General features: G+C 43.3%; 12 protein-coding genes and 2 pseudogenes across 15 annotated transcripts; 8 read left to right on the top strand and 6 right to left on the bottom strand.

Annotated features, from left to right (window-relative positions):
- The first annotated feature begins 7,706 nt into the window (after window positions 1-7,706).
- Window positions 7,707-14,378, top strand: LOC133888864 (probable WRKY transcription factor 12). The gene is made up of 4 exons (XM_062329237.1): window positions 7,707-8,221; window positions 8,313-8,389; window positions 8,897-9,067; window positions 13,752-14,378. The coding sequence occupies exons 1-4, from the start codon at window positions 7,949-7,951 to the stop codon at window positions 13,930-13,932; spliced, it is 702 nt and encodes a 233-aa protein (XP_062185221.1). The 5' UTR covers window positions 7,707-7,948; the 3' UTR covers window positions 13,933-14,378.
- Window positions 14,379-19,760: 5,382 nt separating this feature from the next.
- Window positions 19,761-33,257, top strand: LOC133888265 (dol-P-Man:Man(7)GlcNAc(2)-PP-Dol alpha-1,6-mannosyltransferase). The gene is made up of 19 exons (XM_062328435.1): window positions 19,761-20,033; window positions 21,380-21,421; window positions 21,527-21,572; window positions 21,781-21,867; window positions 21,978-22,033; window positions 22,645-22,762; window positions 22,897-22,955; window positions 24,151-24,222; window positions 26,181-26,244; window positions 26,337-26,440; window positions 26,688-26,759; window positions 28,472-28,558; window positions 28,649-28,716; window positions 28,916-28,984; window positions 29,081-29,163; window positions 31,471-31,561; window positions 32,490-32,555; window positions 32,712-32,805; window positions 32,923-33,257. Exons 1-19 carry the CDS (start codon window positions 19,761-19,763, stop codon window positions 33,001-33,003), a joined length of 1,632 nt encoding a protein of 543 aa, XP_062184419.1. The 3' UTR covers window positions 33,004-33,257.
- Window positions 33,258-51,269: 18,012 nt separating this feature from the next.
- LOC133889546 (uncharacterized) lies at window positions 51,270-59,890 on the top strand. Its single transcript, XM_062330024.1, has 11 exons — window positions 51,270-51,782; window positions 52,786-53,142; window positions 53,810-54,236; window positions 54,378-54,450; window positions 54,589-54,692; window positions 54,792-54,972; window positions 55,121-55,238; window positions 55,391-55,739; window positions 56,022-56,185; window positions 57,626-58,083; window positions 58,407-59,890. Exons 1-11 carry the CDS (start codon window positions 51,743-51,745, stop codon window positions 59,556-59,558), a joined length of 3,423 nt encoding a protein of 1,140 aa, XP_062186008.1. The 5' UTR covers window positions 51,270-51,742; the 3' UTR covers window positions 59,559-59,890.
- Window positions 59,891-62,915: 3,025 nt separating this feature from the next.
- LOC133887829 (cyclin-P4-1-like) lies at window positions 62,916-65,832 on the top strand. Its single transcript, XM_062327813.1, has 2 exons — window positions 62,916-63,553; window positions 65,481-65,832. Exons 1-2 carry the CDS (start codon window positions 63,168-63,170, stop codon window positions 65,761-65,763), a joined length of 669 nt encoding a protein of 222 aa, XP_062183797.1. The 5' UTR covers window positions 62,916-63,167; the 3' UTR covers window positions 65,764-65,832.
- Window positions 65,833-68,675: 2,843 nt separating this feature from the next.
- Window positions 68,676-73,084, top strand: LOC133888062 (histone-lysine N-methyltransferase, H3 lysine-9 specific SUVH5-like). Of its 2 annotated transcripts, XR_009903698.1 has the most exons (3): window positions 68,676-68,894; window positions 68,998-71,808; window positions 72,358-73,084. XR_009903698.1 is itself a non-coding variant. In XM_062328169.1 (2 exons), the coding sequence occupies exon 2, from the start codon at window positions 69,006-69,008 to the stop codon at window positions 71,685-71,687; it is 2,682 nt and encodes an 893-aa protein (XP_062184153.1). In that variant the 5' UTR covers window positions 68,676-68,894; window positions 68,998-69,005; the 3' UTR covers window positions 71,688-71,872. The 2 variants fall into 2 exon arrangements, 1 of the variants encoding a protein (XP_062184153.1); XM_062328169.1 differs by lacking the exon at window positions 72,358-73,084 and having other exon boundaries at window positions 68,998-71,872.
- On the bottom strand, window positions 72,897-73,746 carry LOC133888063 (putative glycine-rich cell wall structural protein 1). Its single transcript, XM_062328170.1, has one exon. It carries the CDS (start codon window positions 73,670-73,672, stop codon window positions 73,082-73,084), a length of 591 nt encoding a protein of 196 aa, XP_062184154.1. The 5' UTR covers window positions 73,673-73,746; the 3' UTR covers window positions 72,897-73,081.
- A 1,564-nt stretch (window positions 73,747-75,310) lies between these two features.
- On the top strand, window positions 75,311-77,545 carry LOC133888619 (uncharacterized; annotated as a pseudogene).
- Window positions 77,546-77,717: 172 nt separating this feature from the next.
- On the bottom strand, window positions 77,718-81,549 carry LOC133888618 (glutamate dehydrogenase 2, mitochondrial-like). The gene is made up of 9 exons (XM_062328929.1): window positions 80,923-81,549; window positions 80,697-80,810; window positions 79,636-79,857; window positions 79,457-79,531; window positions 79,253-79,369; window positions 78,781-79,031; window positions 78,498-78,573; window positions 78,295-78,381; window positions 77,718-78,198 (listed from the first exon to the last, which is right to left on the bottom strand). Exons 1-9 carry the CDS (start codon window positions 81,028-81,030, stop codon window positions 78,013-78,015), a joined length of 1,236 nt encoding a protein of 411 aa, XP_062184913.1. The 5' UTR covers window positions 81,031-81,549; the 3' UTR covers window positions 77,718-78,012.
- A 13,779-nt stretch (window positions 81,550-95,328) lies between these two features.
- LOC133889060 (uncharacterized) lies at window positions 95,329-96,604 on the bottom strand. The gene has a single exon (XM_062329502.1). It carries the CDS (start codon window positions 96,164-96,166, stop codon window positions 95,549-95,551), a length of 618 nt encoding a protein of 205 aa, XP_062185486.1. The 5' UTR covers window positions 96,167-96,604; the 3' UTR covers window positions 95,329-95,548.
- Window positions 96,605-106,028: 9,424 nt separating this feature from the next.
- LOC133889324 (uncharacterized) lies at window positions 106,029-112,727 on the bottom strand. Of its 3 annotated transcripts, none has more exons than XM_062329843.1 (13): window positions 112,570-112,727; window positions 112,205-112,487; window positions 111,181-111,710; window positions 111,011-111,100; window positions 110,695-110,934; window positions 110,376-110,597; window positions 109,965-110,271; window positions 109,553-109,872; window positions 109,365-109,471; window positions 109,189-109,283; window positions 109,021-109,097; window positions 108,808-108,907; window positions 106,029-107,219 (listed from the first exon to the last, which is right to left on the bottom strand). In XM_062329843.1, exons 2-12 carry the CDS (start codon window positions 112,452-112,454, stop codon window positions 108,809-108,811), a joined length of 2,337 nt encoding a protein of 778 aa, XP_062185827.1. In that variant the 5' UTR covers window positions 112,455-112,487; window positions 112,570-112,727; the 3' UTR covers window positions 106,029-107,219; window position 108,808. The 3 variants fall into 3 exon arrangements, with proteins under 3 accessions (XP_062185827.1, XP_062185826.1, XP_062185825.1); XM_062329842.1 differs by lacking the exon at window positions 106,029-107,219 and adding an exon at window positions 108,236-108,658; XM_062329841.1 differs by lacking the exon at window positions 106,029-107,219 and adding an exon at window positions 108,236-108,614.
- Window positions 112,728-115,094: 2,367 nt separating this feature from the next.
- LOC133888664 (casein kinase II subunit beta-1-like) lies at window positions 115,095-119,863 on the top strand. Its single transcript, XM_062328991.1, has 5 exons — window positions 115,095-115,542; window positions 116,953-117,171; window positions 118,346-118,455; window positions 118,547-118,712; window positions 119,322-119,863. Exons 1-5 carry the CDS (start codon window positions 115,335-115,337, stop codon window positions 119,450-119,452), a joined length of 834 nt encoding a protein of 277 aa, XP_062184975.1. The 5' UTR covers window positions 115,095-115,334; the 3' UTR covers window positions 119,453-119,863.
- Window positions 119,864-120,118: 255 nt separating this feature from the next.
- Window positions 120,119-128,631, bottom strand: LOC133889717 (eukaryotic translation initiation factor 4G-like). The gene is made up of 10 exons (XM_062330174.1): window positions 128,363-128,631; window positions 127,751-127,934; window positions 127,526-127,659; window positions 127,069-127,194; window positions 126,879-126,940; window positions 126,725-126,784; window positions 126,110-126,238; window positions 121,630-126,032; window positions 120,748-120,942; window positions 120,119-120,658 (listed from the first exon to the last, which is right to left on the bottom strand). The coding sequence occupies exons 2-10, from the start codon at window positions 127,909-127,911 to the stop codon at window positions 120,346-120,348; spliced, it is 5,583 nt and encodes a 1,860-aa protein (XP_062186158.1). The 5' UTR covers window positions 127,912-127,934; window positions 128,363-128,631; the 3' UTR covers window positions 120,119-120,345.
- An 8,258-nt stretch (window positions 128,632-136,889) lies between these two features.
- On the top strand, window positions 136,890-139,321 carry LOC133887801 (probable serine/threonine-protein kinase PBL19). The gene is made up of 4 exons (XM_062327782.1): window positions 136,890-137,768; window positions 137,859-138,119; window positions 138,318-138,440; window positions 138,563-139,321. Exons 1-4 carry the CDS (start codon window positions 137,259-137,261, stop codon window positions 139,124-139,126), a joined length of 1,458 nt encoding a protein of 485 aa, XP_062183766.1. The 5' UTR covers window positions 136,890-137,258; the 3' UTR covers window positions 139,127-139,321.
- Window positions 139,322-139,502: 181 nt separating this feature from the next.
- Window positions 139,503-140,441, bottom strand: LOC133889545 (uncharacterized; annotated as a pseudogene).
- Between the last annotated feature and the right edge of the window lie 722 nt (window positions 140,442-141,163).

The raw sequence follows: 141,163 nt of genomic DNA, 5'->3' as shown, positions 1-141,163 counted from the left end.
GCAACATTCTCTGGAAAATATGCTCTGGTGATGATTTCATTGCTATCACCGGTTTATCCGGTGAGTTGAACTTCTTTTGCCCTAAAAAACTTCTCTGCAGGAAATGCTCTGGTGTACATATTATATCCATCACCGGATTATCCCGTGAGTAAAACTCCTTCACACCATCCGAAGCAACTCTCTTTTTAAATATTGCTCCGGTGATGAGAGTCTGGTGCACACATCATGATCACTAGACCATTCGGTGAACTGAAACTCATACTTCATCACTTGGAATCGCCTCTGAAATAAATAGTCGGGTGATTTCATCATTGCATCATTGAATAATCCGGTGAGTTGAACTTAATTTTTCATGGACAATTCCACTTTTGCTTAAATTAGTTCAGTGCTCTAAACAAACTAACACTGGACTATCCAGTGTAACACTTCTAATATTTTTAGACACGTGTCACCCAGAAAAGCATCCAGTGATTTCACAACTTTAATCACCGGACCATCTTGTGTATGAAATGTGTTTTCTGACTTGATAACGAAACATGATCCGGTGAGAACAAGCTTCACAAGACCATATCATCCGATGAACATGATCCGGTGAGAACAAGCTTCACAAGACCATATCATCCGATGAACTAAAAAGAATATGAGCTCGTCCAATTCAAAATTTCTTGAGCTCCAACTTCTTGACATCTCAACCATAGGCTTCTCTGAGATACCTAGTGCTAGAATTTAATAAGTGTGCATAAAATCAAGTCTAGACTCACTAGGTTAAACTACTACTCTTAGCCCCTCTTTATAGTATAGTCAAAAGACTAAGAAAATATACCTATACTACTCTAAGTGTCATTCATCTTCTTTGTGACACTTAGAACTAGAAGATCCTTAATGTTGACACACATATCATTTGATCGTCCATATAATTGCTTTAAGGACCAAGCATACCCAATTATCATTCTGAACTAAATTTTTGATTCCCTTCAAAACAAATTGTTAGTCACAATGATATGATTGTCATTAATCACCAAAACACTTAACACTTACCTAGGGGCCTAGATGCTACTAGTGCATATGTTTCACTCTTATCATGTGTATACACACATATAGGGAGGAGTTTAAACTATATTATATTTTTATTTTAAATTGTGTCCACATAACTCATTTCAATTCAATTGGTACCATATCTTTGAATTGAATCCATACAATCGATATCATTTTATCGGATCATAGTTCATGAAGATCTCTCGTATGTGCTGTAATATTTTCCCTTGAGTTCAACATGTGTTTATAGTCTTTTCGAATATTGTTGATAAAGGGGGGAATTTTAATAACCAAAGCAAGATGCAAATTGCAATATGACATATCTAAATAAGAACAAAGAAGCAAGATACCTAGGGATGCCAAGGGTGATAAAGGAAGAATTCTTGCATGTGTAGATTAAGAGAGATAATAGGTAGACAAAGGAAGAACTCTTGAAAGGGGGAGCCATAAAAAAATGGGGACTAAATGGGGACTAAGTGGTAAGAACATACATCCAAGCAAAATGATAAGGCTTTGTGTATTTTAAAATTATATCATTTACTATTTGCCACTTGCCTTGGTTGTGTTGTCATTAATCACAAAAAGGAAGATTATAGCAAATATGACCCTTTTAGGGCATGCATATGATTTTGATGATTAATGATAACATAGTCAACGAAACTAACATATTTGTCAAATATATATTTTAGTAGGTCTAATGGATGCAACAAAAGAGAAGTCACCGAAACCAGAACAAAGAGAGAAATGAATTGGACTTGTGTCTATGAATTTTGATGTGATCAAATAGAGTAGATTTCTATACAATCTTGTAGATCTCTTCACAAGCTTTCCATAGAGTCCGAGTTCATCAAAATCGGAGTTCTAAGTAGAAAGTTATGCCCAAAATACGAATTATTAATCGACTAAAAATATGCACGCTGGATATTTCGGCGTTCACAAAGAAAATACTCCAGCATTCAAAAAATGCTCTGGTGTTCACAAAGAAAATACTTCGGTGTTCAAAAAAATTGTAGTGAAGTATAATACACCCCGGATGTTCCAGCGTTCACAAAATGAACATGTCATACCATTTTTTGCAAAGATGTTGCAAATGGCTCGGTTGGCATCGTATGCACGCTGGATGTTCCGACGTTCATATGAGGACATCACGTCAGACCTTCCAGCGTTCACAATGAGTCTGAGTGGGTTTCCAATGGCTAGTTTGTGGATGATGTGCACGTCAGATGGTCGATGAGTACAATCTATTTACATCAAATCATCCGACGTTTAAAAAAAATTGAGTTGTTGGGGAAATAACTAATTCACGGGGTTGAGGCTATAAATGCCCCCACTTGGTCATTTAAAGGTGATGGAGTCCAGAGAAGCTCACATACACTTGAGAAGATATTCAAGCCACTCAAATGCTTAACATGATCATCCAAGACAATTAAGTATAAGTTTAGAGAGTGATTGATGGTAATAGGTCTAGAGAGAGTTATTGGTGTTGCTACCTAGAGAGTGGATCAAGAGTCATCCTAGAGTGCACCAAGTAGTACGTCGGTATACCTTAGAGTCTTGGTGACTCGTCGCCACCTTGGACCTTGGTGGCTTAAGCTTGTTGACCCTCTGATTTGGTGTGGAGTGACAGCTAAGACTCTTGTATGAGGATGCGAAGACCTTTGTCTTGGTGGCTCAAGTTCTGAAGTGAAGACGATGATAAGTGACCGGAAGATAGACTTATGGTGAGACATTGCCTTCGTGTCTTAATGGCTCTACCCACTTGAGGCATTGGTGGCTCAAGGGTCACGATCGAGTGTCGTTCGGGAGCATATCTTTGGTAGAGTTTTAACGTAAACTAGATATGATATTTATATTATCGATACCTCGGGATAAAAGTCATTTATAACGAGTTTGTCCTCTCTACCTTATTTATGTTTCTGCATTTATTTACTTACAATTTACTTTTATAGTAAAGTTACAATCTTTTTAAATGATACAGTAAACACACCAGATAAATATAAAACATATTTATATAGAGACTGATATAATATTATCTTATAAAATATTAAAATCTATTAGTTTTAAGTGTTCTAATTCGTTTCTATCTCCTAACAATCACTGTAGAAGCGGTCTGCGCATAGAGCCGTTAAGAGAGAGGGGGACGCCCCCCTCCCACCCCAAAAAAACAAAAAATGATGCTATTCCCACAACGGCAGCGACTAGCGGTGCGAGCTCTCAGCACCCACATCACCAGTAAAAAAAGGCCACCACCTGAATGCACAGCTCGGATTGGTTGCTCTTTCCCGTTCTCATTTCAACCCTGCACTAGAACTGGCAGTGATGCAAAGGATTAAGGAGATTAAGGATTAGAGGAAGAAGGTTGGGACGGTATCAAAACAGACAAGGGACTCTTCTGTTCTCTTTCTGCAAACGCAAATAAGTGGAACGGCACTGGCAGACATTTTAACATGCCCAGACAGACGGAGCATAAGTTCAGCAGTGTGCATCATTTCATCGGGTAGAAGGTGAAACACGAATGGAGACAGACAGACACACACAGAGAGATAACACATGGAAGATAAGCCCTGGTCTAGCATTCCATGGACTGCGATCGCATCACAGGTCTCTCCCCACAGCCAGAGCCAGAGTTGGTAAGAAAAGGCCATGGACCCAAAGAGCCAATCACCATCATAAGAGAGAGATGGGGCGTGTCATGATAGTCGTCTGATCTCTAGGCCGGCCGAGTGTGAATAAGCAAGAGGTGCAACCTAGAAAGGCCATTTGGAGGTATTCGAATGGCTTATGATTCCGGTCAGAGATCATTGTATGCATCAGGTGAGTCCATAGAGCATACAAATAGAGAAATTAAATGAAATATTGTCCTGTCGATTAAAGCCGATTGTTCATAAGACTGGATTTTTTTTTGGTTTGTGGAAATTCTCATGGTAGACTGGGTTTGGATCTAGAACTCCTTTCTCCTTCTCAAAAACCTAATTATAAACAACTTTTTCTATGGGGAAATTCATTTTTGCTTGTGTAGGACCGGTTACGATCTATGGAGGGCAAATTAAACATGCATGGTGTGGATCTAAGCAATTCCTCTTGGTGCCCTCTTCTGGAGCAAAGGGACATGGTGCCGTCTATCAGAGCAATGATGACCATTTTGCCGTGAGGAGGGCAAGATGACCATGACTCTGAACGCAACGACTAGCTAGGGATGAAAAGTGAGGCCAAGGATGAAAAAAACTAGTGTCTTTGCCTGTCCGGCTGACTCCTGGCTAGCTAGTGCCTTGCAAGAGTACTTGCTGTAGCTCATCTCTCCCTATCTTCCCTTGTCCCTGTACACTAGGCTACCACTTTAAGGTTTCTATTCTTTTCTTGCTGCTTCTGTAGTTCTGTGGTAGTAGACTTCCAGCACTGCCTGTTTCACTTCACCTCTGGCCTCTGGCGTACTCTTCCTTTCTAGCTAGGAACACCGTGCAAAAAGAGATGGCCGGCAACACCGCTGCTCTTCACATGCCCCCTGTCTGCCTCCTGACCAATCGCACATGACACATCACTGAACTTATATCTCCAGTTCACTTAATTAGGCTGGTCGCAATGCAACCCTGCTAAGAAAACTGCATTGGATTTGGGAAGAGAGAGACTGAAATGGGTAGAGACAGAGAGATGACTGCAAGGCAAAGGCTAGCCGAAGGACAGACAGGCCATGACCCCATGCACAAGCTAAGCAAGTGGCCCAAATGGGAAGACGGAGGGATGGCCCTGAAAAGAGGCTTTTGCCAGCAGCTGCAATGATAAAAAAATCCCTCTCCCCGCTGCAGCTGGCTCAGCTGCGGATTAATCTGGAAACACCAACCAGAGCGCGCGCTTGCGGCTGCATGCTGCGCCTGCGGCTGCTGCTGCAAACCTGCAGTGCATGCATTTTGGTTGGTCATGGCTGCTCTTGGTCATGGTGTGCTAGCCCCACCACTACTTGCCCATTAAAACCCTAGTTTTTCCATCGTTGTATCATGCACACGACCATTTGCATGACCACGGCGGCACAGCCACTTGCCGCTGCTGCGCTGCAGCTAGCCTGCAGACATATGATTGGCACAAACGCTACGCTTGTTTCCTGTCTTGTACATGCATGCATACATATATATGGTTTTCATGTGAGCTTCGCAAGATTCTGTTACAAATAGAGGCTGGATCGTATAGTGTCAGTTGTACTATACAAACTTGGCATGCACGAACGTCCACTGCATATAGGCATCAATGCATGCTTGTCGTTGCATTGTGCTGTTGCAATAAGCGTTTGCAATTTTCCATGCACATGTACCTATCATCTATGTATACACAAATGATAGGTAGTTGTAGGATTAAGATGTCCAAGAGGAGGTGAATTGGGTTCTAAAACTTTTCTAACACTATAAACTATTGCAAGAAAAGTAGCAACCTTATTAATCTTAATGTGCATTAGTTTCTAGGTGAAATATATGCAAGCTCGATCAAGCAATATCCCTATTCTAACAAAGCAATACTAGTAAAGTAAATTGTAAAAATGTAAATATGAAAATTAAATGCTAGAATTATTGCTCAAAGTAAAGAGAAGAGATAGGGAGATTCAATTTTTTCCCGACCTATCAAGGAGTTACCACTTTTCCCTAGTTCTCATTGGAGCACCCTCACAAGGTAATAACTCCCTCTTGATCACACGCAAGGGATTAAACACTCTTTAGTAGTAGTCCTTCTTCACTCCGGATTGGTGGACTATAAACTAACATATGATCATCTTGGGACTTCAACAATCACTTCACCATAAAACCCCTCAAGATCAAAAACTACCAAGCCATCTAGGTGATGCCAATCACCAAGCGTAACAAGTTAAGAACCTTACTTGACCTAATTTAAACCAAAAAGATGATTGAATGCACACTAGTTACTTTCCTAACACTAAAGATGTCCTTAATCTTACAACTAAGGAGCTTGAAAATCACTTAAGTGCTTCTTCTTCTTCCTCTTAACTCTCCAAATATGTAATTGAGCTCAACCACCAGCCAAGAGAGTCTTCATGGTGCAGATGGGGTGTATTTATAGCTAACCACCATAAACTAGCCGTTACCCCTCCACTCAAAAAAATTGTACTCACCGGATGATCCGGTGATGCCTCCATTTCCATCACTGAAACATCTGATAAATGTAACTCAACAATGCTTGGAATATAGTCATTATTGTACTGCTATACTCGCCAGATGATTTGGTGAGGTTTGAACATGAACACCGGAACATCCGATGTGTATGGCATCTTCAACCATCTCCAACACCCTCTCTGTATAATTACTCCAGTGATCCTTCTGATGATCACCGGAATATCCATTGTACAATCCTTCGATGCACTCAACTAAACTTCTGATGAGTATAGCTTTAAACTCTCACTCAAAAATGCTCTCTGTATAATTCCACCGGTGAATCATCTAGTGTTGATCATCGGATCATCCAATGAACATAATATTGCTCTCTGTATAAACCTTCCGGTGAATCATTGTTCATCTTCCGATGTGAACACCAGATCATCCGGTGTGCACAAAATTTTTGAACCTCTCCATTTCACTCTAAATTTTGATCTGTTTTTTTATCCTTGCTTTCTTGGGCTTCCTTTGAGCTACCTAGTGCTAGACTTGACTAGTGTACATCACAACTAACTCTTTAGCTCTAATTAGGTCAAACTACTGTCCTCAACCCCCTTAATAGTACAACCAAAAGAAAAGTAAAGACCTATACTAGTCCAAGTGTCTCTTAACTCCAAACGACACTTATAACTAATTAGTCCTTAATCTTTGTGCATAACCTTTGAACCATCAACATGAAAACCAGTAGCCCAAAAATTATCACCGTACCTTACTTTTGATAGTTCCTACAAAACACACGTTAGTCATGATGATCACGTTTTCATTAGTCATCAAAACTTGAATTAGTGGCCTAGATTATTACTGTAGTATATATCCTAGATGTATCCAGGCGGCAGCCAGATGGTGATGATTCAAGAAACAGACTTGTAGTCAGTGTATCTGTATGTCCAAGGCTCTTAGTGGAGTGCATGCCCCACAATTATTGAGCAATTGCAAGGAACACAAGGTACAATCACTGCATATTCTTGTACCCGGATCGAGCGCTTCAGTAATATATGCTCATGAAAGCTTTTGCTCCAAGTGGGGGTGAAAGTCTGCTGAAAACAGCACTAAAGCTGTGATGGTGAAAATGATTTTCGTTCATGACAGTCGTCTACATGTGTTGCTCTTACAAACATAGTTTGACTGGTGCTTAGGATGCAGCAAAACTTGTAGTTTTCTCACAATTCAGTTCAGACCTAAGAACTAAACAGAACTTGCACAATATGTGCTACTTAAAATGCATATATAATTAGCATCACGGTGCCATTAAAATCATCAGGGAACTCATTGGTTACCTTACTGCATCAGACATAAGATGATAAAGTAGACTCTTTCAGAACTGGGCATGCCTTTTCTTTTCTCACCAAGTTTTGTTGCAAAAACAACCCTAGGACAAAAGCAACACCAAGTTAGTTTGTAGGTAACGTCAAGACATAACCTAAAAGGCATATGAGAGCTGATGAATCTGCAAGCACTAGCTTAGGCGTACAACACCACTACAGCAACAGGTACTGGCGTACTGCCATCACACCACCATTTGAGCAAAAGGCTCTTTAAAGGGGCTGTCCTATCCAGGCTTCCCAGCTGGGGCTACTGGCCAGCTGCCAAGTTGCCCACCACTTTTTTTTTAAAACCTAGAGACAGAAATCTTCCTCGGCATCGCATCTCACTCATGCCCCCAAGACCAGTTTAATTTCATCGATCGATCGATCGATCAATCACCAGCACTGGCAGCACACCCACACTTGCATGCTTGATCTATCTTGTTATTTGCGTGCATGGAGGGAAGCAGCCAGCTGGAGACCTTCCTTCCTAGCCTCTACGCGCTCAGTCCATGCGCCCCTCCTCCGCCCCCTTCTCTTCTTGCTCCGTTGCCGAGCCAGCACAAGCTTCTGCAGATGCCGTTGGTCCAGGAGCAGGCAGGAAACCATGCCGTGATGCTCTCTTCGGACCACCACTGCAGTCTGTACCCGCTGCTACTTCCTGGGATCCCGTTCTGCTCCTCCGGCGCCGAGGCCTGCGAGAAACCCACACTGCTGGACGCCGGCGAGGTAAATGACGCGCCGCGTGCGCGCGCGCTCAGCTTGGTTAAATATCATGCTCCGGGTTGTTCCTTACTCCTTGTAATCTTGGTTTTCGCAGGCGGGCACCTCGGCGGCAAAATCCGGCGGCGAGATCGGTAGTACCACCAGCACCACTTGCCACGGCACAAGTTCATGGTACGTATGACCACATCGTAATTCACGTAGTACACGGTTGATTCTTTCACACATGGGAGTAGTAGTGTGGTGTGGTTGATCGATTGTTAAGCTTTCTTTGGTATAGGAGATGAGGGGCTTGTTGGACTTAATCTTGTTGTGTTAGGTAGTTTGATTAGTGTTAATGCGAGTATGACTTGCATGCTTGCGTGAGTTTTGTATATGCATGTGCTGCATGCACGAGCGAACGTCTTTGGGCCTGTCAATGCTTGTGCACGAAGTCCATGTCGGGTGTCCGTATTGGAGTCCTAGGCGTGAGTTTCTGTTTTAGAGCTACACGTATATGAGCCGAACTGTGCGGTCTACGAGTACGTATAGGAGCCGAACTGTGCTGTGAGAAAATAAAAGAGCTGCGTGTGTTTGGTATTCTTGTATTCTTCGTGATTGTGCCGATCCTGTGAAAAGCCAACAGGGATTTTGCGTTGAACTAATGGGCACACATGCATGCATGTGGTGATGGGTAAGCAGGTGGAAGGGAGGCCCAGCTGCGGCAGCGGAGAAAGGGAGGATGAAGGTCAGGAGGAAGATAAGGGAGCCGAGGTTCTGCTTCCAGACCAGGAGCGACGTGGATGTGCTGGACGACGGCTACAGGTGGAGGAAGTACGGCCAGAAGGTTGTCAAGAACAGCGTCCATCCAAGGTATAATGCGTACGTACACACAATGGCAAATAAAGAATGCTAATAACCCTAATGCCCGGTTTGGGAGGTGAATATTTTCCCACCAATCCTATAGCAATTGAGCCGTTTTCTGCGAAATTCCTGTAAAATTACTACGTAACAAGGCTCTTAGTGTATCTTACTCCTCACACACAATAATCCAAAACTATAATTCAAGTGTGTGCGTAGAATGCTCTTCCTTATGCTTGTTCATGGTCTTAATTTGGAAACCAGAATTCATAACTTCATATGCCTGTCTACCTTAAAATCATACATATACATGATATGGGTCAACTAATTAGTATATGTTGCGGTGTAGTAGCATCCGCATTGTTCAGTGAACTAGCTGTCTAGCTATAGCTAGCCAATTGAGTTATCTATTGATCGGAGTGATAGCTTTTATACTGTTGAAATAAGCTAAATAGATTGAGAAAATCGGAGTCCAACCAAGGACTTGGATTGAGATCGATTTGATGATTTACTACCTTGCAACCAACTTTTCTAAAATCTGAAATCAATATATCTATAACTTTTCCCAGATTGGCCATATGAAGCTTTTATCACTTAATTTGTTGTAAATAAATTTGTAATTTTATCAGTTTGTACCAATATAAAGTTATGGAAACTAAGGGAAGTCAATTACCTCGAATAGAGAACTTCCTAGGAAGTTATAGAATGCGGATTATTGAGTGCAAATGTGTGGATTTTCGATGTCTTGCTTGATTGACTAATCATTGTGAAGATCGGTGCCATCGAGGAGTGATGATATTGTCTACTAGCTTCTCGATCGGTGTGACAAATAGCACTTAGATGATCCTTTTCTAGAAGAGTGAATATCATGCAATCGGACGTATCGCTAGGTTAAGAAAGAGCATGCTTCGCAATACGTTTATGTGTGTTTAGATGAGGATAATTGTTTTAGGAGTTTTGAGATGACATATGATGCAACAAATTAACATGAACATTTTAGATACAGTTGCCAGCGGTCTTGATAATTAAATAAGCTAGCTTACGCCTAAATGATCTTGTCTCACAATTTTGATGCATTATTTCACAATAAATCTCCAAAAGGCAGTTATATTATGTATTGTTATTGTCAGTAAAGCATTTTACGTTCATTTCGCTCAAACATGTCATATAAAGATACATCAACGAAAATGGTGTTGTAGGAGCCATACCACGCAATCCATTTTCGAACGAATCAAAAGAGTCAAGTCATGCAATACTGCAAAAAAAGACAGACGGTGCATATTGCTGGAATCTCTAGTATACCAGTTTCAAGAATCTGTAAAGAGTCTTTTTCCTGTTTCCTGCTTGGTCTAAGTTCTGATCATGCATGCATCCTCTGGGGCATGCACTAGTAAAAGCTATCATCATTCATGATCTGCAATAATATTAGGACACACTCATGCACATGAACCAGTGCATATGGATGCGCCGTGACAAATGCCAGACAAATGCCAAACGTTGCACACATTTTCAGATTAGGATGTTTCTTCAGACACTCAATGTGCCGTAGGAAAGGCAAGCCAGCTTGTCCGTGATTGTTGGCCCGTAGAATCTTTCAAATTTCAGACTACATATGATTCATCCGTAAGCGTTTTCTTTTCCTAGAGGGCATGTAGTTGGTATATACTACATAATGCCGGAAAATATACCTATCCATATTTTGTCTGTGTTCTGAATGCTTTTGAATAATGCCACAATACTCTTCAAAATCACTGCATAGATACACTAACCAATGGAGATTCAGTGAAACTGCATATAGTTTAGTACATTAACGCGCTCTGCCATATAATTTATATCTATTTTGGTAAATTTATTATGCAGAAAGAATTAAACTTTTCTCAGAGTTTGTCATGCATATTTGAAGTTAAACAGTTATATGTAGTTGCGTGTAGTTCCAAAAACTGATCACTTGCGTCTTTATCCATCATGCGCCCGACATGGTGAAATATGTCACCAAACAGTTTTGCTGATACTACGGAGTTAGAATATTATCACAGTGAAATATATCACTAAACAACTTTATTTGAAGAATGGGAGACGTGTGAAGATAAATCTCAGCCATCTCCCAGCCTCTGGATGCGCGGTTTTGGGATGTAAGAGTCATTAAATTTGACAAAAAGAAATGCAAGAATGATGACCGCCTGATAGATTTAGTTTGACACTGATTCCTGAATACTACAATAGAAATGGTCATCAGTACCGGTATAAAAAGGTTATCAGTGATAGTTTTTAACCGGTACTAATTACTCGACACTAATAATTCATGACTATCAATACTGGTCCATAACAAAGAACCGACACTGATACTCAAAATATCAATACCGGCTTTTGTCATGAACCGACATTGATGACCCCACCCTCTTTATAGAATCTAGCTCCTTGGTTGAGCAACCACCTTGGTATCCTTTACTCCACTCCAATAGCTATATCCAATTGAGCATGGTTGAGGAAAATGAGTTCCTGAGTAACCTTAAGGCAATTTGTATAACCAATCAAATACTACAATACAATCAATCAAATAAATCGTAATATGTATGTTTCTAAACTATCACTGCAATTTAGAAAGTTGAGTGCTAAATATAGAAATAATTCTAAAATATCCTATCATAATTCTATCATGTCACTTATACTAACTTCACACGGTAACAATCCGTCTATATATGCTAGAACAATCAGCTGCTGTAGCTAGGTACTAAAAAAATCATGGGACAATGCACTTTCCAGGAAGGATCATAATCTTCTGTATTATTTTGCACGTTTCTTTTTGGGTAATGCTTTGAACCCAAGGTTCACATGTCTTGAGGTACTTCAGTAACTGAAACGACCAAATTCACATTCATACTAAGTTAGCTAAAATATCTCCATTATAGTGAATTAATAAAAATAAACAAAAGAAAGGCTTCAGAAGGTCCTGTGATAATTGTCTAGTGCTAGTTACATGAGTGTGGAATTATCATATTTTCACTAATGGGAACGTCGAACCCTGATCACCAACCAATCTCCCTAATAAAAAATGGTGGTTCATGTCGGTGAGTCGCTATTAGAATAAGAGTCTGTTTTGATGTCTAGGCAAACTCCATATTGATGCATACTGCAATCCTTAGAAAAGAGTTAACACAACATAGTGTAACATATATTAGGCACAAAAATTAAGTTAAATAACAAAGTCAGAAAAATATAAATATTATTATTATTCAACATGCAATCATTAACCATCTACAATATATAGCAAGACAAGGGTGCAACTCCATTATAATTGAAGTGTGAAAGTGGCATCATCAACTCTTGCAGTGAAGTAAAGATTTGTAATTTATTTGTAAGTTAGAGCTGCTCGAACACAAAACAAACAAACAAATTGCATCATTCATTTCAAACAATAAAGGCTCAGACGGAAGCATGGCAATAGTACTCACACAGGTTATTTACTAACTCTAAATACGTTATTAGGGAACCAAAGAACCTAACATATCACCAGCACTCCGATCAGCACAAACCACATATCAGCAGTCCATTCAATTTCACGAAACAATCGAATTCAGGCCTTCTATTTCACTTTGATGCCTAGTTGCTAATTAAGAGTAATGCTAGGAGCTAAAAGATTGAATATGAGGTAACTAAGATCTAAAGGGAATGGCAATAGTGGTGGATTACCTTTCCCATGCACTTCTCGGGGTGGGGTACGAAGCGGCCATCGACGATGGGGCGACCACAGTTCATGCACTCGAGGACATCGGCGACGATGGCTAGGTGCGTATAGCTGAACACGTTGACCACGCCCTTGCTCCCGCCGCTACCCTCCTTGGCACCAGACCCAGGGTGGAGGTTGCTAGTGGCAGAGGCGATCGCATGCGCGACCCAGACGTGGAGCTCATCCTCCTCGGTGTCGATGCTGCGGTCTAGGCCAAGGCACACGATGCGGTTGCACTAATTAGGTTGACAAATCTGACGCAGGAGCAAGCGATTACCCATGGCGATTGGTGCTTGCGAGGATGATGAGGTAGAGGGGGGGGCAGATCAGATAGGGAGCTTGGCTTGGGGAGAGAGGAGATGAGAGGAGGAGAGTTCGAGGGAGGGAGGAGACAAAGGGGATCAAAGTGAGAGAGAGAGGATGCGGAGAGAGGCGCACAAAGGAGATAGGAGAGAGCCATACATGAGGCTTGCAAGCTAAAAGCCTAATGAAGTAACGGATCCAGACCCATATCAGTGTCGGTTCAAATTATAAACCGGCACTAATAGTATCAGTGTCGGTTTGTGTCGAGAGCCGGCACTGATACTTAGTATCCGTACGGTTCAACCCGGCTCAATCAATAATCAAACGTAGGATGTTACAAACTGGTACTGATACTTTATTAGTGCCGATTCTGACCTAGCTGGCACTAGTCATCTGACGCAGATGACCTGTTTTGTTATATTAGAACTTGCTACAATGGATATGCAAAGGCCTATGATCTCTTCATCTTATTTTCTGCAGCTATATTTATAAGTATTAAATTGTTCATATAAAGATATACATGCGATATTTTTGGATCAAAATTTTAAACTCCATATTTGTTGCCACAAAAGAAAAACAATCCAAACTTGTTTAAGTACAGTACTGGCAATTAAGTTTGCCGGGTTTCTGTCCGCTGATCAGCCATTGTCGTTTGCATGCTCGCAGGAGCTACTACCGGTGCACCCACAGCAACTGCCGCGTGAAGAAGCGGGTGGAGCGGCTGTCGGAGGACTGCCGCATGGTGATCACCACCTACGAGGGCCGCCACACCCACTCCCCCTGCACCGACGAAGCCGACGACGCCGGCGGCGGCCACACCGGCAGCTGCGCCTTCACCTCGCTCTAGTTAGATCGACGCGCGCATGCAAGCTTAAACTAGCTACTGCACCATATACATACTGCATGCAATACATGGATCAATCGAGCTGTGTAGTGCCCTGAGCTGAGCTTGATGCTTCTGATGAATACATCAGACAAGTTAATTGTTCAGTAGTAGCTTGTGCCTATATATGCATCTCAAGCTAGCAACTAATGCTGTAAAATGGACGACGCCACCAATCATTCTGTGCATGCACATCTCTAGAAAGAAACCAACCAATCGGTTCGCTGCAAGGTCGATCCTATTCTATGGGGATGCATATCGTTACATGCATATGATACATGTGAACATCTGATGCTGTTAGAATGGTACGCGTGCCGGCTTAAAGTCCTATGCATGTAAGGCACAAAAAGCGAGGCCACCTTGCTGTTGTAGGCGGTACAGGAATTTGTATTTACCTAGTTATAATTGTAGCCTTAGTAGTTCCCTTTGCTCATCATGCGTGCAGCTGCTAATGATTGTGGACTGCACCTCAGCAGCTCCTGCAACCAAACGAACATGAGCTCGCAGACAAACTTCCATTCACTATTGAATTAGCTGCGAGACGTAGTGCAGTGTGTTGCCGCCGTTGGAATTTTTTATTTTTATATATTTTTAAATAAAAAATACAAATATATGTGTCTGTTTTGAAAAATTAGAAATCTAGTCACATGTTGTCATTCTAACGAGGGATAAATTTAAAAATTCAAAAAATATTACGTTCCAATCACTACCAGAGACGGCTTCTTTGCCGAGTGTCTCAGACTTTGCCGCGTGCTTTTTATCGGGCACTTGGCAAATAGCCTCTTTGCCGAGTGCCAGAGAGAATTCTCTCGCACTCGGCAAAGAGGCTATTTGCCGAGTGCCAGAGAGAAAGAACTCGGCAAACATCTGGCACTCGGCAAAGAGGCTCCTTTCCCGAGTGTCATTTTTGACACTCGGCAAACCCTATTTTTTTTCACTTTTGACCTCCAAACTTTTTCTGCAGTCCTCATACAATACCTGGTGGTCAAACTTTTTCTGCAGTCCTCATACAATACCTGGTGCTCCAAGTTCGTGGAGGCTATTTGCCGAGTGCCAGAGAGAAAGAACTCGGCAAACATCTGGCACTCGGCAAAGAGGCTCCTTTCCCGAGTGTCATTTTTTGACACTCGGCAAACCCTATTTTTTTCACTTTTGACCTCCAAACTTTTTCTGGAGTCCTCATACAATACCTGGTACTCCATGTTCCAATGTGGCACATTTCTCGGACTTTTTCTATATTTCTTTAATTTATTTCAATTAATTGAATTTTCTTGGATAATTCAAATTATAACTGCTAGTCATTCGAATAATGAAAAAAAAATGATATTCATGTTATTTAGTATAATGTGAGGCCGTATCCAGGAACAGACCACCAATTTCGAACATCTTGTTCACGAAACATGACCACGAACTTGCGGTCGAGTTATTTTTAAATTGTATAAAAAGCAAACGAAGTCCGAAAATCATGAAACTTGTCAAGATGTCATGATATCATATGTGGAGGCTGTGATAAAAATTTGAAAAGGTTTTGCGCAAGTTGTCACGTACGATGCTTGCAAACCGAAGAATCTCTGAAGAAGTTTACCGCAAGTTCGTGGTCATGTTTCGTGAACAAGATGTTCGAAATTTATGGTCTGTTCCTGGATACGGCCTCACATTATACTAAATAACATGAATATCATTTTTCCATTCATTTTTTTTCATTATTCCAATGACTAGCAGTTATAATTTGAATTATCCAAGAAAATTCAATTAATTGAAATAAATTAAAGAAATATAGAAAAAGTCCGAGAAATGTGCCATATTGGAACATGGAGTACCAGGTATTGTATGAGGACTGCAGAAAAAGTTTGGAGGTCAAAAATGAAAAAAAATAGGGTTTGCCGAGTGTCAAAACATGACACTCGACAAAGGAACCTCTTTGCCGAGTGTTGCCGAGTGTCAAAACATGACACTCGACAAAGGAACCTCTTTGCCGAGTGCCAGGACGTCTGGCACTCGGCAAAGAATTTTAAATTTTTTTAAAAAAACCCCTCTTTGCCGAGTGCCAGATCGGGGGCACTCGGCAAAGAGGGGATTTAACCCCCGGCCCAGCCGGCCCACACACACCGCACACACGCACCCGCCCCCGCCCGCGCTAGCGCCAGCACCGCCGCCGCCGCCGCCGCCCCCGCCCGCGCCGCCGCCCCCGCCCGCGCCCGCGCCACCGCCGCCCCCGCGCCAGCGCCGCCCGCGCCACCGCCGCCCGCGCCTGCGGCGCTCGTGCCGCCCCCAGCGCCGCGCCGCCGGAGGAGGAGGAGAAAGAGAGGAGGAGGAGGAGAGGAGGAAGAAGGAGGAAGAGAAGGAGGAGGAGGAAGAAGGAGGAAGGAGGAAGAAGGAGGAGGAGGAGGAGGAGGCGCCCCGGCCGCCGTTGCCACGTCCCCGACGCTTCCCCAGCCGTCGCCTTGTCCACCGGCGCCCTGGCCCCTTCACCACCGCCGCCCTACGACGCCCACTAGGTATGCCATACCGTCGTCGTCGTCGTAGTATTACTAGTAGTTGCGGTAGTAGTAGTGGTAGAGTAGCAGTGGTGGTAGTCTAAGTAGTCGTAGAAGTGGTTGTGACATTGTTATATATATGTGGTTGGATATAATCTTGTGCATGTCGGCCATCGTGCTGTTCATATATATGTGCATGTCGGCCATCGTGCCGTTGGTTTTCTTGCAGGTTTTGGAAACCTCACCGTGCAGGGGAGGTGCTGCCGAAATTTTGTATTGACAGTTTTATGTTTCTTTTTTTGCAGAGAAGAGCCAGTCGGAGCGGCGCCGGAGTACCTCGGCGACCCCGATCGCCTTCCTTGCCGCTGCGGGTCTGCCTGCACCGCGTCGCCTCGCCACTGCACCGACCCGCCACGGCCCCGCTAGCCTGACTCCACCGCCACCCTAGGTATAACCCCTCTTTCCGTATCATGGTCGTAGATCACGTAACCCAGTTAGGCGTCTCCCGTTCGAAAGAGATACGGTTGGAAATATGCAGATATTTCCATATCTAAAACCGTATCTGTTTCGAATTGTCCACGTTTTTTGGACAGCCCGCGGATGCGTAGGTGGGGTTAGTTTCCATGGTCTGCTCCGATCCGAGACAGAGTTTCAACAACAAGGCGGAGCGGGTGAAGCAAGAGCTGTGGGTAAGTCTTCCTCGCACTACATTGCTCAATACATCGTATTCATTGGACATTCTTGAAATAATGAATGGATACATCGTGTTTGTATGCAGGATTTCTTTAGATGCCAGGACGGACATGAGGCCAGGGCGGATGCGGTGGCTACCAAATGCTGCAAAAAACTCGTCGTGGACATGCATTACGAGGCGCGCATCCAGGCCGTCGTAACTTACCACGGGACCGTCCTTGGAACGAAGGTCACCAAAAGGGACGCAAGAACCATGACGCTGACCCGGGACCAGTACCTGCAGGTAAATACAGAACATTAATACTGATCCTTTTGAGATTAAGTAGGCTTAATTTCATCTTCTGATATGTCATGTACTTGATGGCCTGTAGATGATTCCTTATTGGTGCGCCGCGCATCCCCAGTGCTGGGAACAGATGGTGGACAAGTGGTGCTCACGCGAGTGGGAGGAGACGCACAACTTGTGCCGGGAGCGGCGTTTGATGATGCCAGGTGTAGCACACCATCAAGGCAGCCGCAACCTCAGCGGATACGCAGAAACATGGGTACGCGAATTCATTTATTTATTCTAACGCTCAATTCTGCATGATTTCTAATCATCTTGCTGTTTTTCTCGCAGTCGGCGTCACATGGTGGCCAGCCTTGCTCCATCTTCAAGGCATTTGCTATGGCCCACAAGGGCAAGGCGACGTCCGACGTCGACTACAACCCGGAGGACGGGCCCGAGGCGTACAGCAATGCGACCGTCCACAACCGCCTTAGTGAGTACACATCGATGGCAAGGGAGTTCCATGGGCCAGAGTACGATCCGAGCACCGAGGACCTTGATGGAGAAGTCGTCATGAGGGTGGGAGGAGGCAAGAAGCATGGGCGATACTGGATTGGCGACGGCGCAATCGACTCGGCCGCTACTCCCAGTCTCTCCCAGATTCGAGCAAGCAGCACGAGCACGAGCCCGGCCATACGACCTCGGAAGGACACTTCACACCACCGGGTGGAGGCACTCGAGGTTATTCCTGGTTTATTCGTCGTTCATTGGTTTTTTCATACATTTCCTTTGCATTATTGTAACATTGGGGTGAATATATTGTAGGCCCAGCTGGAACAAGAGAGGAGGATATGGGAGCAAATGCAGGCGACGATGGAGAGGGTGGAGGCCGAGCGGGAGGCCGAGCAGCGGAGGATGGTGGAGATTCTTCAGTACATGCAAAGTCTTGGCGCCGCTACGGGTGTAGCTCCGCCACCTTCGCTATTCGCTCCACCTCCACCTCCACCTCCTCACTATTCTACTCCTGTGAGTATAAATGTTTTAGTTTGTATGTTCATGCTTACGGTCAAACCTAGTGGAGTATGAAAGTTTTATTCATGTATGGTATATATTTATCTTGTCTCACACATGCAATCTCTTCTCCTTTGTGCAGAATCAATCGGCGGCATCGAACGATCCTCATGCTTCAGCGAATCCTTCACCAAACCAGTCTCATTGACCATCTTGGTGATGATACTTGTGGTTGTTAATGGTACTTCTATTTGCAATTATGGTTGTAGATGATGGAGCACTTGAATTACTTGTGAACTTATTTGTGATATATTGTGAGACATGTGACGTTTGTGATATATATGTGGTGTTGGTGATATATATGTGCTGTTGATGATATATATGTGATGTTGGTGATGTTTGTTATATATATATATATCTTCTGTTTGTTTGGATGGGATGTAAAAAACAAATAAAAAAGGCTGTTTTCAGTCACTTTGCCGAGTGTAATGGCCATGACACTCGGCAAAGTGACAACATGCTTTGCCGAGTGCAAAGGCCATTGCAGTCGGCAAACATCACAGATTTACCGAGAGCCACGGTCCAGGCACTCGGCAAAGATGGCATGTTTGCCGAGTGTCCTCCCGGTGGCACTCGGTACAGACGCCACCTTTGCCGAGTGTTTGATTCACTGGCGCTCGGCAAAGCGGAGACCTTTGCCGAGTGTCAGATTAGCACTCGGTAAAGCCTTTGCCAAGTGCCCGATAAAATGCACTCGGCAAAGAGGTCTTTGCCGACAAACTGTTTACCGAGCGCCCTTTGCCGAGTGTAGCACTCGGCAAAGCCTTTGCCGAGTGTATATCGTCCTTTGCCGAGTGCCTGAGGCACTCGGCAAAGAAGCTGTCTCCGGTTGTGAATACTCTAAAAAAATACAAAACACTATTAAATTTGTTATGAAAAATTCTGTGATGCCGAGGATACTATCATCTAGCTGTTCAAAAAATTCAAATAAAAAAATTACTTGTGCAATGAGAAATGAAAAGATGAATCTTAGAATCCCTGAAATTTGTCTTTTTTATTTCTTATTGTACAAGTCATACTTTTATCTTTGGTCCTTCCAATGGGTGATGGGTAGCTTGTAGATATTTGAATGGACAACACGAGTCTAGATCTACAATTTTTCAAAACTGACATATATATTTGCAATTTTTATTTTAAAAATATATAAAAAAGTTCGCTTTGCTACAGCTAGCTGGGCCGACACTGCCTGGCCTAGCTAGCTGGGCCGATTACCTGTGTTGGGCCAGGCCTAAGACTAATAGACACCTCCTTATCGGCGATCCGGTTACTGGGCCGGTCACCAAATGCATGGTCGCAATCGGCCTGCCCCCACTGACTCCACGCACCGACGACGCCGAGCGCTACGCCGCCGGGTCCCTCTCGCCGAGCCGGGCGCCGGATCCTCTGCCCACCGCTCCTCAGTCCACACTCCACTGCCGCCCATGGCCCGAGCCAAGCCCGCCCCTGCCGGCGGATGGCTCGCCGGGTGGGGGTGGGATCTCATGCTCGGATCGATCGCCGCGTTCTACACCGTCATGGTGCCCTACACCAAGGTGGAGGAGAGCTTTAACGTGCAGGTTCCAGCCTCGGCTCCTCCTGTTTGTGCTTGTTTGTCCATTGGATCGAGATTTGGTCCCGGTTTTGTTGCAGTAGTGTAGTTCTGGGTTAGCTGCCTCCTTGCCAGCGGCCGTGCCGCCGCCAGCCGCCTCCTCCACCCAAACTTGTCTGGTAGCTTGGCGGCCATCCCAAGCACCGCCCACGACCGGCCGGCCGGCCGGCAAAATTTAAGCCGACGGCGCCCACCTGCTGCCTTATTCTATGGTCATTGCCGCCGCGGCCGCCGCCGTTTGAGAAACTGGGGATTCCCTATTTTCTGTCCAATTACGGATGTTTTGAGCAACTAGTTGTGTTCACGTTTAATTCGGTATTTCATATGCTGGAGGATGAAAAGTTACTAATATCTTCCAGCTCAGATGTTTGTGTAGTTAGTTTTGCTTGTTAGTGGGAGGATACATATGGAATTTTAGATGGTATGACTCAACGCCAACCAATCGACATGGATTTATTTACTGCTTGCTCCGGACATGTGTGATACTTTTTTAAAGCGATTATCGCAAATGAACTTCATGACTTAACACAGTGGCTGATGACAAAAAATACAGACATCGTTTGCAATGAATTTGAATATAAACATTTAGTTGGTACATGGAGTTATACATTTTTTGGCCTGCAATCAGGCGTGCTCAATCATGATCATTTTGCCACTATCCACGTAAGTTGTGCAAATGTCAAGTGATTCACATGATCAAATATCAATTTGTTTTTCTTTTATATAACCATGCATCTTGTAACTTAGAAGCCTTTAGTTGCTTAATTTGTTTTGGACTCATCAATTCAACTGTGTCAAATATTGGTGCATGTATTCTTATTGATGAAAATGCATATTTCTTTACTATGGCGACAGACTTACAAGATGCATTCTTTCACTAGTTGCTTGTTCATACCAGGTAGAAAATTTCTTTTCATACCACGAGCCTTAAATAGCTGTAGTTTCACATCTTATGTCACCTGTGCAGTAAAGAAAGTGGAATTGTAGTTTAATAGATATTATGTGTTTCACTGCTATACATGTGTGAAAAAGCAACATGTTTATGTTGTTGGAAACCTCTCCCATAAGCATATAATTTATTTTGCAGGCACTATGCCCTTGAAAATCTGTTATGTTTTCTGTTGTTCATTGTATAATGATAGAATTCTGAGCTCTCCATTGCCTGGTGTTAAGTTTAGTTCTACATAATTCGTGGAATTTTTTTCCTTCGTCTGATAGAATGGTTTTATTACCTACTCCATGGCTTGAGGATCCACTTTTACTGTCATGCATTTCCGGTGCTTGAGCTAACAACATGATTCATGCATTTTGTAGGCTATGCATGATATTCTATATCACACTTATCACATTGAGAAGGTAACACTGATGCTAGTTCCTTTCCAAATTCGGTTTAATATAATATTCTTATTCTTTATGTTTATCAATTGATTTTATACAATGCATCTTTCTGGTTTTTTGCAGTATGATCATTTAGAATTTCCTGGTGTTGTTCCTCGAACATTTATAGGTAAAATCAATGTTGGCATGGCACCCGTGATTTGTGCAGAATGAAACAGTGTTTCCTCAAATGATCAGTGCTTGGCCCAACGATTCACTTAGCATACCTATATTTTAGCACTAATACATGATGTTCATTCTGTGGATTTTCAGGTTTCAGACCTTGTAGTCTTGATATGACATTATCACACTGACATGATGTACTTCTGTTTTTTCAGGAGCATTTGGTATCTCTATTCTCTCATCACCGGCAGTCTTCATAATGCGTTTATTCCATGTTCCAAAGTTTTATAGCCTCCTTACAGGTTATTATCGAAGCTCAGTACATTCTTCCTTGAATGTTTATTTTATTTGATCTATAGCTTCTCATTGATGCAGTTTCAGAATACTGATGTTCTTCTGTTTGCCTTTGTAGTTCGTTTACTGTTGGGTTGTGTTACTTTGATGAGTTTGAGACTTCTCCGAGTTCAGGTATTCTTTTTCATATCTCGATCTATCTGTGACACTTGATGCTGTCAATGCTTATTAATGTTTGCTGTTTTCTGCTATTAATATCCTGAAAAGTGAAAACACAGTGGTGTACTGAAAATGAGTAAGACATAAATAACTTGATATGTATTAGTTTTCTTTCGCCAGGCATGCGAACAGCCCACAGGAAAATGATCCAGATTACGAAATGAATCTTGGCTGTGAAATCTGAATAGTGTATGCAGCGGGCTGGCCTTTTTTTCCCCTAGAGGACATGCGGTGGACCTTTTGTACCATGAGCAAGATTTAACTAAGACTGACGTAGTGATTTAATCCATAAAGGATGACATTAGTAGATGATGTACTAAAGAGGCTAAGACACGTGGCTCACTTGTCTGGGTCATGTGATTCAATATTTTGGTCTGGATTGAAATCCTAGCATGCCTTTTTTCTTCTATTTTTCTTAGCTTGGAGCAGATATCATTTTGGCATGCGTTATTCTGACTAGGTGGTTATTTCCATCATGGTAACTATTTATTTAATAAATTATATTAGGCTTCAGGTGCTTTTATCATTGGAGATCATGTTTCTGTTGGCTTATTTCTATTAAGCAGGTAAAAAAGAAGTTTGGTAATCAAGCTGAAGCATTCTTTGTGATACTAACTGCTATGCAGTTTCACTTGCTATTCTACTCAAGTCGGCCACTTCCAAACGTCTTTGCTTTAGCTTTAGGTGAGCAACCTGTATAAATAAAGCACAAATCTATTTGCCGTTAAATTTTATGTTTTTGCTACACTACAAAGCCAATTAAGAGTTTGCAGAATAATTATGCGACTTATCTATGGTTTATACTTTATACCATGCAGTTAACTTGGCATACTCTTTCTGGTTTAAGGGAAGCTACCTATGTACATTACAGGCCCTGGTATGCCTTTTCTTGGTGTCTTTACCTTAAATTCACTCTTTGAATGCTGTTGCTTTCACCATTTTCTAAAGATTACTGATGGATTGTTTCCCAATTTTAATCATGTGGATTGTTATTTTTCAAAATTTGAGTCTGAAGTTCTGGTCACGGCATGATCTCATCAATTGCAAGTTTCAACACCAAATTAAGATATGGGCATGTTTGGATTGTAACTATATTTGCCATGCCTAAGGTTAGCCAAGTGTGGCTTGCCACAAAAAGTGTGACTAACATATTCATAGCTATAAGTGTGGCAAAGTTAGCCAAAAAATTGAGTGTATGACATGTGGGCTAGGGGGTTAACAAAGTGTGGCTTGCGACAGTTGTGGTAGTCAACCAAACAACAACAACAATTTTTGTTTTAAGCAAGTTGGGGTAGGCTAGAGATGAAATTCACAAGATCCAATTAAAAAGATTATGTGAAAACAATAATGATAATAAAAGTATTAGTAATAGTAAAAAATAAAAGTAATAACGGTACAAAGAGATTGATGTATAAGTTATGGTTCTGGCACGTAGATTGTTAACTTCCACGCGTTTCTATCTGTGGATAGTTCTTTGGGGATATTCCATTACTTCAAGTCTCTCTTTACAAATTCCTTCCATGTTAGGTTTGGTCGATTCTTGTCTCTCTTCACATTATCAACACGCCTCAGTATCCCGCTATGCACAGATGACTCTGGAAGCCTCCGTTGGATATGTCCAAATCATCTCAACCGATGTTGGACAAGCTTTTCTTCAATTGGCGCTACCCTTACCCTATCACGTATATCATTATTTCGGATCTGATCCATTCTTGTATGGCCACAAATCCATCGCAACATACGTATCTTTGCTACACTTAACTGTTGGACATGACACCTTTTAGTTGGCCAACATTCGGCGCCATACAACTTCACAAGTCGAATCACCATCCTATAGAACTTACCTTTCAGCTTTTATGACATCCTCTTATACAGTCAACCAAACAGTTACCACAAAAATCTATGGCGTGACTAAATTTAGGCGTGGCAAGGTTAGACGCATCACTCATTGTTCAATAACTCTTTCGTTTAATATAACATATGGAAACATAGTTATTAGTTCACTCTGGGGTCAACAAATTATATGCGATTAAAGTATACCGAACTATGTGTAATTCTCATTTTTCTTGCAGATATTTGCATCAGTTGTTTTTAGATGTGATATGATTATGCTTCTTGGCTCGATAGGGCTTGCACTTTTGCTGGTGAGTTTCTGGCCTACTTTTTTTTTTATTACTTGCATAGTTTGTAAGTATTTACAGTTTTACAGGCATTGTCTAATTAGCATTCCTTTTTAGTAAATTATACATGAATTGGTACAGTCGTTCGGAAGTGTTTTATTAGGGGTTCCTGTATGTTTTTAGATTCATAAAAAATCCCTTCAAAAAGACTAATTTTGTAATTGATGGTTTGAAAGTAGGAAAATTTTGTTCTGTGACACCGAAAGATCCCAGTTTTAGAAATACACCACCAAACTGTCCCGGTTCACTTTAATACCATCGAAAGATCGCGTTGTTTCGAAATATACCATTCCATTACGTTTTCCATCCATCTTGGTGTCTTCTGCTTGCAGCGGCCGTCTTCTCCCTATCTCATTCCAATCGCTAGCATTGGTCGTCTGGCTCTTCCTCCAATTGTTGGTCGGGCTCGACAAGGTTGAGGACGTGGCGCCATTGGAGGTCACCGTGGCTGCGGTCTATACCACCCTGGCCACACCCTTCCTCGAGTGTGAGCGCATGTGGCCTCCGAGTGACTGGCCAAAGGGAAGTCCTTTTGGCACACCTTGCAGCTATGCCAAGTCGAATTGCTACCAATCACAAGCACATTGTCCATGGAATTGATTGATCAAGATCAATAAATCAAGGTGCAAGTATTGTGATCACCTTAGATCAATATAGAGCAACCAAGAAATTGATAAATCGGTTGATCTACAAATAGGGTGGACGGAGAAGAAGTCAATTACTGAAACTAGAGAAGGGATCTATGCATGACTCGCCTCTCTCTTCCCATGGCGAGCTCCCTCTCTTCTCCGCCGGTGGCATGGCTTCCCAAGGAATGGCAGCGGCGGAAGCAGATGGGGGCGCCCCTTCCCGGGGAGTGACTGCAATGCCCTTCACCTTCGGGCGATGACGAGCACAGACAACAGTACCGTTTCACAGGAATTGGCGATGGTGCCCTTCACTTCTCCGGGCGGTGGGTGCCTCCTCCCGATCTGCAACGGCGTCCCCCTTGACCTCCCGAGTGGTGGAAGCGACAAGCATGGGCTCCGATTTGGCCGAAAGGTGAGTGACATTGCCCTGCTGGTTGAGATGAGAGAATCGTTGGAGGGAGAGAAGAGAGGGGGGTGGGGCAAACAGTAGAGGGCAGAGGAGGAAGAGGCACTCAAGCGCCTCTCGGTTATGAAGAAAACGGCAAGATAAACAGGGATGGGGCAAGATGGACGAAAAACATCACAGAGTGCTATATTTCTAAATGGTGTTATCTTTCAATGGTATTGAAGTGATCCGAAACAGTTCGGTGGTATTTATCTAAAACAAGGATCTTTCGGTGTCACGGAACCAATTTTTCCTTGAAAGTATTTAGTTTGTCTAGAAATGAACATATCTGGTAGGAACCGCCTTTAAATAGGATAAACATAACTATAATTTTGAACCTCGGGTCGGATTAAGATACTATGAATTTCAGTGGGTTGCCCATGAACTGTAAGGTCAAAGGAATAGAGAGTGAAGGAGGAATCATTGAAGGGTTATCCTGAAAGATCTTAGTACTTTTTAGTTTTTGACCTGAACCACCCATGTCTGATCTAGTGGTGAAGATTACCAGTTTCTCCTTATATACTGGTGAAAGCAAGAGTTCAGTTGATATCTCTCTTTTTGTTGTCGCCAGGTTATGTGCAATAGCAATATCAAAACTCCTAGTTAGTTATGACTATGTTGTTTGAATTGTTTGAGTTAAGTTCCAAGCAACTTTGCTCATAGTGCTCCAAGTTCAGTCCAGCTTTGAGGTTTCATCACATCAAATTTGTGTTCGTGTAGTGAATTAGTGAAACTTCTTATAGCCACATACCATAAGGATGCACACGCACCATGTTTTATTTCTCTATTCATTCTTATATAGTTGGTGCGGAGTTACTCTAATATATGAATTTGACTATGCATGACAGAGTAGGTCTATTTCTCTGTTGGAAGCAGTAAAATATTGCATAAGCACCGCCCTTACATGCATTGGTATGTTTCTTCGTACTACCTTGTGTATTTTGTAATGAAATTTCATGCAAAACTGTACGAAAATGTTGGCTTCACTATGATTTCCTCCCCAGGATTGACAGTGCTAGTTGACTCAATAATGTGGCGTCGAATCCTTTGGCCAGAATTTGAAGTTCTCTGGTTTAATTCAGTTCTGAATCGGAGTTCAGAATGGGGTGTATCCTTTATGCTTTTGTTAAACTACACTTATCTTTCTCCCAAATGTATAACTTTATATCATATTTTGTTACGTTACTTTTCCATATACGTTGGGCCTTCCATTTTATTTATTCAAGCATGCATTATTGAGTCCTGTTTTACGTGTCGTCAGCTTGTTGTTAGATTCGTGCATGGGGAACCTCTGTATTATCCTACTGGCACTGATGTGAAGCGCCTACCTCTGTTCTCCATGACTTAAGCTTAAGACACATCCGATTCATTGGTACTTCACCTCAGCACTTCCGCGCTCCATGCTTGTCGCGTACCCTCTTTGCATGGTAAGCCATAGATTTTTACGTGAAGGTTGTGACAATGAATTTTATCTGGCTAGAACAAACATATTACCTATTATTTGAATATGAGTGACCTTAGAACACACTGGTTTTAACATATTGCATGTCCTTTTCTATGATACTAGTCGCCTTGCTCGTGGAATCGACGTTGCCATAAAACTTTGAAACCTAAAGGGAAACAATACGAAAAACCAAATTTTCATTTCCATTTTTACTTCAAAATATTTTGAAATTGGAATGGAATAATGTTATAAAGATTGACCAAGGATTATTACCTTAAGCCGTTTTTAAAGGGATGGAGTTTTCTTAGGCTCCGTTTGGCATTGTGGTGGCTTTTCAAAAACATATTTGTTCCTAAGTTTGGATGCAATAGTTAGTTGAGAGCATCTTTCTAAATTTGGATGTAATGGTTAGTCGAGAGCATCTTTTTTGGAGCTGAAACAACAAAATCCAAGTAGAACTAGTAAAAATTCTCTTAGCTAGATTTCTCATCATAACACAGCAGAACAAACCCAATAGCCCAGCGCGCCCACCCACCCAGCTGTTTTTGCTGGCCAGTGCCCCAGCCCTGCGCCAGCAGCTCGCCTGCCAGCCCCCAGCATGTGCTCCCCCGTGTCATGTGGTCGCGCCAGCGCGCGTGGCCCTCGTAGCAGCAGGGCACCCAACACGTGATCCGACAAGCTGATTTTTGTATGCGCTGATTTTTGTAAGCAACTAACTTATACACGTCAGTTGTAGCCTCCCCCCATCCCATCATCATCAGTAGTTCTCATGGTATCACTAAGTTTAGTAGTTCTTAGTTCTGAAAAAATATATATTTTAGTAGTCCTTAATGTATTCAGTTGTTTAAAGTAGTTCTAGGTTAGTCGGTAGTCCTCAAGTATTCAGTGGTTCTAGGTTAGTCAGTAGTCTGGTGTTTAATAGTTCAGTAGTTCTCGGTTAGTAAGTTGTGAAAAAATGTTAAGTAGTTCTCGTGTGTTCAGTAGTTCTTGGTTGAGTTAGTAGTCATATATTCAATAGTTCTTAGTACTTTCTTATGGTTTCAGTAGTTTCAATAGTTCTTGGTTTAGTTAGTAGTTAGGTATTTAGTATTTAGTGGTTCTAGGTTAGTCAGTAGTAGATATCTAGTAGTTTTAGTAGTTCTAGGTTAGTCAGTAGTCAGGTATACAATAGTTTCAATAGTTCTAAGTTAGTCAGTAATCCTCGGGTATCCAGTAGTTTTAGTTATTCTAGGATGTCAGTAATCCTCAGGTATTCAGTAGTTTCGCCAACCGACCAATTGCACCTGCCAATTGCAGCACGTGGCTGACGTCCGACCTGTGGCCTAGCCCATCAACTCACATGCATGCATGCAAGAGCTCACTGGTTTGTTTGCTTCTCTCATGCAAAAAACAACCATGCATCACGCCCACATGCAGCCTGCATGCAAGAGCTCAGCGCATGCAAAAAGCAGCCATGCATGGCGTGCGTGGGCTAGGCGCAGGTGCGGCTTGGTGGCTGGCGCGGGCTCGGCGGCTGGCGTGGCTGGGCTGAGCCGGGGTGTAGAATAGTATTCTACAGAATAGTATTCTACACCTGGTCGTGATGCGATGTTTAGGATTTTAGGTACAGTTAAGGCATTACTTGTTAACTGGCTGATTTTGTTGTTGAATTTTTATCGGAGATGTATCTTATGAAGCCTTTCTGTTCAATTTCAGGTTGGTGTTTTTCTTGATAGAAGGATAGTGCCATACATGCTTCCAGTCTTCTTATTTGTTGTACTCTATTCAAAACTTCCACATAAGGTTATTCTACATTCTGGATAGTAGTCTGAGTCTTATATCTGGACACTTGGGCAATATTGCACATAATGACTGGTATTTCTTATGTTTCAGGAGCTTCGTTTCGTAATTGGTTCAATTCCCATGCTTAATGTGTCCGCTTCACTAGCAGCAAGCAGAATGTGAGCATAACCAATTTACTATCTTATCTAGTTCCTACCGTATTAATGATGACAAATTCAAGCTGGGAATGTTAGCAACTTAGCATTATTTGTACACCTCGTTTCTTTTTGACATCCTTGATGTTTAAGTGCCGTTTCCTTTCCCCTTCATTTGGTTTGATTTAACTAGTCAATATGTGTTTATCTTCATCATTTCCAGATATAATAACAGAAAGAAAGCTGGGTGGAATTTACTTTGTATTCTTATGCTTGGTTCCTTTCTTGTCAGGTAGAATAATTCGACCTTGATGATTATAAATGTGTTACTATTTTTGGACTAACATAATTTATTTTTGTATTGATAACTCACATATGATTCCTGTAGTCTAGGATACTCTGCTGTGACTTTTATGGCATCCTACAACAATTATCCTGGTGGCTATGCTCTAAAGGCTCTACATGAAGCAGGTGAACGCTATATGAATAAAGTGGAATACGTGAAACTATAACACTTGTGTCGTATAGTCAAACTACAAGTGGTAGAGTCTACCAGGTTGCGTAGGCTGTAGGAATGGTAGATGGGTGGACGGGGTTTGTAGCCTCGGCATCCATGCGCTGTGGCGGCCTGGTCAATAGAACTAAGGGATGAGCAGGGAAGATACTTCTTTATTCCTTGCTTACCTAAACAAATCTCAACTGTGCTACTTATAGCTAGCTAACTAACTAAGGAACCAATTAAGCTAGCAAACCAAACTAACTAATTCTTATCTTAACTAATGAAGTCTCTTGAACTTATCCCTTCATTCTTGATCCATGGTTATGCGCCGTTTGTATGTCTTGCCGACCATAACATCACTCATTCATTCCCCCCCTCCCCTGACAAACAACTCGTCCTCGAGCTACATGTCTGGGTACTTTAGCTTGAACTCCTGGACCGGTTCCCATGTAGCATCAGTGACGTCGAGGCCTTCCTAACGCACCAGAACGTGCCAAATACCGCGACGCGGGCTGACACGAAGTACTTGAGCCAGAACAGGTAGAGCACGACCATTTTCCAACAGGGGCAGAGCTGGTGGAGCTATCAGAGGAGCGTTGTGGAACTTTTTTAGGAGACCGACATGGAAAACGTTGTGTAGACGCGCCCCTTCCGACAAGGTCAATCGGTAGGCCACCGACCCAACACATGCAATGACTTTGAATGGTTCGACAAAGCGACGAGTTTGCTGGAGGAGTGCCCTAGTGGTGACTGCGCTTGGCGATGAAGGAGCCAGAACCACACCCAATCCCCTACGGCGAACTCCACTGGTCGGTCCTGGTCATTGTAGTACCTCTTTGCGTACTGTTGGGCCTGGAGAAGACATTCACGAATCTCGACGAGGAAGGCATCATGCTCCTTGAGCAAGTTGTCGATGGTGAGCACCCAAGCTGTGCCTGAGGACCAATGTAGCAGTGTTGGTGGTTCACGGCCATAAACCGCATGGAAGGGCAACGTGTGCAGGGTGGAGTGGAAGGATGTGTTGTAGCAGTACTCCGCCCATGGCAACCAGTCCAACCACGCCTTTGGATGATTGCCGATGATGTAGCGCATATACATGGCAATGGTCTTGTTGATGGCTTCCGACTGGCTGTTCGATTGAGGATGAATGTCCGAACTCATGTGGAGCCTAACACCCGTGAGCTTGAAGAGGTCGTGCCAGAAGTTACTCATGAAGACCGGGTCGTGATTGCTGACAATGGAGTTCGACAGGCCGTGGAGATGAACAATGCCGCCAAAGAAAGCGCACACAACCGAAGCCGCCGTGTACGGGTGGCTGAGGACGATGAAGTGCGCGTACTTTGAAAAGTGGTTGACGACAATGAGGATGACTGACTTGCCATGGACCTTGGAAAGGCCCTCGACGAAGTCCATTGAGATGTCTAACCAAATCTGCGACGTAACAGCAAGTGGTTGAAGGAGGCTGGCGGGATGTAGGTTTTTCATCTTGTTGCGTTGGTAGGTGGCGCAAGCACAGACAAAGTCGCGGACGAGCAACCTCCATTGGCCTCTTCTCCTGTTCTCCACCATTGTGAGGCGCGAAGACATGGTGGTCACCTGCTGCGCCACCTCACCGAGCTGCTTCTACAAGTTAGTCATCAGCTTGGTCATGGCCTCTATGGCTTACGCATTCTGCCGTCGGACTAGAGCCTTTCTCATCAGTGGAGCTTGGCATCTCTAATACCAAATTGGTAGTCTACCAGGTTGCATAGGCCGTAGGAATGGGAGATGGGTGGACGGGGCTTGTAGCCCCAACGTCCAGGCACCGTGGCAGCCTGTTCGACAGAGCTAAGGGTTCGACACACACACACAGAGGGAGGGAGGGACTTCTTTATTCCTTCCTTGCCTAAACAAATCTCAGTCGTGCTACTTATAGCTGCCTAACTAAATAGAGGAATCAATCTGCTAAAGAATGCTAACAAACATGATCTCGAGCTAACAAACCAAACTAACTGATTCTTATCTTAACTAATGAAGTCTCGTGAACTTATCCCTTCACGCTTGATCCATGGTTCTTCGCCGTTTGTACGTCTTGCTGACCATAACAACAAGTAAGGCATAGGTGCCTCTATTTATTGAAAAAACAACTTAAGCTTGAATAAGTTATAAGCGCAAAATGACAAATTGAATAGCTGTCTACTCTTAGTGGCCTCAACTATGATCATGGGGTATGTTGACAATAGGTGGCCTTTGTTGGCAGACACCACTTGGCATTGATCTTTGCATTCCTCTGTTACCAGATTATTCAGTGAAGGAAAAGATGGTTCATATTGATGCCTTCACTGCAATGAGTGGGGTTTCTCGTTTCTGTGAAAATGAATATCCTTGGAGGTATGCTTCTATACCACAAAGTTCATATGGATGCTATTTTATTTTCTGTTGGTGCTTACCAAGAATTTTTTTTGTCTTATCAATTAATCCCACCAGTCCATTAGTTTTTTTTTTCTTTTTGGATGGTTGATTTTGGACCATTAAGCCAGATTAATCCTCTATTAACTTTAGAAGTATTCTCTCAGTAGTGGTCACTGTAGGATGCAATTATTGGAATACTGAATCACGCATGTATCTTTGCTACTCTCTGGCTAGCATACTCTTACGGTCTTACCTTTCTTTTGCCAACTATACTTTCACTATATTTAGCAAACTATACTTTTGAGTTCCACTAGATATCCCTACACGATACATGCCTTATATGCTCCAGCATAGAACTTCCCAGCTTTCTGTTAAGTGTAGAATTTTTGCCAATAATCTTGTATGATTTACATTCTGGCGCCTGACTAGATCCTGGCTGGACAGTTGTAGTTGTGTTCTGAACTCAGGCACAGAAAGTGCTATAGACAGACAATAGGTGTTAGTATTTTAGCCCCAGCATAGACGAATGCTGCCACGGAGGAAATACGGAAAAGTGCAGAAATCCTTAATGATAAAGAGATTGAAGCTAGTACTGGAATCATATTTAAGTTGTATTTTTTGGTTTTTAGACGTACTTCTAATTGCATTGGATTATTTGGAAACATTTGTCTACTGCATCTTATATTTTGAAGCATTGGATGTCAGAACTGCTGCTTACTTTCAGATATAGGTCGTCTTCTATTCGTCAATGGTGAATTGGTGACACGTCTTTGTTGTCATATTTGTTGATTACTGTGCATTCTTTTGATTTTTCTTAATTTTGATGGCACCATTACTGAGCTTTCATCACTTCATATCAAAATTCTTACACTGTTTTTTGTTTACTCATACTTCTGTTCACTGGCAGATACTCTAAGGAGGAAGAAATTTCCATTGAAGAATTTCAGAAAAGGAATTTCACCTATCTACTGAAGTGAGTTTTAATAGCCTCTTAAAATAGTTCATGCCATCGTTTTGGACCATTGACTAGTTCTTTAATGCTCCGAGCAACTTCTGTCCTTTTGATATATTTGATATGGATTTCACATTGTGATGCTTTTATATCTCTTATCTTGGACATATGAACCAGTGAACATCGCAACATTAGTGGCTACAAGTGCTTGTTTGCTTTGGATGGATTCTCCAGAGTAAAACTTCAACCCCGAATTCCCCCACTTTCTCTGGTATGCCAATATAAAGTAGCTAAATTTGGGAACTTGCAATAACTACGATGCCATCGTCCTGTTCCTTGTTCTGTGAAGAATTTACCTTCTCCTTCTTGGCTTGCACGTTTACTACAGGTGAAAGAGCCAAAGGTGTTTGCACTTGGGAATATGCGAGACCCTGATATTCTTTCACTGAATTGGCCCGGTTGTCCTTGAGGATACTCGGATTTCTGTCACAGGACCACTAACTGCCAGCAGTGAAGATGTTCAGTCAGTCTGTGCGATATATCTGGGTCTCGGCATTCAGTGCTACCTGCAAATCTAAATGCAGTCCTCCCCAGATCCCAACTCCGAAAGCAACAACTTTTATGGGACTGCTATTTTATGAGAATTTTTTTTATACTAACATATTTGGGCAAGAAAATATATATACGTTTTAATTGAAAGAGTTGACCTTTTTTTGCTTCTCAGACCTGTCCTTGTTTATCTAATGGACAAAAAATGAATAGGGGAGATCGACGACCTTGTCTAACAAGCTGTTTCATTTCATATATGTTTTCTATCTACCGCAGCCTGCCTTCGCCACTCGTACTCGGTGGCAGCTGGCCGGCAGCATTCGTGATTTATGATCTCATCGGCAAACGAGCTAGTGACGCCACCAACCCAGCATCAGCGGACGCGGCGCTCCCCCTGGCACGGCGTGAAGCCGGTGCCCGCGGCCCGCGGCGCGCACACAGAAACTTGCCTCGGGCGGCGGCACGCCGAAACCGTCAGCTCGGCTGAAACGCCCGGCTTCCCCACCCGTGTTCATGCGTACATGGCTCCAGAAGCCCAGAACAACCTCCGCCACGCACCGCGTTCCCAAGAAGCCCTTTGCGACCTCGGGATCCTAGCAACCTGACGCTCGAAACCGACTGACCGCTTCACCTCTCCCAGCGCCTCGGCTCGCCGAGATGGAGGTCGTCGTCTAGGCTAGGAGGTCAGGACAGGGAGAGGTTATGGCTGGCCTCGTGGGGCAGCCAAAAGCAGAGCAGCATTAGTAGCAGGCTGCAGTAGTACTTGCAAGGGTCAAGGAATGGGGACCAGGCCCTACCATCTAACAACTACCATTAGCTCCTCTAACTTCTTCCAGTCTTCGTGCCTGTCCATCGTTATTCATTTGGTCGGTGGCTACTGGCTCAGACAGGCGATCCGTCTGATGCTGCTTCTTGGATCACTACTTTGGGGTGGTATCATTGTTGGTTTCATTTTTGCTCGATTTAATTCAGACTTCAGATTGCCAAGTGCTATGTACCGGGGCCGGGGAGGGAGAACCGGACTTGCGCTGTGGTGGCTTTTGACACCATCCATCCGTACTCTGGGGCCGGCGATGACAACCAGTGCACATACATAAAAGTGGTTCGCTTCTCCCGAGTTGCTGCTTTACACGGCGATTCGTGTAGGATTTCTAGCTGGTTCTGGCTCGGCTACACTCCATGCATGACGTGGAACCAACGACGCGGTGCAACTGGACGCACCCCATCAATGTGGTGGGAGAGGAGAGGAGGGGAGAAGCGCGGTTGAGCTCGCTGGGTTCTCAGATCCAGAGAGCCCGAGCCGCGAGATGACACAAAAGGAGCGCGCGTCGCGGCCAGCTCACTCGCTCGCCGCGTCACCGTGAGAGAGAGGAGGAGAGAGAGAGCGCCAAGCCAAACCAAATACAACCCAACCCCAGCAAATTGCGATGCCTGATCTGATGCTCCTGCTACATGTGGATGGATATCATATCTATCTAATCAGCAGCATGTCATAGTAGGCCCCACCTGTACGTGGGCTCCACATGTGAGCCACAGGCTTCCTGGGAGCAAAAGAAATCCTCATGTTTTTTTAAGCCTTTGTTTCCTCGGTTATTGCCAGTGGTGATCTTGTTGCAGCAGTAGTGGCATGGATGAGTCTTCTGGGACATTTTCTGGAACTATCCACCCGGTTGACAGGGTATCTATCGTCCAATTTATCTGAGGTGCAGCACGTAGTTGTGGAGTCGGCAAAGTTGAACAGGTCGATTCAGAACAGCCCCTTTGACCGTGTGCGAATCCTACCGAGAACAGCTGCTTCGGTGTCAAGGAACCAGCGTTATCTCGAAATCGGTGTCTAAATTCTTTTATTGAACTGGACATTCTAAATCTAAATCGGATTCTAATATTCGTGTAGAATTTCGAGTTATATTTTACATGTTTAATTTTTTTTTACCGAATCGAACATCTGAATTCGAATCGGATTGTTACACCATGTCCGTGTTCAGCTGACAATGTAAATGCAGGCTAATGCTAGCAGGCATTCCTTACTTAGCACCTGAGCTCTCTGACGTTAGCACGACAGATTACGCTGATCCATGGCAGCATTTCTAGATTGAAAGTTCATGAAGAAAAATATCCATTTTCTCAGTTGGTTTTGGCCTACGCAGCGTCAGAATGTGATCATAGTGTGAGCACTGCATAGCCCCAACCAACAGAAATAAATACTCACCCAGATCTGCCTTTGCAACTCACCGCATTTTTCTTTTCTGTAGAAAAAAGGACCTCGCTCGTTGCACATTTGCACGGCAGCATTTCGTGCTACTGACTCCCAAAGGAGCATGTAGGAAGCTCCTACCCACGATTGTCTGATACACGAAGGAAACCGCTGCGATTTCCCCGTCAACGCATGCGAAACCGGAGCTCCCTGCTTACACGCAAGGAGATGTGAAAAACTGACCGGAAAGAGCACATTAAAATTTCAGTCTTGGGCAATGTTTGCACGGCGAGATTGCTTTACAAAGTTTTATAATTTGGTTGAATCACGAGTACATGAGTCTTAACGTCTCTAATAAGGCAGGTACTCTACGCTCAAAAAAAGGGCAGGTACTCTACTCACCGGAGATGCTGTACGCGTGATTAAGAACCTCCATTCCTGCGGACTCATTTCACGCACATCTCAACATCACGGTAACCAGTGACGGATACAGAGTCATCCACCTCCTTTTCTCCTTCTCTCTCTTTTTTTTTTCTTCCTCTCTCTAGTTCATGGTAAAAAAAATTGTTAGAAAAAGCTCAAGGAGCTTTCACTCACTGCGAAGCAGGAGAAGGCTAGAGCGCCCAGGCCCCTTAGATCCGCCCCTGACGGTAACTACGAATTACAACGAACACACCAACCAAAAGAAATTTAATTACTCACAAAAACCAGCTCTCCGAGACGAAACAAGTCGCGGTAAAAAATGAAAAGAAACAGAGAGAGAAGGTAAAATAATTTCTGGTCAGAGCTTGATTATGGCAGGCGGATTAAAATGTCCATTGCAGGAGCCATGGCGACGAAAGCAAGATGAGGATTCGGTGGTATTTTTTACGAGTATTTGGCATGCATCCGGATGGGGTGACGTGGTGAGTTGGCACCACTGCCGCGCCCGCTTCCTATTCGATACCCCCGTTTCTTATCCCCTCCAAAAGAGAAAACAAATGCACATCGAGGCCTATCTCCAGGGAAAGGAAGGAGGGCCTCGATGCTTAAGGTCAACACACGAATATGTACACCAGATATTCTCTCTCTCTGGCCCTTTCCCTGTCTATCACCGTCGCATTCCTGCATTTGCTAGCTGAGTTAAACTCACACCCGGAAAATAATTATATATATATATATATAAGATTACATATATATTTCAAAAATAATGAAATCTACCCTACCGTCGTCCATTCAACGAGCGAGAACAAGATCTCACCCGTTGAACGGGTGACACCTTATGGACCCTCGGCTGACAGCGTATTTAATAATCAGGGAGAGTGAACGGGCGGGACCTTGTTCTCGCTCGCTGAACGAGCGAGACCTTCGTGGCTACGATGCCACGCGGACCCATCCAAAAGGTCTCGTTCGTTAAACGGGTGAGACCTTTTGAGTATTTAGTCCGACCCTACTGACGTCAGCACTTCATTTGACACTCATTCAATCGAGAAAGGAGAGGGGAGGGGAGGGAGATTTGTGTGGCGACGCCCTGCTAAAAAAAAGAGGTAATTTTTTCCTGTTTTTTTAACAAATCCGATAGGACAGCAACTAGTAGTAGGTTTTGACATAAGTTAGATGTTAGATTTAGGTTTTGTTTTACATACCTGGTAGTATAGTCACTAGAAGTAGGATAAAATGTATATCTAGGTTTAGAATTAGTGTTAGATGTAGTTCAGCAATTAAATCATGTTTATATGTATATTTTAGCAATTAGAATTAATATTTAGATATATTTTAGGTATTAAATGTAGAATTTAGATATAGTGTAGTCATAATTGATATGATAGATATAGTATTTAGATGTGTTTGATGTAGCGAATCGGGAATATATTGTTGCAGTATAGATTACATGTTGGGCTACGCTTGTAATGAAATTTGCGTTGTAGATGTAGTTTGATATGATTATTTTTGTTATGTCGCAATAATGTCATAGTTTTTGTCAATGGTTGCTAGGTATGGCGGATATGTGGTAGTTTAGGATTTTTTATTTTTTACGGGGACAGTGAAATCTTATATAGTTCGGAAGGGGTAGTACTATCCGTATTTAAGTCAATGGACAAGGATATATCCAGACCAATGCAGAAAAGTGTCGAACATTGTATACCTAGTTGATGCGGGGTTTTAAAATAGACCTCAAGTTCAAGAGATGGCCATTAGTATTGTCGGCAATGGTTACAGAGAAGGTATGTACTGGAAGGTGTTCCCGCTCTGGGAAGATGAATTGTGGAAGAGGTACATGCATGATGTTGTGCACAGTGGTTGGTCTTCTATGTTGCTTGTGCAATGGAAAAATAAGGAGGCAATTGGAGAGATGTAGGGTGGAGCGTACGCGGAGGGGGAGGGTGATGAGGAAGAGTATGATGAAGATGTCGATCCGGATGGTGCACATTCATTGGATTATCCGACTGAATCGACCGGTGAGGCAGATGAGGGGGAACGAATCCCTTCTCTAAGTGAACAGATGGAGCGGGATGGTATTCAGGTTGATGAAACTCCTGAGTATGACAGTTCGGATGATGAGGACGATATTCCGGTTCCCACGGATTGGAACAATCCAAACTTTAACAACCTTGTGCTGAATAAGGGGAATCAAGTGGCCTAGGAGTATGCGCAGAATAAGGTGATCCAAGGTACTAGATATCCTACCAGTCATGCCATGAAAGATGTTGTGACTCAATGGACGACCTTACTTCGATGACAATTTTATGTTGTCAAGTCAAGCAAGAATGAATATGATGTAAAGTGCATGTATGAGGGTTGCGTGTGGTGGGTGCACAACTTTAAGGGGAAGTGGATTGACTATTGGGATGTGTCGATTGTGGCTGAACACGCTTGCATGATGGACGAACTTGAGCGCAGCCACAGGAACATCACCTCAGGCTTTGTCGCTAATGTGATGTACACCCAGATTGTGGACAACCTGAACTACGAACCAGGGTCCATAATCAAGCAAATTGAGGATGAGTACAATTACACTATCAGCTACAACAAGGCATGGAGGGCGAAGAGGAAGGCAATTGAGATGAGATTCGGGACCTATGAAGCTTCGTATGAGAATCTGTCATATTTGTTGCAGACTATTGCTCGAAGGAACCCGGGGACGTATTACGATATTGAGAAGTACCCATTGTTGTTCAAACCTGGCAAGTACATCATAAAGCGATGTTTCTTTTGCAATAGGGGCATGTATCTAAGCTTTCAAGCATTGTCAGCCTATCTTTTTCATCGATGGCACTTTCCTTACCAGCAAGTTCACGGGACAGATCCTGACTACTATCGGGGTTGACGGGAACAATCAAGTTCTACCGTTAGTCTTTGCATTTGTGGAGAGTGAGAATAGCAATAGTTGGTATTGGTTTTTGTACCGTGTGAGGATGATAATTGTTGGTGCTTGGGCGAATATGTACATTATACATGACTGGCATGCTGGGATACTCAAGGCAATTCTGGATCTGTAAAATGGAACAGACGATGGCTTGATTGGACCTGTGTGGCCAGACTTGTAGAGTAGATGGTGCATGAGGAATTTTAGTGTAAACTTCTTCTGCCAATTCAAAAATAAGAACATCATGGACATGTTCAAGAGGTTGTACGGTCAAAACCAGCAGCAAAAGTTTGATGCTCTTTATAAGATACTGGACGAGCTAATGAAGAAGCAAACACACGAGCGTGCAGAGAGGCCCGTGACAGGAGCAGAGGATGTACCAGTACCTCTTGAGTCCCTACCAAATAACAATTAAGCTGGCATCACACGGAGGAGCGGGTCATCTACCAGGTCATTTAGCGAGTGGATTGAGAATGAGCCCAAGAAGAAGTGGGCTCTTCTGTACGACACAAACGGGGCTATATATGGTATTATGACTACAAATTTAGCAGAGGTTTACAACTAGGTGATGAAATGTGTGAGGGAGTTACGGCTGGTGGGGATTTTAGAGTTCAAACTTCAAGGGGCATGCAAGTATTTCAGGGACCGCTATGCAGTAGCGCACACGACGCTGAATAATGCTAGTATGATTTATGGGACGAAGATGACTAAGTACATGGAAGATAAGGTGGAGAAGGTAAAGATGCACCAGGTGAAGACCGTGGGAACTGCACAGCAGAGATACAAAATTCTATACAGGGGCAAAGGAAGGAGAGGGGACAAGCGTGAGAGGTTATCCATGAGTGCACAATCTTCGATGACGAGTGTGTTTGCACCTGCTACAAGCCGATGCTACTGCATAAGCCATGCTCTCATGTGATTGCTGTGTGTGTTGTGATGGGGCTAAGGACTCGGAGGTTCGTCTACGACTACTTCAAGAAGGAAGCTTTGTTCGACACCTGAAACCATGAGGTCTATGGTTTCGAGATTTATGGTTCTTTCACGAAGGAACCTGGGTCTGATGTTTGATTCGTGCCAGATCCCAACAAGATGAAGCATAAGAAGATCGGCGCAGGACTACGAGGCTCCGTAATGACATGGATGAAGTAGAAACTGGACGTCGCGTGAAATAGTGCAGTAAGTGCAACAAAATAAGACACACTTACAAGAAATGCATCGTTGGTATCCCAAATGTGAACCCCGTGGAAGCAGGTCCGTCCGGGTTTGCTGGAGATGGGAGACGTCCTCGTAGTCTTTGATCGTTGGCATCGTCGGCTCATTGAGATTGATTAATGTTGTAATTTTGTGTGTGATGGATATTCATATGTATACCATTGTAGTTTACTGTGTTAGTGCCAAAATGGTCACGATGTTCGAGGTTGTAACATGTTGTGTTATAATTTGTTCACATATTTATGTACCATTGGAACAACGTATTATATCATGTTATATGCTAGACGCTTACTCGTTCACTTCCCACAAATAAAGACCAGTCGACACTTCTTACTCTTTGTTTTTTTTTGCATATAAAAATGTAAATATTTTGTGAACATGCAGGTATGGCGCAACCGGAACTGCTCGACCCCCAGATTGACGTTAGGCACCGTTCATACCACATCGTTGTGCAGGGTGAGGAACTCCTGATACTTTGACCTCGTGTGCCAGATGAGCTAATGAGGATTGACGAGCGCTGGATCCCGATGTTTGTTAATTTTGAATTTACGGTTCCAGACGAATTTAGACACGATATTGGTCGCTAACTGTAGTATGCTTGCAGGTTGCATGCTGCTGGCCTACTTCCGCTGTGTCAGCTTGTGGAGGTGGACGCGTGGAAGGGGCCTTGCAGGCGGAGACGTGGTTCAGCTATGACAGCGCCCTCCTCGCGGCCCTTATCAACGGGTGGCGTTCCGAGACGCACACGTTCCACCTCCTGTGCGGCGAGATGGCGCCCACGCTCGAGGACGTCTCGCTCCTGATGGGCCTGCCTTGCGCGGGTGCCGCTGTTAGGGCTAGGGATGTGGGCATGGGCTAACGGGATGAGACGCTAGGCCATTTCTCTGTCGTTCAACGGATGGATGATGTAGCCCCGTTCAGGCCTTTTCCAGCGAACGAGAAGTACGACTCGACGAAGGCCTTTCTCGTTCAATTTGTGGTATGTATGTCTTTTAATGGTTTCTTATCTCCTTTACATTATTAACAGATGCAGATATTTGTACTTCTTCCTTGTTTGATAGGCAGACACCATCCACCCACTGGCAGGCGCCGAGGACGTCTCCCGACATCTGGAGGCGTATCTCCTGTGATTGTTCAGGTGGGTCATGTTCACCGAGACTCACAGCAACACAGTCTCGAGGAGCATGATCCCCTACACCAGAGAGGTTGCGGGCGCCGACCCGGTGAAGGTCCCGCAGTACAGCTAGGCATTAGCTGGGCTGGCTGCGATATGTCGCGGCCTGTGCAGCAGGTGCACGAAGATCAACGACAACATGATCCTGACAAAGTGTCCTCCGTTGCTTCATATGTGATCGTACAAGCGCATCGCATGATGTGGCAGTTTGGGAAGTTCCAGCCGTGGCCACTACCGTTGACCAGGTCGGTGCCTATCAACATACACAGGTGCGTAACATTGTAATTACATTTTCATATGACCCACGTGTACACCTTGTATTCACGGACTTATGTTTCTGCAGGTTGACTCGGAGGGGGGCTCATTCCACTAACGCGTTTGCATCGCGTGTGCAGAGGTGGGTTGAAGAATGGGACGCAATTGTCGAGCACGTCATGGACAAGGATCGGCCACACTCGGAGGAGGCGTATGTGGAGTACCTCTCGTGGTGGACGTGCGCGACACGTACCCTACGCACAGGGACTAGGCTCGTTCGCTTGAGGTACAAATAACCCTACGCGATTCATCATTTACCTCAATTGTTAGATTAAAAATTGTAAAGTGAGATGAAGTTTATCAATGCAGAAGGACATACGCAAGATTGATGCCGAGGCACATGCATTGAGACTACTGCTCGACAGTGGGGGTGAGGTCCCCAGGGCCGAGATGAGCGCGTCGTTTGGCCGAATTATCTGGAACGTGGCGAAGGCCTGAAGATCATTGAGCTGCAGTTCGTCCTCTGATGTTATGACAGGACCACGAGCGTTGACACATATGCCGGCACAACCATTTGCCTCCTTCATCGCACTGCCGCACCTACCGGTAGTTCCACCCTTCGCCGTCGAGCCATCGAGGATGTCATCGACACCGTCTTCCTCTTCGACCCCTACGATGGCAAGGCAGTCTTTCACTATTGCTGGTCACCCCCACTACAGTGGCACATTGCCTCGGCTTCCGTTCTCCGATGCCGTGACCCCTGCTACGGTTTCGTTGGCCACTTTCACTCCTTTAGCGGTGCGACGCACCTTTCCTCTGCGGGCGCGGGTCCTTCGTGCTCTCGAGTCCCCACCGCAGGTAGGACACTTGCTTCATGTATGCCATATTATTACGTATGTCACGATTTACCGGTGGTAACATGATTTCTTTGTTGTTCCATGTGCAGAGTTCGACGATCTCCAAGAAATAAAGGCACAAGGTAGCTACATGGAGCTGCTTAGCATGGACATTAGTCAGGTCCCTAGATACAACTTCATCTTCGGATAGAGCGACGAGCTCGGTACGTCACAGCTACCTGGTGCGCCACTCTCGGAGACTCATCCCTCCTAGGACGGCTACGCCACTCCCAGGGACTTAGCCCTTCTAGGACGACTACACCACTCCACCGCCCGCTGGCTGACCTGAGCGGTCAATCTTTCCATCGGACCGCCTGATGTACTCAGGTCACCATGTGCGAGCGATGAAGCGCAGGGTTCCCAGGACAGATGCGACCAGGGGCGTTGTCCCTAAGAGGGGATGTAACCTGTTGGATTCTATGTCATTGTTAGTTTCATAGTGTTATGTAGTAGTACTCCATGTTACTATTTTACGTGTACTCCGTGCTAGTATTTATATTATGTGCCTGTCATATCATATTGGATGTTAATATGGGATCTTTATTATTAGCCATGTTTTTATTAACTGTGTTCTCGATCGATACAAAGGAAGACCATCATGCAGTCTTATCCCCTTTCAAAGCGTTCACTTGCAACTTTCAAAATAAGAAGCCTTCGCATAAAAAAAACCCTACTACTATAACACTTGTAAATACAATAAAATGTTACATGACGGGTTACAATTTATTCATTTACGAACAACACGGTACAAGAAAATATAATAAAATACTGAGGTAACATGTCACCATAGAGCGTCAGTGGTGGTGGGTGGGAGCAAGCTCTTGGTTACTCCTGGGTACATATTGGTATTCACATATTTAGAGAATGGTAACATAGTACAGGTCAAATACAGAATCAAATCCTCGGTCGACTGCTAGAATACATCCTTATTACTCCCAGTTGTTCCTCTGACCTACCATGCGAGGTGGGATATAGCGCATTCTGATGTTGCTACATCTCTCTTCGCGCAATTGTTCCTGTAGTTCCTCGATAACGACGTGCAGGTGACATATGTATTCTTGAATGTGTGGTTTTATCAGCGGGTCAATCCAGTACTGGAACTCACAATCGTCTGTCTGGAAAAAGTGATATATGAGATAAGTAAATAGTTTTGAGAAAATAGGAAAGAAAGTAGATACTATTTGTTCGTACTCTGAAATGTGGACAACGGAAGAAGCGACGGCCTGCGTCACCAAAATGCTCATAAACTTGGACTACGGCATCATCTCCATGTTGACATAGTGGCCAAAATGAGCAAGGAAGAGCATTGTGGTTTCCGGAGAAATCTCTGCCATGGACATCTAAATGGGGGCGTGGAGGTGATGGATCGATGAGGCCATCGAGAGGATGAGGAAACACCATTTTCTCGATTCAATTCGAGGTCAGAAGATGTGTGAGTTGAGAATTGATTGAGTTTTGTTTATATACAATAAGTTCTGATGTTGTATAGACCAAATGTAGGTATGTAATTTGGATATAGTGCATGCATTGGATGCCTTCCTGTAGTGACTCTGAGTAGTCGGCATCGTTTGGACACATCGCTCTTAAAAGGTGGTAGCGACATGTTACGTCAATCTGAACATGTAATGACATTGTAAGTAGTAACATCTCCTATACCTATGGCAGATGCTTTTTCATGTATGTCAACTACCAGTAGAGACTGTCATGTTCCAAATCCTTAATTATGTAATTAAGTATAATCATATTTTTTTAAGCATTATGTTTAATTTTGTGTAATTATAATTCGAAATACTAATGCAATTCGTTTGAAATCGTTTGGATAAGAGAAAGAAAATTGGGAGAGAAAAGAATAGAAATTACATTGGAAATACCCCTTTTCTCTAACATGTGAGCCCCACAAGTGACCCACCATCCCAACCACCAAATGGGGCAGCCCCACCTGCTCCATCTCTCTCCTCCCTCACTCCCCACGCCCTCACTCAGCAGCTCAGGTGCAGCTGCAACAGCCCCTCTCACTCTCTCACTCAAGCTCTCTCCCTTTCTCCCAAAATCCGAGCTCAAGTGGAGGATTAAAGGTATGCATGTGGTACCCTTGCATTATTTAGCTCATGAGCTACTCATCTATCCAATCCATTTTCATTTTCGTGGAAGAATCGAGTAGTTCTTGAAGTTCTTGGCGCTCTTTAGCTTTTTGGAGCAAAAATGGAGTTTTAGTCGAAAATAGCTCTAGAGTCGTGTTTCTAGTTGATGAGTAAGTTCCAAGACCCTTAGACTACCTCTAACATGTTCCCTTTAGGCTTGAAAATGATCGCAACTCGAATCGACTAAAAATCCACTCGAGACCAGCTTTTCTGGGCTAACCCAGATATTCCGGCCTCGCCCAGATACTTCGGGTTCAGTAGAAATTATCCGTTGAATTGTGTTCAAAATTGGTTAGGGTTTTAGGGTGCGAGATTTGTTTAGAATCCTTTGGATATGGCATATACATGTTTGTGTAGCACAGATTTGTGAAGTGAGTCGAATCACCAGGGGCGAAATTGTGGAAGAACCTAAGTCTGTATCACCTGGATAATCCGGGTAAGCCCGGAGACTCCGGGTAGTTGCATTATCGAGTAACCGAGAGTTTCGTTCGGAGCCTCACTCGGAGTGTCTGGCACATCCCGGATAGTTCGGATCAAACCGGAGGTTCCGGGTTAAATTAGAGTAGTGGCTAATCGAGAGCCTTTACCGGAGGATGGCCCGGATACTCTGAAACCCGGATATTTTAGATTCGGCTGGATACTCTAGGCCAGTCAAATAAAAAGGTAGTAACCGAGCGCCTCTTTCGAAGGTTCACCCGGAGGGTCCGAACCCGGATACTCCGGATGGTTGTTATTTTTTGAATTTAATTTAGATCATTTAGTATTGCATTGATTCACATATATTATACTTCTAGCATGTTATTGGGCATTGTAGCATGCCTTGTTGCATTCATTTATGCTCATCATTGCACACTTTCTTGTTTAGCTAACAAGGAGCCGGAGCGGGAGGCGACCGTGGTCGAAGATGACTCTAATCTTCCGGATTCCTGCGAGTGTTGCGTGGTTAACTATAGGCAGCTACCTGAGCATCAAGGCAATCATCTATCATATTGCACATTTGTCGAATTGAATTAAATCTAAATATTGATACACTATGCTTATGTATAGGTTTATATGTATAGGGAGTCAATATCGGGTTTTTATGGGTAGAACCTATGTTGATTGCATAATCCTTACCTTGAACTGTTCATCTATATCCTTGTAGCCTTTGGTAACGTGGTAAATGTCTAAGAGACGATCAAAATACTTAGTAATGCATATGTCCTTGGTAGAAGACGAGCAATGGTTCGACCGTTGTTCGCGAGCTTAGGGCTTACTACTTGTTCACATATATGGTTATGTGGATGTTGGTTGGATGAGTGGTGAGTACGAGATGAGATGTGGGCAGTGTTAGGGGTGACGCCTGCCTCGAAGGAAAGTCCTAGGGGCAGTTCAGGAGAGGAACCTGGGTACCATAGACCGCTTACATCGTTTAAGCCCGATCGTCGGGGTAGTTGGCTTTAGCACTTACCTTACTCACCACATGCCGATCTAATGGTAAGGCGAGCCGAATACCTTCGCAGTTGTGGCTCTATGGGCCTGAATATCGACGGTGTAAGAGAGCGGGCTTGTAAGTGGTACTAGTTTGCTCCAGGAGTAGTTCTAGTACCATCGCGTTGAGCGATGCATGATCCACACGGTTGGGGCTGATTGGGAAAGGTTGTCACGAGTACCCCCTTGTGTGCATTTTAGCAGGTGGCACAAGCCGTATGGTCCTCATGTCGTGTGGGTACAGGAGTATCCCCCTGCAGGGTGTATAAACAGTTCGAACTGCCACGCTCTCGGTCATGAGCATGCTATTGTTTCATTTGCACCTGGTCATAGAGTTCTCGTATGTGGTTGATGGTTTGGTTATTATGGTGGTGGATGAGTGGGTTCAGTTTTATTATATGTTCAAATACTTATGTTACAATTTTATTTATGTTTAGTTGGTTATTGTAGTGTAGAATGGCATGTTTGGTTAAGTATAGTTGCTCACACATATATGTCTAGGTTGCTTACCGCATATGTTTTACTTAACCTTATAGCATGTCCTTGCTAACAGCTCAATGCATAATCCTTGGAGTCGGAATATTATATATCAATATTGTGTAAGTCTTGCGAGTAACTTCGTACTCAGGGTGCTGCTCTTAAGTTGATGCAGGTATTGCTGTTGCCGAGGAAGAGGCTGTCTTTGGCTACTTCGTGCTTGCCAACCAGGGTGACGGGTAAGAGTAGTGCATCCTACTCTAAAGGTGGCATTTCGAGACGGTGCCTAAGGGCATGCGACGCCGTTCTCTTTTGTTGTTTATAAGTTTAACTTTTCGCTGCATAGTTCTTTCGTGGTTAGAAGTTGAGGGGTTTTGTCTCCTCCTAGCTTGCTTTTGTTGTAAATTGTTGAAATCAGTTTTATACTTAATACTTGTAATATAAATATTTATTACTCGCTTTTTATTAAGCTATATTGTGATGTACATGTTGAAAGGCATGTGTTCCAATCCTTGGGCATAAAACACGTGTCGAGACTACCGGAGTGGTATTCTGTTTAATAGCTGAAGTCATGATCGTGTCAGTGATCGACTTAGTGATTAATTAGAATACTGTTTGGACGGTTCCTCATAAAGACTCGATTGGGTTGTGTTTGTAGATAAGACATCTCAGCGGAAGAGGACAGATGAAGCAACACTGAATTACCACACGCCTCAGCTTTTAGCAAGAAATGACAACACCTTGCTGCAGCACAGCATCCTTGTCGTGACTCACACTTTACACATAAAGTGACAACAGGACAAAGCTTTAAGTGTGAAATGACAACACATATGTCGTGCTTCAGGCTTTAGACACGAAGTGAACACACAACTCAACTTTTACATGAAATGACAATATTTCTGTCCTGACTAATGCTTTACACACGAACAGACCAAATAACTCAGCTTTAACCTATCACATCGCATTCCATCAAGAATGCCTCGGGTTAGATGTTAGTCACAATTCTGATAATTATGAGACATATCTGCTCTACGAATTGCTTGCGTTTGATGTTAGTGACCGCTCTGATACTTCTAGGTACTAAGTCTGTCACTCATGCGAGTGGCTATAATAGTCAAAACATTCAGAGGAATGGATGGTGGCACCATTAAAGTCCTTATCGAGGTCATACGTTTGACCTTTAATCATATATCATACGACAGAGCTTTACGCATCGTATCCTATAGCTTGGACATATCCTACACATATAGCATTTGTTTCTTTATGTGTGCCAACTATTAGTACGACAAGTCTCGACATGGATTGTATGAGTACCCACCGGTATAGCGACATAGATCACTCATGTGGCACTTTCTACACGATTTCATGCACTCTATTACTAATCACCCCTCTTGTTTCTTTTGTCCAGTTTCCTCCACCTATCCGCGACTTCATGCAATGGTTTGACATGGAGCAAAATGAGGACCAGAAACGGTGAGTGGACATGGAGATGCGGTGGAGGAGGGAAGCTTACCAACGCCGCGAGTACGAGCGACATCAAGAGGAACTACGGATGAAGCGGCAAGAGGAGGAGCGCATCAGGAATACCACGAAGGAGTGGGCCGTGAAGAGAGGGAAAGGAAGTGGAAGAGGGTCCGTCACGCTAAAGTGGGGGGGGGTGATGCCCTAAGAAAGTGTAAATATCCTAGATACACTCAATAGAGAGCATCTATTGTATCCTGACCTATTTTCATTTCTTAAGGCATATTAGGTTTAGCAGCATCACGCTATTAGATTGGTCTTTAGACGTAATGTACATGTTATAAACTTCATGTCGGGTTATATGATATTTGTGCTTTACAACTACTATTATTCGACAAATTAGATTTTGTATTATCACAAAGTCACTTCATAAAAAAAAATTTCCACACACTTTTGCACCAACTAAATAATTTTTTTAGAAAATTAATGTGCAATATTTTTTAACTTACTGAATACAAATTCTATTAAAAAAACTAATTATACATATAGTTCTGCAGTTGAATTAAATTGAATGAAGGTATCGTCTGTTGAACAGACGAAAGTAAGGTCTCACCTGTTCAACGGGCGAGAACAAGGTGAACAGGTGAGGCTTTCCTCTCCCCGATTATTAAATACACTGTCAGCCGGAGATACACAAGATATCACCTGTTCAACGGATGAGACCTGGTTCTCGCTCGTTGAACGGACGATATCCTTCATTATTTTCGAAACGGTATGTAATCTTAAAATTTTTGAAAAAATTATATAAATAAAAAAAATTCCCCGGAAAATGGGTGCAGCACCCGCTGAAATGTGTGAGCCGGCTCTGTCGAAATCCCGAACGCGTCCATATCTGTAAGGTTAGAAATTTCACGAATCCCTTTTGCAGAGATGAACCGTTTCATGTAGAATCCATATGCAAGAGTCGTCCCAAGCGAGTTTCATACGAGAGTTGATCTGTTTTCACGTGCAATTCATGCTGGAGCTGAACCTATCGCGCGAAATTTATACTGGAGTTAGACCTGTTTCATGTAAAAAATCTTATGTTTGGGGTTTCTCCTATTGTATTATTTCCCAAAAAAAAAAAACTAAATTGTCCTTGCAAGTAAATATAACAAATTTCCGACATTGTTCTAACATTATTCTAGGTGAATTTGGTTTGCGAATAGCTTTGTTTGGTATATATAACTAGTTGGGACCAACTAGTGTGGCCATCATGTTAATCGAGCACATTCTTTCTGTTGGGGCCAGAGTAAAATATGCTCGCCGGAGGTGATCACGCTTGACATTGCCTAATTTTCTTGGTACGTGAATCGCCAAATTTCCGACACAGCTTTTGTCTCGATTGTGTCATCGCTGATTTGAATATTGGCTGCCTGCTTTGGTGTGAGACATGCGTCAGCAGATGCAGGCCACTAGTACTATTTGTAGCGAAAATTCTACATACCCTTAGAGAACGAGTGGGATATTTATGTTGCTTATCTGTGGTATTTGTGTGAGAAAGATAGATAAAAAAGTACTATAAGTTATATAAAAATTAAGTGATAAATAGATACTAAGTAAGAAAGATATACAAACAAAATAACCTATGCGTCCACACCTTTATATAAAATTGTCTTTCTAGTACTCACATAATCTTTTGTTAAAGTTGTTATTCTTAGGAGTGAAGATGTGGCTATAGTTGAATGGATGTCACGGCTTAATACTTTTGCTTAGTTTGTATTCAACTTTTAGTTTCAGAAAAAGATACATGTGGAAAGCACTGAAATTCCTGTGTGAACCCGATTTTTGAAATGGGTACTAGTAGCTAGTTTGACGAGGAAATGCATGTGGTCAGGTTTGTATGGCTTTGTTTGATTTGATACAGCGCAGAGTAGCTTGTCTTGGATGTAAAATGCTGGATGGCACCAGGAATTATAAATATGTTAGAAGAAAAATTGTTAGTAACATTTAATTGCCCGTTTTCCAATTCAACAATTGATTTGCAAGATCACCCACATAATTGCGTGGGAAACACCTGGTTATATTTTTGGCAAACACATTAAAATTGCTTTTGGTACTGGCTTGTGCAGCCCTGCATAATTGGGAATTTGGAGTGCTTTCACACTTTGTATCAAAATAGCTATCTCCATTAAACCTGTGTTTATATGCTAACCCGTTGGAAAACGAATTCTGGACATGCTAGGGAAATTCCTTTATTAGTGGCACCTTGTACCTTAGCAATTTCCATATTTTGAATAACTAAAAAGAATAAGAACTGCTAAATCCACATTGTCATGTAAGAAAACAAGAAATGCAAATATATGGTTTCTACTCGTTGAGAAGATATATCGAATTTCGACCTGATTTACGTCGTCTTACTATTCCAAAAAGTATTTTAAGATTTCCCTCCATACCACAACCTCCGACGAACATGTCTATCACACTAAGAGTCTAACCTCTCCCAAGCCTACTCCTTTCCCCCACCGACCCTAGTGTCATTGCTCTGTGCTGTCCCTTCACGCTTGTGTCTGCTCCTCTTCTAGCCTATGGTCTAAGTGGTGCTAGATTTTTTTACATTGCTAATGTCCACCACTAATTCCTTTATTAGTGGGGCAACCCCACTGCCACGTTTAGTTGCCCCATGTATCTTATTATCGTTGCATCCTACGCTCTGCATCCTCCTCCATCCACCATATCCATGTTTAGCTCAGCCATCGAACAACACTGCTCCAACGACGACTCCTTATTTCTTTATCTATAATCATTATGTCCACATAGGTTTCCAACCCTTGTCTAGAAATTAAGGACAAGAGGTTCATGAACGAACATTGATAACTGGCTACTATAGCGCAATAAATCACTTTAGATCTTAATTTTAAAAAGAAAAAGTCACATTATCTCTTGTAGTACCATATTTATAATGCATGTCTAAATTGTTTGTGAGATAGATATGATTGAACTACTGCGATGCATGAATCATTTAGTTACGAAGATCCTACTTTATTTATTTGGAAGTCATATTTTTCCGTGTTTTTCATACGACCGAGGGTTATCACTTTTTACTAACATATTATTTCAATATACCTGAAGTGCATACACCAAATTGCATTGTGCCAAGTAAATCATTTTAACCTATCGAAATGGGCTTTTCAATGCCTACTTCAGTATGCAATGATGCCTGGTTTTGCTTGAGTGGCGTAACCAGATGTTGTACTAACTGAGCATGTGCTTTTTCTTAAGGGGGTAAGATGCAAATGGCCTAAGGGAAAAAAATTCTTTTAATGACACCCAGAGTGGAGGGCTAAAAAGGTATAAGCAAATTGACTCATTAGTGCAAGGAAATATCCTCTACTTCTACTTGGTCACATCCACATGAATAATAATGAAACCGAATGAAATGAGATCACTACAAAAACAATCCAAAGGCCGAAAGAAACAAAGAGGAAAGAAGCTTTCCCTCCTCTCTCTCTCTCTCTACCTCCTCTCCTTTTCCTACTTTGCCCAATTACTAATTGCTTCTCTCTCCAGTTAATAAAAGCATACAACTTTTAAACGATAATTCTTTTGGATTCCTCCCCAAATGCCTTTCACCCAAAGACTCACCCGGCCTTTGTAAATCTCCCCTACCGGCTGCATTCCTTCCTCCATTATATCTCCATCCCTTTCCCCTCTCTCTTTTCTCTCTCCTCTACCCTCTCTCTAAAAGACTGGATACAGAACAAAGGGTAAACAAAATAGAAAGGAAAGCAAGAAAGAAAGAACACCTACCAGGCAAGACTTGGTATTTGAGCACTCCATGGGCTGGGGAATTGTTCCCAGGAATCCCCTCTGGGTTTGACAAGATTCATACAGAGAAATAGTTCTTGAATTTTTCCCCTTTCTTTTGCTCAAGAATTACTTGTACAGGAGAACCGCTTCTTTCTTGTTTCTGCCTTGTTTTTCCTTGTTTGTTTTCTTGGGATTTTTCTCTGATCCATTCTTCTTCACCTGGGGGTGAGGGAAAGAGAAAATCATGGGGAAGCAAGGACCCTGCCGTCATTGCGGAGTCACAAGTGAGCTCTTGTTCTTGAATAAAGCTAAAAAAAAAAATCTTCCTGTTGTTCCTCAGCAAGTAGTACTTTTTGTTCCTCAGCCAAGTAGTACTTTTTGGGTGATAATTTCTCGCAATTATGCATCTGGGAATCGGGTCAGCGATGAAATCTTTGTAGTCCGTCGGACCCGGATTCCTCATCTCTCCGTGTTCGTTGTGCGTTCTTTGATGGTTATTACCCGGAATTCATTGTACTGTCAGAAGTGTCCAAAAGAAATCTGTGGATATGATTAAGGTTTCGGAGGCCTTTGCCTGTAAAATTCTGAATACGTAGAACGTATTATACCATGCTCACAGGATACATTTAGTGTCTTCGATTACGGTGGATATATGCTTCTTAGATAACTTCTGCAGATAATGAGAGATTATATGCACCTCAGGCTCCTATTCTACAAGAAGAAACTAACCACCTGCTCTTGCCAATCAGATATTTAGAGTTCCATAGCTGCTGCAACTACAGAAATGCTTAGTTGCAGGGTGCCATTGAAGTGAAATCTTTGGTTTGCCGTGTAATTTACACAGGCTTATTCCATCTTTTGCTTGAACTTCAGCAGCATTATATGGTCTGGAGTTCCTTACCTCTTACTGCAGCAAAATACTCATTTGAAGTGGCTATCTGCATTCAGTATGGCCATTTTGTAGAACAGCAGATGAAGAATTACATGCTTGTACAGTTGAACTAACCATTGAGGCATTGAAATCAATATCTAAAATATGTAGTTTGAAATGTATGTGATTAATTACATATTGCCTTGTGCGTATCTTCTTGAGAATGTATAGTCTCTTACCATTTATCTATGCTCCCTACCATAATGGCACCATCTCTTGTAATATTACAGGCATGATACTTGTAATTTGTGATACGCATTCCTGTGGGCACACTTTCACTAAAGTCTGGACTTGTACACCACACATATTTTTGTATATCAATTTTGGTGGATTTCTCATGGTAAATACTGGAACAGGTACTCCCCTTTGGCGAAATGGGCCACCAGATAAGCCGGTGCTCTGCAATGCATGTGGCTCGAGATGGAGAACAAAGGGTTCATTGACAAACTACACACCAATGCATCGTCGGGATGATATCGATGATGAGGAACCTAGAGTTAACAAGCTGAAGCCACCGGCATCAAAGCCAAAGGCACATAAGCCACCGAAGAAAAAGCCAAATCACAACATTATGGAGAATGAGCCATTTTCTGGTCAAAATTTCAGAAAGATGGGGGATGCTGACCCAAGCAACCGTTCTAGTTCTGGATCTGCAGTATCATACTCTGAGAGTTGTGCCCCATATGGTGCTGTTGATGCAAGTGAAATGACTGGTCAGTGATCTCTGATGCCTACTTTATTGCTGTTTTATACCCTCTCATTCTTGGTGAGTTTGTGCATATGATTAGTTTCTTTTTAAACGAGTAACTGAAGGACTTGTATCTTGAGCTGAACAGGTCAGAAATATATTGCTTGTCTACAAGTTTATTCTTAATGCACTGAATTTTTTTGTAGACATCTTTAGATTGTTATTCTACTGCTACCCTTTTAGATATCACATTAGTATTTATTTGTAATGCAGATCTGTTTTTTCTTCTCAGTTGTCCCTGAACTATTGATGCTACCCAAACAATTTTCATTAACCTTCACTGCTCTTCTATCCTTAATCCATCATTCTCAGTTCATAACTTTTGGTGATTGATAAATCATTGGCTAGTTGTGGCTAAATTACTTATTACCATAGAGGTAACCAAGAAGGCTTGCAATCTACATATTGTGTTCAGATGGCATGAGGCCTAAAGTTTAGTGAAAATAATGTTTCACTAAATATCAGTACTCAAATCATCATATGAAATAGCAGTGTCTTCCTTTACCAAGTCTTTGCAGTGAGATTTTATCATGTTGACCAGATGAAACACAATAAATTTGCTGTACGTAGCCTTGAAATTGCTTTTTTGTTATATATGTCAATGATGGTTCTCTGATATATTGCCAACCCAGGTTCAGCGCAATCACATGCTTGGGAGTCACTAGTGCCATCAAGAAAGAGGAGTTGTGTCACTCGTCCTAAGCCTTCACCCGTCGAAAAGCTTGCAAAGGATCTTAACTCCATCATGCATGAAGAGCAGTTATATTACCTTTCAGGATCCTCAGAGGAAGACCTACTATACCATAGTGAAACTCCTCTGGGTTCTTTTGAGATGGGTTCTGGAAGTGTGCTTCTAAGACATCCGAACTCGAAATCACTGGAGGAAGAATCGGAAGCAAGTTCCATTCCTGCAGATAATAAATTGTACATTACAAGTGAATCCTATTCTGGGTCTGTCTCGTTTGTTGTACACAGTGGAAGCAAAGGAGCAGGCTACTTAAATGCTGCAACTGAGAGGCCAAAGAGGTCGCGACTGCAGATTGAAGATAATGCTAGAAGGTAACATTCTTATTAGCATAAAAGTTAGAAGTATACAGCGAGCATCGGTTTTATCCTCTATGCTTATTCAGTATCAGTAAAACAAGTTATTGTGGTAAGAATCAATCTCAGTTTTTTTTGGTTGGCATCTCTCTTTTGCAGGGATAAACTTCATTATGAAAATCAGCATATCCTGGAGAGTGTAGATTCACCTTTAGTTTCAGCAGATTTAGAGGTATCCATCCTATGCATGGTTTTGTTGTTCAGGCCAATGATTTCTATATGTTATTTTGCATAGAGCACCTCTGTATATGGCTAAAGTACATATTTTGTATTATCATTGAGAGTAAACATGTATACTATTCTTGAGCAGGATGTTATCAACTACACTAACTTTATGAAATTTCTAACTAACGAGGAGCAACAACAGTTACTAAAACTTCTTCCTCCTATGGACTCCTTGACGCCTCCTGAAAGGTTTAATTTTAGGCTTGCCCAGAGTTTTACTCATACAAATGAGGCCATTCTGTGAGCCATTCTGTGCGAATCCTCATTTGTGTCTTCTTTTCTCTGCAGCCTTAGAAGTATGTTCAGTTCTATACAATTTGCTGATGCTATATACAGCTACCAAAAGCTGCTTGAAGAGGGTATTCTTGATCCATCTTTCTCTGGCGATGAGGAATGGAAGACAGTGAGGAGACTGGCCTTAACTAATTTAACCAAATGCAAATGGCTGGAGTGCTATAAACAACAAAAGGTATCAAAATGGCTTTCTGATTCATTTACCTACATAATAATCTCCCCCGACAATTTTTCTTTCTTTTGAGTTAATGCCTTCAACTGCATACATTTATGGACTTCCAAGATTGCTTGTAGACCGCTGATTAGTTGTTTCTCTTTTTTAGGACAAAGAAATTAAGAAAATAGGGGGAGTGGAGAATATCAGTGGACCAAATGGCATTTCCAAGTCCACCGTGAAACCGCTCAAAAGATCTCGTGACACCCTCTTTCAGAACTGTGCAGGTAAGCAATCTTAGTCCTTCCGATCTTGACTTGTATATAGTTTCTAAACGTGACATCTGAAAATGTCTTACACAGTAGATTCCTATTTCATCATATCCTTATGTTAGTAACATGAAGAAAACTTCCGATTTGCTTTGCTTGTGAACATGCAGAATTAAAAGGAACCCTGCGGAGTCCTAAAAGAGTTCTAAAATCTGAGGCTTTGGCTCCTCAGTGCAAAAGTCCATTTTTGCCAAAATCTGGCAACGCCACCAAAGATCTAGCCTGCACTGGAGGAGCACTTAACTTATTCATGTTACCCCCAGAAAAATTATCATTGTTGGCCCCTCCACAGTATACCAATGACGATTCAGATCAAGACTTGCTGCTGGAGATTCCCCTTAACGCACGGCACCCAGAGGCAGAACTTCTGTGTCAACCATCTCAGCTGAGCTCAGTAACCCGGAGCTCCACCTGTGTGGGCGGGGTTTCTGAAGGCGAGGGGCGCCTCAAGCAACCATAGTCCCAGCTCCAATCAGCAAGCAACTTAGGAACAGGCAGTAGTGGTAGTTTACTCTAGCTTCCTGGATCATGGTGCCTTTATTTACCGACCACCTGATGGGGTGTTCTACGGCTTGTTCATGCGTGTGCCGTCATCGCCCCTGATTTACATAACAATGTGCGTCGAATTTTCTGTTCAGCTAACATTTGTAGCTTGCTTTCAGATCGGGTTTCTGCTGGTTTCTGTAGCATATGGCTCGTGAAGATATTATACTATAACTTATATCTCTGTATGGGAAAAAGTCATCTTTTGTGGAAAAATGAAAAAAGAAAGATATCAGGAGTTATGTATGTAATATTGCAGTTCGCAATCGGTGCTGAATGTCCGCTCACCTGTTTTGCCCAGTTCTGCATGGCTGTCTCTGCATTGCAGGACGTCTCGACTCTTGAGATAGCGTTGATGGATGGTATATGCAATCGGGCGTGGCCTTAAGTCACTAGCAACACCTCTAGTGACCTCAATTTTGTCATCACTTGGTTTCATACGAGAATTCGGTCAACTTTCAGAGGTTTGGCATTGCCTGACTACTCCTGAGCCGAACTGAGCCAAATCTGGGTGTGGAAAATGATTGCCCCAGCTTTGGCATGGTTATAGACCAAACACCACATTTTTGTCAGGAATTTGGCGTTTCTTAGGTTTTAGCATAGCTTTTTTATGACAATAGCTAGCCAAAATTTTGGTTTGGCTACTTAAAAGCGCAAACTAAACATCCCATTCTCCAAGTGATATTATCACCTGTAACCATCCCAATGCAATGCTACTTGTTGAATCTTTTGGACAGGTTGTGTTCTAATAATTTGTCTAATTTAGTCTTATGCCTATCAATTCATGGTTTGAAGTGAATTCAAACACATTACGCATAATCTTTTTCTATCTAAACATCTTTACAATGCAACTGCACTAACTTCATCATAATTAGCAATTTCCCAAAATTCAATTCAATTTCATAAATTTCAACTGGAATCAAACACCTTCAATTCAGATCCAAAACTTATAACTAGAAAATTTAACCTTCTACCAGTATTAAAAAAATTATGCTTGAAATATTGAATTTTAACTCATAATTTCAATTCAAATAGAAAGTATCACACTCAAGGTCTGAAATTGAAATAAGGACATGGAATTTCTCACCTACGATAACGGCGGTGGCTAACATCAGCCAGAGGTGGTGAGATCTTATGGCGGATCCAAGCAACCAACTTCTCTTAAAAACCCTAGTGGTTCACTAGACAACACAACAAACATGAGAGCCTATGCGTTGTAGGTCACACAAACAGTGAGCTTCTGGACGATGGATCCAGGATGAGGCAGCAAAAATGAGGCACAATAAGTTGAAAAGGTGGAGGAGAGCGAAGAAAGGGAATAAGAGTAAGTAGAAGATGGACGATGGATCCAAGATGAGGCGGCGAAGGTCGGGAAGTTGAGAAGGTGGATAAGAGAGAAGGGGGATAAGGAGTAGAAGATGTGCGAGGAAAGAGAGACGTCCCGAGAGAAGGGAATGTAAGTTGTTGAGACCCTAGCCACCATACTTATTTAATATGAACGCGTCTCATATTTGAATGTACAACAGAAACAGCAAAAGTTGCTAGTGAACCAAATGGTTGCCAATTTAGTAGCCCAATATATATGGACTTTTTTTTGGACTTTGAAACCTACCAGAACCAGGTTCCTAAGTAGATTACATAGGGGCGGACCCGTCGTGGACGTAATAGGCCGAACCACGGCCCATGAGGAAACAAATGGCGGCCCACCAATACGAATCCGCGCGGGAAGACGCGAAGGCAGCGAGCGCGGTCCCAGCGCACCAATCTCAAAGCGCAAACCGAACCCACCTCTCCGCTTCCAGCTCACCCTTATCCCCTTCCGTCATCCGCAACGGAAGCATCGCCGCTCTCCCCATCCGCCCGCTTGCTCGCCATGCTGCTCCACCTTGTCACCTCCTCGTCCCGCCTGACTCCGGCCCGACCCTCGACGCGGCGGCAGTCTGGCGCTGCGTCGGCAGCGACGGTGAGGTGTGCGGCCTCCTCCTCGACACCGCCGCCGTCGGCGTCATCGGCGGCGGCGGCGGCGGCGGCGGGGCAGCAGGTGGCGAAGGTGCACAGCTACGGGACGGTGGACTTCGAGCGGCGTCCGGCTCTGCGGTGGGGTACCCTGTACCGGCGCATCGCGGTGGGGCACGGCGGGCGGCCCGTGGGGCGCACGCTGGGGGCCTGGGACGAGGGCGAGCGCCGCCTCGACAAGTGGGAGCTCTGCCGTATCGCCAAGGAGCTCCGCAAGTTCCGGAGGTTCAATCTCGCGCTCCAGGTAGCCACGCATTTCTCCCGCATCACATATTCGCATCTCTCGGCGACCTATTTCCCTTCGATTTCGGCCAAATGCACCTCTTCAATTTTCATTACGAACCAAGCACTAAATTCAAAGGTAACCACTGCTCAACCAAGGCGAGAGCAATAGCTAGGATGGGTAACAACAGTTTGATGCTCTTAAAGATCTCTCCAATCCTTTTCAGTGCTCACGCTGCTATAGTAAAAATTAATGACGAAGCCTTAAAAATTCACATTCTTGCTGTGCCTACTAGTAATGTCTTGATATTGGTCCTCAAAAGATATTTTCTGTGACATGCACAGGTTTATGATTGGATGACAGAGCGTAGAGATAGATTTCTGTTCTCGTCAAGTGATATGGCAATCCAGTTGGATCTGATTGCTAAAGTACGTGGTGTTTCGCATGCTGAAAAATACTTCGAGGAGCTTCCTGATGCCCTGAAGGACAAGCGGACATATGGTTCCCTTCTCAATGTTTACGCCCAAGCTAAGTTGAAAGACAAAACAGAAGGCACATTTGAGCAAATGAGAAAAAAGGGATTCGCATCTGACACATTGCCTTGTAATGTGCTGATGAACTTTTATGTGGATGTTGGAGAGCCTGATGAAGTGTCGGCGATTATTGATGAGATGAAGGAGAGAAATGTTGCTTTTGATGTCTGCACTTACAACATTTGGATAAAGAGTTGTGCAGCTAAGCAAGATGCTGATGAAATGGAGCGAGTCTTTAGCCAGATGATTGCGGATGAGTCTGTTGTTGCCAATTGGACTACTTATACAACACTTGCTAGCATGTATATTAAGTTGGGGAACTCTGAGAAGGCAGAAGAATGCTTGAAAGAAGCTGAAAAGAGAACAACAGGTCGGGAAAAAAAGTGTTTTCATTATCTCATGACACTCTATAGCCATCTTGGCAAGAAGGAAGAAATCTACCGCATTTGGAACTGGTATAAGGCAACTTTCCCTACAATTCATAACCTGGGTTACCAGGAGGTACTATCTGCCCTAGTAAGGATAGGAGATATTGAGGGGGCTGAACTTCTATACGAGGAATGGGCACCCAAAAGTTCTAGTTTCGATCCTAAGACTATGAACATTTTATTAGCATGGTATGCTAGAGAAGGTTTTGTTGCCAAGGCTGAGCAAACTGTGAATCGATTTGTTGAGAAAGGTGGAAATCCCAAACCAAACACCTGGGAAATTCTTGCCACGGCATACCTGAAAGACAACAAAATATCTGAAGCTTTGTCATGTATGGAGAAAGCTGCGGCAGTTAAAAGTGCAAGTAAGTGGAGACCAAGACCCACCAATGTTGAGAGTCTCCTGGCAAACTTCAAGGAGAAGAATGACACAGAGGGTGTAGACAGGTTAGTGAGTGTACTTACAAGTAGAGGATGTGCCGAGAATGAAGAGTACAAGTCACTGATTAACACCTATGCTTTTGCCGGGACATAACGGTGGAGAGCGGGCATCAATAATATGATGAGTGCCACGCATTGAACAATTCCATTACTTGCCCATAATGTGTTCTAAATATCTCGAGGACCCGTGCAAGTTCATCTGGTACAAATATGTCCATTCCAGAGTGGTTAGATGCATTTCATCGGTTCCCTAGATGAAATCAGACAATGAGGTACATAATCTTCTTTCTGATCATTTGGCTCAGTTAGAAATCCTAAAATCTCGAACAAGAGGCCGATTAGGTGGCTTCTTTGTACTTCATAAATGTATATTACATTATTTTTTAGGATTAATTGAGCCATCTCGGTGCAAGAGTTGTTTTATCAGTACCTTGTTGAGCATGTTTACTTTCTGTCTAGAAATCAGTTCAGTTTCTTCATTCGTACATAAATTAGATGCGGTTGCCTTGCTTGATTACCATCAAAGTCAAACAGAGGATGCATGATTAGCAGTCTTTTCTCCTCTCGGTCACTTCTTCCTCTTGGGATTGAAAGGGTGCTTCAATACTTGCACGTTGTCACTCTTTGACACTGTTTTTACTCTGGCCTTTTGCTTCACACTTACGTTCTTAGCTACGGCCTGCAAACCTCATAGGACAACCATATATCATCTATTAACTGTTGTATATAGTGCGATAATATGGGCATTGATATTACTCTATATGTATAAAAACAAGAGCTTGACAATATAAAATTCATACACATGAACAGTAAACAGAACACCCCAAATTCTGTATCAACAGAAATAGGAATCATGTGTAACATGTGAACTGAACAGCACACAAAATTCTTTTTGTGAAATTGCTCTCAGAAAAGATTTGACAATTGGCTCCAGGACCATAATGTTCCTACTCACTAATTGTCCTAACAAGTATTTCATCGATTGGGCAATATTCCTAATATCTCAGCTAGCAAAATATAACCTGAGCTGAATTCTCAAATTCTAAATGCCTATCTTGGACAGTGCTGCATTCCAGTATTAGAGAACACACAATCGACAAAGTAGATACAAGATAGCCGACACAGAGATGAAATTGAACTACAAAAGCCAAAAAAACAGTGACTGCAATTTGAGCTAGCAATCCATCTAGAATTAGATATATGCAAAGTATACTTAGATCACACTGCAACACTAATCTAGGACAAGGTTAGCTGGCAGAAAACTGGGGTTCCAATATCAAGTGTATCCTGATATACAGGAACAAAAAGACATGCACACCGAATAGCCTCTAGGTACCACCAGATTCAACCAACAACAAAAGAATCAACATATATAAGCTAGTGTACTTAGTGAACATGCCCAATTTCAGAACATTCAATCACCAACGCGCGTCTCGTGCTGTCCAGAACATAGAAAGAGAGGAAAGTAGTACTCACAAAGCAATTTGTTCAAATGCACTGAGGACCGAGGCAAGACATGACACTCCAGTCGATGTCCTAGAAATCCTATTCATCATCGTTGTCACCAACGAGGAAGATAGAGATACAAAGCTTTATCGCACTGCGTCGAGGCGTGCAGGCGAGCCTCGGCAATCATAGCTCCGATGAGCACCAACAAACGAGATCCACCATCCAAACCCTCGCAGCTCCAAATCACCAGTCCAAATCCCGAGCTCCACTTGTGTCCAGAACAGATGGTGATCCCCAAGAATTGAAAGAGAAATCGGTGAGAAAGCAAGAAAGAGGAGAGGATTTTTTCAATCGGGTACCAAGGAAGAGGAAGAGGGTTTGCATATATGAGCACCGATGCCATCTAGCCTCACCCGTCCCCCGAAGGGAATGGGGAGGCGGTTACGCCGCCAACGCCACCGCCCAAAGACCGCTACAGTCTCCTCCCTCTCCCTGGTCTTCTTTTTTCCCTTTCCATTTTTCCCTTTCCATCTGTGCCCTAGCTGATCCACCGCATGGGCCAGGGCAGGACATAGACCAATGGGCCAGCCAATCCACAAGAGAAAAGGGTCCACGAAAATATAAAAAAAAAATCATATTTTCCTCAACATTAACATCATATATGATTGGCATGTTTATTTTTTATTGGTACATATATGTTATATGTTATGTAGATATTGGTATCAGGATAATAGTAGAACTATTCGCAAATCTCAGGAGGACCACCTGGTATTCGCTATAGTAGGTGGTGGTGGTGGTGCTACTTTGCTGAGCAATCTCTATCATTCAAAAAGGCAGTTTGTTTGCTAGCAGATTGCTCATAGTAATGTGAAAGAAAGCATGTGGGGTCCCCAAATAAACAGTGATCATGCAAGGTATAACAAAAAAGAGGGTCAAGTGCTTGCTTCATTCATACATTTTTTTCTAAATAAAGTTTCAGTTCCAGATGCAAATTACAGTCCAGAGTATTGAACTTGTTTCTTGGACAATAATACAGACAAGGGTGTCAGAAAATGATCTTGACCTTCGTTCTAATCTTCAGTAGTTGGCAAGAAAGCTAACATTTAAAAGAGATACGACATACATGTAGGCTAACTCATAAACAACAAGATATAACAGCTGTGTATTTGTACTGGTTAATTTGTTAAGAACCAGCAGAGACGAATCAACCTCAAACCATATTTAAAAAAATCGACTAGGGTAGAGACTTATATCCTAGCATGGTGAGAATCGAACTCTGGTTAGCTGCCCCACTGGTCATTATAAGCCGCGTAAGAAAAGCGTCCTCCAATGACTGGAGGCGCACACTAAGAGCGAAATACTAATTTGGGTTTAATATAAACTTAGGCATGTTCTGATGCACGCTGGTGTCATACCATTGGTCGTTTCAGTGTTTGACCTTGATCAGATGTGATCACCATTTCCATCTGAAGAATTGCGAACAGAATGGTAGCTGTGGGCTTGTGATTGACGCGTCCGGCTGACGAATTCTGCAAATGCTTTGCGAGTGATGAAGCATGAAAGAATTTTTGCAAGGAAAAAAAAAAGAAGCATGAAAAAAACTTTAACCAACTGGAATTAGCTCGGATCTTGGTTCAAGTGCACTTGCCCATTTTGGCACACTTGGGAGCGTCACATCTCACCATTTTGACACGTCTGTGACACCTCTAATAAGCCAAAACAACTGAGCAGCAACTCAGATAGTAAAGAAAGAATTCTGGTCCCTTTACTTCACCAGGCTACTACCTAACTGATCAACAACCAGCCATATTTACAGGCACAAACCATGTAACATGTGCAAGGAATATTCCATGGTAGACATGCAAAGAGAGAATGAAAGAAGAATACAATAACTCACAAAACTACATACATGACTCTTTGGAAGAAATGAAATGCATAGATTCTTTAGAAAAATAGTAAGCTCAGTATTTCTATACATTTCCCGGTTTTACGCAGGATCTAAACATTCTAAGGTCTTGCTCAAAATGATTGACTCACTGAGAAATGAAGTACTTCGAACTAAATTCCTGTAAAATTCGCGCGAAATTCGTGTGTTCTAAACGGGAAATCAATTTCAACCACCTTCCCTCCATTCAATATAACGAGCTCTTCGACTCTCCAACACCAAGTCCACTCTCTCCGGTCTCCAACCAGCTAAGAACTTGCACGAGCAAACGCACAGCATCCGAAAAGGCAAAGACGGCAAGAGGCCGTCATGGCCAAGGAGATGGAGGAGGAGCCGGCGGACATGCCGCGGGTGGTGGGCGTGCTCTCCGCGCTCCTGGAGCGCGTCGTGGAGCGCCACGACGCCGCGGCGGGGGCGGGTCAGCTTGCGGCCGCGTCGTCCGCGTCCGCGGCGCCGGTGGCGCTGGCGCCGGCGTCGGCGTTCCGGGCGACGACGAAGCCCGGCATCTCGGTGCGCTCGTACATGGCGCGGATCGGGCGGTTCGCGGGGTGCAGCCCCTCGTGCTACGTGGTGGCGTACGTCTACCTCGACCGCCTCCTGCGCCGCGGCCGCCGCGCGCTCGCCGTGGACTCGTACAGCGTGCACCGCCTCCTCATCACCGCCGTCCTCGCCGCCGTCAAGTTCATGGATGACGTGTGAGTGCGCCTACACGCCTGATCGCCTGCTCACAATTTAATTTCTGTGATCGTTATGTCGCGCGCATGATCGAGTTCTTGATTTCGTGGCGGTATTGCTCTCCGGTTCTTGTTTCCAGTTGGTGCTCGAGCCACGAATTCTCTTCTTACAGCAACGATTGAAACGACAAACGAGCAGAAATGCAGAATCCATGTCCTTGAACTGTATGAAGTCAGGAGGCAGGCATTCGATAGATCACGAGAGGAATTCAGAGACAATTATTAAGGAATATGCCACATGAGTCTTGTTCTTTTGTGCTAAAGTTGGGTTTTTTATCTTTTTAAAACAAAAGTTGGATTATTATTTTATCTAGTTACTGACTTTAAGACCAATCATTTTCGTAGAAATATTGCCGTGCTTCCTTTATGCAATGTAGTGTAAATAGTAATTGTCAGCCAGGTATGGAGTAGTTGAGACTTGAGACTTGAGAGTTAACACTACCGTCGGTTATATGACAACAGTTTCTTCTCCACTGTTAACATTGCTGCTGACGGTGTTACTAAATACCGATATACTTCTATTTAAGGCATTGTCATTTTTTTGGATACAGAAGCTTCTAATGAGATAAGTTAGCCATAAAATTAGCATGCATTAAGCAGAGCACATTCTTTAAGCAACGGAGCTCAATCACCTCCTACCTAAATTCTAACTGGTACTTGCTGCACCTAAATTCTATGTACCAGCAATTGAAAACTGCATCAACTATGACAAGGCCACACATTACATTTGAGAGATCTGTTCTTGAGGTTTTGTGCGCCCTTTTTAAGGACTACTAGTTTGATTAGCGCGCCTATTTTTTATTTTTTGTATGGACCATGACAAAAGAAGACTAAAAAAATTAGATTCATAAATTTTGTATATTTCAATATTTATTTATGAAATTATTAATGTTAAACACATTTAATTAATTATAGAGAAAACAATAGTACTTTTATGCATGCACATAGTTTTAACATGTATGTGAAAGTAATACTAACCTAAAAAAATTGTTTTATATTTTTTTTGAGTTTTAGATATTTTTCTTCGCATTTTAGATTTTTTTTTTCAGCTGATTTATTAATATAACTAATATTCATTTTGACATTTTCTAGAATTTCCCGAAAAAGAAAATTACATATGTATGTATACATATATGTATATATACATATGTATATACGTATACAAATATACATATATTTATATATGTGTGTATATATATATATGTGTATATACATATGTATATATACATATATGTATACATACTTAGAGCCTACTGCTACAGTAGCAACAGTAGCAGGGTCCGGAGAGTTTGATAATTCTTTCACCGTTAGTATATTGATATTGATATGTGCAGAAGGTAGCAGGGTCTTGAGAGTTTGAGAATTCTTTCACCGTTAGTATATGGATATTGATATGTGCAAAAATATGCCTGCTTATAAAAAAAAATCTGGTTTTCCAGTTCCTTCCATCCAACCAGACATGCACTGGGGACCTAAAAACACAAGATAAAGATCCTCACCCCTTTTGTCCCTCTCACCACCTTTCCTCATTTTGGAATTTAATCCATTGCCAAGTTGTGATTGAGTAGGACAGTGGCAACTTGTCCCCTGCTGATGCAGTGATGCTCACTCACTGGCCCAATTCTCTCCTGCCAGGATCACCTAACCCTGATATCTCCTTTTCTCTGAAATAATTACCCAATTGTCCATTGGATGACATGAGATCTTCTCTCAAGCTACTACTCAATTGGCAGTTTGACATTTAAAAGAACTGATATTTTTTTAACTGCTAAAAGAATTGATTTGGTGTGCCCGCTCTAGCCCATCTGGTGGTTCGGTAGCCCACTACCAGCACTAGCCTCTGAATTCTGGTACAAGCTTAAGCTGACGGCTGTACATTACCTTGCAGATGCTACAACAACGCCTACTTCGCCCGGGTCGGCGGCATCAGCCTGCCGGAGATGAACTACCTGGAGGTGGACTTCCTGTTCGGCGTTGGGTTCGACCTCAACGTGTCGCCGGAGACGTTTGGGCACTACTGCGCCATCCTCCAGTCCGAGATGCTGTGCCTGGAGCTGGAGACTCCTCCTCCACCTCCTGCCGCTGGTTGTCCAAGGCCGAACATCTGCAGCCTGTCTGAAGACGACGCTACCAGCAGCGGCAGTAGCACTCAGCAGCAGTTAGCTGCCTAGAGACAGGTACAGGGATTGCTTCCAAGCAAGCAAGCGTACATGTGCTACATATACTGTATTCCATGCTTGCTTGGACACATATACTGTATTCCATGCTTGCTTCCAAGCAAGCATGGAATACAGTAGAACACGTACTGCGCGTAGGCATCACATCCGTGTGATTGATTTGCTGTCTAGTGCTTAGTTTTACTAGCTTGTTTAGATGGCCTATGCTTCTTCCTCTGTTTCTTTGTGCGGAGATTTTAATGCATGCATATATGGTTTATTTTGCACTATCTATATAGTGCCATGTTTTTTTTTTCGCTTTTGTTTCTGCTGTAGTGATGTAGCTAGTTAGAGTTGGAATTAAACCAGGGACGTTGACTTCTTTTCGCTGGTGAAATAGACTGTACATGTATCTTGTACACTATGGAGAATCACACTGAGCATACTAAAACAGTAGATCGACATGACGCATCTGTCGTAACCGCGTCGAGCAACAATCAGTCTGTGCAGCAGCGCTTTGGGATGGATCGGTGCGCCAAGCTGCATCGGCCAACGGGCCACGCACAAATGCTACACGCATGTTTGCGTTGGGATTCGTGTTAAATAGAAATATGAAAAAATTATAAGATAAAAAAGAAAATTAGTAGATTAATAAATATTAAATGAGTAGAATAGACAGAGAAAATAGATCCGCTGCATCAATGTCGCCGAGTTGTAGCGGAGAAGAACGATCCAAGATTTGCATTTGAACCATGAACACCGCAGAGATTAGCAGGTGGAGCGCATCGTCCAGCGGATTTGACCGGTCCAAATCACTGTGTCTGTGTGGCCGCGCGTGCCCAGTGCCACTTGTACGGTGCAGTGCCCGGTGTTAAAAATCCGTCGGTAACCGTTAAAAATCACAGTTACCGAACTTCCCAGTCCGATCCGATTTCAGAAACCGAACGGTAACCGAAATTTAAATTAAAAAAATTCGAAAAAATAAAAAAATTTAAAAAAAACTAGACACAATTCTAAGACCTTTTGTGAATTTTTTTTTTCAAAAATAATGTCGTTTTCATCATATTCTATAGGGAGAAAGTTTGAAAAAAATTGAAGCGTACGGCTCAATTATTAACTCACGTTAAGGAAAAGTGTAACATGCAAACACATATTTTTCTTGTATAAAACGTATTTTAAGAGAATCTTTAAAATTGATTTCACTTTATTTAGAGTTTTATTAAATTCTTTATGATTTTTACAAAGTTCACAAGCATAAAGTGAATATGTTAAGAAACAACACTGTAATTAACTTTTTCATGTCTACTATTATTTTTTCTACGTAAATCATAATATAAATAAGCTAATGAAAGTGGTTTCACTAATTTTTTAGGTGTGATGGGTCATTTATGAGTTAATCTAGTTGCAACATATTTACACAATCATGCATGTTACAATAACTAATTCATGAGTTCATATATTTTTAAAAGATATAGGATCATGTAAGAAGACTAACAAAATTAGTTTAATGATTTTTGGATTAGCAAAGAGTAAACTATGCATTTAACTTGGTTTAACAAATAAAATTTCTCACGGAAAATTTTGAACTTTTTTATGAGTATAAATACTTTTATCACGTAGATCATGTTACAAGGAATCCAACAAAATTTGTTTCACTTGATTTGAAGCTCAGATGTATTAGTTATTGATTTTACAAGATTGAATATTTTTTTAGGTTTTTTGTTGAACTGCGCTGAAATTCGATAAAACCGCTCGATAAATCGAGAAAACCGAGCGGTTACCGACCCAAACCGCTCGGTAACCGACCAAATCAAAAAATGCGAGAAAATCGCTCGGTAACCGACCCAAACCGCTCGGTAACCGACCCAAACCGCTCGGTAACCGACCAAAACCGAGCTGTTACCGAGAGGGCAAAAACACGATTTTTCGTAAACATTCAAAATCTGCCGAATGAATTTTCTCCAATTTTTTTTGAATTTTTGATCGATAATCACGGTTACCGTGGTTTTTCGGTTACCGTCCGAGGTCGATAACGTGAACCCTGGCAGTGCCCAAGCCATGCAATTTGTGCTCACTGTTTGGCCGATGCAGTTTGAAACTGCATCGTCCATGGCCAGCAACTTGGCCAATGCATGCGGCATGGTTCTTCTGCTCCCGTTCCAGACTTCCAGTGATGCAGTGATATGCCAAAACATCGGTTACAGCAGTTTTTGCTAATTTTCAGTTGACTGGGAATTAACACAAGTGAACTTCGGCTATTTTTACTTGATCATGAGGGAAAATAATCATATGAGACATTTTATCATGTACTTGGAAGCTAGACCCAATTCAGGGCACCTTACTGTTCCTTGCTTTTTTATTCATAATTTTTTCTAGCTTACATATAAATTTTATGACAACTTACTATACGTATCACGGGTTAACTCGTCATGACTAGCATGAGTACTGAGATCAAACGCGTGCTCAAAACTGTGATAGCATTAGATTTTTGCGAGAAATTTATATGGAACCATTGAACCCGTAGAAATCGGGAAAAACTATGGCATTCCAAATGCTTCGAAGTATGGCACATTTATAAATGCGTGAGGCAGTTTAACGAAATAAATCCTAACTGGAATCATGAGCCAGCCCTAGACCGAAACTAAATCGAATTCACCCCGCGTGAACTTAAGTCGAAATCGGATTAATTGGAGCGGAACCAAAAATCGAAGCTGAACAGGTCAGGGAAAAAAAATCAGCCATCTGGATTAACTAGGAAGCAAATTCTGTGAGATATTTACGAGAAAGATCCCGTAAAACCTCTATCTATATCACACATTTTAAATCTAACTGTTCCCATATATGCTACAGATGTGCGTGCAGATGCGTAGAAACAAGTTCTACGTGTGAGATGCTATCTTGTATAATTTGCTTCAGATTAACTGAGCTGAGCGGTCGGTCCGCTGCCGCCCGGCTCGGCCAACCCAACGCATCGTTCGCCCCGATGCGCCCTGGCCCTTCCATCGTTTGAGGAGGAGACTCACGTCCCGGACTCCGAGCCCCCTCTCTGTTCCGCCGTTACCGGAAGGAAAGCCTCCACCGCGCCGCCGCTCTCTCCTCCACTCCCCGGAACGCCCCTCCGCGCCGCGCGCCGCCTCCGCCGCCAGGTACGCATCGGCAACACCTCCCGCCCGCCCGCGCGGTTGGCCCCTTCCGTTCGATTGGTCCTGACCTGAGGCATCGTCTTCTTCTTCTTTTTCTCCGCGTCAGGGGGACAGATGATTTCGGAGGGGTCTGGTGAGTCCGAGCAGAGGCGGCGGCGTTGGATGGAGATGGGGGCTGCGGTGGTGCCACCGAGGGCGGCCGGCCCGCGGAGGTACAAGGCGCTCGCCTCCTGGCGCTTCCAGCCCGGCTTCGTCAGGCAGCCGGTCAAGCATGCCGCCGCCGAGCCTGACGGCGGCAGTGGAGGGCTCGCGGGGGGCGTCCCCGAGGCGAAATTTTGCGGATCGGGAGCCGCACCGAGCGGCGGCAAGAGCGGGGGAGTCGGTGGAGGAAAGCGGCACTTGAAGAGGTGCATACGCAGTCAGAGTGCGAAGAGCCCTGATGCGGAGGATGTGGAGAACGGCGGTCGGCCTGGAACTGGAAATGCTTGCGACTTGGGCAAGTCCAGCGCCTTTAGCGGCGTGGAGGGCTTGGAAGGTACTGGAAATAGCGGGGGTGTCGGGGTTGGCGTCGGAGCTGGAGAGGACTGCAATTCGGGGAGGTTCAATTGCAATGGTAGTGTGAAGGATACTGATGAGCAGGATTTGAGGGGTGCTGCCAGCGGCAGCGGTGGCTTTGATGGGAAAGCTAGCGAACCCGAGGGCGTTGGGAGCAATGTAGGAGTGGAGAAGTGCATTCCTGAGGGTTTGAAGATGTCTGTGGATGGGACTGGGCCAAAGAGCAATGGTTCTTCTGCTTCAGATCGCAAGTTGGAGGACCCAGAGGGAAGTGTTGGGTTGGGAGATTTCCCGTGCCACACTGCAAAGGGGTGTAGCACGGGAGATGGGGCTGCCAAGGAGAGCGACACAGCAGCCAAAGGTTGCAGCCCGGCAGGTCCTGGCAGCAATGGTAATGAAACGTATTACCGCAAGGGGCGGAAGGTAGTTGTACCATGGAGGTTCCAGGTCGGGTACAAGCGGTCATTCTCCAAAGCTTTTGGCTCCGATAACGGATCTCCTGATCTTCCAGCGTACAAGGTTGAGGACCGTTCAGCAAAGTGCACTCCAGCAACTAGAAGTACTGTGCGATGTTATGCAAGTGCTCATTCTGGTGTTAGAGTTTCAGCTACGCATGGCTTCTCTTCAGTGAAAGGTGAGAAGGAGACCGGTACTGCAGATAAGAAGAGGAAAACCAACAACGATGATCGTGATAAAGTCATCCCTAATAATAGTGGTGTCATCACTAGAGAAAGCGTTATGCAATCTCTGCAGGATTTCCGGTTAATTTACCGGGACCTTTTGGATGAACAAGACAGTTTGAGGGAGGCAGTGCTTAACCTGCGACCTGATCTACAGGCTTACAGAATTTTCAGGGAGCGTTTCTCCATAGAGTGTGATGATAAGAAATATGTTGGCAGTGTGCCTGGAATCCATGCTGGTGATATCTTTCATTTGAGGGTAGAGCTTTGTGTTGTCGGTCTTCATCGCCCTCACCGGGTAGGTATTGATTATATCAAGAAGGATGATGGGACTTGTGTAGCTATTAGCATTGTGTTATATGCACAATCTTCTGAGATGAAGAATAATTTTGATGTCTTAGTGTATTCTGGATCAGTGGCAGTTACAGGCAATCAGAAGATAGAGGGTACCAACCTGGCACTAAAGAAGAGCATGGATACTAATACACCTGTCCGTGTTATCCATGGGTTCACCACTCATTTTAATGGAAACTGTGGAAAGAAGAGATTTCCTACTTATATATATGGGGGTTTATACCTTGTTGAGAAGTACTGGAGAGAGAGAGAGTGTGAAGACCGTTATGTATATATGTTCCGACTGAGAAGAATGGAAGGACAGAAACACATTGACATCAAAGAAATTCTGCAAACAGGGAAGGCTGGATCATGTGATAGTATTATCATCAAAGATCTATCCCAAGGATTGGAGAAGATCCCTATATCTGTTGTTAACGCAATATCTGATGAGTACCCAATGCCCTATCGCTACATTTCACGCCTTCGATATCCCCACAACTATCAGCCAACTCCACCAGCAGGTTGTGGTTGTGTTGGCGGATGCTCAGACTCAAAAAAGTGTGCATGTGCTGTGAAAAATGGTGGGGAGATCCCTTTCAATGATAAAGGTCGTATCATAGAAGCAAAACCCCTTGTTTATGAGTGTGGACCTTCTTGCAAGTGCCCTCCTACATGTCATAACAGAGTTGGCCAACATGGCATGAAATTTCGGCTGCAAGTCTTCAAAACAAAATCAATGGGTTGGGGAGTGAGAACTCTTGACTTCATACCATCTGGAAGCTTTGTATGTGAATATATAGGGGAAGTGTTGGAGGATGAAGAGGCACAAAAGAGGACCACTGATGAATACTTATTTGCTATTGGACATAATTATTATGACGAATCTCTTTGGGAGGGCCTATCAAGATCTATACCCTCACTTCAGAAGGGTCCAGATATAGATGACGAAGCTGGCTTTGCTGTTGATGCTTCGGAGATGGGGAACTTTGCCAAATTCATCAATCATAGTTGCACCCCCAACCTCTATGCACAAAACGTCCTCTATGATCATGACGACAAAAGTGTGCCTCATATCATGTTCTTTGCCTGCGACGATATTCGACCTCGCCAAGAACTAGCATACCACTACAACTACACAATAGATCAGGTTCATGATGCCAATGGTAACATCAAGAAGAAAAAATGCCTCTGTGGCTCTGTTGAGTGCGATGGCTGGTTGTATTAGGTTTAGAATGTACAATTTCTTGATGGATAATTGAACTTGTTCCCTTGAGTCCGCTTCTAGCTTATTTTATGGCTAGAAAAGTAAAATGGAAATCAGTGCTTTGGTTTCCGATGATGTCAAGGTCATCCTTCTTTCCCAAACCTGCTATCATAAATAGAAAATCTGTTTGCTTGGTTGATCCTTTATTTTGTGTTTCCAGCTCTCAATATGAGGATAATTTCTTGTGATAATAAATTTTATGTAGGTTTCCTTTTCTGACAATTTACATCCCATATTGGGCAATCTATGCTTAACTATGAAGTTATATTTGAGGACAATTTGTGGGTATTGTCATGGCTGGGTGATCCATGAGCATGACAATTTTATATCACCGTGCAATAATGTTGTTATAGTTCAAGTCAAATGATGTGGATAGCCCTAGAAATTCCTAGAGTATTTCTTTTGAACATACTTTCTAAAAATTGGGAAATCCCGCCGGATGAGTCACCTGATATGGAGATAATTCCATAATCGAAAAGAACACAATTGCAAGTTTGTTTCTGGTTACCAAGCTTGAGTGAGAGCAATATACAGTTCACAGCATCCACTCGCCCTGCTGCCTGCTTCTTGTGTGGTTTTATTAGCTGCACTGGCATGTATTCCATTTCTGATGATGAGTTTTTTTGCTCAGGTGTCCTATGCGACCTGACTCGGCCTCTTGTTGAAAATTGTTTTTGGAAAAAATAAAGTTTCAGTGCAAAAATGACACAGCTACGAAGTTGTTGTGGTTCTTACAGGCATGGCTGAAGGCTTGAGGCTGATGAATGCTTGAAGTTTCATCGTGCGAAGGCCTCTAAGATTTTGTAAAGCACGCAAAGAGAAGTCATGTTCAGAGGAGGCAGCTTGGTAGGATTGTTGATAATGACTGCTTGTTTGGAAATTAGGTGGAAGAATATGTGTTTCCGACCTTGACGTTCCTGAGCTAAAAGCCAAAGCCTGGTGCTTAATCGAAATTATGCCTGAAGCTTGAGGCAAGATAATTCTGCATTCCACTTTCCAGTGGACCTGTGGTTGCTCCATAATACTAACACCAGTAAAAGCCAAAGCCCGGTGTTGGGGTAGCATACTAGTATGAAGTAGGAACTATTCTATTACGGTCTCTAGCCAAAGCTATGATCTCTTTTTCGTTCTGTTTTTCTGTTTGGGATGAGGAATTTGAGCACTGGAATATTGAAGCAACATGGTCATTCAGCTCTGCAGATGCGCTGAAACCATTGTCTCTTGCTTACGGTTACAGACTCAAGCCAAAAATGGCACATTATTCAAGACCCAGACGACAGTACAGTACTACTATGCAATACCGTATGATGCTGTACACCCCAGATGCTAACCGGCCTTCTTTCAAGCGTCACTGTTCAGTTGCCGCCACCGCGGCCTCCTTGCGGTGGCCGCCACCCGCCGCCGCCGCCGAACCAGCCGTGCGCGCCTGGGCCGCCGTGGTCACCGCCAACTCCAAACGTCCCGCCGCCGGCTCCCCAGCCGAAACCGCCACCGCGCCCGCCCCCACCGCCGCGTCCGCCGAAGCCTCCGTGCCCGCTTCCCCCGCCGCCGCCGCCGCCACCGTAGCCATACCCGTACGCGGTGCCCTCAGCTATGCCGCCGGGGCCCGGCGCGGCGGAGCCATGGCCATAGCCCCAGCCGCCTCCAGGCCCTGAGGCCCACCCCCAGCCGTACCTCCACCAACCGTCAGGGCCGGAGCCATGCCCGGACCCGGAATCGCCGGTCCACCCGGTCACCTGCCCCCGGCCCCTCCCCGGCGCGGGGCCTCTCGGCCCATCCATGCCGTCGCCGGTGAACGGCCGCGCCAGCTGCTCACTGCAAGAAGTGGAAGGGGAAGCGGAAGAGCTAAGAGGAACGCAGTCACGAGCCCTCAAGTCTTCTTTCCCTAGCTTGGTCAAGCCTTCACACTGGTGCCGGTTTCGGAGGTCTGGCTTCGTGTGGACCATAGATTTGCTGATCGATTGATTGCTTCGTCACCAAGACGACGACTTCCTGATCAGCACCATTCTTTTGTTCGCTGCAGCAAGCAATACAGCAGTTATGGTGACGATCACGACTCATCCGATGATCCTGATGTCTACGAGGATGACGCTGTGACCCACCGGAGGACTGAACAAAGAAAGGAAAGAGGAGGGTGCATTTGGAAAAAAAAATACAGCGGCGTTGCACACGTCTCTTTTAGGATCGCTTGGATGGCCGTGAAATGGTGGATCTTATTACTTGATAAAAAAAATTATATTGTCTAATCATTATTTGATATATAGAATTAACGTTGAATACATCGGGTCTACTGTTTTAAGATCTGCATTAGGGATAAGTAACGATCATCCATTGGTGCTACAGAGGAGAACGTAGAATTTTTTTCATGTACGTGGGTAGGATGACAAGTGATATCATCGAGCCAACTTTCCATGATAAGTCTCATAATAATCGGCCCGCGGGCATCATAATTCGGCCCAAATAGTATCTCCGGTGGCATGGTGCATTTCCAATTTCCCGACGACAGGTTATGCCGACGTGACTGACCTTGTACGGAAGCTCACATTACTCCGGCTGGATCTTTGAGGTTAGCAAGGGGCAATTTACTGCAGGTCTCAGTTGCTGTGGGCAGAGAAGCCGTCGTCTCTCTCACAAGCAGTACGACGAGCCCGGGGAATCTGGTCTGGTTGTACGCAACCTACAATTTGCTCAGAGGACGAGCGGACCAATTAAAAAAATTCTCAACTATTTTAAAAATCTCATCTGAATCCTACTTCGTCCGTCAACGAATTCGTTTGTGCATCCTCCTTCGTCCGCCTCCCTAACCATCCTGTGATTCAAACACCCCCTCCCCTGAAGGGCTTCCTCTTCCTCCACCTCTCCCTTCCCAATCCGATCTCCTCTCCTCTGCGTCCAATGCCACCCATGCTCGGCCCGGTCTCCCCCCTCTGCTCCTCAGCTACCACATCCCCTAAAGTGCCCAAGATTCTTTGCCACCTCCTCCAGCTCGCATCCCCATTCCCTGATCCCCCCCCCCCCCTTCACGCTCCTCCTCTCCTCTCATCCGCGCCCCGAGCCGTCGCCTCCTCTGTTCCCGGTCCGCGCACCCAAGCTGCCTCCTCCTCCTTCGGCTCGTTAACACCCGCCCCAGTAGCCCACCTATGCTCCTCTCCAGCCCTCCGCTGTCGATTCTCGCCCCTCCATTCCTCCCAAGCCTGTCACCCCCTAATCCCACCTCCACTCCTCCTCAGCATGTCCATAGTGACGGTCCACTCCAGTCGCCCTCCCGCTCCAACTCCTCGAGGTCGGGCGACGTACGAGTGGGGCAAGAGGACACTGGGGAGGAGGAAGGTGGAGAAGTGGGGAGGCCGACGCCCGTTGCCGTGTGCCCCGAGTTGTATGCGTCACGTCTATGGCTGATCCTGAGATTTCAATGATCCAGGACGAAACTAAAAATGGACTCAGCCCAGCCCAGCCCAGGGTCAAGAGGGAGAACAGAGCCCAGCCCAGGGTCAAGACGGAGAACAGAGCCCAGCCCAGCCCAGCCCAGGGCACTAACACCAAGCCACCCCACCGGCCGCAGTCTCCGTCTTTATCCTTCAAACCCCTCCTGTTTCCTCCGTCTCCCACCCAAAGAGGCGGAGGGGACCCGATCTTTCTTCTCATCACCCCTAACGCGCAATGGTGGCCGTCGTTGAGGTGGGGAAGCGCCGCGCCGCGGAGGGGAGTAAGGCCACGGATGATGAGAGGAACAAGACGCCGCCGTCGCCGCCGGCGGCCGTGCCGACGCGCCGGCAGCCCACCCCGGATCACCCACCCTACTGCTGGGTACGAGTCTACTCGCCGTGGATTAATCGCCTCCTCTAATTTTCGCCTATTCCTCCTCTCTTCTTTCTTTAATATCGCTTTAGATGTGTGTGGTTTGGTACCACCAGTAATTAATCTCTGCTTCATCGAACCAATTAGGAAATTAGGAGACTAATGATTAAGCATTGCCTCCTCCGATGCTTAACCAACTAGCTTAATGCTTACGTTAATCGGCCAGCAATGGAGTTTTTTTCCCCTTCTCTTTTGTTGGGAAAAGGGCGCAGCAGTTGAGTTCGCATCCGCTGTTTCTGTGGGCGGACGTACGATCAGCACGCCTGAAATTGTGGCCGCGTTGGGTTGGCAGATGATCGGCGAGGCGATCGACGCGCTGGGCGAGGACGGCGGCTCGTCGGAGGGCTCCGTCTCGGGCTTCATCCGCGCCAGGCACCCTGGCGTGCCCGCCGCGCACGACAGGCTCCTCCGGCACTACCTCGCCAAGCACGTAGCGGAGGGGTTCTTCGTGTGCACCGCGGCGGGCCGGTACGCGCTCAGCACCGACGAGACCGCGGCCGTGGAGGTGCCAGTGGAGCCGGCTACGGTGGCCTCCTCCGAGGCGGCGTGCGTTGGGTCTCCGGAGACAGAGGCCAAGCGTGGCCGTGGCCGGCCGCGGAAGGATGGCTCGTCGCCGGGATCGCCTTCCGGCAAGAAGGGCGGCAGCAGAGTGCGGTCCGCGACGCCCAAGCGCCGCGGGCAGCGTCGCAACGCGGCGCCACTGGCCGCTGACGAGGGCTCTGTTCCAAAGTCATCGGCTGCTGCCGACAAGAAGGACGGAACCCAGGCGATGTCCTCGACGCCAAGGCGCCGTGGCCGGCTTCTCAAGCTGGTGCTGGCCACGACAACCGACGGCTCTGGCTAAGCACTCGTCACAGACAAGAAGGACGGCGACGACGCTCCATCCACCACGGACAAAGAACATGGGCGACCGCACGAGCTGGCCCTGGTGATCGTCGGCGACGGCTCTGCCACAACATCGATCATGGACAGGGTATGCGGCGAGGCCCCTCCAACCGCGCCCGTGGACCGTGGCCAGCCTCGCGAGCTGGCCCTAGTGACCGCCGCCGACTTGGCTACGCCAACGCCTCCCATGGACAAGAAGGACGGCGGCGAGGATCCATCCTTCAACCTGGCACTCGTGGCCAAGCATGACCGTATATCCACAATGTCAGCTGCGCCGGAGCGCAGCAGCCAGGTTTGCGAGCTGGCACTCGTGGCCGCTGACGACGGCTCTGTTCCGGTGTTGAGTGCTGACGAGAAGGATGGCGGTGAGGCTCCATCTGCATCGTACAAGCGTCGTCGTCAGACTCCTCGCAATGCGGCGCCAGTGGCGACTGCTGCCCACGGCTCTGCCCCAACATCAACTGCAGGCAAGAAGGCTGGCGGCAAGTCTCTGTCAGCCACATCCAAAGGTCGTCACCGGCAGCGCAAACCGGCCCTGGTGGCCACCGGTGACCGCTCAGTCCCTATCCCAGTTGTTGGCAAGAAGGTCAGGCAGTGAAGCCGCATTTGCAACGCCCAAGCTGGCACTGGTGACTGCCGGTGGCGGCTCTACCCCGGCGTCAGTCGCTGACAAGAAGGACGGCAACGAGGCTGTAGCAGTAGCGCTGGAGCCGGACGGGCGGCCTCGCAAACTGTACCCACTTACCGCTGACGAGGTACCAGTTGATCCGTTGTTCTGTCTTCTCGCGTTGCCTGCTTGTATGCCGGCAGCGGCGAACGCGGAGCTCCAAAATGTGGGCAGGTCCGAAGTGGCAGGCTGATGAAGCATCTCATAGAGTTTGAAGAACACTCCCCCAAATTGCTAAATGCAATGCATAGGATAATAACTTTTGTGTCTTTCTTTTCCTAAACTAGCCTGCTTACATGTAAAAAAACTAGCCTGGTTAGGGCTTGAGAAATTTATAGCAGCTATATGCTTTACTGTGTTTTTTTCTTTTGCAGTGTAATGGCTTTTAAACTGTCAATTCGTGTGAATCTCTTCAGCAAATGGATCTTGTTGGTTTTATTTGAGCCTTTCTACAATTCCTGCTTATCGTTCACATTTTGGGGAATTCAAAATTCAAATCTAGACCAGAATCTCAATAAGGATGACAGATTGACACGATACAGGCATACAGCAACTCTGTTGGAACCAGTTGAGACCAAACAAGCTTTCCAAGATCAGAATGCAATAGCAACCTTTGTGAAGCACTAAAGGGCCTCTGGAGTTGATACCAATTTGTCCAGAACTGGATTACCACATTTGGCAACCCAGGACAATGAATTAGCGGAAAATAAAGAATAAACACAATATCTTTAACATGTACCTAGAATATTATTTCAACTGAACTCTTTCCGTGCCAGCCACTTCTGATGGAGTTATCAGATCAAACACTGGTAATCCAGTACTGTTGGACACGAATTATTGAATGATGGATCGATCTCGAATACAATGATAATGCTCTCATGCCTCCCAGCCCCTCAAGAGGGTAGCACGGGCGACACGGTTAACTCCCAAGGTGAATGCGCCCATCCGAAGGTTGCAGTCTTGAGACTTGCACATAGCCTTGATATGGTGAAATGCGCTGTTCATATACTTTTGGAGTTCTGCGTTCACCTTCTCTTCATCCCACATGAAACCTTGAATGTTCTGCACCATCAAAGTAGCATAAGGAAGGTGTTGGACTAAAGCAAGGAAGCAAATGTGCAATGAGGTTGCAAAGGCCATCGTCGTGCATTCATTTACCTGAACCCACTCAAAGTAGCTAACGATCACACCACCGGAATTAGCATAGATATCAGGCAACACAGTCACTCCCTTCTTTGCGAGAATCTATGTAGTGTATACAACAAGAATCAGAAGCACAGAAAAATGGGTCGCCGAGTTGGCTATATTCCAGGTATTACTATCTCAGGGATGCAAATTCTTGTAAATTATTCTGTGTGTACCTCATCTGCATCTGGATCAGTTGGATGGTTAGCGGCTTCAATTATAAATTTGGCCTTCACGTGAGGCGCATTTTCCCTTCACAGAATCAACTAACGCAAATTAGCAATTCTGGAGCATATACTGCTTAGCTAGGAAACGAATCAAAAGGTAGTTTATTCGACACATAACAAGACTGAAATAGATTGTCAGGCATGACAAGGTTTTGAGAGCGGCATAGCAATTAACGGTGGTTATTGACAGAAAGCTAATCAAGTAACAATAGACAGGGACACTAGCTGTTACCTGTTAAGGACTCCACCTAAGGCGCATGGGATAAGAACATCACATTCATGCACTAGCAACTCAGCAGAATCCATAACTTCTGCACCATGAAAGTCTTTCAAAGCACCACCCTCATTCCTATGCTTCATCAAAGCAGGTATGTCTATGCCAGCCTTGTTTCTGATTGAGCCTGTAACATCCCCAAGTGCAATTATCTTACCACCCTTCTCGTGGATAAGTTGCGCAGCCCATGAACCAACATTACCAAAACCCTGCAAGATTTACAAACTATAAGGAGAGGAACAACGTATGGTGCTGCTACTGACAATAGAGCCTATATTTGAACACAGATGTTTTTGGTAGTTGAGCTGTTGTTAACACTCTCCAAGGCAGACAGCAGGAATTCGTGCTCCTCTTTATGTGGAACATGTGGTTCTCCTTTTACCATCTTAAAAGTAGTTCAAATGACATACGAGAGTCAATTATGATTCACCTGAATAACAAAATTTGATTCGGGAATGGACTTTCCATATTCAGCCAGGAGAGCCTCAGTAGCAAACATCACACCTCGTCCTGTGGCAGCATCTCTGCCTAATGATCCACCAAGATCCTATAACAAAGAGATCTAAATTAGTATTGTACTTTGTAAAGACTTTATTTGCACGAAAATAATTTGCTGTCGTATTTATTTACTTACTATTGGCTTCCCTGTGACAACTGCTGGGGAATGGCCATGGAATTTTGAGTACTCATCTAAAATCCATGCCATCGTCTGTGTCATAATTGGACAATCAAGGATAAGGGAAGTAGCTGAGCATACTAAAAATGGCAGAGGATCACATAAGACGACAAAATTAAAAGAAAATCCAGGCATACCTGTGCGTTTGTCCCCATGTCTGGAGCTGGAACATCTGTATGAGTTCCGATAAGATCATGAATTTTCTGTGTAAATACACGTGTCAACCGCTCCAACTCACTTCTACTTAGTTCACCAGGAGAGCACCCAATTCCTCCCTTTGCTCCACCATATGGTACTGCTGCAACCGCCGTCTTCCATGTCATTAGTTGAGCAAGTGCATTTACTTCATCTGGTTCGACCTGCCAAGCAGAACAATGAAAATGATTGTTTGACAATCATATTTTCTGAAGCGGGGAGTAAAATACAAGAACAATTATGGTCAGCAGACAATCCTGCAGTTGATTTTCTACCTAAGATTTTTAAAATTTAGCATAAAAGAACAACACCAAAGAAAGCAATTTGTTAAAAAAATGTAGCGCTTCTTTTTTCCCCAAAATAGACAAGTGATGACTCAGTTGCTTACACACGTAATACAGTAAACCATTGATTATCTAAACTAATTGACAGTCAAAAGTCAGAACGAATTCGAAGTAGCTAAATCAGAATAAGCACCTCTTAGTACAAATTTTATATAGCTTTCTGCGATGCAAAAATTGAATCAATATTTGGAGAAGTAAAGAAACCACAAAGTTTGTTATTTACAAATTGAATTAGCATTAACACGTCAGGAAGTAAAACCTCCCGATACTCGCAAAAGGTCACTGAAAAGTTGGTTCAATAAACAAAGCAGAATTAATAAATAAAAATTAAATTTCTTTAACAGTTTGACAGAGAGAAATATCATCGTAAGCATACAGTGATAAAAAAGATACTACAAACTTCACATCATCTGCTTGACAAATCGACAACCCAGGCGGGCACAAAATGCCCTATACGCCTATACTAAACTGCAAACGAGTACTTTAGATCTACCACACCGAAAGGAGACAACGACCTCATTGACGAGAAACAATCACTGACAAAACAGGGTGAGTTCACATTCGCTACACTATTTCGGCTCAGTTGTGTTATCCTTTGAAAGAACCCAAAATCACCAGACAGAATTAACAACATAATCTCATCAGGAGAGACCCCGCACCTCAGGGTGATAGCGGATACCGCCTTTCATCGGCCCGCGGGAGTTGTCATGCTGCACGCGAAACCCAATGAACGACGCCAAGGTGCCGTCGTCTTTGGGGATGGTGCATTCCACCTGCAACGAACAGCACGAAACCGATGAGCAAACAAGTCAGCAACCTGAACAGACAAGCTCCCGGAAGAAGAAGAAGAAGAAGAAGAAGGCGCAAACAACTGCGCAAACCCACCTTGATCTCGCGGAACGGGATGAGGAGGCTCTTCTCGAGCTTGGAGTCGAGGCCGAGGAGCCTCGCGGCCTGCCGGAAGTTACGGCTGGTGGCAGCGAGAGCGTTCATGGCGGCCAAAGGCGGCACCTTTTCGTCTCAAAGAAAGATCACGAGGCGGACGCGAAAAGGACCCGCCTTTCCAACAGCGCGCGCAGCACCCGGACAGGAAAAAGCGCACGCGACGCGAGCAAGATCGGAGCGAGCCAAAAAAAACGGCGAGACGGCGTTTTCCCTCCGGGAATCGAGGAGAAGGCTTGGATGAATCGGAGGCAAGAGCCGGGCGGTATTAATAGGGATCCAGCCGGGCGGAGACGGAGCTGGAGAGAGGATAAGATCGACGAGCAGGGCTGAACTAGGACTCCGACTGGCTTCTCGATCTGGAACTCTTGCGGGGGAGGGAGGAGTTTAGAAGTCGGAACCGCTCAATGTTGGTGTGTGACTGGAACTCGATTGGAACCAGCCGCACGTGTTCCGAGCGGGAGAGGTTAATTAAAGGAATGTGCTTATTGCGCGCTAATGCCCGATAAGAAAGAGAGTGAGCGCAAAGCGAGTCTAAAAATAGGAAATTTCTGGGAGAGAGAGCATCGATGCAGCTCTTTGCCTCTTTCATGGCCTCCCTAGTGATCTAGTCTCTAGGTTCTACTTCTACCTTTTCGTCCACTAGATCACCCTTCTCTTGTGGGTCCCGCCGGGCAGTGAATATCTAGCCCCAGGCCACATGGGAGGGCGGGTGCGTGCCGTGTCTGTCCTTTTTCGTGTCCCTTTTGTTCTCCGATGATTCACCTGAACTGAACAGTCTCTGTGTGTGTTTTTACTTTCTGTTCAGGGTTTTGTCTGCGTCCCCGGATTCTCTGCAGGCCTCTGTCAGGGCATCACCCCGACATACTTGTAGCAATGTCCAACTTTGAGCTTTGCAATGTCATGTGATGCGATCCTGTCATTTGGGATACTCCTACGGTCCTACTCTATTACCGCTCGGTTTTCAAATAACTGTTATTATTGACTTTAAACATCAATATTTAACTGTTAATTTTTTACAAATACACATATAAATCATTCTAAGTATACAACATACTTAAACTATTTTTATGGTAAATCTAACAATACTATTTTTATTTTACTTGTTTAAATATTTTACAAATTATTATTAGTCAAAGCTACTTGTTGCTACAGTATCAGTGTTAATTATTCGTAAGCGGAGGTAGTACTACTCTACAGGCATGTCAACATTCCCTTATAGCAACACGTGGGAGAGATAATGAAATTATTTTTAAAGATAAGTCCCAACGAGACACGAGCGTCGAAGCAAACAATCACTCTTACCATCGGACAGTGGCGGACCCAAAGATTTTAATGAGCCTAGACTGGGTGCAAGCCGTGCCCGTACAGGTTAGGTTTTACCTAAAATTTGATCGATTCAAATCACGAATTTACTTATAGCCTATATAGAGGTAAAGAGATGGATCGGGATGGAGCCTAAATTCACACAAGATTTGGTGCTTTTGTTACTATGTAGCTGATGAGAATTAGTATTTTCTAAAGAGAAGTTCTTAGCCTAGGGGGGCCATGGCCACCTCTGGTCACAAGGAAGCTCCGTCCCTGCAGACAGCGGCAGTTCATGCAGTGCAGTGTCCCACTTCGCCGGGGTTTGGTGCCTTGGTGGACAAATCACATGCCGAAGCCTCCTTTTTCTCGTGCGGCTCCGTCGTGTGAGCACGAGTGTCTCGATCTTACAAGCACACTAATCGCGTCAGCGTCTTTTTGTGGTAATCGTGGAAAAAATGGGGTAAACTCAAGGATGGCCGTTCCCACAGAGACTTTGTCAAATTTGCAACCTATTGTGACTTGTTAGTCTTGGACGGAACTTGACGTCGATGATTTTGAATTTTTGATACAGCCGATGGCTCAGTGCTGACTGCAAAAGCTCTAATCCGTCCACACGCAATCGGTGGTAGGTGAGTAGGTGACTGTTGATTGTTTGATCCGAAATTCTGCCGATGTTAATGAAAAATTGGTCTGTTCCGCGGACCGTGCGATGCGAGTCGTCGTAATTTTTCCGGATTTATTCCGTCTTGATAGCCGTTTTAACCACTTAAACTATCTCTATAGTTGTTTTGAATTGAGTAGATGACTCATTGTAAAAGCAATATAAAATCACTTGCTTTGTATATGTAATACCAAATATTAACAAAAATATTTATAGGAATTGAGTAGATGACTCATTGTAAAAGCAATGTAAAATCTTGTATATGTAATACCAAATATTGAGTAGGGGATAAAAATCAGTTTACTATTTAAATATTTGTTTTGAACAATATGTGATATGTAACGAGTTCAATAGATTTAAACAGTTATTTTAATAATATAATAAAAGAAATATGAGGGGAATAAAGTGGTGGAAGGATCGGTGACGGTGACCACCCCGATCCATCCCCGATCGATCGAGTCGGCTCGTCCCGACTCTCCACCATCGCCTACTCAATTGCTCACTTTTGGTACTGCTTGATGGTCGATGTTCCACTCATTAGGATGCATTTATGCTTGTGCTAAAAAATTTTATCGATCCTATTGGGGAGAGTGATGTCGTGAGATGAAGTATGCCGGCTGACTATTATTTATAATTTATTTCAGAATATATAGTGCATTCGTTTATCGGATATGATGTGTTATAATTATATTATCTCATAAGTGATCATTTGTTTAAAAATAGTAGGTATATTTTATTTTGGAAAATTCAAATTTGGTATATTTTGATCAATATTTAATCAAATTAAAAGAATTTTTATGTATAAAAATTATACAACTAGATTCACAATTCAAAATAATTTCACACTATATAGACTTTATAATTATAAAGGATATATTTTGTAAGAAAAAATTAATTAAAATGTAACTTCGAAAACCGAGCCCAAAAGAAATACGTCTACTATTTCTGAACGAAGGGAGTCATGCTATCGTATAAGCATGAAATTGATGATGATTACGATGTTATGGGAATGACTTTTAAATTTTATTGCTGTATTCATACATGTCGATGTATTGACTAAAGAAGTACCTTGACAAACGGGTCTCGCGAGAGATATAACAGTCATAGGCGTATATTTCCTAAAGCAAGTCGGTTGCGTGACTAGGATATAGTTCCTACGACTAGTATAAGGTATACACAACCAGCCTTCCTGTGCCATTGTATAAACCCGCGACCAATCTCATTGGTCGTAAGGCCGGATTTGAAACAACCTATCCAATCGTATTTATTGACATCCACTCAAGTGTTTTTCTTTTTCAGGTGACAACTCCAGTGGACGAAGTCATGGACGGTGCAGAGGGGCATTGTCCCGTCTTGTAGCATTAAATGCTACAAAATGAGATTTTTGCTGCTCGACGCGACGTCGCATGATGGATGGAACGTTGTCAGCAGGCCGATCAAGCATGTGATCGGAAATAACACAGAGGGGTATTATCTCATTTCGTAGCATTAAATGTTACAGAGTGGGATTTTGTAAACCAGCACAGCGCCGCACGACGATGGGATCTACTGAGCCCTCCGAGCAAGTGGGCACGGCTGATCCTCCGTAATGATGGCTTCAGTTAGATATTAGGATAAGCATGGCCTTCTGTTTAGACCCCACATGTAAGTTCTCCTTCGTCTTAGGATATAAAGGGATGAGGACCCTGTTTGTAAAAGAAGGCAGATCAAGTCTGGCAACCAGCTAGAATTACCTTTGTAAGCAATTGAGATCCTCCATAACACAACACATAGGACGTAGGGTTATTATCCTCCGGGATGCCTAAACCTGTATAACTCTATGTGTCCTTGAGTCATCGTACGCGCACACATCAATTCCTTAAACGCCATTTACGCATCCGCTATTCAGCATACATCAAAATCATTGTTAGGAACTAACCCTCGATAATACATATGCATATCATATAGAGATAAAGGTCGGTCATTGCCATAGTGTTGTGACTCGTACAAGTGCATAGAGTTGCATGAGAGGTTGATGTCGTCCAATATTAAACTCTAAAATAGAGTTATATCATGGCATTCATACATTCCTATACCGTCTAAAGAATATGAAACCTGGAGAGTTGATACTATGATATACAAGTATTTTGGGTGTTCGTTTGGCAATTGCTATATCGAGGGGTTGTTCACCCCTGTTTGATAATTTTTTTCACACTGTTGTGAATGATTTTCACTTTAAGACATTACATGAGAGTGTATTAGCAAATATTGTACTATTTGGAAGAGTATTTTTTATTTCTCATGTCTTGGTCCATCTTTAAGAGTAAGCTTTTGCTTTTATGTCGGTATTTAATTAAAGTATATATGAGATATGTATATATTTATAGTCATTACTTGCTGAATTTATCTTACCTCATTGATTTTATTTTACAAGTATGCTTAGGTTGTTTTGACGAGCATAATAGGTTTTGGGTTAAAAGTTTGCACGCTCCATATTGTTTGTAATCCAAGTCACTATGAATTTAACTAAGAATATAACGCCTCTGCTTGAGATAAGCTCATGGTATTAAAGGAGTTTTAATTTCTTATGCGTTGTAAAAGAGTTGTGCGGCTTGATCGAGTTGTAAGGAGGCTTTTTTTCTACCCGTATCAAGTTTATGAATCTTATATTCTACTGTACGTGATGTTATGCCAGTTATACCTCAACAATGAGAAGAGATGATGCCAAAAAAATTTAACTTTGGGCTAAAGATAGTTTTTGGTGTAGAATAGGGCGTTACAGTATAATTGTATTTGTCTTGCTTATAGCGATCATCGGCTTGTTTTTTTATCTGTTTTATTCTCCGCCGTGTTATTTTCTCCTAAAAGTGATTGTAGTTTTTTTTTTGCAAGAACACGCGTAAGCTATGAGAGCATTTCATGCATTAAGTAGCTAGAAATTGTAGGCTTGTAAGCTCTGTTAACGAGCCCACCTTTGTGTTCCAAGGTTTCATTGCTGTATGAGACGCTTCCTCTCACAGAAAACATACAAGTCAATTCCTCTCGCACGTGACATCTCTATCCTCCTTTTTTTTAGGGTACATACACAACTGCACACTATCAACCTATTTTATACTCACACCATACACATACGCGTGTATTTCCTCAAAAACACTATTACAGCATCCCCTATCACTATTATAACATCCTTTATTTTTTCATCTCCAGCAGCTACCGCATTTCCTACCTTCTACTTCTCTTTTTCTCTCTCCGAGCCCGTTATCAGCTTCTGTGAATAGTGTTGCTACAATATTGCTACAGTGATACGTGATGCTACAGTAGCCCGCAAAAATACAGACCCCACTCTCTATCCGTAACACTGTATCGTCACTGTTTGGCACTGTAGCACTGTATGAGGTAGCTGCTGAAGATCAATTTCCAGTGCTACAGTGCTTTGCGGAGTACTGTAGCACTGGAGTTGGATAGCCCATTCTCACATCTCTATTCTCTGGTAATGTCCACATTGAACATGGTCATATGGACGGACGAAAGGTATGGCTTCACGGTTTTGTTTGTCATGGGAGCCATCCCATACATGGAAGTGCACATCGGTGTTATATAGATATGAATATAGGTGTCGGTATGTGATTTGATAAAAAAAATATGAATATATAAAATACAATTTAAAATCTGATACTAGTGTCAGAATCCGACTCAGATTTGAGATGTTCGATTCGATAAAAAAATTAGACACAACTGTTCGGATAACACTGACATAAAACCAGCTCCTCTCACTTAAAAGAAGCAAAGTCACGGAGAGAGAAATAGTATCCTTGACTTTGCTCCGCTTTCTACTTTTAGAACAGAAATAGAACGGTCAGATCTAGCTCTACAGAATGCTACAGTACTAGTGTGTATACAGTAAATCGAGTATAATATTTTTAAACAGTATTTATGATCCAATGATTTACTGTAAACAACTGTTTATCTTCCTACATAATATTGTTTATCCTACTGAGGAGCCGGTTCCCACATACACACACCGGTGGCGTCACAGGCTACGATAGACCCGATAAGGAACGGGTTCAAACCCGGCCCGTAGATTCGCAGCTACCCCCAACAGCCACCGGGTTCCCGATGTCAACTCGGGGAGGTGCGCGTTGAGGTGGACGCGTGCAAAGTGAACGCCGGACCCGGATATGCGCGGCCACCTCGCCGCGTAGCACCGACGTGGCGCCATCCGCTCACATCCTCATCCCAATCGATGTCAATGGCCGGATAACCCTACTCTATGTCATCGTCAGTTCGTCGCGCAGGCGTGCCCCTGCACCAAAACCAGGTCTACCTAATTGCGACCGTGAACACGCGGATTGTAGAAGCATTTCAGGGAGTGTTCTTGCCTGCTCATGGTCTCAAGGGACAAGAAGCCCTGGGTCAACGTAGATTTTGGAACGGGTTCGTGCCCCGTACGCGTACGTGTACACCGGAGTACATCCCTCGCGTGTGCGGTACATGGGTATTATGAGCTAGGAGTAGTATACTTGTGTAGTGCTTGAGACTTCATGGGCGAGGGGGATCCGGACGGTGTGCTTCTTGTCGCCCTTGAGCACCACCTCGCCGAAGCTGAAGGCGCTCCCCGGCGCGGTGGTGTTGAGCACCATCCGTAGCGCCCTCGTCGCGCCGGGTGCGATGGCGATGGAGATGGAGTACTCGTCGGGCGCCACGCGCACCGCCACGCCGTCGGGCGTGCTCACGAACGCCATGTACGTCTCGTTCTCCGCGCCCACGCTGGTCACCCGCCGGTCCACATGCCTCGACCCCACAAGGCTCGCCACTGTCACGCTCGGTGCGTTCAGGTCCGAGCACCATCGAGGCCCCGCCCGCGGCGGGCATCGCTCGCCCACCGCGCGCAGCACCGCGGCCCGATCCACGTCGGGCACCGCGCACAAGAACTGGAGGTAGTCCTGACATTTGTCAGGGTTCGAAAATTTCGATGGCTACCGAGTAAAAATCGTGATAATCGGACATCTCGGTCTGATTCGGTTTCAGAAACTGAACGGTAATCAAATTTAAATTAATAAAATTCAAAAATTCAAAAAATTCAAAAAATCTTTAAAAAACTAGACACAATTCTAAGGCTTTATGTGAAAACAATTTTAAAAATAATATCGTTTGCATCATATTCTATAGGGAGGAAGTCTGAAAAAAATAAAAAAAGTTAAAGCGTGCAGCTCAGTTATTAACTCATGTTAAGGAAACGTTTAACATGCAAACACATATTTTCTTGTGTAGAACGTATCTTAAAAGGATCATTAAAATTGATTTCACTTTATTTAGAGTTTTATTAATTTCTCTATGATTTTTATAAAGTTCATAAGTATAAAGTGAATATGTTAAGAAACAGCATTGTAATTAACTTTTTCATGTCTACTATTATTTTTTCTACATAAATCATAGTATAAATAAACTAATAAAAGTGGTTTCACTAATTTTTTAGGTGTGATGGGTCAGTTATGAATTAATCTAGTCTCAACACATTTATACAATCCTGCATGTTACAATAACTAATTCATGAGTTCATATATTTTTAAAATACATAGGATCATGTAAGAAGACTAACAAAATTAGTTTCATGATTTTTGGATTAGCAAAGAGTAAACTATGCATTTAACTTAGTTTAAAAAATACATTTTCTCACAGAACATTGTGAACCTTTTTATGAGTATAAATATTTTTATCATGTAGATCATGTTACAAGGAAACCAACAAAATTTGTTTCACTTGATTTGAAGCTCAGATGAATTAGTTATTGATTTTACAAGATTGAGATAATTTTTAGGTTTTTTGTTGAACTTCACTGAAAATCGAGAAAACCGAGTAGTTACCGATAAAACCGAGCGGTTACTGACAATGCGAAAAATTCGTGATTTTTCCTGTAAATTTCAAATTTATTCAAATGAATTTTGTTTGAATTATTTTGAAAATTCGACGGGTAACCGCAGTAATCACGAATTTTCAGTTACCGCTGGAGCTCGGTAACCGAGCTCCAGTCGGTAACGAAAACCTTGGTCCTTGTACCGGCTTTGAACACCAAGCCAGGGTCTAGGGCACTCGCTGCTTAGATGTCACACCTGATTTTAAAGAAACAAATTAGATACATTTTACATATATGTCAGGATTAAATTTTTATATATGTGATGATATTATAAGTGAAATTATTATAATATTATTACATTACAATAAGGTTCAATAAAAAGGACTCGTAGGTTATAAAAAAAAACATTAAGATAAACCAACGATAATAAATCTTCCATCAATTTACAGGCATTGTCTGCAGGAGCAACAGCCTAGACTATCGTCTCTGGGTTGAAGTCTTCCTCCTCTTAGAACTCAGTTCCATCAGAACTCAGCTCCATCGTCTGCGATATTCTCAAAGTCTTCACCCTCTGAGTAGCAATAAGTTGTTGGGAGGAAGCAAGCGTGAGTACTCCGCAAGTGCGGAAAGGTATGACATGAAGACTTAAGACAAAAAAAACTTAACTCAGGTTTACTGCATCTATATCATTCTATCTTAGGACTTAAAAAGACTTAACAGTCCTATTTACTATGTGTGATGACATTAACAGTAAGGGAAACAGATCATCGAGTTTCATTCGACTACAAAACTCACCAGGTATCCCACAAACTAGCCACAACTCATCTGGTTACAACCACCCAACTACCAAAACCAACCAAACCAAATCCCCCACTAATCATAAAGAAGTTCAAACCCGCTCTTGACTGTGAGCACGACTGATATATCAGTTTTACACTCTGCAGAGATTTCACATTTTACCCGTGAGTCGTGATTCCGTGATGCGTCACACTTCCGATGTGCAAAGCTGGGGTCTTACTACAAGACCTTACAAAACGCCCCAAAATTTGTATGCACCTATTAAAGCTTTACCACTAACATGGATTCTATTCACAATAGAGACCTCCTCTTATGTCGCTCAACAGCTAACTGGTGCGTACAAAACAAGGAGGGCATCTGTCGGAGGATTAACTCCTGTCACAGGGATTCCGAGAGACCCCTTTTTAGAGATTCGGCCGGGGGATGATCCTGAATAAGTTCGTCGGAGAAATAAATGGAAGTGGAAATAAATACAACGGGCGGTGGTGAGGGATGATCGACCTAGTGCAAAGGGAAGTAAATGCACCGGAGTTTAGATAGGGTTGGGCCGCACGGGGGCGTAATACCCTACTCCTGTGTGGATACAATATCTTACCCTGAGGGGGATCCCTTAAGAATATATCTGGTTACAATAATATATTGTCTAACTAAGAGCTTGAGGCTACTTGTTCTAACTCTGCTCAGGCTTGCTTGCGACGTTTTCGTCTGAGAGTGGCACGGTCGACTGCTTGGGCTTGTCTTTTTTCCGACTGTTCTCTCCTCCGATGTTTTGATCAATCTCCCATTCTCTCTGTATGCCGATCCTTTTATGCACTCGCCGGCCACGACATACCCGAACGGGAACGAAAGGGCACAAGTTCCAAGACGCCACGACTGAGAAAGGCGTCATCATTTCCTCTGGGCGAAGTGACAAGGGCGGTGGAAAAATGCGGCGCGCGTCCGATCACTCGTCACTGTGGACGCCCTGACGACGGGCGCCGTTGAGGGGGCCCATCGAGCAGCCACAGAGGCACCCGGCGTGCCCGCCCTGTCTTGTTCCTCTGCCACGGCAGGGCGGCAGGCGGAACGCCTTGATCCTGCCAATGTTATCCCGAGATACACCGGATGATACGGGACGGGACCTGTGCAATTAATGGCCCCACGCCTCTCTGCCAAAGCATGGCAGGGACTGACACTGCGGCGGGAGTAGTTGGGAATGTCAGGCCGCGCACGCCCATTAAATGCGGCCTCGGACCTCTGACTGGTTGACACCTCATCGGCGGGCCCCTCGGGGGCCTTCTGGGTCGTCGGGGCACCGAGTGCTCGGGGGTACTGTTCACCTCCCCGAGCACTCTCGCGCGAACCTTCGGGGAACCGAGTGCTCAGGGGCTGCCACGTGCAACCCCGAGCACTCTCTCCCGAGCACTTTTGCACTGACCCTCGGGGAACCGGGCGCTCGGGGGCGACCGGGCACCTCCCCGAGCACTTTCTTCCCGGTACTTGGACTCTGCGGATCATCGGGGAACCGGGGTACTCGGAGACCAGAGGCTGTGGCCCCGAGCACCTTCTCTCGGAACTTAGATTTTCCTCATCCCGCAGGAGGGACCTCACGGGATGGTGACGCGTGGCGGACGGCTGGCCTGGCCTCGGGACTCAGGGACCCCCGGTTCCTGATACACCGACAGCATCTAATTAATTGGTCAGGTCGTACTCATACAAGCCTCATGATTGTGTTTTTATGCCGAGTTACAGGCTTCACAAACCGGTCCTTAAGATTTAAAGCAGGTACTCACACATTACCCAATGCGCATACAACAACCATACAAACCAAACCAACCTGTCTAGATCCCTATGATTCATGTTGCCACAAAGATTACCCAAACCAGTTCATATTGTATAGACCATTTAACAGATTAATATTTAAACCACCCAACTCAACAGCAGGACTAAGCATTTCTACCCTTAACACCTAAACTACAACACAAGTGACAAGGATAATCATTAAAATATCTAGTAAACTCTATACATGGGATTCATTTTGAGAAGCATGCAATAGAAGTAAAAAAAAAAACACATGCTTCCCTACAACAGTCAATATGATCATAAACATTTGCATTCAACAACGGGTTGATCAAACTCTTCAAAAGTCTGGTCTTACAGGTTTGCGAGCTGCTTGTCTCCTATTGTATTCGCGAACACCAAAAACAAGCAATTACAAATATCTAAAAATAGTACACCAACTAGTAACAAAGCACTATAGAAAAGCATACTAATGAAGAGTACTCGTTACTATGATCGCATGAGCATAAGAATCACCTAAAACAGAGCTTGTATGAAAAAGTTATAAATGTTTGAAGTTATATGAGTCTCTCTATAAATGAGCAGAGACTATTCGATAAAATAGAAAAGCTCTAGAAAATTATTTGTAAAAGTTCAAGGACCTATATGTAAATCTATAAAACTTTAGGGAGCTAAATGTAAAATAACAGTACTGGTATGGTCCTTTTTGTGAAAATAGAAAAATCTAGGGGTTGTATTGTAATAATACCTCATTTCAGAGAATAAAAGGATTTGTTTTTTTTTTTACTAAAAATCCTAATTGATGACATCATCAGGACGTCAACATGCTGACTAGGCTACACGGACTTACGTAATCGTGCCACGTGGAATGAAGGAATATTTCAAAAGATAGATCTGGTTCATTACGAAACAAGAGCATATTGAAGGAATATTCAACAAAAAGGCAGGCTCACAAGTTGCAAATATTCAGTACACTAGCTTTTAAAAATGATATTCGATAAACCTAAACAATGCCTGTTATACAGAATCGTATCAACATTTCAAGGTCCACACAAGGTCCACAAAGGCACACAGGATGGAAGTCATGGAACACGGAAGTAAAGCCGAACATCATGGAGTGAATTCCTGCTTTCAAATCAGCATGCTCCATCGAGTCAATGTGCATACCTCAATTTTCATTTCTTGATGCTCATCTCAAGTGGTAGCCCAATTGTTGAACAGCACAGTTAGCTAAAAGAGTGTATGCCAACAAACTAAGTACCACATACTTTGATGGTGATCTTAAAAAGCAAAATTTATAGGGGAAGACAGCCCATAATATTACTTTTAAAGGTAAAAAAATACATCAAAAATTGACCACCTAAGGGTATCACTAAAAACGACTTCACGGCCACTAAAACCACACTTAAAGCAACACACAGTAAGATACTTTTTTTTAACCAAGATTCGAACCCTAGTTGATAGCACCACAACTGGGTGACTTACCACCGTGCTATCAATAAGTTCTCTTGATAGTGATCCTAGATCCTACTTAGGAGCTGCCTCCGCAGCATTAGATTGCAATAATGAACAGATAAAACCTTTCCTGTATAAACTTTTAGTGCTCTGGAAACTTAAGTATCCATGTAGAGTTCTCATTGGATAAGAAGATTCTAAACAATGAGAAGATAACTGTAGCAGATCACGGAATATCCAAAGTATTTTCATTCAAAGCAACTAAACTTTCAGCTCAGCAGAAAGCGTGAGGCTAATAGATAACTTAAAATATCATAGAAATTAGATTGTGTGGACGAAGTTGTGGGAACAGCTTAATAGCAAAGGATGGTGGGCACATTTAAGTAATGCAAATATGGATTTATTCACAAATACCTAAAAACGCCGGACGAGTATAGCTTAGTTTGACCAACAAGACCATCAAAGCAGATGCTATTAACATTGTATCGTTAACAACAATGATCTCAAGGTGTACAATTTCCTGCGACCAATCAAACATGCAGCAGGTATACTGTAACTAGCATTGTGACAATTTGTTTGAATCAAGAAAAAAACAGTTATAGACAACATCTAATAATGAAACATCATATTTCCAGTTAATCCAACTGACTTTGAAACAACAGTTAGACAACACTTGAATACCAAACAAGGTAAGGAATTATCAAGGAAAACAATATATATGTGATCCATGCACGATGATAGCAACAGTGCAACACAAAATAGTAATTGGCTGAAATGTCACTCGCTAACACTGACCTACCATTCCTCTGTTTCTTTATGTCACTCAAATTTTTCCATGGAAATATAGCAATTCAGCAAGTCGCCTTTGTTTTGAAAAAGAACATAATGTGTTAATCTTTAGCAAGTGCCAATATATCATGTGCTATTTTTGAGAAAGGAATGCCTTTGCCCTTCTCCCTAAGAAATAAAGTACGTATAGCAAATGTGAGAAGTATGTGTCAAAATTGATAAGATTAACTCTGTTGGTGGAGACAAAATTGGGACAATAATATGCAATGATCCTGGGAGAATTTTAGTATTTTCCACCCAACAGAAGTCTGATACCTCTAGTACAGAACCAAGAGCATGTATGTTTTTTGTCCCAACTATGACACCTCTACAGTAAGAACTAATGAAGCACGTAGCCAAAGCCTACTGTTCAAGTGTAGACAAAAAGGATAGGTAGCATCTAAAACATTAAATCTAAGAAAAAATGGGGAGGAAAAAACCTACCACTGATCAGCAATGAACAAATTCATGCATGCATGCGCACGCAGAAACAAGATTTGAAAAGGGAAAGGAGTTAATGGAGACAGACAACAACAAGAGAATGGTTATTCACACGAACAGACATAGTAGTTATACAAGTACATAAAAAATCGTCAATAAGACACTATACATTGTCCAAATAATTTCTTTTTTTAAAAAAAAAAAGTGGTCAACAAAAGATGAAACAAAGGTTGGGATAACAACCTATAAGCACCACCGCGAATCTCTATGAAGCATCTATAACAAACATAAATAACTGCATGGGGCTAAGAGAACGTATTCGCTTTTGGTGCCATGCAGTAAGACAGCCATCAATTTTAGAGTAGAACATGTCCTAAAGAAGAACCTCATTGTATAAAGAAGAGCATGTCGAATTCATCTTCTACAATTTTCCAATAGTTCTACATACAAGAGGTGAAGACAAACTATTGCCTCTGATCACTTTGGAACGGAAATCTGCATATGAGCCCATCAGAGTTTTCTTGAGGATTTTGGCTTGGGTACCATTAATTATCCTCAGAATGACGAAATGTACATATGGTGCAGCGATCAACAACCCGAGGAATGCTAATGTGTGGGTTCTGAGTTCCAATATTGCCCTTTTTTCCATCTGTAACTGCTTGATAGGATCACCAAGAGACATCCAACTTCAAGGAAGGGCATTCTTCATAGAGATATAACTATGCTGTGAATTCAGCTCCATACAGCAAAAACTCTAGCAGAACTAAGAAGATGGTATCCTGCCGGGCCTAACTAAAAATGAAACCATGGCATGATAGACTCATAATGTATATGTTGGCCCAACCAGCTAAATAAAACCAAGAAGTGAGTTCGTTTTGCATCTCAACTGGGAAAAAAAACTATTAGCCTCAACAGAAGAAGAGGTGAGGCATCAGCAAAAGGAAAAACAAATACAGTTACCGACAACACCGTCTCCAGTTCATTTTTTTTGGTTCTTAGGTTCCGTTCCATAGGTTGCAGGGGCAGGCCAAGGTACCAAAAGTTTTCATGACGTAAGCCTGTAATAGAGCAGATAACCTGCGTTCTTCCTTTCAAGGAATTACAAGTCCAGGTCTCCCAAACACAATTGTCGTCGGAATTCAATGTTATAGAGCTCTTATCTTATTAGGAGTATATGTTACTTTCATCAGAACATAAAATCAAACAAATTAAAGCACAATAAACAAAAGTAATCAGGCAACAGACGTGGAACAGGAAAGATAACTTGTCTTTCTTCCATAAGAAGCACTCTTTTTCATCAGCAATACAAGACCGCTAAAGCAGTAAGGTTTGTCCACTTCAACTACATCACAGATCCATCACAGCTACTACATATGAACAACGCTAAGAAACTCCTAAACTCGAAAGCCATTACGCAACGAAGACAAGCAAGAAGCCGTGCAAGGAGACACCTTTGCGCCACCACGTCACTCCAAGGCGTCGACGATGCGGCCGACGAGCGTGTCCATGAGCCGCCGCTGCGCGTCAAGATGGCGGAGCGCCATCTCCATCCGCATCCTCTGCGTTTCCCTCGCGGCCTCCATCCTCCTCTCCTCCGCCCGCAGGAAGCCCTCTCCGATCGCCCTCAGCGCCCCCACCACGTCGCTCACTCCGTCCTCGCCTCCGGCATCGTCCCGCCTCCTCTTTCTGGGCGGGGACGCAGGAGGAGAAAGAGACGGCGGAGAAACCGCCGGTGGTGGGGACGGAGACAGGGACGGGGACCGGGACTGGGTCTGGGATAGGATCGGCGGGGAAGGGCCGTCGAGTAGGTCTATGGCGTCGAGGAGCGGGCAGGGGCGGCGGTTGTTGGATCGGAGGCGGCGGCGGAGCTTCTCGACCTTGTGGCGGCACTGCCTGGCTGTCTTGGACGGGGCGGCCGCGGCCACGGCGGCCCAGTCGGCGGAGGTCAGGTGCTCGCGGCCGACGGTGAGGCGCCGCGTGGTGTAGGCGCGCGCGAGGGCGAGCGTCTCGTCAGGCGTCCAGCACGGGGGCGGCACGCGCCGGCCGGAGGCGGCTCCGTTGGTGAGGGGAGAAGGGGAAGCCATGGTGGTGGTGGTGATGGAGATGATGGTGTGGCGGTGGTGGAGGACGGCATGATGCGGGGAGTTATAACGGAGGCGTTCCCTTTAGGCGGCGACAGGTGGCGGTAGGTGCACGCGAGCGGCGGTGGGCGGCGGCGGCGGCGGCGCCAACTGCGGGGCGTGGGGTACCTTGACCGACACCCGCGCGGCGCAGCCGTGCCCGTCGTAAACTTTTTGCTGTGGTTTTTCGTCCCCCTTTTCGGCTGTTGGGTGGCTTTGATGCGTCGCCAAGGGGTCCCGTGGCCATCGGATCACAAGCAAGCAGTAGACAGCGGTGCCGAACTGTAACAAATTTTATTTCTGGCCAAAGTTGTCGTCAAGGGAGCGGTGGTCACGTCGTGCGATTGGCCGCGCACGGCGGCATGCGGCGCGTGCGACCTGGGATGTAGCGTGCGGCACGGCGACTCGCGCGGCGGCTGCGGCGTGCGCGGAGGGGCCGTATGTGACCACGCGAAGCGACGCCGACGCCGACGCCGACGCGGCGTGGTCACACGCGCCGAGGGGACGATGTAACGTGCCGCCGCGTGTTGCGTGGGCGAAGCGGCCGGGGTGGAGCGCGCTAGTGAGATCGAGACGTCCGCGCGGTGCGGTGGGCTGCACCGCCACGGTTGACGGCCCCGAGTGTGGGGGACCGGTTGCCGCGGCGTGCTGCGGGCGCCCGCCGTAGACGCGGATGCCTGTGACCGTGTGACGGGGTGGCAGCAACAGGAGTCCGGGCGCGAGGTGATGCTGCTATTAGCTACGATTGTAATGTAAAGCGGAGATATAAGTACTAGATTTAATAGTTGGTTTTTTCTATTGATAAATTTAATACAGCTATGATTGCAATGTAAATTGGAGACGTAAATAATAGATTTAATAGTTGGTTTTCTTATTGGTAGATTCAATAGTTGATTGTAATGGTGATATGTCATTAAAACTCTTTTAAAACTTAGTGAAAAATAAAAAAATATATAATATATATTGATTATTATCTCACTGTAAACTTAGATGAGAAAATCTTAAAAAAGAAAAAACATATAAGTGATTTTGGAGAATAATAAGTATGATCTGTTGGATCAATATATCTTTGATATCTCTCTTAAAAACCCGGTAAGAAAAATAGAAAATATAACATATATTCTTGTATAAGTATTGCTTCATTAAAATCTTTTGGAACATAGTGAGTAACACTCATATAGGAAAAATAGTATAATATGATATATGAATAGATTAAAATTTAGGAGGAAACTCCTCTGAACCTTAAAAATCTCAAAATCACTGCATACTAATTCTATAAATGTATTTTTAGAACGCAGAAGTTGGTAAGTACTTTGTGAATAAATCTGTGAGGTTATCACAAGATTTAATTTGTAAGATGTTTATATCCTCGTATTGTTATAACTCATGAGGATAAAATAATTTAGGGGTAATATGCTTAGTGATATTACTCTTTATATAACCTATTTATATCTAAGCAACACAAGCAGTATTATCTTCGTAGATAATGGTTGGTGATTCAATGGAATCAATACCACATAATTTTTTATGTAGTTGATCATTCTATGAAGCCATACATATGTATGTAATATTTCAGAGTGATATATGAAAGTGTCCACTAAAATCTGTTTTTTGGCTCCTATGAGAAGAATGCTATATCACCATAAAACCAATCTGTGATATAGCATTATGGAGATCAGTTATATAGCCAGTGTCTGAATACCCCACTATAATCATACCTTAATTTTGCTAATAGAATAAACCTAGATCTTTGGTTCCATAAAGATATATGTGGATGTCATCTTGACTTACATTTAATGGCGTTGTTAGAGCTGCGCTATTTGAGCTAACAAGTTATCTGCAAATGCGATATTAGATTTGTTGTGATTTGCAAGATACATGAGTGTTTTGATGGTACTAAGATATAGAACTTTAGATTCAATCTCTTGATTTATATTTAGAGATTGAATGATCATAAGTGTTTTGATAGATATGATTATCCAATATCATTTGGATATTGATGTGCTGATGGATAAATATTTTTGAAGTAATATGTTTAAGTTGTAGACATAAGTAAAATTTGGTTTTAACATCATTTATCTTAAATTTCGTCTTAAGATGATTACATACTTTATCGTGTGTGGTTTGGAGATGATACAAAATTCAACTGGGATTTTGTTATAAACACACATATGCAATCGTCGTGGTTGGAGTAACCCTTCTATGGAAGGAACCCATTTAATCAGTTGTACCACAATCAACTTAACTGGTTAAGTCATAGTGTGACTTAAGTTGTACACAATATATATTGCGATTTGTATTTAGATTCAGAATACGAAGTCCATTAGGGACTTATATGTCTGAATTTATCCAATTTATTTGATCTGCCAATAATATTGAGTATGGGAATATAATTTTCATAAATACTATAAATATGTAGCATTGTAATTGATGTCAGGTCACTGTATGAACCCTTATGCTACAAGCCTCACTATTTCACCATCTTATGAAATAAAAATTCAGTTTGTTTTCATAGGAAAGACATTGTGTTATTGAGCGAAAGAAATTCTCCTTAATTATCACATTTGATTTGACCAAATTTGACTGATGAAACACGATGCCTAGTACTTTTGGTCAAGATCCAGTTGAATGTGTACGGTAATTTTGAGGAGAAATATATGTCAATAATTTGTAGTCTTTGTATTGATTGATTCTCTGTGATCAATATAGTTTGTAAAAATATTATCCTATTTAACTCCATATCTTCCCAAAATAATAAAGTTATGATGTTCCAATGAATCAGCGTCTGAACTTGTGTATATATTTGTGCTGGGCATTTGGATGTTGAATATCTATAAACGTTTGAATAGTGAATATCCATAAAATGTCTATCAGTTTGATGTTGACTTGTATTTACAGTCTTGGAGGCTGTTCTCCCCCTGTTTCTGAGAATTTTTGCAAGAAGTTATATCTCGTGTGACCATACTTCTCCGCCTCTTATTTTGATTTAGGAGTTGTGTGGTTGTCTTAGGTATCTCCACTCTTTCTGGTACATTTATAGCTGGAATCGAATTTGATGACACATTTATGATGAATAAATGTATTTGATATATTATTTGTAATATATTGCAAATACAAGATGTTCTGAATTAGAGTTCAAATCTTAGGTACGTGGATATAAGGACTAAATATGAATATGTGTGATATTTTCTTCTGATTCATAGCAATCTTTGTACCCCTTAATAACAGGAATTGTCCTAAAAATATTATTAGCATATGAATAATGAATATGTCCCCTGTGAGGGACTCAAGGTATTATATTTTGACAGATAATTATATCTCATATGGATCCTTAATGCCCTTTGATGTATATTGGGGTGGTGATATCGGTATACGCAGAACATAACCGATTCACATATGAGAAATACTTAGTTGGGGCCAAAGTTACACGTACTAACTACAACTGAGGGATTCGTATGATTGCAGTTGGATAAATTTGGTTTAATAATATGGTATGTAAAGCCGCATATCACCAACAAGATGTTGGCAAATTGTAATTCTATAGTTGATCATGCAAATGATTTGATTCTCTTGATGAAAGAATCAGCTATACCATTATGAGTATGGACATAAGATATTTAATGTTGTAGTGCCCAAAACCAGACTATTCCATACAAATGAATTTGATCATGCATCCAGGATTATTTTCTCTAATTTTGATAATTGGAGCAATAAGTTTAGCATAAGTGTGGTGCCATATAAATAAGGGACACATGTGTGACTATTTTGAAGATACATCAATCGGTATTATAGAGTACCTAGATGGTCCATAAAATTATTGAATACAACTGCATGTATGCTCTTGAATGTGTTTAAAAAATTGGGTGGCATATTACGAATTTTAAGGTAAGAGAGCATTTAAATTAAATTTCCTATGACACATATGGTGCACACAAATATGAGGATTTTGGGAATTGATGTTGTGATCAATAGAATTATTAATAATTTTTATCATCATCTATAAGGTAGAATGATCACGTCAACCATGCCAAGTCTTAATTTCATCAAGATAGAAAAATTATTTTGTACGCAATATATGGTACGAGTTTTATATATGTATAGTACAATCCATATGGTATATAGAGAAGCTTGCTATATCTGTTATTTTGATTAAGAGAGGAAATTCCTCTTTGTTGTCATCCTATATTTTAATATGGAAACCATTCTCACAGATATCTCTATAACTTAGTAAGGTACGGGTTAAACCAGGATACAACAGAGCATTATCAATTATAGTTTGTGTACCTATAGGGAGAGTAATTATGGCACGATCACATCCAACAATCATTACATCGTGTCCAACGATTATTAAAATATTTCCTTGTCTTGTAGTAAAAGTTTGGAAATATTTTGTTTCTCCAAGTATAGAATTTGTGGTGCAACTATCCATTAGGTACATTTTCTCCTCCATCCGATTGACTCCTGTAGAAATCTATATATAGAAATGAAGAATTTGATATAAAATTCTTTATCAAATATATAAGAATATATACAAACTTTATGTAGTATTGTAGTACTAATACAACATTGTGACATACAATATATATAATGATGACAACATATGTATTACAACAACTAATAGACGTAGATAAGCTAATATCTAAGTGGTTGAGAGACTAGTTAAAGTCTCTAAACATGACGTTCTGCTTCGACAATCATGTTCTCTATGCTCATGGGGTCTTCTGGCTGCTAGAGAGTTTGGTTATTACTTGGTTCTTATAGAACTTATTATGAAAAACTAGACTAATTGTTATTGTCCAATTGAATATTAAAGTGTGTTTAATATCTTTGCTATTGAGCAGGTCGGTTACGTTCCACGAATTATAAATACATATCAACTAAATGCCTCAGGTATGGCATTTTCTTCGTGATGTGTTTGTAGCATCCACACTTGTGACAAATATTAGATTTGTCAAGTTTTTGTTTAGAAATGTCTTTCCCCTGCTCCGGTGCACGTGGCTTCTGCTTCCTATTGTGTTTGTGTTTACTTTTAAAGTTCGTTGGTTGGTGTCTAAAACAGCTATCAAACTTGTTGTTATTCTATATATTAGCATATATTTTAGATAAAGGAGTAGCGATTATTGGGTGTTGATGATGATTCATTAGAAGGAATTCATCATGCTTTTCGGTCCGAAGTAATATATGTATTAAGTTAGAATAAATTTGGTATTCTTTTACACGGTATTGTTACTGTAAGATTCTATCAGCGGGAAGCATAGTAGAGAAAATTTCATCTATCTTTTTCGCATCTATAGGTTCTTTTTTATACAAAAATGTAACTTGAAACATATTTTATGAATAGTATGATTGTAATCTCCGATAGGTTTAAAATAGTGTAGTCAAAAATGTGTCCATTCATAACTTGCATCGGACAAAATGAATGCCTTCTGCTGTTCATATTTGGTTCTAAAAGTTAGCCATAGAGTGCCCGGATTCTCTTCCATCAGACACTCATATTTAAGATTCGGATGAACATTGTGTCTTATTATATATAATGCTCCATATTTTACTTGATCGGCTAGTGATGGATCTCCCTCTTGGGTAGGTTGGAGTGATGCACGACGCAAGGCTGACCTTAACGTCCATTGCCCATGTTAAATAATTATGACCATCAAGCGCGAGTTCATTGAACTCTTTTTCAGTCATTGTGTCCTACATAGATTTTACCATAGATTTAGTTAATTTACTATATGTAAATTACAAATCATCATGGTAATATTATAATAGTGATGCAAAATATGTAAAATCAAGTTGAGACTTGAAATATATAGTGTAGACCTCAAATTATGTAGCTAACACGTTGAAGATAATCATCAAATATGGTGTAGATCTCGCAATAGTAGAAGATATAATCTGACATTTATCAGTAGATACCTATGTTCCTATTACCTTGTGTTATGCTAAATATAATATTTGAAAGAACACATTGAAGGTAGTCATTAAGTCAAGATGACAAAATATAGACCTCACAGTAATGGTGGATAATCTGCAAAAATACAGTAAATTACATAGTTCTATTACCTTGTGTTTCTCAAATATTAAATTAAGGTAATCACTAAATTAAATTTGCATTTTAATTCTACTGGAATTAAGCACTATTGGGAATAATAGCACTTTGGACTTAATTAAGATGAATTAATATTTAATTTTGCAAGAAAAATAATCTCAATTGAAAAATTAATATGGTCATAAACATAATTGCATGTTATAGAGATTGCATGAGGCAACGGCATTGAACATTGCATAATATTTCAGAAAAAACAGGATCTGGAATGTTAAATTGCAACAGTAAATAATATTGGATGTAATTACAGTAAACTACGTAGGCCTAAACATGATAAGTACTAGTACTATTTGTGGGACCATTTTACAATTTCACATAAACACAGGGTATCATATGCAAAATGGCCTTAGGACACAGTTTACTGGCATTTGATCCAAGTCAACTTGGACTGAAGCCCATTAGGACTTTAGGTCCACAGGCCCATGCGGGCAGGCACGAGATGCAAGGGCGAAGGCAGACTGAGCCAACCTAGGCTTGGGCCTTGCTGGCCTTACGGCCGGCCTAGGTCTGGGCGAGCGCACATGGCAAATAAAGAGGTCGACGGTGGTGGTTAGGGTTAGGGTTTCCTAACTGTTGTGTCGCCGCTGCTTTAGAGCGTCTGCCTGCCATAGTCGCCACTCTGCTGCCTTGTAGCACCATTGCTGCCTTGTCGTCATAGCACCAAAGCACAACAGCCAGAGTGCCACAGCTCAAAGAGATACGAGCGGATCTGCTAGGGCTAGGCACCGTAGCAACGCCGATGAGTGCCACCGTCCTCTCCATGGGCTTCATTGGCGTCATCGGAGGGAGGACAAAGCCCTCCGCGGTGGAGGAGACCAAGGGACGGGGCACAAAGTTAGGGTGCCGATTGGCCTCCTCAGTCATCGTTCGACGGAATCATCAAGGAAGACACATTGGCTGCCTCTAAGCACCGCCGGAGGGGGCATGTGAGGTGGCGGCGGAAGGGCGATAGTGCGGCGAAGCCGACGAGGTGGAGGTGGTGAAGGCTAAGAGGATTTGGGTTGTTGTGTTAGTGGCCCCAACCTGGTTGAAGTCTGACGTGGCCACGGTGAAGAAGGCCGGTGCTTTGGCACCGACGATGAAGGATGGTCCGACCATGGGGCCGAAGCCTGCCATAGTGGTGGGGTTATGGATGTCAAGGCCAGCTGCGTCGTGCAGGAGGGTATGACGTGTAGGGGGTGTGGCCGATGTCGAAGAAGGAAAGGATGTTTTCGGAGGTGTCGCCATGGTGGTTAGCTGCCATCGTTTCTGCCACATCCTGATGCACGACGGTAGCCGTGATAGGGCTGTCGTCCTCGACCACAAAAGAATCCAGGAGCACGGCGTTGGCGACACAGAAGGTAAGTTCCATTCCGCCATGTCGCTCACCTCTTCGATCTTCTTCTATTCTTCTGTTCTTGATCATACTCGGCAGAGCGAAAGGCTGATAACGTATAGAGTAGAGACACAAGTAATTTATTTAATAATTGGTTTTCTCATTGATAAATATAGGTATTTATACATGATGAATAGTTATGTTCGTGCCGGTTTAGAAGGCATCCCTCTTGAACGGATGTCTATTGCTGAAAAGGCATGAGTAACCGCAAGGCATTAGTCACATTAGTTCATAATAACTGTGGCTATAGGATCAGGCAGCGAGAGTGGGTCCAGTGACGCTCTACGTGAATTAGCCCTATTGTCGTGAGCATTTAAGTTCCAAAAAAGTTTAGCAATTTTAGCTAAAATAGTAGCAACGTAAATAGAGCATACCACTTCATAATGAGAAAAGGCATGCCCTTATGAAACATTCACTATGAAATAATGGAAGAATACCCAATATAGATGTGGGGGCAGAGGGCCTGAGATCACAGGACGATACAAACATCATGTAGCAAAAATGGTCCTATTAGGTTATAATTGTGATTTTGGTGATTAATGACAATATAGTTAATGGGACTAACATGTTTGTCAAGAATATATGTTAGTATGTCTTATGGATGCAATACATGAAGAAGCCACCGCAGCTGAGACAAAGTATGGTCGAATTGAAGAAGTTGCATGAAGATTTACCTCACCGGATGGTCTGGTACTGTAAATATTATGCTCACCAAAGCATACTTGACAAAGGGGGGAAGAGGCTTGAAGACCTCACAGGAAGGTCCGTTGATTAGCGAGTGTGCTCATCGGAGCAATTCTTTCAGAGAAGGGTGTCGTGCTGAAGAATGAAGGCTAAGCCTCATTGGATTGTCCGGTGATCAAAGCGTGACAACACCAGGTGTTTCTGTCCAGAAGACAGAATGAAACAACCCACCAGATAGTCTGGTGATCAGAGAGAAATACACACCGAAGCATTTCCACCAAAGAATGTTGTAGTCGTGGAAAATCGAAGATCAACATGCTGGAAGGTCCGGTGATAAAGCAAGGTTACACCGGATAATGAACAGTGCAAAGAGGCAGAATGAAGTTCAAGACATCGGATAGTCCGATGATGAAGTGATGTGCATCAGATACTTTCACCGGAGTAATTTACACAGAGAAGAAGGAAAGACTCAGGTGGCTCAGGATAACTCACCGGATAGTCCGATGATGAAGATAAAGTATACACCAGAGTGTATGGTGTTTACATAGACTTGAATGGAGTTCCAATGACTAGTTTGTGAGAGTATACTCACCGGATGATCCGGTGTTAGTACTATTATTCTCACTAGATGATTCGGTGTTAACAACTTTTCTAAGCTATAGGGTTAACGGCTAGTGCGCGAGTTTTAGGATATAAATATCCCTCCACTCTATCATTTGAAGGAGTGGCATGTTGCTGGAGTGTAGAGGAAGCTCATACACATTTGGAAAAACATTCAAGTCACCAAAGTGTTTAAAGTGATTATCTAAGGCAACTAAACACAAGATTAGAGAGTGATCAGTGCTTATAGATCTAGAATAAGTTGTAGTTAGGTGCTACAGCTTGAAGAAGGTATCAATGAGTGATCCTAACTTGTACCGAGTGGTACGTCAGCGTATTAGTAACTCACTGACATCTTGAGATTTGGTGACTCAAGCTTGTTGACCCTTCGACTTAATGTATAGCGACGACGAGACAATGTACGGAGACGCGGAGACACTTGTCTTGGTGACAACTCCAAAGTGATCACAATGACAAGAGACTAGAAAAGAGACTAATAGTAAGACCTTATCTTGATAGCTCATCCAAATAGAAACCTTATCTTTATGACTCGGTGACTTAAAGAACTGTGACTGAATACCGATCGAGAATATATATTCTTTATAGAGCTCCAATATAAACTAGATGTAACATTTATATTATCGATATCACAAAATAAATATCTTTATACCAAGTTTGTTCTCTTTACCTTATTATATTTTCACATTTACATTCTTACAATTTACATGCGCTTTGATAATTAGAGTAACCCATTAATTAAACCTAAAACATATTTAGATAAAAATTAATATAAATTTATCTTATATATTTTTTAAAGACCAACAGATTATAAATATTCTAATTCACTCCCTCTAAGACGTCCCCGTCCTTTCACACCACAATAGCAAGCCAATAAACAATAGGGAAGTCTGTCGACTGCTGTCTCAACATGCGAACCTACGGCGTCTCAACAAGACCCATGCACATCGTGGCCAACGAATTTTTGCACATCGACAACCACAATTTGAAGCAAGGAACAAGACTGATTTACCATCACAAAACAATTACATGATAACACCAGTGCATCTTCATAAAGATCTTTCATATTAAGTAGTTCATACTTTGTACAATTAGTTCGTTCCATGCTTACAACGTTTTTTACAAGCTCAACGAAGGAATACGATAGCAATCCAAGGTCACATTACCCACGTAACCAACACAAGACGCGGGGTCGTCAGCAAACCTGGCATTAGACAGCCATCCCATACAAAAAATTGCATTACCTGTTCGCAGCTCAATGCGCATCTTCTGAGAGGCATGCTGGGCTACAATTCTCAAAGCGCTCAAAAAACATGATAATATTTAAGCTGGGTTAGCATGTGAACCAGGGAACAACATCAAAACAGCAGTACTGAGCTTAAGAAATTAGAATGACGGCATGCCAGAGAAGATAAAGAGGAAGGTAAGCATCAACAACTGCTTTAATATTAACATTACTAAAAAAAGAAAACTAATCAACTAACCAAATGGTCCGATTGCAAATTGTACTTGGATATTTCAAATGGTCCGATTGCTACCGGCCTTGGTGCAGGCTTAGGATTCTGAAATTGATATGTTTGGCAGCGTTTTGTGATTCAAGCTATATTTATTTTGTACACTTAATTAAATAGTTGGAATAAACTGTGGTTGGTCTTTCTGTTTGCTCCAGCAATTGGAAGGAGAAAAATTCAAGATCCTTCATTTCAAAACTTCCATGGCACTCCCGTGCTTATTATTTCCAAGAAAAATGCTTCAATGCCACGCTGTTTTCAGATCTCTCTTCCTTCCCCAAAAAATAAGCACCAATCTCCATCTTCCCCTTGTTTTTTCAAATAAGCACCAAACCAGCCAGCCACAAGGTGCGGAATCCCACATACTGGCCCCCAGTATCCAAAATTCCAAATTCATTTATGCCACTGCATGTTGCTGGATACAGCATTCCTTCCATGCATAAAGTTCTGCTGTATCTCATAACACCATCATAATTTCCCTAATGGAATCCTATTCCAACAACTACTAAACACAAACAATAAACGACGGTTGACAAATACATCGATAAGTAAACAGTATGTTGTTTCTGGATACTGCTAAAGCCATCTCAGAGCAGCCTCTCCAAAGACACTACATACCGAGGTCTCTTCGTACTCACTGCCAGCACTAGAAAAATGCAATATCCAAAAACCAAATTCAAGCCCAAAAATGACGTGGACATTAGGATCCAATAATGGCCATTATCCCTAGTTCAATTGATCATGTAAATTCGAAGTTAGTGCATGTGATTTACAATGTAAGGCTTACAACTCAAAGAAGGATGGCATTAAAAGTAATAAGTTTGCTTAGGTTTAAGCTGCAGACTGTACAGCTACAACTGGTATTGGTCTTGCTAATCATCTTTCATCTACTTTACATTACTACACAGCATTGGTTACTGCCAAAACGCAGCAACAGAGCACACCTTGTTTCTTATAAAAGCAAAGTAAATTCTTAGCAAAATAAGACATCATTTGATAATGATGATGCATAACAATCACGGGTGGCCTATCAAATATATCCACCATCTGATGGGCTCAAAGCCTAAACGTACCAAGCCAGACCTAAATTAAGGTCAGAATTCATAGCAAATAATTGTGTAGTAGAAATTAATGGCAACATAGTCAAACCAAACTCTTTTCTGTAGTTTGATCAGTTAGTGTCATGCCTCCAGCAAGATTCTTGAAAGCTTGGGATCATCCAGTCCATTTAGCTCAAAAAGGTTATATTAATCCATGCTCCATATAGCAGTTCAAAGAAATTTCATAAATGATGGATGATTAAACCAGGGTGTTCTATACTGGCACTGCTTGTTAAATTTACCTGGTGCCTTGTACCCTATAGACAAAGTATAAGGTTATACCAGTTCGAATGCCCTTTTGCTGCAAGTTCTGTTATCTTAAACTTTGGGGAAGCCAAAGTAATTGCTTGGTGGAAGAACTACATCAGCCACACAAACGGTTTCTCTCAAAATTTGGCAACCGATAAAACCATTTGTACCTGGAGTTCGACAGAGAACAGGTCCAGAGTTTAAGTCTGACCAATAAAAATTCTGTCTCAGCAAATATTGATCCTCTAGAGAACAGATGGAGCATGCTAAGCAGTGCAGGTTTTCAGAAAAACCTAACAGCCTTACATGAAGCACTGCTTGTAAGGCTTCATTTGTAAGTCTGATCTTTGGCCAGCACACCACAAGATGGAATCTCCAAAAAAAAACCTTGAATTGCAGAAACTACCTCAAAATACTTATTGAAACACTCCATATCTGTCTCATTAACGTTATAGAAACACTGGAAGTAAACATGTCGAAACACTTATAAGACACCATAGCCGGCCCTTATGTTCATAACTCTTGACCAAATAAAGCAAAGCCTCACATTACATAAACAAGCCAGAACATCCACAGGACTACTGCTTCAACCAATTCAATGTCTCTGGCTTCTTTGAACATGTATTATTTGAAAACATTGTCCACACTAGGGTACTTGACATTTCTTTTCCAGATCTGTAGGCCTTAAATTAAGGAGCTCCATACAATGCAGGGCCTACACCAACGTCCTATGATGCCAAATCTGTTCCGCAAAGACGATATGATGCCAAATCTGTATCATTAAAGTAATTCATGGTTGATCCGGACTTCCCACATCTTTGATACAAGGGGAAACATTGACCATCCCCAACATTTGAAATTAGCACCATGATGTGAGAGGGATAGGAGGGGAGGGGTGGTGAAAAAGATATATGCACAATGAAAAAAAAAACTCAAGCAAAAAGATTACAGATTAGAGTACGCACCTTAGTAATATGAACTAGAACCGCTACCTCCATAGTAGCCACCACTGCTGCTACCCAAATTACGGCCTGAGTAAAGTGATGAATATGAACTCCCACCAACCTGCCCAAATAGACAATTCAGATAAATTGAGGGAAATCAGTATAGTATGGCTTAGGGAAACCAAAAAAATAACAGGTAGTAAAATGAAGATGATATTTCAGATATATACTCACATCAGATCCACGAGACATGTAGCTACCACTGAAATTTGATGAGTACATTCCACCAGCATCACCACTGCTAGCAGAACCTGCAAGAGTTAAAATGCAAGTTGGCATGAACATTAAAATAAGAAATAACCAAAGGTGCCTTAGCAAATAACAGAGCCTTCAAGACTATACCTCCATAACTCATACCATGACGGCTGCTGCCATATGCTGAATCATGACCAGATATAGATCGGCTGCCACTATATCCCGCATGCGATCGTCCAGGCCTGCGAGGACAAGAATATGTAACATGTTGTTTAGAATAAAAGAAAGCAAAAAAGACCTGCAGTTTATGAATGTCCACCAACCTCTCACTATATGTACCTCCATACCGAGCACTACTGCCACCAACATCATAGTCTAACCGTGCCTTGGACTGACGAACACTAATGTCTTGATACTGAGGCACATCATCCTTTACAGAACATAAAATGATTAGGTTGATTGAGGATCAAACTGCAAACTCTGGCCATTTAAATAAATAAAAAGCACTCACCATATCTGCATATGAACGCTTTGATCCAGAAATGGTATCATAATCATGGCCACGACCCTCCCTATAGGCCGGTAAAGGCCGGTCATACTTGCCACCATAACTATCATCAGCATATGCTCGCCTCTCTGAAAGACGGGGAGCGCTACGAGGACCTAGGTCTGAATAACCTGATCCCCGGGGTGAATAGTCATCCCTGAAAGAGGGACGTCTATCAACTGGAACTCTTAGACTGTAGTCAACCGCAGCTCTGCTCCTTGGAGGAGGAAGTTCATCACGCCTTAAGTATTCTCTCCTTGGACTTCTCTTTGGGTAAACTGGAGCTGTAAACAAATGAAATATGGGGAAAGTGAGAAAGGCCATAATGCATTGCACTTGAACAGAAACAAATATATTGCACATAACATCTGCAAACCTGGGGCCCTCCTATCATAAGATCTCTCTGGAGGAGGCACACGCCTAGCTCTATCCGATATCAACATAACAGGACGCCTATCTCTGATATCTACAGGCCTCTTCAATGGATGGCTCCTGATGGGTGGTAAGCGACTAACAGGAGGCCGAACAAGACGTGGTGGAGGCCGGCGAGGTGGAAGAGGGCGAGCATACGGTAAACGGCCACCTCGGGGAGCACCATGTCCAACTCTAAAATTTCCTCTTAGCCCATGCTTCGTTCTAGGAGGTCTCTGTACTGGTCGCGACAATCTAGCTCTTACTTTTGCCTGAACCACAAAGTTGCAATCATCAGAAGGACTTGCACGATAACTGATCCACTGTTCAAAAAGTTGAGCAAATAATAAAGAAGGCACAAAGTTGCGAAACAGACCTTATGATCACCTTCACCAATCTCAGAATTACTTATCCCTTCAGCACATGCAACAGCATTATCATGTGTATCAAAAGTAACAAACCCGAAATCCTTTCTCTTGGCAGCTGGCATGTTTCGAGCAAGTTCAACTTTCTCAATAGCTCCATACTTTTTGAGATACTTCTTGACACGATCTTCATCCCATGAAGGAGAAAGGCCATCAATAAAGACAGTTCTGACCTGAATCATAAACACTAGAAATTAGGATGCAACAATTTCAAAACAAAAAGTGGTAGATACAAAGAACTTAGAATTATTGTACAAAATAAGTAGTCACCTGTGCCATTATTTCATCATCAACTTGAGGGTATGAATCAGCAAAGGAAACCTTTGCACTACGATCAACTCCAAACACTACATCCCTCTTCTGCAATCGCCTGAAAGCATCCATTGCTTCAGATCGAGTAGAAAACTCAAGCAAAGCATAGCCACGATTCATTCCAGGATTATTGCTATCCTCAACCAGTAGTAAATCGTCAAAATTCTCAACTCCATAACTCTTCAGTTTATCCTTCAACTGCAAATGCGAAACAAGTTATTTCTTCAACAAAGAAGCAAATGAACATTGAGAAAACAACGTTCAAGCAACTTACATGTTCCTTTGTCCATGTCTTGCAGATATTGCCGACAAAGAGTGTATCATTGTCATGACTTGGAGCAACACCACATTGTTTACCCCGCACCTATAGCATTAAATAAATCATCAATTCACCTGTAAAAAGGATGTATCACAAACATAAAATGGTCGGATCGTAAAACCAACCAGTGGATTCTTTAGCTCTGAGACAGCATGCCTTGCTTGCTCCACAGTTGCATATCGCAGGAAGGCAAAACCTTTATTTTTCTTTGTGACAGGGTTCATCATCAGACGAACTTCAGTGATCTCACCAACTTCACCAAAAACCTTCCTAAGGTCACTTTCTGTCGCATCTTTATCTAGCCCACCAACAAAAACTTCAAACTCCTTCCGCTTGCGATGCTCTTTAACCACTTCATGATGCTCTTCATCGTCCACATCCACATGATGTTCTTCGTCATCATTTTCATATCCCTCCCCCTCCCCATCATCTCCACCTTCATCAAGTTCCCCATCCACTATATCAGTCTCCACTTCAACCACATCTTCGGTATATTCCACCTCTTCATCACCATCCTCGTACTGCTCTTCATACTGCTCCAAATCTTTCTCATCGTAATCCACAGCAGCCTCCTCTTCATATTCTGGTTCATCCTCAAACTCCAGACGTTCACCTTTGTCCTCTTCTTCATATGTTTCTTTCGCAGCTCCCTCGTCTAAAATATGAACGAACCATAAGATGCATCAACCTTGAACCTAGTAAAGATTGCACAATATCCAACGCATATAGAGCACTACCTCGCAGCCATAACCACAACAAACATATAATTTTTTTGCTTTTTGAGATAGTGGTTCATATTAATCCTCTTGCACGAAACTAGGCAAAATCTACATTAACCATTGTCAAAGCAAAATGCCACATGACCACAGGCATCCAATACCGTTCAACACATTTAAAGAGCCCATCCTGGTGGATATCACAAGGTTTAAGAAATATTACATGCCAACGACAAGCACACTACTCATGAACCAAAACTTGCCATCAATAGAACGGACAAAATCTACATAATGTTCATGCTAACCAAAGTATAATAAGTAATTGTACAATAATACAATCAACACGGTACAATTCAAAATCTAAATCCTCGCATGCCATGAAATAGATCACAGAAGAAGTCACGTCCTATGTGTAAAAAAAGGCACACAATACCTTCACCGTGGTTGGCACCGTTAGCCGCGACACCGGAGGAGACTTTCTCCTCCGCCACCGGCTGTTGCGTCGGCGGCGGCGAGGGCTGCCGCTTCGGCTCCTCCACCGCCTCCGGGGCCTCCTCGGCGACCTTCACCTCCTCCACGGGCGGCGCCTCATCCGCAACAGGCTGCGCCTTCCCCACCCGACCCCTCGTCCCCGGGGCCTTCCTCGCTGCGGCGGCGCCGCCCCTCCTGGACTTCGGCGGCATCTCCCACGTCACAGCGAACCAAAGAAAAACCACCTGGAAATCGCCAAAAAAAGGACACAGATTTAGAGAAACGGACCGCGAATCTGGGGTCCCGAGGGTGGAATCTCGGGTGTACCTCTTGCCCTCGCGGATCGAATTGGGGGGGAGCGAAGCCCTAGCGATGAGCCGAAAGGTGCGGCCTTCGGATTGCGGTGAGCCAACACGCAGACCTTTGTGGCCTAGGTTTTCTTTCTCCGGTGCGAATCGCTTTCTACTCAATTAGACGCCGGAGTAGGAGTCAATTACGGATTTGCCAGCAAGTCGTCGCGCGCTCGCGTTGACCCCTTCCTGAGTGTAAGTCGGCGTTAAGAAATTTCGCTCTGCCGGTTTTCCTGATTAGCGATTCTGCAGTCAAGGCTTTCTAAATGAATTGCGAAACATACAAATGTCAATCTTATACCTCGGTAGATAGCAATCACATTTGTTATAATTTTTCATATAATTTTGCTAGATGTAATCTCCGTAGATTTCTTAGGGAGAATCACCTCGCAGTTGACGATGATCCGTGTTGTACTTTTGCTCTGTCTATGATGACCTCATGTGAACTCTATAAACACCAATGAGGTTTAGGTTAGGGTTTTAGATAGGGTTAGGGTTCAAGTTTTTCATGGGTTTTGTGTACCTATGCTGTAGGGGATGGTCGGAGCAGTTGTCGGCCTAGCGATGGTGGCGGGCTGCGGTGGACGCCTGTCGTGGAAGTGGAGGACGGTCGGTTGGGTAGAGCTGACATTAAGGGCAACTTATCAGTGTGGTTAGAGATGGATCTAACGAAGACATATGAGGAAGACGAGGCAGGGGCATCGCGCTAGAGATGAAAAAAGCGTAAAAAATAGGACTCAGACAAAAGGAGGAGGCCATCTGTGGAGGAGGGGAGGCTGGTGAGCCTTGTTGGCATCGGAGGTGGTGGCGTGCAGGGTGATAATAGGAGGATGGATCAATGTAGTTCAGGATCCATATGTTGGAGGATGGTGCCTAGAGGCTAGAGACAATGGTGTATGAAGGGGAGTGATGAACCTAGTCAGTTAGATTCTAATTAAATTGTTAGAAAAATCGATAGTTTTTTGGGCAAAAAAGATCAACAATTATCTAGAGGAGTCCTATTTATTTTATAACCTTTTTTCTTTGGAATTGCAATATTTGTAGTCTTAGCATCAAAGGGTGACATTCGTCTATCTTAAATGAAAAAAAGGCAATATTTGACCATACGAAGAAAACCAGTTTCTTATGCTACAATCTAACTTGGATTAATGGTGTCTAGTATTTCCTATAAATATCATATTCATTCCCCTACTCCTTTCGCAATACCGCTATTGAAATAAAATACATATCTATGTCGAGAGCCCACAAGTTCACCTTTTCCCTACAACATAAATGAGAAGCTTGATTTTGCCTTTGTCAAGACCCGTGGCTCACGTCACCAACAACTGCCTATATGTACTTGCGTTGTAGAGGAGGAGGAAGAAGTGGAGGGAAAGGATGTAGCGATGATGACATTTTAGGAAGCGAAAAGACAACGACCTAACAAGAAGAGAATGCCGATAGCTTCATGAGGAGAGTTCACATAAGGATGTGTTGATATAAGATAGAAGCAAACTATTATCTATGGGGCTATTGTATTGGGACAATCCAACTAAAAAAAGTGTGATCTAATAACCTCTTGTAGTGCAGTGACATCCATTCTTTTTGGTTGTCGCTCCTACGAATCCTATCATTTTATACCACTACCCCTTTTCTTGCTATGCCATCGTCTTTCTTCCTCCCCGCGCTTTCTTCCCAGCACCACTTTATGTTGCTCATGCACTCCTGAGCGTTGCCAACACTATCGAGGCAAGGTACATACTTAATAGGTCGATTATACTAAAATTAGAGTGCTGTCACCGATTCCATACTTTGCCACAACATAATGCACACTTAACTAGTCTATTGAGTAAGAAAATCTGCTCTACAATACATTGTTTATTAGACGTATATATTTTCTTCCTTAACAAAGAATGCACGTTCAAATACTAGAATGAGTATTGGGGATATATTATATCACATAAATCTCCTTAACAAAGAACGTACATTTATCTGATCGATTGAGAGTACTAGTCAAGTACGCTGTGTGTTGTAATAAAAATATAAATATTGGATACGGTAGCATCGATCACAAGTTTAAAGTATAGAGATATGGATGTATCATGAGAGCACTACCGAACAAATACGTTAATAGCGATTCCACAGTTTAATTTCAGATAGGATCTGAAAAAAGTGGAGAAGATTATCCGCTAATTTTCCTCTATTTTTATTTTTATTAGTAAAATATATCATATATCTGTAGCTGATAGGCATGTGATGAAGGACGAGAATAGATGATAAAAATGGATAAATTATTTAAAATTTAAAATTTTTTATTAGACGAGAGGAGAGATAAGTAGACATGAGGTGAGAATCTAACTAGCATTTTATATATTAGAGATCGAGAGTCTATTATTTCTGACAAATCGGAATTCTAGACTAGCAAAATTATGGCTGATTGAGGTGCGGTGAGTGGTGACAGCCTATTACATCGCAATGCAAACCATTCCGCAAACATCGCAATGCAAACAGGCCCAGGTCAGAGAAGGACCAAAATAAACATCAACCGCCTCAAAAGCAGCCCGCAATTACGTCAGCACCCTCGTGCCCGTCCTCCCTCCTTCCTCGCCGCCCCGCCCCGCCCCGCGTCCTCCCGAGACCTCCACACGAGCGCACCGCGACCCCACCAGCTCCCACCTCCTCCGAACGCTAGCCCCGCTCCCCGCTCCCATCCCGCCGTCTGGCCGCGGGATCGGGGGACGAGGAGGGGTCCAGCTGGAGGAGATGCACCGGGACCGAGGCGTATCGGCGGCGGCCGGCGGCGCTGGCGAGAGGAAGCGGATCGGCGAGCCGATGGACAGGTCGTCGCCGTCGACGTCGTGGGGGTTCTCCGGGGGCCGCGAGAAGGAGCGGATCGCCGCGGGGAAGCAGCCGGAGGTTCCCCGCTCCGGCGGCGGATCCACCGCTATGTCTAAGAGCAAGGTCTCCGACGGTAAGCCCTCTCTCGCAGCATGCTTTTGATAATTTTATAGGTCGCTTGTTCTGCTTTTTTAGTGATTCGTCGAGCCATGTTGAAGGGAGATTTCTGTGTGTTTAGCTAATTGCGAGTGGACACGTGAACAATGGCACGACTAATTGGTAGATCATTCGTACATCTCTAACCAGTTTAGGGGTACTTCCTTTTTTTTCTTGATTTCTGTGTAATGCTATGCATCCGTATATGCTGAACTGGTTTCATCTGTTTGATTGTTTTGTGATGCTTGTGTATGCGTGCGAGGAAGTTCAAAGATGCAAACTTTGTTGTAGATTTCTAGTTTATGGTCTCTGTATAACCGATGGTCAATGGTGCCATCAGATAGTCTTGCAGTTAACGGTGGTCATAATACTTGACTAGGCACAAAAATATCCTAATTCTCAACAGTTGAGATCGCCAGTAGCATTGCACAACTTATGTAATGCATGGTAGTTGTAATAATCTAAATAAATGTAGTGGAATGTTTTAGAAAATTTGGTGCTTGTTTGGTGTGACATATTGTTAATAGCCTTTCTTTGCTTGTTTGGTCAATTTAAGCTTTCACTTTTTAGGCACCTTTTTGTTCGGTGATTAGGGTCATTCAACAGGATCACCTATCAATGAGTATGCATGTGGTTGCTTGTAGTTATGGTTAGTACCAGAGCAGTAAAATGACAAGCGCACAATCAGACTTTGGTCCGAAAGCATTGCAGAAACAATACAAAAAGGAGTAGGAGCTACAGGACAGACTAGTTCAACCAAAAGGAGAAAATGGATTTTCCTAGACAACCTACTGTATCAAACAATTTGGATTTTTTTCCTATGACTCAAATCAGCTAAACAGGCTGAATACGAGAAATTCCAGAAGTCAAGCTATTGAATACATTTCTCATATGCATGAGCTGTGATAAATCAGTTTGTCCGCACAAATTGCTAAACATACATATGGCTACTTGCTTGCTTACGCATATCTTTTAAGGACCTTGTTTCATGATCAGTGGAAATTTAATGCCTACTATTCTACAAAGACTAAAGACAACAGCTTTTAGTTAACATTTCACTCTTGAAAGCTATGGTGCTCTTTTATGTAAGAAATGTCACCTTACCAGAACAATTTAGCTGTTCAAGTTTTTGTTAGTTAGTTGAATCGAACACCCAAGTCTACAACCATGTCTTTGCTTAGTGTCTTATGGATGCACCCGATCGACTATGGGGATATTCATCCACCCATACATTCCATGTGTCTGGCTAAAGCAGTATGTATTGTTTAATGCTAATGCCATGGCATTTTTGCATCTGTTTTAGGTTAGTGTGCTATAATTCATGTTCTAGAGGTTGTCCTTGATATTTCTTTGTCGATCGTAATTTTTTTTGCTGATTGATTTACAGGAGAATCAGAAACTGATAGTGAAGAGTCAGACGTGAGTGGTTCTGATGGGGAAGATACGTCTTGGATTTCATGGTTCTGTAGTTTAAGGGGCAATGAATTCTTCTGTGAAGTTGACGATGACTACATACAAGATGATTTCAACCTATGTGGGCTAAGCAACCAAGTTCCGTATTACGACTATGCTCTTGATCTAATATTGGATGTTGAATCTTCACATGGTATCCTACTCCTTTTTTTGTTAATAATTCAGTTTAAAGAGAAACATGTTAGGGAACTCATCCTGTGTTTTTCACCAGCTGTTACTATTCCCAGATTGGCCAGCTTTAGATTCCAATTGGTGTGCGTGATGCTGGGACAAATCTTAGTAATTGGACACCTGATTTTCTTAGAAAAAAACACCGGGTGTTCAATCATAGGAACTAATGTTATTAATGTAAACTTTGCTGCAATAAACCTGCACCATTATAAATTTTTGCCGACCCAGTACAAAGAAGTAAAGAACTGAACACTCTAATTAATATTTAGTAAATGATTAACTGGCCTACTTGCCTTGTCCTAACCTTTGGCCACACAGCAGCTGTAGCTGGCCAGTTAGGGTATATTCAGTTGCCTGGTCTGCAGTCAGGCTGAGTAGATGCAATAGGAGTTAGAAAGTTTATTGGTTGCCTATTTTGAATGATACCTGGAACTGGGTGTCACATGCAGGTCAGTAGGTCACAGCACACAGTACACACCCAAGTTCTACAATGGCATTGTACCATTAATTGTAGAGTGCATGTGTGGCAACACATATCTAGAGGAGGAACTAAATCACAGAAGTAACAAAAACATGCATACCACTAAGACACGTGGAAAACATCATAAATATGCACACCAGCTAACAACTTAACATGCATCATAATTGCTAGCAACCAGAAGAGGTAGCCAGCAAATGTCACCTTGTATTTTTCTGCCATTCATGAATGACAAATGAACAAGGAAAGCTCCAAATATACCATTCCTGAATAGGAAAACACGGATCTATCAAGGCAAAAAAATGGACGACACATGGATGTAACGTTATTGTTTCACACTGATCTGAGAGGGAGAGGGAGGGGGAGAAGAAGAAAGGGACGTGTTCTTTTTTTTTGGGAGGGGGGGGGGGGGTTCGCATAGGGTCTTTTTGCACTAACATTTTTTGGCAGCAGAATAACACCTAAAGCTTCCTGCATGTCTGAATGATAGAAAGAATGTTAGGTTTGAAGCTCATCAAATGATAAATTAAATGGAAGCTAGGATATTGGAAAGGCATTGTCTCAGTACTATTTTCAAGAGATATTATTGCTTCTTTTACACAAAAGCTACATTATTGTTTGATTGAATACTTTACGAAGGGCTTGTGCAAATATGCAGGTGATATGTTGACAGAAGAGCAAAATGAACTTATTGAATCAGCTGCTGAGATGCTCTATGGGTTGATTCATGTTCGGTATATTCTTACAAGTAAAGGGTTGGCTGCAATGGTGAGCGCACGCAGTTCTTGTGCGTTGTTTTCTGATGGATAAATTAGTAATGTTACTAATTTGTATATTGTCACATTTGATGTTTGCGCAGTTGGATAAGTACAAGAACTCTGACTTCGGCAGATGCCCTCGGGTGTATTGCAGTGGTCAACCATGTCTTCCAGTTGGGCAATCGGATATTCCTCGTTCTAGTACCACGAAGATTTACTGCCCTAGGTGTGAAGACATCTACAATCCAAGATCCAAATATCAAACCAGTATCCTTTCATTTCCAATAAAGTTTGTTCTATTACTCAAATTGGTTGCTGAAAATATTTACCATTGTCTGATCAAACTGTTGGTAGATAATTGACTGTGGAAGCTGCTGATGTGTCCCAAACTTTAGAGCTGCATAATTATACGTTATTTACTCAGATGCTGTGGTTTTTACCTTGCAACTCTTTGTTTAGCTAGATTTTTTTTTTCTAACTGATACACTTACTGACACCCTGCAAAATTATTCACTTCATGGAAGCAAGTCTTCCTAGGTTGCATGAAACAGTAGAATGGGCAAATTCTTAGGAAAAGAGCATAAAAGATTCCGCATTGCTCTGACATGCTAAAGTTACTCTTGGTATGCTTTGCCATGTTTCACTTTTACATCTAGCTAATTCATCCCAAAAACTGTCAAAATAATTTGGAACAGTAAATAGCCTGGATGCAACAAGAAATTGTGAACAAATGAAATGCCATATGTTACACATGATAAGAATGATTTTAGAACTGACCGAAAAGAAAGCTTAGTTTATCTGTACCTCGTTGCAAGAATATGTTTCATGCTATTTGCCACATAGGCCATCACGTACTTTCCTTGACCTGTCATGTAGACATTGACGGAACATACTTTGGAACAACATTTCCTCACTTGTTCCTGATGATGTACCCGCACTTAAAGCCCCAGAAGCCTTCACATCAATACGTCCCCAGGGTGTTCGGGTTCAAGATTCATAAGCCATGACAAATTTGAAGGCTGAAGATGTAAAAGATTCATCTGCGTTGCATACACTTTGTGAGCTGTTCATCTGTCTCTGTGCTGCAGTTTATTGCTTCGTTCAATTGGTGTACCCGTGGCTCCTGAAATGTTCGCATATCATCGGAGCACACCTGACCCCAGGCTGGCCTCTCTTGTCTCGCTTCTCCCTTAAGCCTGGTAGACTGATTTGATGCTTGTGGTTTGTTTAGCCTAGTAATCATCCTTTTTTTTTTTTTGAAAAATATTGTATTTGAATCACAGTTACTAAAGAGGGCAATGTGCAACCGTGTGATATCTTGCTTTCCTATTTGTAACTGCTGTGATTAGGTTACCACGTCAAAAATGATGGTAGTAGCAATCTGAAATATACATGCAATTCTTGTTCTTTGCTCCCAATACGCTGATCCTTTCTGAGATTTGATTCTTTCATTGTATGCCGTCATCGCTGTGAGCCTATGACGAACTCTTGTGGCTTGATCGTTTGCATATTTGCTCGATATACTCACTTGCTCACAAAATATTTTTTGCGACCAAGCCGGTGCGGCAAGGCTTCAAGCCTTCAACCACGAGACATCGTCGGCATATCTCAAACTGGAGAGATCAGATGCAGGAAGAAAGTAACGTAACACCGGCTCCAATGGTCCCGGGCAGGACACAAATCAATTGAGCACGACACAAGATGAGGCAGAATTTTACGGCAGCCTAAGAACATGGCTAGGCCAGAAACCTTAACAAGTCTTCTGCAGTACTACTAGTGGTAATATAAGGAAAACAAAGAGCAGCAAAATTTCATCTAACCTTTTTTTCTAAGGTTAGGACCCCCAACGACCTACCAAAAGAAACACTAACAACCTAAGAACCCTGCCTCCCGGTCCTGATCAGACGCACACCCCGGGCCGTCTCAAATACTGCAGGTTGGATTTTGCGCGAATTTCGTCCACAGCAGAGTCGCCCCTCTCTACTCTGATGGACTCCAGCATGCTCCCCAAAACCTCAGACACAAGGCTGCCGTCCAAGGCATGGTGTCCTGCTGGCTCTTCCCCGCCATCTTGCTCCTGCAGCAACCCTCCTATCTCCGTCAGTGAGATCACGTCTTCCAGTATGAATTTGGCAAATATTCGCCCTAGGAACACGGTCGCTTTCGGAGCATCGGTCACAGCATCTTCCAAGGTAGATAGAACATGTTGGAACCTGGCAAAAGAAGCAGACGGTTACTGGAGGTTTGAACACCAAGTCACCAACTATGGAAAGAACTATGGCCATATGCAAATGAATCATACCCCTGGAGTAGCTGCCTCTGGCTCAGCAAATTGTCTTGAGATTTGCACAAGTCTACCAAAAGTTTGGCCAAGAGCTCCCTTTCCAGGTCTTTCCTTTCAAACGAGTCATTAATCCAAAGTGACACAAGTGAAGGGTAGAAGCCGGGAGCATTCAGTTCTTTCATGCACAGAGTGACCTCCTCCTCGTCCTTAGCACTGGGGGCACCAAAATTTACCTTAGTTTAAAGGTTTAAAGCTAAGATAATGCAAACCTGCAACTAAATGGGAGGCTGTAGGTTTGGTATCAAACATGTTAGCAGGCAGTACCATGCATATCGCTTTATTTATTGACATTTTGAGTTATGTCATACATAAATTTATTCTGACAACTAAAAATAATGCTTGTACAAACAGATGCTATATAAGAAGGCGACTCGTGACCGGAAAAAACCATCACCAAATGAAACAATTAAAAAGAAGACCCTTTTTTGCAAGTAAAAAATATGAGAAAAAGACCTTTGTATTAGCAGATGAGATTGTTTACCCAATTAAAGATGTGGCTATCAATAATATTAATGTCAAGCATGGCAAAAGAAGATCTTTACTACAAATATAAACAAAACTTTGCTGGATACAATATAATGGAAGCCCATTGTTTTTCCTAAAAAGAAGGCAAGCAGCTACATGGTATTCATCTGTACTGTCACCAGGATTACTCATTTTGAGGATAAAAAAATATTTTAGCTGATTAAACATAACTTCCAGGGAATAATTTAAAACAAAGTGTTAAGGTTCTAAGAATAGACGGATACTTATCAGCATATATTTCGTAATAAATAAGCAAGGATATGAATATAGCATTTTACAGCATATAAAAAAGAAGCATGACAGATGGGAGCTTGCCTGTAAAATTCTTTTATAGTTAATATTGATTTTTCTTGCAGAACCTCTTCAGGTAATGTCTGCGCTTCAGCACACATCTCCTTGCTGATCATGGAGGATGTATGCATTTGGCCAACAGTCGACAAAGAAGGTGAAGCATGATCTGCCGTTCCCCAGGATTGATTTGTAGGAGCATCAGTAGTGGCTTTGAAGTTTGCTCGATTACTAGCGGCTCCAGTGATTGAACCTTCTCTTGAGTTTTGGGATGTTTGACAATCATGACTGTTCAAAGGAACTTCTGGCAAAATGTCATTTGAAACTGGTGGCTTCCCACGAAGCGACATTCCTCTTCCCAAGTCACCTTGAGGAACAAGGCGGATGGATTTATCAGCATGCCTTTGATGGAGTGGAACTGCCAAGGCTCTATTCGAAGGCTGATATCTAGCATCCAGATTGACATTCTGGGATCCATATGCACGAACTTGAGAGGATCCATGAGAAGCCAATGTAGAAGATCCGCGCATGCTATTATCTGATGGTGGCCCTGGTCTTAACCCGGAGATAATGCAGGTAACAGATGAGTTATATTTAGGAGAAGAACCAAACCTAGTTGACTGGCCCAACTTCTGCTTTGCTGCGTCCCTGCGGACCTCCTCAATCTTTTTTGGCCCTTCCACTTTCCTTCTCTGCCTCCACTTGTTTCTTCTAAGGTCAATCACATCTTCTAGCATAAATCTTATACGAGATGATAACTTTGAATTTTCTGACAGCTTGTGTATAAGATTAAAATAAAAATCCATATGCACCTTTGCCCTGGGATGATCTATCATCTCCCCTATTGTGCTCATCAATTTGCACAGAGCCTCTAGATCTTCCTCGTCTGGGTTTTGATACTCACCTAGCAGTTTATTTATGCATTCATGCATTATTCTCTCAGTCAACATTTTCTTTTTGTACAATTCCCCAATTAATCGAATATTTCCTAGCATGCGTCTCCGTGCTTGAATCCGTTTCTCTTCTCTCTCCCCTTCAGATTGCTTTGTTCCACCCTCTTCTTCAGCTTTATCTGCTTCAGCTTGCTCTCTCTCCCCTCTTTCAAACTCTTCTTGACATTTATTTAAAAGCAGTCGCTTGAAGGTTATTTTCTCACCATCCTTGACAAAGTTTGGTAGGTCACCAGCCAATCGGGAACAGAAACTAGCATACATCTCACAAAAAGTGGGTTCCATCAAGGCTTTGTCAAATATTTGAGAAATGACACCGGTAAGTGTGACCACGTTATCAATATTCAACTCCTTGACCTGTGCAAAAAGTTTTTCAAAATTTTGGGGGGTTAACTTATTCAGAATAGCTTTCAGCTGCCTTTGTTTTGCCTCTTCCTCATCAGACACCTTACCAATTTCATATTTTTTCTCAGCTTTGTGCATAAGAGGTATAGATACTTGAGAAGGTGACGAAATACCCTGAACGTTAGTTCTGTGTTGCCACCTCTCATCAACAGAACCACATGACATGCTGCGCTGAGTAACTACTTCTTTCATAGCTCTGGAGAGCATCTCACCACTATACTGGTTGAATGGCTGGTTCTGTGAAGGACTTCTCATAGATCCGTGCCCAACGCGCTGTACTGCATCCCAACTAGAAAAGGCAGGTCGATGAACATTGTCAGAAAGTGAATCACGTCCAGCAACAGGAGAAGGAAACTGTTTTCTCATCTTATGATCATCAAACTTGCCAGCCATATGACGGTTAACTCGAGAAGTTGCTGAAACTCGATCCTTCATCCTTCCGTGGTTTGGATTAAATTCGGAGTTGGCAATAAATGGAGCACCAACATGCACACTCATTACTGTTTCGTAAATATCGAATCCAATCTTGAAACCTGCAGGAAGTTTGATACATCTCTGTGCAAATGTTAAAAGAAAATCCCGAGAATACCTTTTGTGGTTGAAATCATATTTATCTTTGTTTACTTCTGCTCCACTGTTAGAATGAGTACACCCAAACACTTCCAACTTTTCAGTAGAATTTTCAGTCACATCTTCCCAGCCGAATAAGTCAGTCCTGTTCTGGATATCATTCCCACCAGTCAAACTGTCCTTTTCAGCATCTAATGTACAGTACTGCTTTACATCAGTTGTCAAGGAACTCTGGACGTCCTCTGATGTATTAAAGCTCTCAACATTCTCATTCAAGGAACTGGATGCACTATCAAGATCGGAATACTTTTGCCCGCTAGCCTTAGGAAGCATCTCCTTTCGTTTTTTTCGTTGTCCATTTGTACTTTTGGCCTTGGATGATTCCAAAACAGGCTTTTTTGTTTGCACCATTGAAGTAGCCACAGTGGAGCAAGGATTGGATATCTCTGAATCAATACTTTCCTGTCCCATTTTCCTCTGATAGCTAATTGAATTGGAAACAAGGGGTGCATTCTTGACATCCCTTGCAGAGTTTATTGTACTGTCATTCTGCTTGTTCTCTGATTGAGATGTTACGATTTGTGCCTCTGCTGAAGGTTGCTTATTTTCATTAGATGTTTGGAGATCAGTGGATACGGAGGGATGCAAATCAACTGATTCGTGAAATGCATGAAATCTTACTGATTTAGCAACATCGGTATTATCCAATCCACATGCAGCATTTAGTGTGGTCGCATCTACTTGTTCTGTCTTTGACTTGGAGCACCTCACTTTATCATTTACAACATGTTCTTCTATCATAAAATCCTGGTTTTGCACTGGAACTGAACCATTAACTTCAGATTTTTTTTCTAGAAAGGAAACTGGATTCACTTTCGCCTTTCTAAGACCTGTGAATGTATTAGATCCTGCAAACTTTGGTGGTTGCATTTCTTGTGCATATATCAATGGAGGCTTCCCCAAAATGCTATTGCCATCATATTTAGAACTCATGTTAGTTTGTGATGTCCCATCAGTATTAGAGCAAGTTGCAGTCAAAATGACAGTATCAGTTCTGCTAGAAGCCTCAGTATGCGATGACTCGCATTTTGCATGGGGCAACGAAGTTGTTGGAATCACTGGAGATTCTTCCATCTCAATAGGTTTTGCTTTTACTGAAGATGTACAACTTGCAGTAGATGTGAAAGGTACGTTGCTGGTTGAGATAGTTTGAGGGCCTGCAACTGGTGTGACATGATCTGCTAAAACTTTTCTAGTCTGTGCCTGCTGGGTTGCAACTGCCTGAGACATCGATTTACAATTTATATCCGCAGTTGCAGCTGGAACTTTGAGATTCCGTTCAGAAACTAATTTTGCAGGTTCAGGAGAAACTTGCAGCCCTATCTTGCGATGGCTTTGCTGACTTGACATGGCAGATTCACTAGAATACATAAATGATCTGTGAGTTTCTACTGCACAGATAGGTATGCTTGTTTCAGATAACACCTCATTCTTTTCAGCAGTGAAAGCAATAGGTGGCTTTAGCTCGACTTGAACTGGAGCAGATAAGCTTGATGGACGTAAGCCTTTGCAACCAGAGACTTCTGAAGCAGTATGCAAATTGGTTGCTGGGCAGGAACTAGCATCAAGCCAAGGATTTGGCATAGGAGGTCTGATGGAAGTAATAGGCTGGTTGCTATTAGTGGAATCAAAACTATGCATTGGGGGCTGCATTTTGGAGGAAATTTGCCTACTTGAGAGAGGGATGGTAGTGGTGTTGGGAAGATAGATAGGCGCTGAATTGTACGTGCCTGGTCTAGGATAATACACCTTCTGAAGTGGAGAAAATGTCTGAACAGGCTGATGTAGCTGGTTTATATTATGCAGAGGCATCTGCCCAGAAGCAGGAACACCCACAAAGGAATGACCACGTCTATCCAGCATCAGCTCTTCGTGTGTATCTGGATGTGTTATCTTGATAGTTCTCTTTTGTTCATCACCAGTTCTAGGCTGCTGCTGAGATAACTCTTGTGCAATCCTCATGTTGCCAAATTGAGGAAGGTGACAATTAGCTGGAGGGGCACAACTAAAGCCTTGCCCTTGGTGAATGAAGGTTTGCTGATGCAATGCACGAGGCTGAGCACCATGAACAAAAAACGGTTGTATGTGAGGTGCATTACCCACAGGGACAGCCATTTTCACGGGCATGGAGCTGGATACAGAACCAATAGACTGCATTTGCAAACCTGGGCCCCTAAATTCATCAGGCAGTTGATGTTGTTTCTGCTGGAAAGCCACAGGCATTGGTCTCCCAGGTACTGGAAGCATAAATTGTGGGGGTGCTATGTTGGGAGTATACGAAGCTGGAATATGCACACTTATCTTGGGCTTGGTGGCAGGATATTTGTATACAGTGTCAGACCGACTAGTATTGACCGTATTTTTTCTCTCTTCTTGATTTTGGCACTGTAGTTGGATTGGGGAAGACGGAGTTCTGGGCAACACCTCGCATGAATCCGTGCCCACCTGTAGACCATAAAAGGTACAATTGAGTTATAAAAGGCTGCAAAAGCAACTGAAAGCGAATGGGCTGAGTTACTAACTTTGATAGGTGGAGGAACACAATTCAGCACTGGCGTCTCATGCAATTCAGGAACATGCACATTCTCATATTTGTCAATTAAATCAGTTCGTAAACCGATAACCAAGTCATCTGCTGCTTCTTGCTTTTGCTGCTCTTGGGCAGGAGATGAGGAAACTGTATTAGGCTTGTCAGGCAATCTATGTGTAAAATAGAAGTGAAAATAGAAGTGAAAACGTTGTACAGAGAGGCAGCTGTATGATCTTTGTAACAAGTCCTTTGCAAACTAGAGAAGCGAGATGGTCCAAAGATGCAAACATCAGGATACAAGCGTATAGAGTATGATTTACAGAAGAAAGAGTCGATCATTTGACAAGTGTGTATAGAGTATGATGTACAGAAGCATGCAATTTTATTTTTTTAATACTTTCTTTAATGGAACAAATCTCCATTACCGAACGTTCAAGCATCCTGGTTTGCTTAATTAGAGAGTTCAATATTTGAAGCAGTGAAAAAGATATACATGATCCAAGAGATGATCGAATAGCATGTGTGAAAAGTATGATTCAATATTTTAACAAAAGAGGCGTTCCAAATAAATTCATTCAGTGGAATAAACCATGACAAACCAGCGGACCTTTTCATGTTCTTTCCCGTTCAGATCTGGAGGAGCTAAGGATGTGCAGGTAGTAGTACACTGCCAGAAGATCACCATGAAGCGTTAGCCAATGCAATGCTTCGGGAGCAAACTAAAATGCAATAATGTAAATAGTTGAATATGTATGGCATACTTTCTTGTTAACCCCTGGGCTAAGAGTTCCGAACTGAAGAGTAAATGCAGTGGATGAATACCCTGGGCCAACATCATCAGAATTCAGAAGAAATGTCATCTTATCCGATGTTACAATAAATATAAATGGGAACCAGAGGGCTTGTTGCTATTATCACGTCATGTCCAAAATTCTTGAGAAACAGGAGAACCTTTTGTGGGTTTTGTTGGGGTTGAGGATTCTGCCACCCAGGTTCCTTCAGCAGAGACTGAGCTCAGGACATCACTCTGAGCAGGCATATTGGAAGGTTTCACATTATCCAGTGACCCGAACGACACTAAAAACAAGATATCGTCAGATAGTTCCACAAGGAAAGGAGGCTTTAACAAAAGAGTCCATGCCCAAATATTTGTTAAAACTGGCCACAAGACAGAAATGTAATATCTGTTTCTGAACATTCTGATCTCATCAATATATGCTAAAACTTACTACAAGGCAAACCTGCCATGCTTAAGGGTTAGATAGGAAAGATCAGAGGTAAAACCGTAGAATTCCATGTTGCAGCACTACATAATGGCATGATCACGCTCTTCTGTGCACGTCATGCATGCATATACATACAAGGAAAGGGACAATCACAAAATTGCGCTTAGCACAAACATTCACACCTTGGCTCACTGGTTCCGTGTGCTTCGCAGCAGCAGAACTCTCGACAGGAGCATAGTTAGTGGCATTCCCTTGGGTTAGCACACCCGCCGGCGACCTCGGCCTGTACTGCTGCTGCACGCTCCCGGGCCTCCCGCTGCAAAGGCAATCGACACCCCAAAACCACACATAAACACCCTAATTAACACGGGTCATCATGGAACTTACACACACGCGACAAGTTTCACCTCCGATAGGGCGGCGATCGCGGCCGCGCAGCCGGAGCCGCGCTCCCACGGCCGCCGGAGACGACCCAATGGTGCGTGCCGCTGCCGCTTCCGCGGCCGGGCCTTCGGGAGGTGGAGTTGTGATCGTTCAATCGATCCGACCTAAACTGGTTCCTGTACATATATCCCCGCTTCGATTCGCTATCTGCGCCCCCCAAAAAAGAGTTCGAAGCTTTCGTCACAATGGGTTCGGATCACCAGCTAGGGTTGAGGTACAACCAAACAAGATACAGTGAAATGCAGGATTTTTTTTTTTGCTAAAACCAAACAATTCGGAGATTTGTCGCTGCAACTCGACCACATTGCAGCCGAAATCGCTGCAGAAAAAAATGAATAAAAAACAGCAGAAAAAACAATTCGCGGATATGATCGCGCGACGACACGATCAGCGCCATGATGCAGGTAAAATCAACCCAAAATGCACCAAACATGCAAGTTCAAGGATGAGATAAGCTCACTAAATCCGGAAAAAATGAGATAAAAAAAGGCGAGAGTACAATCCGAAGGGGAACGATCGCCAAAAGAAAGCAATGAAAAAGACATGAAACAAACCAGATCCCCAGAGAATCGTACATGAGAGGGCGTAGCGGGGCGGCGCGGCGCGTCGCGGCGGTCGGGGTTCAGGGCTAGTGCCGGTGCGGGGGCGGAACGGAATCGGGCGCGGAGCGGGAGCAGGGGGAGCGACGAAGGCGAGAAGGCCGGGGAAATTTTGGAGGGAAGCTAGGTGTGGGAGGAGGCGACAAGTGGGAGGCGGGGACGCGTGTTAAGGGCGGCGCTTAACCGCCTGCGCCAGGATTAGCAACGGCAGATTAGTGGATGGGGTTTAAGCGCTAACCGCTCTGGATGATACTATCGGCTGCTACTGTTAGTAAAGCGCTACCGCTATATCGGATCCGACTCTTACTAATTCCACACATTATTTAGTGGAAGACCGAGAATATTGCATATCAATTGCTAGATCACAATATTGCTAAAAAAATCGATTGCAACGAAAATACGCACGCACGCCGCTATACACGCAGTTGGTGCTGATACCACGAATGAATATGCCCATTATCACAAACTTAAAGGGGATACATCTGCTATGCATCCTTAAAACATTGAACACGTACACTCTAGCTGTGAAATCTATGCAATATCTATCCTCAAGGCTGGTCTTAAATATTGGAGCAGAACTTGGGCTGACATTAAACATCAAGTCAATATTGAGAATTTTATTAAAGAAGCATTCAAGAGTGCGCTGTTTTGTGTGTTTTTTTCCCTTTCGGCCATATATTGTCCCGCCTTAAGAATTACTTTTACACTACTCCCTCCCGCACAAAAAACATGATGTTATTAAAGAAGCGTTTCAAGAGTTGAGTGTTTTTTCTTTCTTCCATATAAATTCTCATCTTAAGAAATGCTTTTACACTAATCCCTGTGGTCACAAAAACATGATGTTTTTTAACCAGGTTCACATCAAATTTTTAAAACTTTAACTATTAATATATTTTATTGCATGTGTCCTGCTAGTGAGGCATGTTATATCTCTCTGTCTTAAAAGACCATTGCATGTTTTTGGCTTGGGTTATTTTTTGGATTTACATCTTTAATTTTTCTAAGAGTTGATTTCGAGACCGCAATGTGAAGTTTGAAGATAAAAATTACTTAGAAACACATGGTGGTAAGTGCCAAAGGTATCACCATGTTGCGGTGGTGCTTTCCCCACCACCTCTTTTATGAATCTATATTTCTATGTTGCCCAGTCTAAAGTATAGATATACAAGTTAAACCAATCCTATTCTTTTTTTATGGAACTTCTATGTATTTATTGGGAAATACAAAATTCTCAATTTCTAACCAAAAACACACACCAGAGCAACACCCCACATAAGGGTCTTAGATGGAAATAGCACAATACAAACAGTTTCCACAGAGATAGACAACATCAACATCAACTGTAAAGTGAGACCGACATGAGGAATAGTAGTAGTACTATGTATTTACAACGTTACTTTCCAGTTTTCAGCAACGGGAAAGAAATCTGAGTGACAACACAACTTTACAAGCATAGCCTTTTGTGCTCCTGAAGCTTAAACGTTAAGCTAACGTAATATTATTTTCCTTCCGATATATGCACGATCTATTTTGGATTGGAGTAGAGGTGTCCAGCAACGCGGAAATGACCTGCCTGCAAATGTTTATGAGGTACAATCTGCACTTTAGCAATTTATTTATACTTTAACTAGTGGAAGCAAATTTTATAGAATTCGATTCTTAAAAAAACTCTCTTCTATAATGACACATGTTCACTCCTTCTTTAACTAAGTCATTGAATCACAAGATAGATGATATAGATAGAATCTTACGAAGGTCTTTTTGACAGAGTCGTATCAAATTTGCTTACTTAGCTAGCTGTCTTCTAACCTTAACATCTAAACTTTAGAGCAAATGGCTCGACATACTAGAATGCCTTCTACTTTAGTTCTGCCTCCACCACCGCCTCCTACATATAGTGCTTCACCTCTCCAGATCCATCATCAACATCACTGCCGACTCCTGCATGTGGTGCTTCACCATCTCGGGATCAATCTCCAGAAAATGTATGCATGTTGACCTTATGTTAATGAGTTGCTCACTGGAAAGCTAAATTAATGCACTTTCTGCCCTTTTCTAAGTTTTTTGTACATGCATGCAGTTCATACACTTGCATCATCAGTAATGAACATTATATAGCATTGTTTCAATTTTTATGATAAAATGGCACATGGAAATGATCGGTGGAGTTGCTGCTGCTCCATAATACTAGTTAGAAGTACAAAGTTGTGACTTTGTCTTATGCACGTATCGTGCATGTACATATGGCTGCTATTTGGCTGTCTTGTGACTTGTTTTGTTTCTTTTTCTTTTGTTGCAATGGAATAAGCTAAGGCAGTTGCTACTTATATCTGTAGCTGTTCATACTGCTGGCCAGCACCTCTACTCACTTGTCTCTAGGCTATTCAGATGGCAGCTGCGAATTTAGTTAAAAAGTAGGGGAACTTTTGGCTTGTAATTGAAACTTGATCTTAGTTTGTTGTTGAAGGCATCGGTGATAGTATAAGAGAGAAATATGAATTAGGATATTTAAAATTAATTGAATTTAAAAAATTTACAAGATAAATCTATATTTAAATATGCTCTAAGTTTATCTAGTGTGTCTATTTTATAGATTAAAAAGTTTGCAACCTATAGCTAATTATAGCAAACTACTCTAGAAAGGTAAACATGCAAAGTTAGGTTACAAGTATGTATATACGAAAACCTAAATAAGGTATGGAGAACAAATTCGGTACAAAGAGATTTTTATTCTGTGGTATCGATGATATAAACGTTATCTCTAATCCATGTTGGAGCAGCCAACTAGGCTATAGCTTTCAAACAATACCCAATCACGACTCTTGAGTCACTTAAGTCTTAAGTAGGTTCAGCCACCAAGTTACTAATGCAAGGTCTCATACAAACTTATCTTTCGATCACTTGCAGTCATCTTCACTTTGGAGCTTGAATCACTAAGGCAAGGAATTCCACGTCCCTGTACAAGCTTTTTGTTGCCACTCCACACAAAGTCGAAGGGTCAACAAGCATGAGCCACAAAGGATCACGATACCGGTGAGTCACCAAGACTCTAAAGTACCGACGTATCACTTAGTACAATGTTTAAGGATCACTCCTTGATCCCCTCTATAAGCAACAACACCTAGCAACAACTCTCTTTAGATCTATTAGCACTAATCACTCCCTACTTGTACTTAATTACCTTGGATGATCACTTTTAGCATTTTGGTAGCTTTGATGTCCAGCACACTGAAATGGCTGAGTGCGAGGAGGTATTTATAACTTCAAACCCACGAACTAGCCATTGCTCCAAAGGTAAAAAAAGATTATAAACACCGAATGATCTAGCGTTAACTGCAGTACAAACACTGGACCATCCGACATATACAACAATAAAACTAGCCATTGGAACTTCACTCAAACTCATTGCAAATACCAGATGTTCCGGTGTAACCTTGAACTCCATCATCGAACTATCTGGTGTGTATATTTGAGTCAACAGAGCCACTTCTTACTGTTCATTTATCCAGCGTGTAGATCATTTGATCACCGGACCATCCAGTGAGTAGAACTCCATCTCCACTAAGCCAAAATCATATCTTTTGGAAAATGCTCCGGTAAAGCTATCTTAGATATCGCCGGACCATCCGATGAGTTCAAAATCTTTCATCTGAAGGTTTGCACAAGTTCTAAATAATACTCCGGTGTTTACTCAGAACCTCAAAACCGAACCAGCTTGTGTAGTCTTCAATTTTGTCTTATGAGACAAGAACACTCCGACGTGTGTATTTTACTGAGCATTAGACCATCCGGTGAGTATAATCTTTTCTAAACTCGTCTAATTCAAACTTTCTTGAGTTCCACTTTGGTGGTTTCTTTATGTATTGTATCAGTGAGACTTACTAAAGCATATATTTAATAAACATATTCATCCCATTAACTATACTGTCATTAATTACTAAAATCACAAACATGTCTAAAAGGACCATGTTCGCTACAGTTGTGTAGGGTGATACTTTCGGTTCAACTATTGTAGCATGATACTACGCTAGTACAATGGTGTGTAACACTATTTATTCTTTCTATATATGTACTTTTTTCTTTTAAGGCTACATGCTTTTACCTAACACCCTAGGAGTAAGGGGCACTACCCCAACAACATCTATTCATGTATCTACTAAACATCTATTCAACAAAGAGTCACTACGAAGAAGGCAGCAGACAGGAGGAGTGGTGTGCAGCAGACATGAGCTGTACTGACAGGTGGGGCGAGGCCGTGTGGGGACCCCCTGCCATTGGATTTGGTTTGGCAGCCTGGTCTGGGTGAACGATCATGTTTGGCCCTAGTTTAGCCTGTTTGATGAGTTACCAGAGAATACATGGACCGCCAGTGATTGCCACGTGGCACTCGTACTCTATTGGATTTGCCATTTGCCAAGCTATCTATATCGGTTGCATTTAAAGACTTTTAGAAATAGAATTACGTATTAATATCTAATCAAAATCATATGCAGTTATGCGGTTCAAATGTAAATGAACAGTTAAAGAACCTGCAACTCGATTGCAAGTACAAATAATTAGGTCGTGCAACATATATAAATAAAGGGAACAGTGACGGATGTATAATTTTCTTTTTATAGAGTCCTCGCCCTGCTTCCTCCATCGTGAATACCTACAAGACCCTTTATCTAGATCAGTTACTCATAACAGTTGTAAACTTGTAATAGGTATCCATGACATGTGACGAGCACTACAGCCTCTAGTGTTTTAGCCATTAGTTGGGGACGGATACTTCTCTTATAGCATCTCCAACCCATTTCCTAAAATTATCTCCCTACTTCTTCAAATAGAGAGCTCTCTATAAAGATTTGCCTTCCTATTTTTCAGTGCACTCTAACCTAAAAGTGCATCTAGGCCCGTAAATGAGTTTTAGTGATAATGACAAAATAATTAAAGAACTAATGAGTTTTATGAAATATGGACCGATGTAATTCGGTCAAATGAGAATTTGACGCATGATGATCCCAAAAAAGAAAAAGGAAAACGACACATGGATCTTATAGTTTAAATTTTATTCATCTTTTGAAATTGAGTTTAAGATATCGTACTATTAAGGTGATACAAAATTTACTTATTTGCATAGAAATAGTGCTCAAAAGATCTAACAAACATACGAGAGACATATCGAACACAATACTTGCTCCTAGGTTAGCCCTAATCTTTTAAAAAATGTGCAAATGCTGAGTGTCCATATTTTTACGGATAATCCGCACTTTAGCGGAGTTTGGGTTAATTAAGGTGTGTGGAAGGTAGTCTCTTTGTGAGCACCTCAATGGAGACGTAGGCACTTGTTTGTAGAGTGGTCGAAATTCGTTGAGCAAATCTTTGTGTCTCATTTGTCAATCTCTCGTGATTTGTTGCATATTCTTGTTCTCATTGATTTTTAGGGTTTTGATCCTATCTATCTCTTTGTGAGGTTTGAGCTGTAGGTACTTAGAGAAATAGGTTGGAACACATCCTCTGGTGCTTGGTAGTTTGTGGATTTGATCCACGTTGTTGTTGCATAGGCATCAATTTGAGTTCTCCCAGAAATATCCGAAGTATCCATTGATTTCTACGGAACCTCCGTATATTTGCGAAGGTTCTGGAAAAATCTGCGGAGAGTCTATATTTTGCTGAACCACTACGTTTAGTGTGTAAAATTTTTAGGTTCCACCTATTCAAACCCCTCTAGGCGATATCAGATCCTTTTAACAACCCACTCCCTAAATGTGGCTCCCTGTATTTCTCTCACCTATATTTCATAAATATATTGTAACTACCAAACAATTCTCTCTCCCCTAATTCTATATCTCCTTGCATCGGCCAACACTAGTAGAGCATAGCGACAGCAACATTTCATCTCTCTCAGCCATGAGTTCCTCCCTCTCTATGTGCTCTTATTTCCCACGAAGCAAAGTAGCAGCATCTTCCTCTCTTGCTCAAGGCCACACCCGCAACACCTCACAATCCTCTCTCTCCTTCACCGCTGTTCCAAATCTAAGCACACCAACAACAACCATCTAGCTTTTCTTCCCCAAATCACTCGCACCTTCCTCTTCCAATCGAAGTACTAGCTCCATCGTGCGGCTCCAATCCAAGTCCACCACATGTTCTTCCTCATGGAGCAGCACAGCCACAACATGCCACCAATCTCTCCCCAAAATCTGCAAGCACAAGCACAAGTACAAATCTGACGCCGCCTAAGCTCCACCCCCCCCCCCCCCCGGAGCTTGAGCTCGTTGAAGAGGAAGGGACTGGAGGACGAGCGCCTAGAGCTGGTCTGCCTTGGCATCCAACGACTCCGCCCAGACTCGCCAGTGACCCCGCACCGGAGCTTCATGCGTGAGCTCCTGCGGAACCTGGACCATTGGCTCTTGAATCGGATCTGCGGCAGCCACGCGGAGGGTAGCACGACGACGACCAGGGCCAATGGGGATGCAGGGCCAGATCGAGCTACATCCTGCGGCGCTGGGGACGGCGAGACGATGTTGGTGGTGGGGATGAGTAGTGGCGGCAGAAGGGAAAGGCAACGATCCTGCTCCGACCGCCCCCTTTTTCTCCTTCCCGACCCTCGGCCCTCGATCGTCCCCTCCATCCCCTGTTGGCGGTGGCACGAAGGAGTTGTCCGAGCGAGGAGCGAGCGGGATAGCGGGCCGGATTAGCTCGCTACATATAGCGAAAGAAGGGGGAGAAGTAGGGAGGCACTAAAGTAGTGAGTTTGATAGGGAGTGGGTTGGAGGGGGGTTTTAGGTTGTTTTTGCTAAAAAATAGGGTAGGAAGTGGGATAGAGAATGGATTGGAGTTGCTCTTACATTCCACATTTAGCAACTTGGCGTTGCACATAGGCTTAAGCCCGCTCAAAACTTAACCAATTGATAATGTTTAAACCCAAACACCACTTTCTTTGGATATTCAAACATTGTATTTAGCTCCATAAATTTATCTCCATATGCATTGCAAATGTCAATTGATGTTTTTACAATTTGTGTGCTTTTATTCTCAATAGTTCCTTTGCCATTAACTCTTATCAATTTAAGTGAACTATCTTATCAGTTAAGGAATTCTCCTTCCAGGACGTCTATATCTGGATACCTCACATTTTACCCAACAATTGGAGAGTCTTATGGAGGGAAATAAAGTAGTAATTTCTACATGGGTGGCATGAGAGTACCTCTTAATCCTTGTATTTCTGGCTAAACATTATCAATTTGATAATTGATGGATGCATGTCCATGTGTATTCAAGACAATCTCTGTATGAATTAAAGTTGCACTTATCTGAACATCTTTGTATACTATATGATTGTCTGCCACCAAAGAAAAATTTTTGTAACTGAGGAGGCTGGCATGTGTTTATGTAAGGGTATTTGTATGTTTGATCCAGACATACGATTTCATTTCTTTTTCCTGGCCCAAAATTAAAGTTTTTTAAGAAAACAAAAACTTCGAGTCAAAAGGTAAAAAGTTTTAGTTTAAGCTCTTTGATTAGCTTGGTTGAACCCCAACCCCAGCTTCTGTTGTGGAAGAATCTTGAGCAATACAGTTCAAATTACATTTTTACATGTGCAGACAATAGTGATGTGATCTTTTTTTGACTGAAAATTATATGTTCACGATTTCTTTAGTTAAGACAGCAGAAATGTGAAATAAGCATTTCAAGTTGATGTGGCATGGCTCTTATCCACGCGACATGAGGCGTAGTATCGGAATAACCCAAAGTAGTGCAGCAACCTGAATGTCACAGTGAATTAGGCAGGTCAAGTGATTTATAGTACCATAGGTTGTTTTTTGCACCATATGATTGAACTAGAATCAGAATGATATACGTCCTTAAAAAAATAATCAGAATGATATACATCTGGAGCTAATATAGTAGCAGAGAAAATCAACATATATCTCACAATTAAAATCAAACAACTGATTAGCAAAACAGTGTAGAAATCAAACATCACTTACCAGCAGCATACTATACAGCTCTACTGCTTTCGTAGCCTGTTTGGGAAAAAAGAGGAGCTAATTCAGACGAAAAAAAATAGGATTTAGTTTAAATTTGTACTAAATCCTAAAAACTAATATCGCAGTCACCCACAAACAGACCCTCTCAGAACATTGTCCAGTCCACTGTCTTAATACACCCGTTTCCCTGTCGGCTAAAACCACTGAACTTTCATGCAGGGTCAATCAACATGGTGACGCGAAAGTCAGTCACGGACAGCTCACCGAGCATGTCGACAGCGACGGGTCTGGGTCAACATTTCATGCCAGCCGGGACAAGCTCGCTTCTTCTTTTTTTCAAGATGGAGCAGGGGCGAGTCTACAATTCACGACGTCTGTAGAGCGTTGCCGTGTGTGACTGTGTGACTGTGTGAGTCTATCGGGGGTCCCGGCCCTACGGAAGTTGAACACTCAACAGCAAAGGTGCCTGTGCTTAAACTTTCTCTGATTTCTCTCACCATCATGTGTCACTGCACTGAACCGCCGCAATGTCTGAACATTTCAAGGCCTGCTGACTGCTGTGCTAGCTACGGCATGAGACCGTGTGGCATTTCATCGCTAGACCGGGAGGAAGTCTGGGATGTTAGGAGGAATCAAAAGTTGCTAGCCAGCCTCCCTCCCTTCCGAGTTCCGAGTCAATTCGGTCGGTCAGACTACCAGGGCCAGTTGACATGCTCTGCTTCTTATGCGGCGGATAACATTTCTGCCGTGCATATGTCGCCAGGACAGGGAACCAGGACTCCAGGAGTGTGTTCGTGTGTGTGCGAGCAAGCGATCGTCCCTCTCGTACTAGGGTGTGGTACAGCCACCTTGGAGGTGTTTCATGAAGATTTTCGTCTTCGTTCGATGAGTTCTTTATGCAAGGCAGTTGTTGTGTTCCTTCCATCTGTCAGGTATTTAGCTTCTTTCTCCAAGAAATGGGCTGCCTCCGCCTCTTCCACGGCAGGTGCAAGAGCAAGAAGCGGCCGGAGGCGCCGGCCACTTCATTCTTCTCTACCGTCTCCACCGAGGCGCGCTCGACCGTGTCCGTGCCAGCCGCCGCCTCCTCGAACGTGTCCTCGGCCAACGCCACGAGCCACTTCGAGTCCGAGGCCCCGGGCGCGAGGCCGGTGGCGAGCGGGTCATCGGGCTCGGCTTCGTCGGCGCGGAGCATCCTTGAGCTGTACGAGGAGAGGGGCGCGCGCGGGCGCGGCCTGCGCGACTTCGGGCTCCGGGAGCTCCGCGTCGCCACGCGCGACTTCAGCCCGCTGCTCGTGGTCGGCGAGGGCGGTTTCGGGTGCGTCTACATGGGCGTCCTCCGGCTACCCGGCGGCGGCCCCGACGGCACGCCGGTCGCCGTCAAGAGGCTCAACCCCAACTGCCGTCAGGTATGCACCATCGGCTCATGATCCGCATGCACGCTCGCGAAATCGCAATGCACCTGGGTTCATTCGACTCCGTTCTTGTGTGGTGTTCAGGGCCACAAGGAGTGGCTCGCCGAGGTCCACTTCCTGGGCGTCGTCGAGCACCGGAACCTCATCAAGCTCATCGGGTTCTGCGCGTCGCGGACCGACAGAGGCCCGCAGCGGCTGCTGGTTTACGAGTTCATGCCGAACAAGACGCTGGACGACCACCTGTTCAACCGGGCGTACCCTGTCCTACCTTGGGAAGTCAGGCTGCAGATTGCGCTGGGTGCCGCCGAGGGGTTGCTGTATCTCCATGAGGGCCTGGAGCTTAAGGTAACCAATCTGCATTGGAAACTCTGCGTCCTCTTTAGGCTCTGATGAGTGTAAGATAGGCAGGCAAATTTTACACTGACAACTCTCACCAGAACATGGCATTGGTCCTGATTTATGAACTACACGAAAAGCAGAATGTTAATCAGTACACAACTACACATCATGAGCGTTTCACTTATGATCTTTTGATATTCGTAGATCATATACCGCGATTTCAAAGCGTCGAACGTACTGTTGGACGAGGACTTCAGACCCAAACTATCGGACTTTGGATTAGCAAGGGAGGGGCCATCAGAAGGCCAGACTCATGTGTCCACAGCGGTACGTGCAAACTTCACCAGACTGACAGAAACTTTCTTACGCTGCACACCGTGCGTTCTGAAAGCTCACGCATGGAACACCAGCCCTGTAGTCCTCAGACATCCCTTTCCTTTTGCAATCAGGTCATGGGAACCTTTGGCTACGCAGCTCCGGACTACGTCCAGACCGGGCGCCTCACCACCAAGAGCGACGTCTGGAGCTTCGGCGTGGTGCTGTACGAGATCCTCACCGCCCGGCGATCGATCGAACGAAACCGACCCAAGAACGAGCAGAAGCTCCTGGAGTGGGTGAGGCGGCACCCGGCCGAGAGCAAGCAGTTCGGCGAGATCATGGACGCGAGGCTGGAAGGGCGGTACCCCATGAGAAGTGCCAGGGAGGTCGCCAAGCTGGCCAACGGCTGCCTCGCGAAGCACGCCAAGGACCGCCCCACGATGAGGGAGGTGGTCGAGAGGCTGAAGCAGGCCATGCTGCACACGGAGATGGATGGTTTTGTGGATGCGGTGGAGCAAGGCTCCCCTGTTGTTCGGGAGGCCCCGTGGTCGCCGGAGGCAGAGGATGCGTGCGCAGCGGCAGCGGCGGCGAAGAGGCGGATGCTGCATCTCGATGGTCTAGGGAGAAATGCCGACGTTCACGCGAGGAGGAGGCTCATGCTCATGAGGGCGTCCTCCGCCGCCGCTCCGACGTGATCTCCTGTCGTTGTTGATGCTCTTGACTTCCTGTACAGTCTGAACCTACGATGACTTCTGAAATTTGAGTTTTTATAGGCTTAGTATTGGGGAATTGCTAAACATAGTTCTGATTTACAGTAACATCTTCTTTCTATTTCATCCATGCCTTCTTGTGCTCACTAGTGAGCAGATTCTCTATTGCTCTACTGTATTTTCATCAAGAAACAACATAACAGTAAACTTACTACAGCCAGAAATATTCTTCTAGGCAAAGCTTCCAGTATAAAAAGAAGATACCACGAAAGGTAATTTTAGTCTCAGGCAACAGCCTCTCCAGTAGTATATGCAGCAATACAGTGTAGCTAGTAACAACAAATTGAATAGTATGGTCCCTTTTCATACACAAGTAAACAATTGACTTGAACAGTACAATATTAACTTCACAAAAGTGGTCAGAAAACCAAAAAAATGATGAATTGCAAACCTGCATAAGCAGCTACCAAATATCAGTTCTCTACAATGGGAAAGGCTGACCCAATCTTGTTGTTACCTATCCGGTAGCACTTGATATTCAGAGTGTATGGACCGATATCAACGCGATTATCTTCCCCTCCAAGAAAGAAGCACAATGTGTAGAGTGCAACCTCAAACTCGGTACTGACACCAATCAACGTGCTGGAGACTGATTTCAACACACCGTGCCCTCGACCTGAACAGTCAGCAGCTGTGTCTCCGAATCTGGTTGCCAAAACCAGGGTAAAACATCTTAGCTCCATTATTTCATATAAAAGAGCATTATATAATTGTTTTAGGCTATATACTCATAGATTCACCACGACGCCTCGGGAAAATATAACCTTGGTGGTCTACATTTCCGTTGGCTTCTTCCAGGTAAAACTGCAAATTAGTCAAAGAATGACGGTCAGAAGTATGCTCATGTAAGGAAACAAAGAATAAAAAGAACTTGCCTGAATCCAGTTATGGAAGCCTGACACCTCGCTCTCTCCTTGTCCCCGTCCTTCGATCTCTCCAACAAACACATGCTCATATGCAGAATAGCTGCTAGAGTTGCCACCTCTTCCATACAAATCAAAACCATAGGGATTGTCAGCGTTCTCTTGAGTTCCTCATAGTTATGAGATGCAACCGACGTGGGATTGGCAAGGTTGATTGGGATTAGGTTATTTAAATATAGGGTGCACGATCTAAATCAGATGGCTAAGATTTAAAACGCGAAAGAGTATCGAGGCTTCTAATCTTGATCGTGCACCTACGATTGGATGGCCGAGGGCATTTGGGGGAGGATTGGCGGTCGCGGTGCCGCCGTGGGCATGGCCGGAGCATCGTCGGTGACACTCGATCTAGCGCTACGGGCTACCAACTGCGACAAGAAATGGCACAATCGAAAAAGACGGTGAGGGGGATTCTCATCGAAGGCTTCACGGCGACCAGAGATGACTCGGAGGTGGTCGGCGACGGAGAGAAGCGGGCGGCGGGGTCGTAGCTCGGTGGGATGGCGGTCCGAACGGCGGAGAAACGAAATTGAAGGTCGACGAAGCTCCCTCAGTGTCATGCGATGCCAAAGAGGCGGTCAGCGAGCTTCGGGGCTCAACGGGAAGGGCTGGCGATGGAGAGGTGACGACGGTGCTCACCGGAGCTCAGCAGGAAGGGTCGTGCGACGATGTAACGACGTCGAGGGGCGACGAAGAAGACTCCTTGCGTTCATGCGAAGCCGATGACGACCTCAGAAGCACCATAGAAGGATCGATTGCAGTGGTCGACGCGTGGCGGAGCTCTGCAGCCAGCAATGGCGCTCGGCAAAGGTGAGGGGCGGTGATTCTGGGCGAGAACGGGAGAGCAGAGGGTTAGGGGCGGCTAAATAGGCGCGAGAGAGAGCGGGGGTGGTTGCAGGATCGTGGGCGTGGGCACGGAGACAAGGGCGGTGAAATCGGGCGGTGTGGTTGCTCGCAGCATGGGCAGCAGTTACGCGCGGCGCGGGTAAAGTGGAGGGACGGGGATGACAAGCAGGCCCAAGGTGTGTGTGTGTGTGTGTGT

Source organism: Phragmites australis, chromosome 13 (genome assembly GCF_958298935.1).
Source record: "Phragmites australis chromosome 13, lpPhrAust1.1, whole genome shotgun sequence".
Classification (NCBI taxonomy): domain Eukaryota; kingdom Viridiplantae; phylum Streptophyta; class Magnoliopsida; order Poales; family Poaceae; genus Phragmites; species Phragmites australis.
Note: the sequence above shows the minus strand (reverse complement) of the source record. Positions and strands in the feature narration are given on the sequence as shown.

What these genes read in the sequence shown, in the direction of transcription:
- LOC133888618 (XM_062328929.1), bottom strand. Translation starts at nt 81,030, where the DNA reads ATGAACGCTCTCGCTGCCACCAGCCGTAACTTCCGGCAGGCCGCGAGG. An exon ending in GTATCCGCTATCACCCTGAG is followed by an intron (nt 79,858 to 80,696) that starts GTGCGGGGTCTC and finishes TCTGCTTGGCAG; the next exon opens with GTCGAACCAGATGAAGTAAA. An exon ending in AATCAAATTTTGTTATTCAG is followed by an intron (nt 79,032 to 79,252) that starts GTGAATCATAAT and finishes TAAATCTTGCAG; the next exon opens with GGTTTTGGTAATGTTGGTTC.
- LOC133889324 (XM_062329843.1), bottom strand. Translation starts at nt 112,454, where the DNA reads ATGCCGCCGAAGTCCAGGAGGGGCGGCGCCGCCGCAGCGAGGAAGGCC. An exon ending in GGAGGTACATATAGTGAGAG is followed by an intron (nt 109,284 to 109,364) that starts GTTGGTGGACAT and finishes TTGTCCTCGCAG; the next exon opens with GCCTGGACGATCGCATGCGG. An exon ending in ACATGTCTCGTGGATCTGAT is followed by an intron (nt 108,908 to 109,020) that starts GTGAGTATATAT and finishes CTATTTGGGCAG; the next exon opens with GTTGGTGGGAGTTCATATTC.
- LOC133888664 (XM_062328991.1), top strand. Translation starts at nt 115,335, where the DNA reads ATGCACCGGGACCGAGGCGTATCGGCGGCGGCCGGCGGCGCTGGCGAG. An exon ending in GGATGTTGAATCTTCACATG is followed by an intron (nt 117,172 to 118,345) that starts GTATCCTACTCC and finishes GCAAATATGCAG; the next exon opens with GTGATATGTTGACAGAAGAG. An exon ending in AAGATCCAAATATCAAACCA is followed by an intron (nt 118,713 to 119,321) that starts GTATCCTTTCAT and finishes CCTGTCATGTAG; the next exon opens with ACATTGACGGAACATACTTT.
- LOC133889717 (XM_062330174.1), bottom strand. Translation starts at nt 127,911, where the DNA reads ATGTACAGGAACCAGTTTAGGTCGGATCGATTGAACGATCACAACTCC. An exon ending in CGATCGCCGCCCTATCGGAG is followed by an intron (nt 127,660 to 127,750) that starts GTGAAACTTGTC and finishes TTGCCTTTGCAG; the next exon opens with CGGGAGGCCCGGGAGCGTGC. An exon ending in GCCCAGGGGTTAACAAGAAA is followed by an intron (nt 126,785 to 126,878) that starts GTATGCCATACA and finishes ATCTTCTGGCAG; the next exon opens with TGTACTACTACCTGCACATC.
- LOC133889546 (XM_062330024.1), top strand. Translation starts at nt 51,743, where the DNA reads ATGGGGAAGCAAGGACCCTGCCGTCATTGCGGAGTCACAA. An exon ending in TGATGCAAGTGAAATGACTG is followed by an intron (nt 53,143 to 53,809) that starts GTCAGTGATCTC and finishes TTGCCAACCCAG; the next exon opens with GTTCAGCGCAATCACATGCT. An exon ending in CCTCTTTCAGAACTGTGCAG is followed by an intron (nt 55,239 to 55,390) that starts GTAAGCAATCTT and finishes GTGAACATGCAG; the next exon opens with AATTAAAAGGAACCCTGCGG.
- LOC133887801 (XM_062327782.1), top strand. Translation starts at nt 137,259, where the DNA reads ATGCAAGGCAGTTGTTGTGTTCCTTCCATCTGTCAGGTATTTAGCTTC. An exon ending in TCAACCCCAACTGCCGTCAG is followed by an intron (nt 137,769 to 137,858) that starts GTATGCACCATC and finishes TGTGGTGTTCAG; the next exon opens with GGCCACAAGGAGTGGCTCGC. An exon ending in ATGAGGGCCTGGAGCTTAAG is followed by an intron (nt 138,120 to 138,317) that starts GTAACCAATCTG and finishes TGATATTCGTAG; the next exon opens with ATCATATACCGCGATTTCAA.
- LOC133888864 (XM_062329237.1), top strand. Translation starts at nt 7,949, where the DNA reads ATGGAGGGAAGCAGCCAGCTGGAGACCTTCCTTCCTAGCCTCTACGCG. An exon ending in CACTGCTGGACGCCGGCGAG is followed by an intron (nt 8,222 to 8,312) that starts GTAAATGACGCG and finishes TGGTTTTCGCAG; the next exon opens with GCGGGCACCTCGGCGGCAAA. An exon ending in AAGAACAGCGTCCATCCAAG is followed by an intron (nt 9,068 to 13,751) that starts GTATAATGCGTA and finishes GCATGCTCGCAG; the next exon opens with GAGCTACTACCGGTGCACCC.
- LOC133887829 (XM_062327813.1), top strand. Translation starts at nt 63,168, where the DNA reads ATGGCCAAGGAGATGGAGGAGGAGCCGGCGGACATGCCGCGGGTGGTG. An exon ending in GTCAAGTTCATGGATGACGT is followed by an intron (nt 63,554 to 65,480) that starts GTGAGTGCGCCT and finishes ATTACCTTGCAG; the next exon opens with ATGCTACAACAACGCCTACT.
- LOC133888063 (XM_062328170.1), bottom strand. Translation starts at nt 73,672, where the DNA reads ATGGTCCACACGAAGCCAGACCTCCGAAACCGGCACCAGTGTGAAGGC.
- LOC133889060 (XM_062329502.1), bottom strand. Translation starts at nt 96,166, where the DNA reads ATGGCTTCCCCTTCTCCCCTCACCAACGGAGCCGCCTCCGGCCGGCGC.
- LOC133888265 (XM_062328435.1), top strand. Translation starts at nt 19,761, where the DNA reads ATGCATGGTCGCAATCGGCCTGCCCCCACTGACTCCACGCACCGACGA. An exon ending in CGTCTTTGCTTTAGCTTTAG is followed by an intron (nt 22,763 to 22,896) that starts GTGAGCAACCTG and finishes TATACCATGCAG; the next exon opens with TTAACTTGGCATACTCTTTC. An exon ending in CACCGCCCTTACATGCATTG is followed by an intron (nt 26,245 to 26,336) that starts GTATGTTTCTTC and finishes TTTCCTCCCCAG; the next exon opens with GATTGACAGTGCTAGTTGAC.
- LOC133888062 (XM_062328169.1), top strand. Translation starts at nt 69,006, where the DNA reads ATGATTTCGGAGGGGTCTGGTGAGTCCGAGCAGAGGCGGCGGCGTTGG.